Consider the following 125079-nt stretch of genomic DNA (forward strand, 5'->3'; position numbering starts at 1 on the left):
AAAAAAAAGCTTTACTCCTGGATAGTTCCGTTCTGCCCTGGCTGGGCTCTTTCCCCAGACAGCGTTCTGACTCAGCAGCACAACTGCTTCATTCACAGTTCAGCTTTACTGTTTTCCCAGAAAGGTCCTTACTCTGTTAGGAAAGCTTTTCTCAGATTTCTTTTTGCAGCTGTGGACCTATCAAACCAGGAAAGCGGACAACTGTGCTGTTCCCACTGGCTTTAGCTTTGTTTGTTCATTAGCAATCTTCCCCTGGGTCCTGCACCTTCCTGCCTCAGCTCTGTACTCCAGGAACTTTGCAACTGCAGGAACCCTAGTATCCCCAAAATGCGCTCCAACTCAGAGACGTTGGCCAGTCGCCTCTGGGTTTTTGGTCTGAAGCAAGGATACAATGCTAACAGAGTTTGCATTGCTTCAGGGGATCTTTGTGTAGGAAGATTAGGAGCACCTTTTCATTCTGAAACGCTCACGCTCACTCAGAAACAAAACCCTTGATGCCTCAGCTCGGCTGTAACTGTAAAGCTTGACTTTTTTGCTTTTCTCAGGTAAAGTTTCCTGCCCTTTTTGGCTCTCTATAGCTCTTTACCCATACTCTCCCAAGCATTTTCCTCAGAAGCCTTTGACCATTTGCCTTTAACTAGATTGAAGAGACAGAGCATAGAAGAGGTTTTTTTGGAACTTGTCCCTGCCTCCTGCATTGCAGGAAGGATTTTTAAAGCTTGAAAGAGAACTTAGGTTTTGCTGTCTTAAGAGGTTTGTTGTTTTCCCTTAGAACTAATCTCTGGTGATTCCCATACTAATATCTTCAGGTGATTCTAATTTTTGTCCTTCTGAGAGAGAAAGTTAAAGGCTTTAATTTTTAAGTTTTTTGAGAGAGCTTTTGAGAAAGATTAAGGCTTTTTAGAGAGTTTCCCCCAAATTTCCCAAGAAAAGCTTTTAGTTTAAGAGAAAGATTTTTTCCCAAGAGAGAAAGACCAACTTTTCCTAAATCTTCTGAACTTTAAGCTTTTTGACTTTTTACACCTGCATTTTTGCCTCAGGGAGAAATCACTTTCTCCTGCTGCTTGGACTTAGCATTTCAGCTGTCCCCAGGTCAAAAGCTTCCATAGAAAACTTTTTCTTCCCCATAAGCTCAAAGAAGAGCTTTTTTACTACCTGTAAAGCCCAAAGAAAGATTTTTTTCCCAGTTTGCGTTCATAGCCCCCAAAGTTAGAAAATTGAAGAGTTTTTCTGTCTAGTTGCCTTACTTATTTTTTTCTACATGATCTTACACTTCCAAGTTTTTCCTACACTATATTACTACACTATACCTTATACTTAATTTTCACAGATAGAAATTGAGAAAGGGATAGAAAATAGAAAATTTTGACAGAAGAGAATTTTGCACCACAGCATTGGACATCCTTCCAGTCTGCTTTCCTTTTCTTTTGAGGATAAAACCCCTGCCCCTCAATATATATAATATATATTTTCCATAACACTGGCATGCCACTTCCCACTGGCAGGGCTGACTCACACTTTCATCAAAAACTCTGTAATAAAAATATTATTTTTCTTTTTCTTTAGTCCCTACTACTTTGTCTTTAGTCCCTGTTCATTTGTCTTTAGTCCCCCTTTTTTCTTTTGTCCCTTTCTTTTTTCTCTTTTCTTTAGTCTCTGTTCATGGCACCATTCTGTGGGACTTTTACCCACCAAACCCACAGTTCCCCAGAGTTTTCTTGAGTGTGAGCAGCAGGAAATATTAGATAGAAGGATTTAGATTGTGGATATAAATAGATAGAAAATAAAGGATAGCCTTGAGAGGGCCTGGAACCTTTTCCAACGGCCCCAACTGTTTCTGCCCCAAGGTATTTATAGAGATGCCAAGGGGTGGAGCAAAAGACCTCCTCCCCCAGCACAGCCAAGTGCAGACCATTTTAGACACCTGCACTCAGGCCTGTGGCCCTAATCATCCTCTATGCAGACCTGCTGGGTAAAGCCATGAGGAACCTGAAAACAGGCTCCCACACCTCAGTATTTTTAACTTTTTCATTCCTCTTCCCTGGTCTAGTAACTGATGCCACCTGTCTATCTTATCTGATTGAAAGATGAAGCCAAATAAAAATGAACAATGGATAATGTCCAAGTTTGTAGCCACTGAACTAAAGGAGGTGGAAGTGGTGGCTGTATAGAGGGACATAGAATTCACCTAACCAGAAAAGAGGAGTTAGGTGACTCCATTGTACTCCTCTAATAAGTACTATACATAGACCATCTGCCAACACCAGGGACACATGGCTAAGAATGCAAGGTCTTGGGCATTAAGAAATTCATAAAACAGGCTACTATATGTGTAAATTATTGGCCTCCTAACTCAACTGCATCTGTAATAAAAATATTATTTTTACATGAGTAGCATGACATGGATTGGACAGGTTATTTATAGGAATATACACGTATATCCACAAAGGTGTATGCGAGCACCTAAATGACACTTAAATAACAATTGGTGAAAAAAAAGGCCATGCACTTGAAGAAGTGTGGGGAGGGATCTATAGGAGAATTCGGAGGAAAGAAAATGAATGAAGAAATGTTATTCCAAATAATAATCTCAAAACTTAAAAAATGAGATGAAATATGATCCTGTATTTTTATTAGTGGGGCAACAATGGCAATCTAGCAATTATTTCCATGTTGCATACAAATCCCGTAGTCTGCTTATTTCCTTCCAGTTATAGAGTACCCTGATTCAGATTCAAAAAGGATGAAAGTATCAACTTTCTGATCAGGAGATGCCTTAACTTTGGAGGAGTCACCCACAGGATGAGTATGAGGGAGTTTCCTTCACAAAACAGACAGAAACAAGACTAAGAGGACTTGTATTAGCATTCATCCTAAGTAGCACAGCTTGACCCATCATAGAGGAGGTTTTCTGTACATCTACCTGCACCACTGTCTAGTACAATGGATTCCTATATTTGGGAAATGACTCCTATATTTGAGGATGTGTCCAGAGATTTCTTGTGACAATATGGACAGCATAAAAGAAATAGAAACCTAAGAACTTAAGTAAGATAAATGATTTTCTAATCATGATAATGGTACTTGCTCTCTTTGGCACAGACTTTACACACACACACACACACACACACACACACACACACACACACACACACAAACATGTGTCATAAAATAGCATTATGGATTACAGAAAGTAATCAGCAATTATAAAAATAGGAGAAAACTGATGTTTCTCTAATTTCTAAATACTTACATATACTTTGAAATGTGTCCATGATGTCATAATATTAATGGAATTTTTATTAATGTTCTGTGGTAGTTTGAATAAAAATAGCCCCATAGACTCATAGGGACTGACACTATAGGGAGGTGCGGCCTTTTGTGGTAAGTTGTCACTGGTGGTGGGATTTGAGGTCTCAGGATCTCAAGCTGAGCCTAGTGTCTCAATATTCTCTCCCTGCTGCCTGCTGATCTGGAGGTAGAACTCTCAGCTACTTCTTCAGCCACATGTCTGTCTGCATGCTGCCATGCTTCCCTCCGTGATGATAATGGACTAAACCTCTGAACTGTAAGCCATCCTAAAGAAATGTTTTCCTTCATAAGAGTTGCTGTGGTAAAAGTATCTCTTCACAACAATAAAAACCCTGATTAAGACAGGTCTAAGACTCTAAAACAAAATTACAAAATATAGAACTGTCATTTTTTGGTCAATTAAAATGTCTGTAGTTTTCACAATAATTATCAAATTGTACTACATATATTCTAAAATCTACATCTCAATAGTGTTAATGAAAATTTATTGACATTGAAACAGAGACAAGAGAAATACATGTCTGCAAGCTGACTTAAAATGTCATTGAAGATAACAGAAGGCCCAGAATGGTAATGAAGTGCTAAGAAGAGGTAAAGCAGCTGGACTTTTTGTCACAGGTCAGCTGTAATCCCAGCATGTGGGAAACAAGACCCACAGTCTTCATTAAATTAAAGCTACTAGTAAAAGTGAAGCAAATTTTAATAGGCTTTTTGGAGAAAGGGATACCAGCATAAAGAAAAAGCAAAAATTGCTGCCATCACAAAGTGGCACAAGACAGTGGATTTATTTATTTAAATATTTACTTATTTGGGGGGGGTATTTTATTTTGTTTTGTTTTGGTTTGGTTTTGAGACAGAGCTTCTCCATGTAATAGCTCCAGCTGTCCTGAAACTTGCTTTGTAGACCTGGCCTTGAACTCACAGAGATCTGCCTGCCTCTGGTTCCCATGTGTTGGGATTAAAGGCATGGGCCACCATCACCTGGCAAGTTAATGGATTTTAAAGTCCCTAATCATGAGAAGTTCCTGTCCTCTTTTTCCCATGGGCTGACTCTTGACAGAGTCACAATGTTTGTGTTTTTCTTGCATAATCCCATTACAAATTCCCTATCTTATTGCTTCAGGATACCAATTTTATTTGATATATATTTGGGTACTTGAGAATGCCTCATTTTTGCTCCTGGGTCCAGTCATATAGCAGACTGCCTGGACCTTTTCAATGCTCAGAATTCTGAAACCAGCATGTGTTAAACTCCCAGCTATGAAAGAAAGAGACCAACTCCAACTTTGATCTGTGAATCTTTGCATTAAATGCATCTCACACTGAAAACTCACCGTAATGGTTTATTTCTCTGTTGATCAAGACATAACTAATAATCTGATGTGCAGGATGTTTGATATGTGACCCCTGTAGGCTAAGACACACAGGTTAAGAGCTGCTGGTTTAGATGAACACATCAAAAATACCCTTAGGTTTGTGTTTATCAGTTCAGTCCAAATCACCAAAAAAGATGACAAAATATTTAGTTTTCTCTGCAGAAGCTCATTGACTGACTCATTTAGTTACAGTCAGATAGAGCATTTAGTAATAGCCTAAGAAAGGATAGAAAGATAATAATTTCCATTGAGACTAAACTAGAGAAGTTTCTTGTTTGAAGGACTTCAACTGAGAATCTAAATCGTGTATATTTAAGACCTGGATTAAAAAGCATCAAACAAACAAACAAACAGGAAGAAGGCTGATGCGATGGTTCAGCAGATGAAGGCACTTGCTGCCAAGTCTGACAACCTGAGTTTGATCTTGGGATTCACATGGTGGTGGTATTCCCAGAGTCTGGACCCCCAAAGACCACCAAGAGAAGAGATCCAATGCAAAAGCAAAGAGTCTTTTATTGAGAGTTAACTTGGGCCTCTCAATCTGTCTGCTATAGCATTGGAACAAGAGAGAACCCGAGTAGCAATGCAGCAGGTTATTTATAGGGAGTAAAGAAAGGGGGGGTTTTGGGTCTATGGGCTGCATAGGAACAAACTCAGGATTGGTGTACCTCCCAGCCAGACTTGCTCTCATTGGCTTAATTGGTCAGTTGCAGCTACGAGAAATTTATTATCTCTTACAGTGGTTGCTGTAGTTAAGACACACTGTTGTTGTATCTTTATCATGAGCCTGCTAGTTGTAACTTTCAATTGATTTCTTTTACCATGTTGGGATTTCTGGTGGGGTTTTCCTAGTAACTAGAGCTAGGTCCAAGGTCAGTGACTCAAGGGCACTTCTTGCTGAACCAGGGGCCTACAAATTGTTGGGACTTTTCCACAATCTGTCATGACTGCAGAATGGCCAAAGCAGGGTCTGGGCAAAGGTCTGGGTTCCTCATTTCCCCCTCTAGATGTTACTTAAGAGGACTCAATCATGGGTTCTCTCTGAGGGCCCCTCAGGGATGGTACTGAGACCTCAGCACCATCACCTGTACTGCATTTATCCATTCCTTTACAAAGGAAACTAATTTGTTCATGATACAGGGACCAAAGGTGAGTAAGAGTAACTAAATCAGTATGGGACCCAGCAAGTGGAAATCAGAGTAGTCAATCATAGGGATGAGTTGAACAGTGCCTCAAACCAGCTCTGTGTTCTTGTTCATTTTGCATTTTGCCAACCCCTCTCTGACCTTTGCCAGTGATTCTTTTATCATCCCTGAATAGTCAACATAGAAACAACGTTCTTCTCCAAGAGTTGCACATAGCCCCTCTTGCTGTAAGAAGGTTCAATCCACATTTGTTTTGTAACACCACTTCAGCAATGGAAGACAGCAAGGCTTGTAGGTGGGCAATAAAGTTTTCAAGCATTCCTATGTCTATATTGATGGCAGCTCACAGGTCAGTGTAATATTTGCCTTGTACCATTAAAGATGATATCCCAGACCCTGCAGCTGCCAGTCCAAGACTTAGGAGAACACCTAACATGAAGGCTATCACAGGCTGTCTTTTTAGTCAAGCTTGGTTCCCCTCTAGCTTTTGCGATATGTCTTTTTCTTGATGATAGATTGTTTTGGAACCAAACATACCAATATGCAAAAGTCTTTGGTCTGACTCGATAACTGCCCATGAACACAGAGAGCAATCCCGGTGGAGCATGCCCACCAGCAGGTCCGTTGGGAGAAGGAGATATCTGTGGGAAGCATCTCAATTTTCTAATAATACAGTGGCTAGTCATAGGCAGGGACAGTTCCTAGGCAGAGTCCAATTTCTGCAAGAGACAGTAGAGTGAGCCTGCCCTCTCCTTTCTGCTGTCAACAGCACTGAGAAGGTTGGACAGATTCAGCATAAGTTCTCATAGTAGGGGGTCTTAGTGTCAAAGATAACCAACAGGAATGGGTGATGTTTTGTTTAGAAGCATTTAGGACTTGGTAGGGGCCTCTAGCAGTTTTAAGAGAGGGTCTGGCTCTGGTATGGTCTGAGCAGACAGCATAGTGGGAGGGGAGGTGCACTGAGGGGTGTAACAATCTGATAGGGGAGCTGGGATGGAATGGGACTAGTCAGTGTGTTCTCTCTGGAACAGGGGCCAGTTCAGGTGGGGCCAGCACTCAGTTGGGTCCTATCTTTTGGGGATCCAGCCCTCCTGGGGTGAGGTAGGGATTACAGCTGTCAACCAAAGAGTGACTAGAGCCCCTGCATCATATCCAGACTCACATAATCTAATGCCCCATATTTTACAGATATCCTAATCTTTTGCTTTTTCCTTGTATTCTGAAGGTTTTTTTTACATTTGTCTCCCTACATAATCCTCCTATTCTAATCTACCCTCTGTCTCCCTATAACAATGTTATATTTCCCCTTCCTGGGAAGATCCTTTTTTTTCCATACTGCATAGTAGGTACCTAACCTCTGAGGCTATTCAGATTATAGCACTCATTTCCAAGACTTAAGAGCTGACGTTCCAAAAAAAAAAAAAAAAACAACAAAAAAAATCAAAAATAATTGTCTATTGCGGTCCGTGTTTCTTCACTCAGGGTAATTTTTTTTTGTTTCATCTTTTCATTTTTCTTAACTGTTGTATGATATTTCACTGTGTAAAAATACCATATTTTTCTTATCCACTCATCATTTGATGAACATCTAGGGTATTTCCAATTTCTGATATTTTGAATAGGTTTGTAATGCACATACATGAGCAAGTATCTCTGTAGTATGATGTAGAGTCCTTTTGGAATAAGCTCACTGGTGGTATAGCTGGATCTTAGAATATATAAATTGGCAGCTTCCTCAGAGACCACCACAGTGATTTCCATAGTCACAAAAATTAGCACTCCCATTAGCAGTGAATAAATGTTCCTCTTTCCTCACATCCTCACCAGCATGTGCTGCTATTTGGTTTATTGATATTTGTCATTGTGAATGGTGTAACATGAAATCTCAAAATTGTTGAATTTGCATTTCCCTGGTGTTGAAAGATGTCATATATTTCATCAGATGTTTCTTAGCTATTTGTGTTTTATCTTTTGAGAACTTTCTGGTAACTTCTATACCAAACGTTAAAATTGGGTTGTTCGCTTTTTTAATTTTCATTTTTAAAGTTCTACATATATCCTAAATACTAACCTACTATCAGATATGTATTTGATAAAGGTCTTATCTGAATATGTAGAGTGCCTCTTTATATGGGTACTGGTGTGCTTTGCGAATGAGGTCCCATTTTTCAATCATTGGTCTGAGTTCTTGTGCTATTAAATTACTGATTAGAAAATATTTTCAGTGCTAATGAGTTCAAATCAATTCCCCATTTTCTATTTTATCAGATTCACTGTGTCTGGTCTTATGTTGGGGTCTTTGGTTCACTTTCAGTAGAGTTTTTGCAGGGTCTTAAACACAGATCTGCTTGCATTCTTCTAATGCAATCAAGCAGTTTGATGAGCACCACTGATGAAAATGCTCTCTACTCCAGTGTGAATTCTTTCCTTTTGTTTAGAAATGAGATGTTCATAGAAGTGTGGACTTAATTCTAAGTCTTTAGTTCAATCCCATTGGTCAATGTGTCTGTTTTTATGACAATCATGGTGTTTTTATTACTATAGATCTTTGTACAACTTAAATACTAGGATAGTGATGGATACCGCTAATACTTTTTTATTATTCACAATGTTTTAGTTGTGTGTATGTGTGTTCGTTTGGATGTAATTGGCTCCAAAAGCTCACCAGGAGTGGCATTATTAGGAGGTGTGGTTTTGTTGAAGGCAGTGTGTCACTGTCTCCTATGCCAAAGCTATGCCCAGTGTCTCAGACCACTTCCTGTTGCCTGTAGAACAAGATGTAGGATTCTCAGCTCTCTCCAGCCTGCATGCCACCCACGATAATGATAATGTTCTAAACCTCTAAACCTGTAAACCATTCCAATTAAATGTTTTCCTGAATAATTTTGCCATAGTCATGGTGTCTTTTTAACAAACCCTAAGACACTCTCTGTATATGTGACTATGTCTCCATATGAAGTTGAACATTATTTTTTTGTTGTTTCATTTTTGCTAAGACTCATGTTGAACATGTTTTAGTTGGTATTACACTGAGTCCGTAGGTGGCTTTAGGTAGCAGGAAAGTTTTCACAATAATAATCCTTCTGATCAGATAGCATTCCATCTTCTCGTTTAATTGTCAATGTCTTTCTTCAATGTTTTAAAGTTGTTTTGGTTTTCAAAATACAAATTATTCACTTATCTGGATAGAATTATCTAAAGATACTGATTAACAAAGAAAAAGTTATCTTTGCAGTCATTATCTTGAAGTCATTTCAGAAGGAGTACTTAGAAAAATGTATTCAAATCCAATTTACAATGCAAAGGAATATGAAAGCCTTAAGAAGGACATTTCTTGAATCAGACAAGACTTTGAAAATATAAAAACAATTCTTGGTAAACCTAAAGCCTTATCCTAATGCATTATTTTAGTGTTTTAATATCTGTGCACTTCATCTTTCCAGAAGTAACTCATTTTTAAAAAGGAAAATTCCATCAGGTCTCTTATTTGGACTCTTATAAATGAAACTTTTCTTAATTATTTTACTCAGAAGTAAAGCTATAGAACTGCAAAGATATTTCATTGGGTTAAAAAACCTGACACCCAGGCTGACAAGCTGAACTGACCTGTGCAGCCAATGTAGAGACAAGAATGAAATGACTCATGAAAGTTGTCCTCTTACCTCCAACTCCATGCAGTGACACGAGATGGAGACCACAGGGGCACACAGATAAAATTTCCAAATATAATAAAGTTTTATAAAGAAAGAGATGAATTGTATATACCATAACAAACAAGAAAACAACTTAAGAATCACTGGAAGTAATAAAATATTTTTCAAGTTCATGCAGATTTATGAACTCAGTCAACATCAAGGAGCAGAGAAAAAAGAAGACACTAGCTCCAGTCTCATAAATCTCCTCAGTTCCCAAGATGTTATCTTTAGCTATCACCAAATTAAGGTCTTCTTTGATGAGTGTATGGAAATAGTGAATTCACTACAATACAATAAAAGAATATACATAATTATTCAGGCATTGGTAATGGCTTTCTGTGGAGACATGTCATTGTGGTACCACGAACCCCAAGGATTTTCCTTGAGTTCTTAATAACTCAGTTTACACGATTTCTTATTTCAAAAACACAACACTCTATTTTGATCAATCACAAGGCATATTCCTGGGCGGCAGGAGCTAGTGCAGCTGTCTGAATTAGGATTTCACTGTGCTATGTACTATGATTCATTGAGAGGGACAGAACTGTAGGGCAAGTGTGTACAACACTATTCTAAAGGAAACCAGACTAGGCACCCAAAGAGGTATTTTGATGTAAACTGTCTGTAGAGGCAGCACAAACTCAATGAAGGCAGATCTATGGAGTTCTAGAGTTCCATCTATTAATCATTTGAATGAAAATTGTTCCCATGGGCACAAATGTTCGAATATTTGTTCTCCATTTGGTTGAACTCTTTAAGAAGGGTTATGAGGTGTAAGCCAGTTGAATGAGTTGTGTTACTGGGAGTAGGCTTTGAGGTTTCAAAAGGTTTAGTCATTTTCAGTGTCCTCTCAGTCTCCTGCTTCTGGATCCAGATATGAGCTCTCAGCTGTCCTGTCTGCATGCCTTTGTTTCACAACAACAAACTTTAATACTCTGAAACTATAATCCCAATTAAATGCTTTCTTTGAGATATTGTCTTGGTCATGGTGTTTTGACTCAGAAATAAAAAAATAACAAGAAGGACTGTGTTACCAGAGAGTGGGCTATTGTTGTAACAGGCCTACCCATGTTGTTTTCAGAGGAATGTGAATGACATTGGGGTTTTAAACTAGAAAATAGGTTTCAATGCTATAGACAGAATTTAATGGCCTGTCCTTGTAGCAGCTAGGAAGACATTTCAGAGAACCATATGGAGGCTGGAGGCCCAAACAATGATATTGATCTACCATTATGGCACCAGCTCTCTGAAATCATAAATCCAGTTAAACACATCTTTTATAAATTCTCTTGAGCATTGTGTTTTGTGACAGCAGTAGGAAAGTAACTAATACACATGGACTGGGTGCACCATTCTTGTATTACCATGGAAGAAAAAGTATTTCTACAAAAGTAGGTAAATGGAAAATTATGGCTGTGAAAGTTGCACCACTTAGAGCTCATTGCTCTTTTTTTATGTTTTATGTTGATATAGTATACCTGAGATAGGATCACTCCTAAAAATTAAATTGTCTTTTTCTACTTCTTCCTTCCTTCTTCCCTCCTCATTTCCTTTCTTTCTTCTTTCCTTTCTTTCTAATCTCCCTCTTCCTTCTTTACCAGGGTGCTGTTCAACTCAAATGCAAACAAAGTATACTATGAGCACCAACTAGATGATGCCCCAGCTGCTGTCCCCATCCTATATATTCTCCGCACTCTCTGGAATGAAATTGAGCACACTTAGAGGTTCTTTCCATCATACTGTAGTCATTCAAGCCCTGCTCAGTGATTCTACTTTCTTTGTCTCTGTAGCATGGTGGCCAATGGGCTATGAGAAAAAAGGAACCCCTACAATGGGCACTCACTGAACAGGAAATTCTGCAATGCATAGAGTTTGTGAGTATCTCCCTGACCCCTTTGCAGAAGGTAGTGACATGTTTTACCTGACTAACCTAGTTCAAGGATCAGTCATCTCTCTCTCTCTCTCTCTTGTTTTACTTTTGGTTTGTACCGTTGTGAGGACTGGATAGAGTTTGTGGGCAATTGAAACAAACCAGGATGGAAAGCTACATTTTGATCATCTTTACATGTACGTATGAAAACATGCTCTACATTAAGGATTATTGTCCTTTGAGAAGCCAAAGGTGTCTATTAAATAGCCCATTACCCGATGTAGAATATCTACACTTAGATTGTTCACCAGAGTTGTCGTGAAGAACACCTAAAATTACAGGAGACTGTGTAGCTGGAGTTTTCTCCAGTTCCGCCTGGGCCCACAGCCACTCAGACCCAAATAAACACACAGAGGCTTATATTAATTAAAACTTTTTGGCCTAATGACTCAGGTTTCTTGCTAGCTAGATCTTACATCTTAAATTAACCCATTTCTATAAATCTATGACTTGTCACGTGGCTTACTGGTATCTTTACATCTTACTTATGGTGGTGGTGGCTGGCAGTCTCCTGAGTCAGGCTTCCACTTCCCAGCATTCTCTCTACTTATCCCGTCTATACTATACTTCCTGCCCGGCCACTAGCCAATAAGTGTTTTATTTATCAATCAATCAGAGCAACATATTCACAGCATACAAAATGACATCCCCAGAAAGACTGCCATTGCTCTTGTTTACAAAGCAGAACACCAGGGAAACATCCTATTACAGAAGACAGTAAATACATAGGTTATTGGACATGTCAACATTGCACTGACCAGGAAACTTTCTCTTTGATGACAATTTTTTATATTACTCTAAGGTTCTTGCAAGGATTCTTTAGGGGAAAAGAAATCAACAGTTTTTCTTACTTAGCAGTAAATCTCATGAACTCCTATAATGACCATCATGGCAAGATAGGGGTGTATATATTGGATAATGGCACTAATATAATAGGGGTAGCCAACCACTTTCTCTTTGGATTTAACTCCGTTCCATAAGAGGAAACACATGCTTAGTTCTCTAGCCAAAGACCCATGGAGAGGAGCTCACAGACACAAGAATGGATCTATTATTCTGATAAATGGTCTTAATATCCAACTGCCTTCTAAATTTGCATTGTTTACCAATATTAATGTAGCCCTCAGACATAATCAAAGAAACTGCTTTTGAAGTGGATAGTGGTTAACAAAGAAACTGACAATCCATCAAAGTGCAAAGAATAATTGTCAGTGGAATGCTCACCCATAAATGAGAAATTAAAGATTCTATAATGGAAACAGTATTGACAATATTAATGAGAAATCATTTTTCAGCATTGCAATGAATCATATTGGTCTATCTTTGGGAAACTGGGCAAATTTTGACATGATAGAACATAAAGATTTCTAAATAATCATTTTCCTTCCATACACAAAGTCGAGACAATGAAAAATAATTGAAGACTGTGTCATGACATCTGGTAGATAATATTCATATTCATGTAGGTTTCCTTCAGGATTGAATTAAAATCCAGGTATTTAGAATGAACACTTTGAAGAACATATCAGAACTTGAGATAAAATCAACCTTCATTTACGGCTCCATTTCTTGATATAATCCTCAGGACAATTGGCTTTTCTGGAGCATGAGTGATTTTCTTACCTAATATCAAGGGAATCTGAAATAGTTGAAAAAATACATTGATGAGTTAAATAAATCATCAATTACACAGAAGGCTGACAGATCCAATATATTAAGAACAATAGTGGTTTCTTCCTCTGTTTTCTCATGGCTGTGACCCATAACATTCAGAAGTAAGAGGGAGGAGAAATACAAGGTTAAGACTTGCTTGGTTACATAGCATGTTCTGTACCATCTTGAACAATATGGATTGCTTTCTAGAAATAAATAAATCTATCTTTATATGTGAATAAAAGACTTTTAACACTATGGTGTTTTGAAAGACAATGACCCCCAGTGGGAGTGGCACTATTAGGATGTATGTTCCTGTTGGAGTAGATGTGGATTTATAGGAAGTATGTCACTGTGGAGGTAAGCCTTGAGTTCTCATATACTCAACCCGTGCCCATGTCTCAGGCCACTTCCTGTTGCCTTTGTATTCAGATAAAGAATTCCCCAGCACCATGTCTGCCTCCAGGCCATTGTGTTCTCTGTCATGAGGATAATGGACTAATCCTCTGAAACTGTAAGGTGTCACCTCAATAAAAATGTTTTCCTTTGTAGGAGTTGCCATAGTCATGGTGTCTCTTCATTACAATAGAAACCCCAACTAAGACAAACAGCAAACCTCTAGAATTTCTTATACAGAATAAAAAAAACATACTTCAATCTATTCATACTTCAACATACATATGGAACACCTAATCTGTAAAAGGTCTGAGACAAAATTGTGATAGCTGTCTTCTTTATTGTTCTAAATTTTAACTGAAAATTAGAAGTTTGAAATTTGTAAAGCACATTTCTGAACATATAGCAAGCACATTTTAAAAGGTTATATAAAGTTAATTTTCATTTTGTAAAACTGGAAAGAAAACCGTGAGTAGGTTTGGTACATGGTAATACTACCATGATGCATTTACTTTCCAATCTGATACATGAAGGTTCATGAATGTGTGTGGGGGACTTTGGGTACCTCTATGGCATTAATCTTATCTCTTCTAAAATTCTAAGATGGTACTAAAAGGGGAATTTGCACTCACTTTTACTAATTTTTTAGATGACATTCTTGTCAGTTTGTGAAAGAGAAGGCCCTCTTACAGAGTAATAATCCAGTGTCAGCAGAAGAATGTGCAATTGTTGTCTCATAGTTTGAGAAAGGCCATCTTGTAGGTAGTTAGAGTTTGTTAAAGATTGTCAGATGCCTACAGATTGCCTATCATCAAAACAAAGTCACTCAACTGTATTAAAGTACAGAGCAGGAGGACAGTTGACCTAAAGTCACCAAAGAATAATGACCACATAATATTCTTCTTCCATGAGGAAGATTTACTGAGTAATATTTATTACAAAGGTCATGAAATTAAACTTGTTGAGTATTGCTTCATTTAAGGTAATGACAACATATTCTTAAGTTCTTCAGAAGAGATCTTTTCAAACATGTTTCTCAATGTGACACCTTAGATTAACAGTGTACACAAAAGGGGGCTGAGGATTTGTAAGACTAGATGTGGACACGGACTTCAAGGAAACAGTATTTTCTAGAGAGAACAAGGCAGATGTGTAGCAGGAATCTTAAAGTGTCTTATTAATAAAACAAACTCAGGGCCTGGTATTAGGGTGAATGCTGGAAGATCAGAGAAGCAGAACAAGCCGCAGCTACCCCACCTCACCTGTTCCTCAGCTGATCCTGTTTCCTCAGACTTGAAGCCTCTGAGTCTTATCCAAATGAATCTCAGCTGAACTGCTGCTCTAAAGCCTAAAAGCTTAACCTGCCAAATGCTTAACCAGCCAAATGCTTAACCAGCCAAATGCTTCTAGTTTCTGGTTCTCAGTCCTTATATACCTTTCTGCTTTCTACCATCACTCCCTGGGATTAAAGGCTCGCTTTCTGGGATTAAAGGCGTGAGTCACCATGCTTGGCTGTATCCTTGAACAGATGGATTTCTGCCTCTGGAATGCTAGGATTAAAGGCATGTGCTACCACTGCCTAACCTCTATGTTTAATATTGTGACTGTTCTGTCTCTGACCCCAGATAAGTTTATTAGTGTGCACAATATTTCAGGGAACACAATACCACCACATTTCCCCTTTTATTGTCTAAAATTTAAAAAATCTTATAACTAATACAAGAAAAACTATCCAATAAGTATATATAATATATACAGTCAAGAATTACATTTATGATGTCTAGTCCATTAACATTTGACAGATTCAGATGAAAAACTCCAGTATATATATTAACAATGTCCATTCCAGTAACATTTGATAAACTCAGACAAAAAAAATTTCATTACTTGTCCTATTTAAAACAGGTAATTCCTTTTTTAAAGTTTTTTTCTTTTCATAATAGATTCAGTAATCTAACTTTTGTCGTTTTTATATCTTCCCCTTTTTCTTTTTAGAATAGATTCAGTGATCTACGCATTCATCCTATTATTTCTTTTTCTCAGAGTAGATTCAGTGATCTACCTCACAGATGCACATATAAACTTACAATGGTGTGACAGCATGCACAAGACATGTGACATGTGCAAACTCAAGCTGAAATGGTGTGTGTGTGTGTGTGTGTGTGTGTGTGTGTGTGTGTGTGTGTGTGTGTATAGAATCATAGAATATAAACCCATGGCTGAGGAGCTTTGATGTTTGATATTTACTGTGAAAGGTAGTTTTTATTATTAATGCTGTGAACTCTCTTAAATAAACAAGATTTGAGACAAGACCACACACATAAGAGCAGTCATGCCACAGAAAATGGACTTGATTGACTTAAAAATTAGAGAGAAAAATGGGAAAAGAACACATTGAGTGTGAGTTGAGGTTGGGATGGAACTGGGATAAACTGTGGTAAGGGGGTGAATGTGATCAAAATGCATTGTATGAATTCTCCAAGAATTAATAACAATGTTTAAAAGCATACATACAGAAATGCATCTATAAAAATAATTTTGTCAGTTTTTAGTATTTAGAATAGTTTAAAATGTTTAATGTATTTATTGAAGGATTTTAATATGCAAATGTCCTCCAAAGCATCATTTTAATTTTTGGAGAGAATAAAGTTAGGTAATTTAGAAAGTAGGGGATGAACAAAGATTAAAATAACAGTGGGAAGTGCATGGGGTAGTTCATAGGTTTGGGTTTTGGGGAACAGTGGCAGCCTGAAGACACCATATCTAGAAGACAGAAGTAAATTACACCAAGAAAATCTAGTGAAAGTTCTTGGCTGGGAAGGGACTTCATTGATATGAACTTGTAGAATAAGAAATAATTATGAATAAAAAGGGAAGAAACAGATGTATTTATAAGAATGTAAGAGGATGCCTGCTAGTCTAGACCTGAGTTCCTAAAATGTGAGGCCAAGTGTATAAAATGAACAAAAAAAGGAGTCCTTCATATCCCTGAAAAATGATTTAATGCAGTGATTTTTGTCTCTGGCTATAAATGGGTACCTCTGTCGAATGAGTAAAGCCACTTTGGTGGGTGAAACATTTTGGACATTCTGAGATCACACAGGGATCATAAAGTGATCATTACACTTCTAAGAGACAAAACATGTACATATACATAGGTAAACTGAAACAAAATTTAAAAATATATTCCATAATTGTAAGAGTCATAGAGTTTCAGGATACCAGGAGAACATGGCCCACAGAATCAACTAAGCAGGGCTCATAGGGACTCAGAGACTGAAGCAGCAATCATGGAACCTTCATGGGTCTATGCAAGGCCTGCTGCATACATGCTGTGGTTGTTTAGCTTGGGGTTTTTGTAGAAATCCTAACACTGGGAGTGTTTGTGTCTCTGACTTTTTTGCCTGCTCATGGGACCCTTTTCCTCCTACTGGGTTGTTTAACCCAGCCTTGATATGAGCATATGCCCAGTCTCATTGCATATTTTTATACCGTGTTTGGTTGATATCCCTGGGTGGCCTGATCTTTTCTCATGAGAAATGGAAGAGCAGTGGATCAGAGAGATAGAAGATGTTGAGGGGGCACTGGGATGAGGGGAGGAAGGAGAGAGGAGGCTGGGGTCAGGATGTATTTAATGAGAGCAGAATAAATAAAAAAATATAATCTATTCCATGTGTGGCATATACAAGTATGAAAATGCTATAAAAGTCTGTTATTTTAAAAAGGCATGTATACTTCTAACAAGAAAAAATACTCAAATTCAATGATACTATATGTAAACATAAAAAGAATATCTTCAATGACTCTGCGTGATCTTAACATTTACACTTAGACATAGACTAACTATTTCAGAATTCAAGGGCCCTAGAGCTCACTCATGGCTTTATACAGATCTCATGACAGAGAAAATATCAATTAAAGATAAAACTGTATATTCTCTATATACATTTCATACATAAGTTAATATATATATCCACCAGTTTATGAAAATGCCTATGAATAAAAAACAAAAACATGCCAAAAAGAATATGTTCTGTCTCACCTCTGTTTCTTCACAAGGATGTAGGGAAAAGTTCTGCAGGATTTTGACAATAGCAAGCTTCATGTTAATGAGAGCAAACCTCATACCAATGCAGTTTCTAGGACCATATCCAAAAGGCAGATATGTATAAGGATTGATTCTGTCTTTATTCTCCTTGCTGAACCTGGTGTCACAATTGAACAAGAACACAAAAAATGAAACATGAAATGCGCAAGAGCCAAATGTTTACAGTTTTCACCTACAGTCCTCAGCCAGAATCATACAGGTCACTCCAGTATGTTCATTATTCCAATCAGCATGAGTTAATTCATTTTGAGATTTAAAAGTTAAAGTTCTTTTTACAACTTTACAGTAAAAGAGCTCCTGAAGTTAATAAGATGATAAATAGTGAATGATCATTGATGGCAAACGTTTCTTTAAAGTTTAAAATACTAAGGATATCTTGTGTTCCCAGAGTGTGAACATTAGAAAGTAAAACTGATGAAGGAAGGAATTGCCCTGACCATAACACTTGAGTTGGGGATTTGTTCATTGGAGAATGAGGAGATGTATGTTATAAATGAACTGTTAATATTCCGTTCTCTCTTCAACATCCTCTCATTCCTTCATGTCTTTGTTTTATTGTACTCATGCAAATCATTTTCCTCATCTTCCTCCTCTTCCTCATTAAGTCCCTGTCACGTGGTCTTGGACTGCCTCTCCATCTTCCAAGAGTTATTAAGTGAAGTACTTTTCAAGGGACATGCTGCTTCTGTTATCACTGAATTTTTTCTCCATCTCCTCCATTAGGGGAAAAACAACTAAAAGTACAGACCTATGTCCAATGAAAATTTGATTTCTCACATGATTATTTAAATAAAAATGCTGATTCTAGAAATGTGCTAGAGGACTAATAACCATCTATTCTCTGAGCGTTATAAAGAATCAGGGAAGATGAAGAAATACTTTCTAAGCTATTCTATAGAATTGCAATGGAGTCTAATGAAAGTTGTACTGGTATGTGTGTGCAATGTGAACTAGGTGGAATCCTGTTGGGAAGATTTTACACACACACACACACACACACACACACACACACACACACACACACACTCAAACAGACGGGAAACATTGGCATTCTTCTGTAGACATCTTATGTACTACATTTGATTAAAACATCAGAATTCTTTAACTTTTGCATTCCTCTTCCCTGGTCTAGTCACTGATGACACTGTGTCACATATTATATGATGGAGATCAGAAACAACAATAGAGACACAAAATGAATAATGTCCAAGTTTGTAGACACTGAACTAAAGGAGGTTGAAGTGGTGGCTGCATAGAGGGACATAGAATTCACCTAATCAGAAAACAGGAGTTAGGTGACTCCATTGTACTCCTCTAATAAGCACTATACATAGACCATCTGCCAACACCAGGGACACATGGCTAAAACTACAAGGTTTTAGGCATCAAGAACTTCATAAAAGATACTACTATTTGTCTAAATTCTTGGCTTTCTGATTCAGCTGCATCTATTTTAAAAATATCATTTTTATATAAGTAGCATGATGTGGATTGGACAGGTTATTTATAGGAATATATATGTATATCCACACACCTGCATGTGAGCACCTAAATAACATTTTGTGAAAAAAGAGGCCATATACATGAAGAAATGTGGGGATGGATCTATAGGAGAATTTGGAGTGAGGAGATGAATGAAGAAATGATATTCTAACTTACAATCTCAAAACTTAAAAAAAGATAAAATATGATCCTGTACTTATATTAGTGGGGCAACAATGGCAACCTAGCAACTGTTTCCATGTTGCAAACAATTCCCACAGACTGGGCATTATTTTCCACTAACAGAATACCCTGATTCTGATTCAAGAAGGATGAAAGTAACAACTTTCTAATGAGTAGATTACTTGACTTTGGAGGACTCACCCACTGGATAAGTGTGAGGGAATTTCCTTCACAAAACAGACAGGAATAAGACTAAGGGGACTTATATTAACATTCATCCTCAGCGATGCACCTTAGACCATCTGAGAGGAGGCTTTCTGCACCTCTACCTGCACCAATGGCTAATACAATGGATTCCTATATTTGGGAAATTATTCCTATATTTTGGGATGGGTCCAGAGTAAAGAAATATAAACTTCACAATTTAAATAAGATAATTAATTTCCTAATCATGGTACTTTTACTTGCCCTCTTTGAAACACACACACACACACACACACACACACACACACACACACACACACACACAAACACACACACACATGCACACACACACTGAAGCACCTGTCTTAAAATAGCAATTATAGATTATAGAAAGTAATCAGCAATTATAAATACAGTTAAAAACTGATATTTTTTTCTAATATCTAAAGATCTACACACATTTCCAAATATGTCCAATGATGTCATTATATTAATGGAATTTATATTAAGATTTTGTGGTAGTTTGAATGAAAATAGCCCCATAGGCTCATAGCAACTGGCACTATTGGAAGGTATGGCCCTTTGTGGTAAAGTGTCACTGGTGGTAGGCTTTGAGGTCTCAGAAGCTCAAGCCAAGACTATTGTCTTTCTTCTCTCCCTGCTGCCTGCTGATCTGGATGTAGAACTCTCACCTGCTTCCCCAGCTCAATGTCTGTCTGCATGCTGCCATGTTTTCTGCCATGATGATAATGGACTAAATAAACCTCTGAAACCATAAGGCAGCCCCAAAGAAATATTTTCCTTTATAAGAGTTACAATGGTCATAGTATCTCTTCACAATTTTAAAAACCCTAACTAAGACAGGTTTAAGCCTCTATAACAAAATTACAAAATATAGAAATGTCACTTTTTGGTCCATTAAAATGTCTGTAGTTTTTACAATAATTATCATTATGTACTAATGGCATTCTAAAATCAAACTTAAATGCAGCAAGGTAATACAAATTTATATTTAAGTGATTAAAGTAAGAGATGTCTTAACATACTGAGAGAAGTTTGGTTATGTGTGTGTTCCCATTCTCAGGGACCTCATACCTTTCAGGATGGAATTTCTCAGGCTCTGGCCAGTATCTTGGGTCTTGGTGAAGAACATAGATAGGTATGACCACCTGTGTCCCTTTGGGAATGAACACACCATTGATTTCAGCATCTTTCTTACTGAGCCTGTTAACCCTGTTAGCAACTGGGTATAATCTCAGAGTTTCATTCACCACCATGTCCAGATATTCCATCTCTACCAGGGCTTCATAAGTGGCAGGTGCCTGGGAAAATAAAAAAAAAGATTTTGCTGGTTTGAGATTTGAAACTAACTTTCATGTCAATCTTCACAGTACTATTAAGTTTTTAGGAACTCCACATTCAACCCAGATTAATGCTTGGATTTACCATTGATAAGCCCTAATCACCACAGTCATGTGTTGACATACTAAAGGTCCACTGAAATGCATGGTGAAGTGAATATGAAAGACCATTCACAAAAGCTTACACTTAGGTCCCAAGTCTTCAGTTTTCTCATTTGTACTGTTTTCCTTTCATTAATAATGAGTGGCATATTTTGTCAATCTCACTCAACATAAATCAGCTGTTAAGGGTGTCAAAATTTAATATAGGGAATCCACAAGTCCAGACTGAGGAAATATAATGTGGGGAACATTAAATTCCTTTTTAAAATTCTATATCAATCCTTTCAGAGTACAATTCACACTTTTTAAGTTCTATGACTGAATTTATCTTATTACTATAGATGTCCAAGTTGAATATCAATGCCATATTAAATAGGAATAGTATATGAAATTACAGTGACTAACTTCATTTGAATCTTTTCTCTTTGAAACTCTTCATGGTAAAACAGCCTAAAAATGGAGATCAATTGAGCAAAAAGTTTCTATTCTGTGAGAGAACCATTCAGCTCCATGCTCAGTTTCTGAAAGGAACTTTTCCTTGTTACTTCATATGTTGTTCTATTAAATCTCTAACTTTCAACATACCACAAGCTAAAGTCATCTGAAAAGGAGGTCTATATTAATCAATTAGGGATTGCTAGTTTAGATTGGATTGTGCATGTATGTGGGAGAGTTGATGCCCTAAAGGTCCATTGATGTAGGAGGGTCTAGCAATTTGCATGTAGTACTATTTTCGGATTTGATGACCCTGGGCTGCATGAAAACAACTAGATAATGATATATCATTGAGTTGGCCAGAGGGCAGTCAGCAACCTTCATAGGTCCTGCTGTGCTTCTTTGGCTGTGTATGAGTACCTTGGTCAGAAGCAGTGCTGTGTAGAGTGGCAGGCAGTCCTGACTAAAAGTCTGTATCTTGAGTTCCTGCAATGACTGTCCTCAGTGTTAGCCTGTCATGTGAAAATGTAGGCTAAGGTAAATATTTTCCTCCCCATAGTTGTTTTGGATCATGGCATTTGTCACAGTGACAGAATGAAACAAGAAGAGGGGGTGAGCATGAGGTCTGAAGATGATTTGAATACATGTCATTGACAATCCAGCCAGTCACAGAGTTCAGGTACCACACAACCCATTGCATCCAGTTTGGGGCATAGATGAGAAGACAGCTCATATGATGTGTGGTTTTCACATTGTGGGACTCTGAAGCTACCATAATGTAGAGGTGAACAGTTTAAGCTGAAAGCTGCCATGATGCCATTTGTTTTATTCTAATTATGTGGTTAGAGAGAGGAATAATGAAGAGTATAGCTAAATCAGCCTGCCCAGAAAGGACCACACAAGACACCAATCATATGAGTCATGCCAAAGAATTTCCAGTAAAAATAATACAGCTATCAGGTCATTTGTTTAAGTTCTAGGGGTATGGTTAAGAGCACTGTTTACTCTTACAGAGGACCCAGGTTCAGTTCCCAGTACATATAGGGTAAGCACATTTCCTAGAAATCTAATTACAGGAAATCTGAGGCAATTTTCTGGCTTCCTCATATTTTAGATATGCATATGTTACAGATATATACATGCCGGCAAAACACCCATTTGAGTTTAAAGAAGAAACTTAACTGACACTTGCTTATCCCTAAAAATCTAAAGAGATTTTATGCAAGTTTTTGATTTGTTTCATTGTAGTTAGAGATAGTAGATATTACAGGATTACAGAGATTAGTTTTTCTCTACACATAATTTTTCTTTGTTTTAGATTTTCACAGGTTATGGCTGAAAGAATCAATTCTTTCTGTATTTACTGTAATTCTAAATTCAAGTACAGAAGTGTGTTTCACATTGAGGTTTGACATTGTCCCTGTAGCTTTCAGCACCATCCACTCACCTTATTGGGCAGGACTGTATCAATCTCATTCTGAAGTTTCTTCTGAACATTGGGGTGAATCGCCAGTAAATACGTAATAAAGGAAAGAGCAGTGCTTGTTGTCTCATAGCCAGCAAAAAAAAATGTGATTGATTGGGCCAGGATCTCCAGATCAGAAAGAGCTAAAATGAGGTAAGACATTTTATGTCAATGATTAAAGCTGGTGCCTACACAGAGTCTTCACTTGCTTTGTTCTACCATCTTTGACACAGGAATGTACACTGCACTTTATCTACAATGGTGTACTGCCTGCGAGATATGCAAGGGCAATGGTGGCACAATACATGTGGGAGTAACCAACAAATAACTGATTTGACTTATGACATACTCCATTAGATGGAACTAAGATTGGCACTGCTTAGATGACCAAGAACCTACAAATAGATATATCAGTGACTGAGAGCAAATAATACTGTAGTAAAAAAAAAACCAAAGAAATGAATGGATAAAATGACTCCTAATGATATTCTGTTTTACTTGTAGATAAGAGCCTTGCTCAGTCATCATGAGAGAAGACTCCTCCTGCAGCTGATGGGAACAAATGTAGAGAACGACAACCAGACAATAGGCAGATAGTGAGAGCATTTGGAACACTCAGTCTTAAGTGGGATATCTCCACCAAATCCCTCTCCTCAGAGCCCAGGAAATCCACAGAAAAGGAGTCTGGAAGACTCTATGAGGCAATGGGGATGAGAATACCAAGAAAAACAAGAATACAACACTCCAATTCAACATGATGAAATGTCATATGAACACCAAGAGACTGAAGAAGCATGAATAGGGCCTTTGCAGGTATCTACCGGGTCCTCTGTGTATATATTTTGGCTCCCAGTGTATTTATGGTATTCTTGAGTATGCAAATGACTGTGTATCTGATTCTTGCATCTTCCCTTAGACTCTTTTCTTTTGTTAGCTTTTCTTCCCCAGCTTTGATATTAGTTTTTGTCTTTCTATATTTTATTTTGTTACATTAGAGAATGAATGCATAAATGAAAACCTAGTCACTGGAGAAAAGGGAAACAACTGAGCTGTCTTTTATATGTGTTGAGAGAGAAAAAAACCAGGTTTCTTTCCAAATGGAGTGACACTGGGAATATCAACCACTCCAGGACAGGCTTCATTCTCAGCAGTAGTTGCCCAATATATTATGGACTCTACAGTGTGTGTGTGTGTGTGTGTGTGTGTGTGTGTGTGTGTGTGTGTGTGTGTGCGTGTGTGTGCAGTGGGATGTTCTGTGTGGCAAATGTGTTGCTCTGATTGGTTGGTAAATAAAACACTGATTGGCCAGTAGTCAGGCAGGAGGAAGTATAGGCGGGACAAGGAGGAGAACAAAGCTGGGAAGTGGAAGGCTGAGTCAGAGAGACACTGTCAGCCGCCACGATGACAAACAGCATGTGAAGATGCTGGTAAGTCATGAGCCACGTGGCAAGGTATAGATTTATAAAGATGGATTAATTTGAACTGTAGGAACAGTTAGCAAGAAGCCTGCCACGGCCATACAGTTTGTAAGCAATATAAGTCTCTGTGTTTACTTGGTTGGGTCTGAGCAGCTGTGGGACTGGTGGGTGAGAGAGATTTGTCTTGACTGTGGGCAAGGCAGGAAAACTCTAGCTACATGTGTATACTTTGATTTAGTTACATTTTAGTGTTTGTTTTTGGTACTGTTTTGTGTTTTCTCCTTTGTTTTGGGTAATTTTCTGTTGTATTGGGCTTTTGTTTGCTTTTGAAAAAAAACTTAAACTTTGCTGGGTGGAGGGATCCTTAAGGCCTTTGGAGAGGGGAAGAATATGGTCAAAACATATTTAAATTAAAAAATTGTTTAATAATAGAAAATAACAAAAAATGGGCATTGGCTTCAAATGTGGGATTAACTATGGAATTAATTAATTAAAATTTCCAAAACACACATTGTAGTACCAATGTATGGAAAGAAACATCACTCTGAAATACTAAACTCAGTCAAAGTGAATAAAAGAATGAAGAGGAAATATATTATAGACTCTGTGATTTTTCTTCTTTAAAGTGCTATGTTATTGTAAAAGGAAAAATAAATTTCCACAGTCCCTTAAGCTAGTGAACACACTTCCAATGCATGAACCACAGTGAAAGTTGCTATTTGGATACTGGGCTTCCTGATTGGGTGCTCCAGAAGCAGATTTGCAAGTAGAGGTTCTGCTTCAGTAGCCCAGCCTGAGGCTGAGAATCAGCATTTGACTGATGTAGTGACCCACACATCAATGAAGACTCTTGGAGTGTAAAAAGCAATGCTCATAACAGACCTTCAGATCTTTAAAAGTTTCATTAAAATAGAATTATTTCATTACCCTCTTTGTGTCCTTCCTCCTAACGCTCCCATGCCAAACCTCCACTCACTCTCAAATTTAGGGGCTCTTCTTTAAATATTTGTATTACATACACAAATAAATAGTCATAAATATAACCTGCTGAATCTACTCAGTTTTGCCTACTTGTACCTGTTTCTGTGTTGGTAACTTAGTATTGGATAAACAATCAGGGGCTCATCATTTGGAAAGACTAATTATCTCTCTCTCTCTCAGATGACCTGAACTACCTGCATCTCTTCATCTATGGATTAGTTTTCATAAAATTTTCCCCATCTAAGTTGAAATGTCAACTGTTCAGGTCTAGGTTAGGTAGCCATGTTGATGAGATTTCATGGTTTTAGCTTCTCAGTCACAGAGGGAAGGTACAATATACATAATGTATTCTGTATGCATATACACCATGATTTTAGAAAGTGCCTCAGTCTGCTGCCTATAACAGCATGTCTTTGTCTTTCTGTGAATTAGTAGGAAGCTTTTTCTGCTTGAATGACCCCTTTACATTTCAAGAATCAGCCCCTCCCTCTGTGCATTCCCTTTAGACCCTAAATTATCTGTAGTTACGTTTATGGGACTCCATGTCCTTGGAATTCTGGGAGTCCATCATCAGCTGAAGAAAATCCACTCGGTGCTGAAAGGAGACAGAAATTTTAAAAGCAGAAAGTGGGTTGGCAGGCCAAAAATAAGGATGAAATGTAGAAGTTTAACTCTCATGAGAGGAAATAGATCATTTAAGAGTTCAGCTAATGTTGTCTCAATTACTAGTAACACAAAACACTGACCCATACGTTTCCAGGAACAAAAAGTTCATCATAAGGCCAGTTGTGATGGCACACACTTTCACACCAGCACTTTAGGAGGCAGGTTAATCTTTGAGTTTGAGTCCAGCCTGGTCTATAAAATGTGTTCGAGATAGCCAGGGCTACTCAGAGACCTTGTCATGAAAAAATATTTTTTAAAATAAGTCTACCAGGGTAGTGTATCATGCTGCCATGTCCAACACCATTTCTCATTGCTTTCCCTCATTCTAAGCACCTGTAGCTGTTGATGACAGACTCCTGGCTGCATAGTTGTAGTTTCTTCTCCTTGACATTTTGTTAACCAATATCTCATACTCATCAACTGGTGTTTCTTCAACTGACTGCTATGTTTTATGTGATTGCTAACTCTCTTAGTTAGGGTCACTATTGATGTGAAGAGATGCCATCACTTTGGCAACTCTTGTAAATGAAAACCTTTAAATCTGGTGGCTTACTCACAGTTCTGAGATTTAGTCCATTTGCATGATGGCAGAAAACAAGGCAGTGTACAGGCAGACATGGTGCTAGAGAGGTAGCCGAGAGTTCTTACACCTTGACAGGCAACTGCAGGTGGTCTGAGACACTGGGCGTGTCTTGAGAATATATGAGATCAAAGCCCACCTACACAGTGACACACTTCCTCCAATAAGGCCACTCCTACTCCAAAAAATCACACCTCCTAATGGTGCCACTCCCTTTGGGAGCCGCTTTCTTTCAAACAACCACACCTACAAATGTTCCAAACCCCAGAATACTAGCAAATAAGCAGTGGCACCTCCTCACACATGATGCTGAATCCCTGACAGCCTTCTATCAGCATTTTTTCTCCCAACGTCCTTATCCTTAATCCAGCATGTGCACTGTATTAAGCAAAACTGGGTTATACAAGTGGCAATCTCAATGCTCAAAGATATTGGCAGAATTCAAGGCATGTTAGAAATTTAACAGACCAAATACATCAAATATCTGAAAAGGGCTTTCTATAAGGAATGTGTGTCTTTTGACATCATTACCATAGGAATAAAATAAACTTTTTTAGTTTACCTCTTGGGTATTTTCAAGTCGATCTTTTTTGGTCTTTTCTATAAATTTCTTAAAAAATGATGTAGCATCACTTGGAAATATGCAGACATTTAATTTGTTATATATTCTGGAAAGGAATGGAAAGAGTGCTGCATAGAAAAGAAAAATGAATAAAGAAAATTTTAAGCTTTTGACAGTTATTTTATTCACCAATTGTAAAATTTCAATAATTTAAGTGAAATATCAAAACAACAGGAATAATTGTGGTAGAAATGAGTTTAACTGTTGAGACCAAGCTTGGAAAAAGCACAGAGACAAATAGCCAAACTATTGGAAACACATGAACTATGAACCAATAGCTGAGGAGCTCCCAACTGGATCAGGCCCTCTGGATAAGTGAGACAGTTGATTAGCTTGATCTGTTTGGGAGGCCCCCAGGCAGTGGAACCAGGACCTGTCCTTAGTGCATGAGCTGGCTGTTTGGAACCTAGGGCTTATGCAGGGATACTTTGCTCAGCCTGGGAGGAGGGGACTGGACCTGCCTAGACTGAATCTACCAGGTTGAGCTGAATCCCCAGGGGAGTCTTTGCCCTGGAGGAGTTGGAAATGGGAGGTGGGCTGGGGGAAAAGCAGGGGAGAGAGCGGAAGGGGGAGGACAGGGGAATCTGTGGCTGATATGTAAAATTAAATTAAATTATAAAATTAAAAAATATTTAAAAAAACACAGCGTTAATGCTAAGGTCATATGTTTTGTTATATATCAAGAAAATGTACTGAAATCCAAGTACTTACTTTCTTCCCATCTAAAGAAATATCTATGTATTATAATTCTGTATTTAAAACAAAACTTAATAAATGAGTTTCAAGTGCATGCAATTGCACATAAAAAATCCATAAAAAGTATATCAGTCCTAAAAGTAATTGAATTTCAAATAAAAACACAAAAAGAAGAGTTCAGCTCCAGGAAGATTCAGTGTGCAATTCTATGAAATATTTATCAGACAATTCTTTCCAGTCCTTCACAGGCATTTCTAAAACTTACAAAACTAGGGGAAAGTGAAGAATTGAATCTGGTTGCTTCGATTGCCCTGTTACTAAAATCAGAATATATTTTGTGGTGGAAACCTGTGTAGAAATATGACTTAAATATACCAAAGACATATTATCAGTAAAACATTTACCAATGGAATGCAGAAACATGAAAAGAATTCTGTTGTATGCTACTCAATGAGGCACAACACAGAATAAATCCAACTCACACAAGCAAGCAGAGATGGAGTATTTTGAAAATTTTCAAATAAAACCTACCATTCTTTCCTAAGAAATGTTCTCAGAAATTTGAGATCAGCAGGAGTTTCCCTTAACTTTATGAGAATTGTTAATGGAAACTAAGAGCCAACATAGAAATTGAAGGAGTAAGTCTTTACTTAGACAATGAAAGTTTTCTCACTCTATCATTACTTCTACTCCGTAATTAGAACCAAAAAGCAGGTGCATGTATATATCTTTTATGCTACAGCATTAATACACAAAACATACATGAAAATAAATTGCAATTGTCTTCTCTGGAGGCTGAGTCAAAGAAGCACAAATTTGAAAGCAGACTTGATTACTAAATAGAATCTGCTTAAATATTAAGAAAAATTGCAGTGTTGGTGATGAAAGGCATAGCCTTTTGCATACTAGCCTAGCACCATGTCATAGAGCTCCAACTCTAGCATCTGAGTTTGAGGAAGAATCTTGATTTAATGTAGGATAGGGCAAGAACTCAATTCTTCCCCCCTCTATTGCTCTACTGCAGGGATTAAAAATATTCCCCAACACTGTTGACACAGTCCTGTTCCTCTACTTTAGTGTTTTCATATCTAATGTAACAAATAAGACCAATGATTATAAAGAAAACATCATTTACAAAATGATCAAACTAAATAATCATGGTCCAACCACTGCACACTGGTCCATCATCACCTATCACAGTCATGGAGGATGGTCCAGGAAGAACTTGATGCTGAAAGTCAACATAAATAATATTATGGAGCAGAACTTTTGGGGAGAACAGTGCAGAGGGTCTCGCAGTGATGAGATAACCCAATATTCTGGACATTTACTTTTATGATCCAATAGGTCCACTAAATTGCATTTCCTCCTACAGCTATACCTTTTTTATACCACACCCAAGGTCAATGTAGGAAGGTAGGCCCAGTTTCTCAATATTCACATCTTATGTAATTTTTTGCTTTTGGAAATGTTTTCATTCATCCTTTCTTCCATCTTAGTAACACAGAATGTCCTGGTTACAGGGCTTCTGTGGCTCAGTTTCCTGAGAGATAGGACTATTCTACATGATATAACTGTACAGTCTTACCTCTCTTTTTCCAATTTACCTTTAACCCAAACTGTGAAATCTTTCTGTACCCCCAGATTTTACTCTATCTATCATGATGTTTTTGCTGCTCTTCTATGTCCCACTTAGTAACACGCTATTAATCACTAATCTCACCGTGACTTATTTCCTATATTCTCCCTTTATTTCTACTTATACCCACAACATGTAACATGTTAGTATAGAGAGAATGGAGTCTTCCTTTTCTCCATATACAGTTGGCCCTTAAAAAATGTCTAATGACTGTTTTGAAGTCAACTGCTATACTAATTTCATAGAGGTTTTGATGATTGATGATAACTGTCATTGCAAACACAAATCACCTATCAGAGGACCGCTGGGAGAAAAGATTGGAGCCCTGAACACAAGCCTAAGAGAAGAAAACATCATTTCAACCCTGCTACAGCCAAGTCTTTCCTGAACACTGAAAAAACTCCAAATGAAGGGAGAAAGATGAACACATGACTATCTCCTGAATTAATCCCAAGGAAACACCAAAAGATGAAAGAAATAAGGAAATTGAATCTACATATTAAGATGTAATTTGATAAAGAGATAGATATACATAAAAAAACAAAATAAAATGACATAAATTACAGTTTCACGAAGTCAAATACAAATTTCCGTGGAAAGGATCAGATAGAGTGGATCACAGAGAAGACAGAAGGTGAGGGAATGAAGGCAAGGCAGAATAATAAGATCATTCAGTCATGAACAGTGATCACTTTGTTAAACATTTCTAAGTTTTGAGTATATAAGAAAAAAGTCTATGACTTCCAGCATAGAGCAATGACAAGAATTCCATGTCAAAGGCATAGAAAATATTATCAATGAAATCATAGAACCGGAGTTCCATGCTGAAAGAATGTCCATCAAGATCCAAAATAGATAAAGAGTATAACACAGATAAAATGACCAGAAAAGAAATGTTCCATTTTACTTTAAAAATGAATGTGAATACACAGAATAAAGAAAGTATACTGGAAGCTTTGAGAAGAACAAAGTCACATATAAAGACACATCCATGAGCGTAACTCCTGAACATCAAAATGGAAAAACAAATGCCAGGATAGCATAGAAATTTGTATTTCATGTTTGGAAAATAAGAGCTACTAAACAACATATGTACAATACATGTATACATATTAAATTCCTATTTATTATAATCACAGGAGAAAAAGACCTATCCATGATATGTCATGCTATAGAATTTTTCACAATGAATTCTGCTTGCATTACATAATGTAAAGGTTGGATTGGACAGAAGAAAAAAGTAAATACAGACAAGGGGCTAGAGGAAAAATAATGATACTAAGACACCTGTTAAGAAAAGAGGGCCAAGACAATACCAGACAGGAGAAAAACAATAAAATGTCAGGAATCTTTGCAATTCTTTCAATAAGAAGTCTGAATATTAAAAGTCTATATTCCTTTATCAAAGGAAACAGACTAAGGCTAAATATAGTGATATATGCTTTAATCTCAACACTCAAGAGCCAGAGGCAGGCAGATCACTATGGAATTCAAAAAAATCTTGTCTCCATAGCCAGTCCTAGACCAGTTAGGAATACATGGAACCTGTCTTTAAATTAAAAGATAAGTAAATATTACACAGACTAGCAGATTGGATTAGCAAGCATAATGCTTTTTCCTTACACTAAGAAATGTACCCAAATACCAAATACCAATGTAGGAAATAAGCATGCATCACTATTCCAATATCAATAAAGCTAGCCACATGGATGTAGAAAATTACTTTATACACTTTAAGAAAACCATTTACCCACACAAAATTGCTACTCGAAATATATATGCATCAATATGTGCACTCCATTTCATAAAACAAATGTTATCAGATATAATGTCACAGAATAAATTCTGCAATATAATTTTGAGTGACTTCTACATCCATTTTTAAAATAAATATACTATCCATAACAAATAACCAGAGAAACATTCGAAATAGATGACATTAATTTAACTTTGATTCAAGTTTCCTTCAAGAGTTGGATGAATGATTCAATATATATAAATGTATAAATCTAAATCATGACATTAATGGCTCAAAGACAGAAATCACATGATTATCTCATAGCTATCAAAAAATACCAAGAATCTGGCAATGATAGATAAACACATGTGATATTAAAATTAAAAGGGTGATAAAAGAACCAGATTGTACAAGAGTGAAGGTAAGATTAGGGAGATATTTGTCTGTTAAGAATGGATAAATAAAATGTGGTACATATACACAATGGAGTACTACTCAGCAGATAAAAACAATGACATCATGAGGGTTTGCAGGCAAATGGATGGATCTAGAAAAAATCATCCTGAGTGAGGTAACCCCGACTCAGAAAGACAAACATGGTATGTACTCACTCATAAGTGGATACTAGATGTAAACCAAAATAACCAGACTGCAACTCACAACTCCCGGGAGGTTACTAGTAAAGAGGACCCTAAGAAAGACACAGGGATTGCACAATGACAGAGAAATGGATGAGATCAACATGAGCAAACTGGATGTAGGGGGGTAATTGAGGGCAAGTATCGGGGGAAAGAGAGCTTAGGTGAGTGGGAGGTCCCACCTGGATCAGGAACATGGTGGGATAACAAGGAAAGAGATACCATGATAAATGAAGACCCCATGGGAATAGGAAGAAGCAAAGTGCTAGAGAGGTCCCCATAAATCCACAAAGATACCTCCACAATAGACTACTGGCAATGGGCAAGAGAAAGCCTGAGCTGACCTACTCTGGTGATCACATGGCTGAACAGCCTAACTGACACGATAGAACTCTCATCTGGTGACTGATGTAAGCAGATGCAGAGATCCATGGCCAAGCCCCAAATGGAGCTCCAGGAGTCCAATAGGCAAGAGAGAGGGGGAATTATATGATTAAGAAATATTGAGACCATGATTGGAAAAGCACAGGGACAAATAGCCAAGCTAGTGGAAATACATGAACTATGAACCAGTAGCTGAGGAGCCCCCATGGAATTGGATCAGGCCCTCTGGATAAGTGAGACAGTTGATTAGCTTGAACTATTCAGGAATCTACCAGGCAGTGGGACCAGGACCTGTCCTTAGTGCATGAGATGGCTTTTTGGAACCTAGGGCCTATGCTGAGACACTTTGCTCAGCCTTAGTGTAGGGAGGAGGAGACTGGACCTGCCTCAACTGAATCTACCAGGCTGTGATGAATCCCCAAGGAGACCTTGCCTTGGAGGAGGTGGGAATGAGGGGTATATTGGGGGGAAGGTTGGGGGGAGGGTGGAAGGAAAGAGGACAGGGGAATCCATGGGTGATATGTAAAATTAAAAAATTATAAAATAAAATAATAATTAAAAAAGAAAGAAGTTCAGTAAAATAAAATAGCAGCACTTAACAAAAAAAGATGAGGGAGATAATAATTGTGTATGGATATGCTATGAGGAACCTCTTTACGTTGTATGCTAATTAAAAGAAATCTAAGATCTTAATATAGTTGAAAATAGACTGCATACCTTGAGAGAAAGCCAATGGATTGAAAAAATCAATTACAAAAAGCTTTCTGGTGTTTCTCACAAAGGGATCCTGGGGATTGTTGAGGGAATCCACCTTCACTCCAAATAAGGTACCAGTGATCACATCCATGCTGTAGGCCCCAAAGATGCTGAGTAGAGAAATATGGGAGTTAATGTGTTACTCTCACAACCTCTGAGGTATGTGACAATTTGTCTGCAGTAATATCAGCACAGCCTGAGTTTACAACCATGGTGTTTTCAGCATGATTTTACTACCCACACCATTTCCAGAAACTTCTCCCTTTTTAGTTAGATAAAAGAGAGGCAAAAGAAATTTATTTCTTGCTGATATTTTTCTAAGACACTCAGCAAAACCTCATGATTTACATTGTTGAAATTTACATCTATAATATTCTTGCCAAACCAATGACCTCTGATGTAGCACATAAATCCTCCTCCCACGTTTCTTAATCCCCACATCTGCAGCTTTCCTAAATTTTACTCTTTCGTTCTAAACTACATAACTGTCTTCTAAAACATACAAGATGACAACAGGTAACCTAATTTTGTATCACGTACACAAGGGAGAGAATCTCAAATGTTATTGTGGGAAATTTTACTTAATGTGTGGTTCACAGCAGGGTAACATCATGCCTCTCCCTTACTCTTGATCTGCAATAATTTTAGCTACCTGTCAGACAGAGGGAGGTCTCCAGATGGGATACAGAGTCCCCAGGGAATGCATGCATCACTACTCACTCTTTCATGGTAACACTCTTGCCCTTCTCTACTTCCCGACTCATGTTTTTCACCAGCACATCTCCATACTCTTGGATGATGTGGAACATCTAAGCACAAAACACAACATAGTCTCCTGGTAAATGGCAACATCTGAGTCCCCAAATAACAAGTCTTTTGAAATTATAAAAAGATCATCATTTTTAAAAGTACTATATAAGACAAAATAACAACAACAAAACAAAAAAGGACCACCACTAGCAGTGTAATGAACAAAGCAACAGCTCTTTAAGTAGTGTGATATTATTTCTACCAGTCCTCTGATAGATTCTGTTACATTTACAATAAAATGTTCTTCATTAACTTACATCCTTCAGTTTTCCACTGCTAAAGGTTGGTGTCAGCAATGATCGAATTCTTTTCCATTCTTCATTCTCAGATCTTACTATACCTTTTTTCATAAATCCAGGTGGACCAATAGACTAAAATATCAAGAAAAATAGATTTTGTTCTCCATTAGATTTTTTATCTTAACAGTTATAAAACCTGTATGAAATAGACAATATTTCTTAACAGCTACTAACCCTCTTCTAGGTGGCAGATTTCATGCTATTTCCTCAAACAGGAGCTGGAACAATGGCTCAGTGGTTAACACCACTTGCTCCTCTTGTAGAGGACTCTGGTTCAATTCCCAGCAACCACATTAGGTGGTTCACAACTGCCAGTAACTGCAATTCGGAGTATCTGATGCCCTCTTCTGTTCTCTGTGAGTACTTGCACACATGCAGTACACATACATACACAGGCACACATATGTGATAAATAAAATATGTAAAATGCCTCCAAATTAAAGATACATACAGCCATCTGTGTGGGATAAAGCTATTGTATTACAATCTTCATTTCAATATGATTTCCTCTGTAGAAAAAAAATATGTCTTTCTATGTGAAAAGACAGGTAGGAAACTGCTGTGGGATGGTCTGTATGTCAAGTGTGTTGCTGATTGGTCAATAAATAAATCACTGATTGGCCATTGGCAGGAAGTATAGGCAGGACAAGGAGGAGAATAAAGCTGGGAAGTAGAAGGCTGAGTCAGAGAGACACTGCCAGCTGCCATGATGAGAAACAGCATATGAAGATGCCAGTAAGCCACGAGCCACATGGCAAGGTATAGATTAATAGAAATGGATTAATTTAAGCTGTAAGAACAGTTAGCAAGAAGCTTGCCATGGCCATACAGTTTATAAGCAATTTAAGTCTCTGTGTTTACTTGGTTGGGTCTGAGTGACTGTGGGCCAGGCAGGAAAACTCTAGCTACAGGAAACCAAAAGTATTCTCCAAGTCAGTACAGAAAAAGTAGGTTTCTTAGGTTTATATTGTTGTGATAAAGACAATGAACAAAAGCAACTTGTGATGTAGAAGGTTTATTAATCTTCCAACTCTCAGGCCACAGTCTGTCACTGAGAGAAGTTAAGGCAGGAAACAAGGCAGGAACCTGAAGGCAGGAACTGAAGCCAAACCTATGGAGGAATGCCACTTACTGGCTTGCTCACCATGGTTGCTCAGCCTAGTTTCAAATACAACCCAGGACTGACTGCCCAGGTTTGGCACCAACCACAGTGAGTTGAGCTCAGTAACTAATGAAGAAAGTGCCCCACAGCCTTTCTACATGTAAGCTGATAGATGTCTTTCTCAACTGAGGTTTTTCTTGCTCACTATGTCTACCTATGTTTCATGTTGCCAAAATGCAACCAGAACAATAGAGTACATATAGGAGGGCTGATGGGTGATATTGTTCTGCATGCTGTAAATGTGTTGCTCTGACTGGTTGATAAATAAAATTCTGATTGGCCAGTAGTCAGACAGGAAGTATAGGCAGGATAAGCAGACAAGGAGAATGCTGGGATGAGGAAGGCTGAGTCAGGGGACACCACTTGAAACACGTGACAACACATAGATTAACAGAAATGGGCTGAGTTTAAGTGTAAGAGACAGTCAGTGGTAGGCCTGAGATAATTACTGAGCAGTTTTAATTAAATTAAGCCTCTGTGTGTTTACTTGGGTCTGAGCAGTCACATACTAGGAGGGACACAAGAAAATTTTCAGCAGCAGAGGGCTATATTGGTTAACTTTTCCTTAGACCAGCTTTGCACTTACAAGTACCTTCAGCCCAAGCTATTTTGAAAAGAAGTGACATGAAATAATAATCATTAAATTATCACAAATACTGAAGGACTAGGTATTATTAGTCTGAGCATTAATTGAATATCATGGAAATATCTCTCCTTGATTGTGTATTCTGAAATATAAGCAAAAGACCACTGTAATTCTCTTTTCCCAATGGAAAGTTCCTTCCACCATATGCCCCTATATTTGGTTCTAACTTGAACATTTCAATAGCATTTTTCCATGTATATCTGTAACACATCTGTACTAAAGATGTGCAGTGCCTGAAGTGCCCAGAAGAGGACATCAGGTCCAATGAGATTTGATTTAGAGATGAGTTTCAGTACCACTTGGATACTAGGAATTGAACCCTGGTCTTCCCTGATAGAAGTTAGTTTTCTTAATGCCTGAGCCATCTCTCCATATTCAGTATTTTAAAACTGATAAAAGCATGTCATAAGCACTAGTGTACAAAACTACTGTTTATAGCAGGAATCTCTAAAGGTCTTATTAATAAAATACTCAGGATCCAGGTATTGGGGTAAATGCTGAAAGATCAGAGAAATAGAACAAGCCACAGATAATCTCACCTCACCAACTTCTCAGCTGATCTTGTTTCCTCAGACTGAAAGCCTCTGAGTCCTCATCCAAATGGATTTCAGCTAAATTGCTTCTAAATGCTAAAAGCTTAAAAAGGCTCTAGTTCCTGGTCCTCACAGCTTATATACCATTCTGCCTCTTGGCACCACTTTCTGGGATTAAAGGCATGTGTCACCATGCCTGACTTTTTCCAGTGTAGCTTTGAACTCACAAAGATCTAGGTGGATCTCTGCCTCCAGAATGCTAGGATTAAAGGTGTGTGTACCACTATTTTCTGGCCTCTGTCTATCTCATGACTGTTCTGTTGTCTGAGTCAAGATAAGTTTATTAGTGTGCACAATATATTGGGGAAGACAATATCACCACAACTGCTGTTGCTACAAAATGGAATATGATGGCAATCTAATTGCCTTCTAGATTCTTATGTTTATACCCTCAGATCACTGTTGTCAGTTTTTGTCTTAGAAGTTTCATTTATCGCCTCTGTGACACCAGTGAAAACTGGAGACATAAGCACACACTGCACAGATTGGGAATAGGTAAAGCCCTGTCTTCAGACTGGGCAGACCCCAGGAGCACACCCCGTGCCCATCCCCCAAGCCATTGGAGCCCCAGGGACCAGCTAGCTGCCTCTTCACCTGCCCCCTGGCCAAAAAAAAAAAAAAAAAACCCAGCTCCCAATGACACCAGTGAAAACCGGAGACATAAGGGAATAGCTGCTTCCAGAGACAGAGCTTACTGGGGCCCATTGGATTAAGATCTGTGCCTTTAGACACAGAACCCATCAGCACCAATTGCACCAGGAGCCCAGATTAGACCAAGAGCTCTCATTAAACCAAAAGTGTCAATGGGGCAAAAAGAGGCTCCCTCAGACATAGACAGCACTTGGATGGAGTGTTGGAAGAGATGGGTAGATACCAGTGCAAAAATCCAGTCAACAACATAAAGAGCAATATGGTACCATCAGAGCCTAGTGGTGCCAAACCAGCAAGACCTGAACATCTCAAAGCAGAAGAAGCAGAAGACATAGACCTTAAAAATGACTTGAGGAAGATGATAGAAGCCTTTAAAGATGAAATGAAAACTATCCTTGAAGAATTCGAAGAAAAGACAAACAAAATAATTGGAAAAAATCAATAAATCTCTTAAAGAAAGCCAAGAAAAAGCATTTAAACTGGTGAATGAAAAAGTCCAAGATTTGAAAACTGAAATAGAGGCAATTAAGAAGACACAAACTGAGGGAAGGCTGGAAATGGAAAATCTGAATAAATGAACAGGAACTACAGATGCAAGCATAACCAACAGAATGCAAGAGATGGAAGAGAGAATCTCTGGTGCTGAATATACGATAGAGAAAAGAGATTCATCAGTCAAAGAAAACAATGAAGCCAAAAAAGTCATAACACAAAACGTTCAGGAAATTTGGGACACCATGAGAAGACCAAACATAAAAATAATAGGGATAGAAGAAGGAGAAGAATACCAACTCAAAGGCACAGAAAATATACTTAAGAAAATCATAGAAGAAAACTTTCCTAACATAAAGAAGGAAATGCCTATGAAGAGACAAGAAGCTTACAGAACACATAATAGATTGGATCCAAAAGGAAAGACCCCTTGCCTCCTAATAATCAAACCACTAAACATACAGAATAAAGAAAAAAGTATTAAGAGCTGCAAAGGAAAAAGACCAAGTAACATGTAAAAGCAGACCCATCAGAATAACACTTGAACTCTCAATGGAAACTCTGAAAGCCAGAAGGTCCTGGCCAGACTTTATGCAGACACTAAGAGACCATGGATGTCAACCCAGACTATTATATACAGCAAGACTCTCAATCACGATAGATGGAGTAAACAAAATATTCCATCATAAAACCAGATTTAAACAATACCTATCCACAAATGCAGCCCTACAGAAAGCACTAGAAGGAAAATTCCAACCTAAGGAAGTTAGATACACCCATTTATACACAGGCAATAGATAATCCCACACCAACAAATACCAAAGAAGAGAAACACACAACACTACTAACAAAACATAACAGGAATAAACAATCACTGGTCATTAATATCCATTAATATCAATGTCTTATTTCACCAATAAAAAGACATAAGCTGACAGAATGGATAAGAAAAGAGGATCCATCCTTCTGCTGCATACAAAAACCACACCTCAACTTTAAAGACAGATACTACCTCAGAGTGAAAGGCTTGGAAAAGACTTTCTAATCAAATGGACTTAAAAAGGAAGCTGGTGTAGCTATCCTACTATCTAATAAAATAGACTTCAACGTAAAATCAATCAAAAGAAATTGGGAAGGACTTTACATACTTATTACAGACAAAATCCACCAAGATGAAGTCTCAATCCTGAACATTTATGCCACAAATACAAAAGAACCCACATTTGTAAAAGAAATATTACTAAAGCTTAAATCACACATCAAACCCCACACACTAGTAGTAGATTTCAACACCCCACTCTCACCACTGGTTAGATCTGCAAGTCTCAAACAACAGACAAATAAGGACCTAACAGAATTTATGATTCATTGGACTTAAAAGATATCTACAGAACATTTCACCCCAACACAAAAGAATATACCTTCTTCTCAGCACCCCATGGAACCTTCTCTAAAATTGACCACATGCTCGGTCACAAAGCAAATCTGAACAGATACAAAAAAATTGGAACAACCTCATGTATTTTATCGGACCACCATGGCTTAAAGTTAGATTTCAACAACAACAAAATTTACAGAAATCTTACAATCTCATGTAAACTGAACAATGACCAAATGAATCTCCAATGAGTTGAGGAAGAAATAAAGAAAGAACTGAAAGATTTCCTAGAATTCAATGAAAATGAAAGTACAACATGCCCAAACTAATGGGACACTGTGAAAGCAGGGCTAAGAGGAAAAATCATAGCACTAAATGCCCACATAGAGACGTTGGAGAAATCTCACACTAGTGACTTAACAGCACACCTGAAAACTCTAGAACAAGAAGAAGCAAAGTCAGGAATCGACGTCAACAAATAATCAAATTGAGGGATGAAATCAATGAAATAGAATCAAAGAGAACAATACAAAGAATCAATAAAACAAAGAGCCGGTTCTTTGAAAACATCAACAAGATAGACAAGCTCTTATCCAAATTAATCAAAAGGCATAGAGAGAGCATCCAAATTAAAAAAATCAGAAATGAAAAGGGAGACTTAACAACAGACAATGAGGAAATCCAGAGAATCAGATTATACTTCAAAAATCTGTATTCCACAAAATTGGAAAATCTGAAAGAAATGGACATTTTTCTGAATAGGTACCACATACCAAATTAAATATAGACCAGATAAACTATTTAGATAGGCCAATAAGCATTTAGGAAAAGAAACAGTCATTAAAGTCTCTCAAGCAAAAAAACAATTTCAGGACCAGATGGTTTCAGTGCAGAATTCTACCAGAATTTCAAAGAAGAACTAACTCCAATACTCTTCAAATTGTTCCACACAATAGAAACAGAAGGAACATTACCAAACTTCTTTTATGAGGCTAAAGTTACCCTGATACCCAAACCACACAAAGATGAAACAAAGAAAGAGAATTACAGACCAATCTCTCTCATGAACATTGATACAAAAATATTCAGTAAAATACTGGCTAACCGAATCCAAGAACACATCAAAAAAAATTCACCATGACCAAGTAGGCTTCATCCCAGGGATGCAAGGATGGTTCAACATATGAAAATCTGTTAATGTAATACACCATATAAACAAACTGAAAGAAAGAAAACCACATGATCATCTCATTAGATGCTGAAAAAGCCTTTGACAAAATCTAACACCCCTTCATGTTAAAGTTCCAAGAGAGATCAGGAATAGAAGGAACATATCTAATCACAATAAAGGCAATTTATAGCAAGCCAACAGCCAACATCAAATTAAATGGAGAGAAACTCAAAGTGATTCCACTAAAATCAGGAACCTAACAAGGCTGTCCACTCTCCCCATATTTATTCAGTATAGTACTTGAAGTTCTATCTAGAACAATAAGACAAAAAAAGGAGATCAAAGTGATAGAAATTGGAAAGGAAGAAGTCAAACTTTATTTGCAGATGATATGATAGTGTACATAAGTGACCCCATAAATTCTACCAGGGAACTCCTACAGCTGATAAAATCCTTCAGTAATGTGGCAGGATATAAGATTAACTAAAAAAAAATCAGTAGCCATCCTCTATACAATGATAAAAGGGCTGAGAAAGAAATCAGAGAAACATCACCTTTTACAATAGCCACAAATGATATAAAATGCCTTAGGGTAACTCTCACTAAGCAAGCAAAGGACCTGTATGATAAGAACTTTAAGTCTCTGAAGAAAGAATTTGAAGAAGATAACAGAAAATTGAAAGATCTCCCCTGCTCATGGATATGTAGGATTCACATAGTAAAAATGGCAATCTTACCAAAAGCAATCTACAGATTCAATGCAATCCCCATCAAAATACCAACACATCTTTACAGACCTGGAAAGAACAATACTGAACTTCATATGGAAAAACAAAAAACCCAGGATAGCTGAAAGAGTCCTGTACAATAAAGCAACCTCTGGAGGCATCACAATCCCTGACTTTAAGCTCTAATATAGAGCTACAGTAATAAAAAAAAAACAGCTTGGTACTGGCATAAAAACTGACATGTGGACCAATGGAAGCAAATTGAAGACACTGACATTAATACACACATGTATGAACACCTAATTTTTGACAAAGCAGCCAAAACTGTACAATGGAAAAAAGAAAGCATCTTCAACAAATGGTGCTGGCATAACTGGGTGTCAACATGCAGAAGATTTCAAATAGATCCATATCTGTCACCATGCACAAAACTTAAGTCCAACTGGATCAAAGACCTCAACATAAATCCAGTTACTCTGAACCTGATAGAAGAGAAAGTAGGAAGCAGTCTTGAACGCATTGGCACTGGATATCACTTCCTAAATACAACTGCAGTAGCACAAACACTGAGAGCAACAATTAATAAATGGGAACTCATGAAACTGAGAAGCTTTTGTAGGGCAAAGACCCAGTCGATAAGACAAAACGACAGCCTACAGAATGGGAAAAGATCTCCCCCAACCCCACATCTGACAGAGGGATGATCTCCAAAATATATAAAGAACTCAAGAAACTAGACATAAAATTACCTAAAGGTCCAATTAAAAAATGGGCTATAGAGATAAACAGAGAATTCTCAACAGAAGAATCTCAAAAGGTCAAAAGACATTTAAGGAATTGTTCAACATCCTTAGTTATGAGGGAAATGCAAATCAAAAGGACTCTGAGATACCATCTTACACCTGTCAGAATGGCTAAGATCAAAAACACTGAAGACAACTTATGTTGGAGTGGATGTGGAGCAAGAGGAATTCTCTTACACTGTTGGTGGGAACGCAAACTGGTACAGCCACTTTGGAAGTCAGTATGGTGCTTTCTCAGAAAACTGGGGATCAATCTTCCTCAAGATCCAGCTATACCACTCTTGGGCATATACCCAAGGAATGCTCAATCATACCACAAGAACACATGCTCAACTATGTTCATAGCAGCATTATTTATAATAGCTAGAACCTGGAAACCTAGATGCCTCTCAACTGAAAGAACGGATAAAGAAAATGTGGTACATATACACTCAGCAGAGAAAATCAATGACATCATGAGGTTTGCAGTCAAATGGATGGAACTAGAAAATATCATACTGAGTGAGGTAACCCAGGCTCAGAAGGACAAATATAGTATGTAGTCACTCATAAGTGGATACTAGATATAAAGCAAAGGATAACCAGACTGCAACCCATAGCTCCAGAGAGGCTAGCTAGTAAGGAGGACCCTAGGAAGGACGCATGGATTGCCCAGTGATGGGTAAATGAATGAGATCTACATGAGCAAACTGGATGTGAGGTGGGTAATGGAGGGCAAGGGATGGGGGATGAGAGCTTAGAGGAGGGGTAGTTTCAAACTGGAGTGGGAACAGAGTGGGCGATCAAGGAAAGAGATATTATCATAAATGAAGACACAATGGGAATAGGGAGAAACAAGTGCTGAGGAGGGGGCAGTTCTCAGGAATCCACATGGATAACTCCACCATAGACTGCTGGCAGTCGTCGAATGGGTGCCTGAGCTGGCATACTCTGGTATTTGGATGGCTTAATACCCTGACTGTCATCATGTAGCCCTCATCCAGTGACTGATGTAACAGATACAGAGATCAATGGCCAGGTCCCAGGTGGAGCTCCAGGAGTCCAGTTGATGGGGGAGAGGAGGGATGCTGTGGGCAAGGGATAACGAGACCATGATTGGAAAGAGTGCAGAGACAACTAGCCAACCTAGTGGAAACACATGAACTGTGGACCAATAGCTGAGGAGCCCCTATGGTACTGACTGGGCCCTCTGGATAGGTGAGACAGTGGTTTGGCTTGAACTGTGTAGGGGGCCCCCAGGCAGTGGGATTAGGACCTGTCCCTAGTGAATGAACTAGCTTTTTGGAACCTAGTCCCTATGGTGGGACACTGTGCAGCCTTGGTGCAGGAAGGAGGGGCTTGGGCCTGCCTCATATGAGTGTACCAGGCTCTGCTGACTCCCCATAGGAGATCTTGCCTTGGAGGAGGTAGGAATGCAGGGTGGATTGGGGGAAGAAGCCTGGGGGGCAGAGGAGGGAAGACAGGGGTATCTATGGTTGGTATGTAAAATGAAAAAAAAATCTCTTAATAAAAATATTTTTAAAAATGAAATTTCATTTATCATGAGTAAAGATTAATATAGAATTTTATAACTAGACTATGTAAAAAAAAGTGGCTTCGAAATGCTCACTCCTAAATATGACATTTAAATCACTCTCTCAAAGGCTCAGGAGAGATTAAAAAAGGGAGAGCAGCAGAAGAAATATAAGGACTAAACTGGAGAAGTGGCTCACTAGTTAAGAACATATACTGCTTTTGACAAGGACCTGAGTTCAGTTTCCAGAACCCCTGTCAGGTGGGGAAATTGCCTGTGATTCCAGAACCAGGGGATCCAGCACTCCCTTCCAGTCTTCATGGACACTTTAACTCATATACACACACACATACACATATTTAAATAAATATAAATTATGTTTCTTAAACAATGTAGGACATACAGGGAAGGTAGAGACTTATAAAAAGTTCACATCTGGGCATGTACAGGCCTATCCACTCTTAAAATTCCAGAAATTGTGATTAATGGCCCAAGACCATTCAAAGGAAAAGATCCATCAGCATTCCACCATGGAGAATGGAAGGGTTCATGTGGTTCCATCTCTCCCTTACTTCAGCAGTGTAGAGAGTGACAGGTCCTCTATGTTCCTGCAAATAACTTTCCAATGTATGTTCTCTTGTAATCAGCACTTACTAAATTCCCTGAATCACCAAATATTTGAAAGACATTAGAGTAGAAGGAAAAAGAATTTAAGAGAGGGAGAGGAACAGTAAGAGTGTGAGACAAGACTAGGTAATAGGATGTGAATAGAAGCAAAATACATATATATGTATATATATACACATAGATATGTATGTATTATATACCCATGTTAGCATGTATTCTATTGATTGCAATAATGTCATAATAACACTTGTAATACACACATATATGAAATAACAAAGACATAAAGATAAAAATTACTATCATTACTGATGTGCACCTACCCACATACTGATGCACACACACACACACACACACACACACATAATTTTAAAATTAAAACTTAATCTTCTAAAAATAAATAAATGATAGAAGATTCAACACAGTGTTGCTGTGTACTTTAAGCTCAGCACATAGGATAAAGAGGCAGGTAGATATCTATGAGGTGAACATCAGCCTGGACTAAATATTGAGTTCCACGACCGGCAGAGATACTTTTGAGGCAATGTTTGAGAACAAATCAGTAAGCCTTCATTATAAAAGTTCTAGAGAGAATAGGAATGAAAAAAAACATACATCAAATAAAATAAAAAATAAACATCAAAATCATTAATGCTCTATATTATAAACCCACAGCCAACATTATCCTCAATGGACTAAAACTCAAGTAATACCAATAAATTAAATTAAAATCAAGAATGAGACAGGGCTTTCTATTCTCCCTGATCTTTTTCAATAAAATCCTCAAAGTGCTAGCTAGAGCAGAACAGCAAGAAGAGAAAATTATAGAAAGAGAAAAAATCAAACAATCCTTATGCAGACTATATATATATATATATATATATATATATATATATATATATATATATATAATTCCACCAGAAAAAAAGTGTTGAAATGACGAACAATTTCAATAAAGATGCAGGAAAAAGTAAAGTCAGCTTACAAAAATCAGTAGCCTTTATGTACACCAGCAGGTTGAGAAGTATATTATGGACACATTGCCACTTACAATACCTTCATAGTATGTAATAGACCTTGAAATAAACCTAATAAAACAGGGGAAAGAGCCCTACAGTGAAAGCTTTAAATCTCAGAAGAAAGAGATTGAGACACTATAAGATGGAAATACATCCTTTGATTCTGGACTGGTAGAACTGGCATTGTGAAAATGATGATTCTACTGAAAGCAATTTACAAATTCAAGGCAACTCCAAGAAAATCACCACAACAAAAAATCCTAAAATCAATATGGAATCAGACAAGATTCTGGATAGCCACATAAATCCTTAATAATAAGAACAATGCAGGAATAATTATCACTCCAGATTTCAAAATATGTTCTACAGCAGTATTAATAAACATAGTATCTTGCTGGTGCAAAAACAAATATAAATATCAATGGAAGAAAACAAAAGACTCAAACATGAGTACACATGATTACAGCCACCTGATATCTGACAAAGATTCAAAAATACACACTGGAGAAAAGACAGAATCTTAAAAAATATGCTACGAAACAAAGAGATCCCCACATACAACAATGAACTAGACCCATATCTATCACTTTACAAAAACTAACTACAAATGGATCAAAGACCTCAGTGTAAAATCTGAAATGCTAGATATTCAAGAAAAATACTGAAGCAGCATCCTAAAAAATACAGGTGTAATAAAGGACTTCAAATATTGGACTCCATTTGTCTGGAAATTAGGGTAAAAATTGGCAAATATTGCCTCATAAAATTAAAAGTTTGTACAGAGAAGGAAGTTGTCAATTGAGTGAAGGTGAACACTACAAAATGAGAATCTCTACCAGCTATACATCTGATAAAGGCTTAATGTCTAAATCTATAAGGTACCCAAAAAAAAGACTCATAAAACAAGCAACTCATTTTAAAAAATGAGATATGAATGAAGGGCATAGTGTCTCACACATTTAATAGCAGCACTCCAGCAGCAGAGGAAGATGGATCTCTCTGATTTTAAGAACAGTCTGGTCTACATAGTGAGTTCTAGGACAATCAGGGCTATGTAGAGAGATTCTGTCTCAAAGGGGGGACCGGGTAATGGAGTTGAACAAAATCCTCACAAGAAGAAATAAAAATGTCTAAGAAATATAAACTGATTGTTCATTACCCATAGAAATTAGATAAATAAAAATTAGAACAACATTGATATTTCATCCTACTCATCTGAGAATGGCGAAAATCAAGAAAACCAACAACAACAAAATGCTGGTGAGGACATAGGAAAATGGAATCATAATTCACTGGTAGTGTGATTGCAAACTAGTGCAATCTGAAAATCATAGACAATTCGTCAAAAAACTAGAAATAAATTTACCACATAATGCAGCTATACCACTTCTTGTCACTTCTTCAAACAGACAACATCCTATTCCACAGATGTTTTGCAGACATGCTCATTGATGGTCTGTTCAAAATTATTAGGTAATGGAAACAACCTAAATATCCTTCAACTAATAGATAGTGAATAGTTAATGAAAAGGCAATATATATATATATATATACATATATATATATATATATATATATATACATACACAATAGAATATTATTTAGCTGTAAAGAAAATTGAAACCATGCAGTAAATGAGTGGAACCAGAAAATATTATATTGAGTGAGATAACCTACACCCACAAAAGAAAACACCCCATGTTATTTGATACATTTGGATCCTAGCCCTCAATTTCCAGATGTGTGTAAAAACCAGAGTGTTCACAGAAAGGAGGAAACTAAAATGGGAATATGGCAAGGGGGACCCAGAGAGAGAAATAGCAGGACACAGGTAATATGAAGGAGAAATGGGATTAATGGGAGGGACTTTTAACTAAAGAAGGAAGAAGGAAAATATAGAAGGAGGGGAAGAGGGAATGATGAATAACACTATGTATGGTTGAATGACACAGGGATTCAATATTTTATATTATCTAAATAGAATTGAGTTGGGAACAGGGAGAGATGAGCGGGAATAAACAAATAATATATTTGTATTTTAATGAAAAAATTATAAAAGTACCATTCTAAGCTGTTTATAAAAGGAGGTATATAAATGTGGATAAATTTTCTTAGCTCTGTCATCAGACCAAACTGAGTTTCAATGCAACCACTGACACTTACTAATAAAGCTTAAACACACTGCCTAATAAAATAAAAAATAAACTGCCTAGGAAAAACTGAAGGAGAAAGGAAAACACCAACTCTAACCTTATTATGATTACCAAGCTTCCTTAGGGACTATGGGGTGACAAGAGTATAAGGAGACAGAAACAGCCAGTCTTTGCCCTGAGACAGCAGAACTGCTAAAATGAACTACTGACTTCTGCTCTGTGACCCTGCTTGTCCATTACCTGTGACCAGGGTCACATCTGCTCTTCCCCCTTGAGAAGTGGCCATCATGAGTACTCACTTAGACAGCAAGTTTCGGTCTCTTAAACAATGGTTGTGAACCAATGAAAGAAGTATTTTGTTTATCTCTGAGTGCTAAGAATTTCTCCTTGGGAAAGGTTGAAGCCCCCACCTGAACAAAACAGCGTGAGGACTCATAGCATGCCTTGTATATTGTTGGCAAATTATGGTGAATCCATAAGAATTTCATAATAAAATGTTTGTTCATTTTGTGGTACTAGATACTGAACTCTGGTCCAGGATAATCTACCACTGGGCAATATCTCTAACCTCTCATAATACTTTTTTTGTTTGTTTTTGCTTTTTAAGATGGAGTTCCTCTGTGTAGCTCTAGCTGTCTTGGAACTTGATTTGTAGAACAAGTTAGGCTCAAACTCACAGGGATCCACACGCCTCTGCCTCCTTAATGCTGTGAGTAAAAGTATGCAGCAACACAGCCTGGCTAATTTTTTTTCTGAAAGATGCATGTGTTCATATACCTGGAGTACAACCTAGGCCCCCTGAGTGAAAACCAGGAATTCTAACTGCTAGACTATGTGGGAGAATAATAAAATTTTTAAATGAAGACTCACATTTTAATTTTTTTATTTTTGAGATTATAATGTAATTGCACGTTTCTCCCTTTCAAATACTTCCATATACACCTTTCTTCTCTTTTTCATATTCATACCTGGTTGTTGAAATAATTGTTATCAAATACATGTATGCAAATTTATGTACATACACATAACATATTCCTATATATAACATGTTTGATTTGTATAATCCTCACATATTTAAAAGAATACCTACCTGTCGATTTGTGAAGCTAGAATAAAATTCTTTCACTAGCACATTCTTGATCATATCTGGTTTTGTGATAATCAGCACAGGGACCAGCCCATTATATATCCTGTATTGGGAAAACAGAGATGATTACATTTTGATCCTGATATTACCTCTGGTTCTATAATATATGCTTCTGTGAACTGAACCTTGGTCTTCTGTAAGAACAGCAAGTGTTTATTCACTGCTACTCTACTGCCCCTAAGGACAAATTATTAACAACTGAAATCAATAATGTTTCAAGAAATTTTTCCTTGGGGCCATTAGAAATGCAGCACAGCATTCCCATGGCCTTGGGTCACAAGGCTACAGGAGCTCAACAGATCTTGTGATTATTACTGTGGTTTCTGGTGATGGATGAGAAGAGAGGAAGAGGCAGAACCTCTTTCCCATGGCTTGTGGCACATAGCATAGTGACGTCACTTCTTCTGAGACTCTAGACAAATTCCCAGTTAGCTCAACTATCACACAAAATAATTAATGAAACAAACTTAGAAGTCAACAGTATGGTATGACACAACCATCACCTTTTCTTCAAAGTGAGTAGTATGTGTTGAGAGGAAATAACCATATACAATTCTGCTAAAAAGTCAATGCCTTGTATAAAATGTAACAAGAATTGAAAAGTAAAAGGAAATTCAACAAAGTTTGGAATCACAGAACTCTAAGACCAGTAGTCAGGAGGCAGATATGGAAGACAGAGACTTCTAGGCCAATATGGACTCATAGCGACTTCCAGACCAACGTCAGATATATGGAAACCTGGACTCAAAAAAATAAACAACAGGGCAAGGCCCAGGATGACTCAAACCTATAGAAAGAAATACAGGTAGGTAAGGATTACTAAAAATGAGAGCAATGATCATCCCCAGGGAAGAGCACACAAACTGATTACCCAATTTCATATGATCAGCCCTGAAAGCATACATACAAAAAACACTATGCAGAATGAATAGGTCATACATACGAATATAAATGCACTTATGTATACATATAGTCATGTGTAGCATGAATCTTAAAAGTTCTTATTAATAAAATCAAACCTGAGGCCAGTTATTGGGGTGAATGCTGGAAGATCATAGAGACAGAACAGGCCACAGCTACTTCACCTCGCCAATTCCTCAGCTGATCCTGTTTCCTCAGACTGGAAGCTTCTGAGTCCTCATTCAAATGGATCTCAGCTGAACTGTGCTGCTCCAAAGCCTAAAAGCTTAACCAGCCAAATGCTTCTAGTTTCTGGTCCTCATGCCTTATATACCTTTCTGCTTTCTGCCATCACTCCCTGGGATTAAAGGCTCGCTTTCTAGGATTAAAGGCATGAGTCACCATGCTTGGCTTGAATACCTGGATTTCTGCCTCTGGAATGCTAGGATTAAAGGTGTCAGTGCCACCATTTTCTAGTCTTTATATCTCATGGCTGTTCTGTCTCTGACTCCAGATAAGTTTATTAGGGTGCACAATATTTTGGGGAACACAATACCACCACATTTAAACAATTAGTGAAATCCAGAGGATGTATTTGAAGGAGGAAGGGAAAGGAGAAAAGATGCAATTATATTATAACCTCAATCAAAAAATGAAGTAATAAAAATAAAAAACATACTTTATACACACATTAAATTAAACAAAAATAATAACTACAAATATGCTTATTTTCCCCTTAGCCTATATTTGAAAAGTTCACATTTACTGGAAATATCTTTTTTATAAAATTACTTTTGCTTTTATCTAAATGTAAATCAATATGGACTGGGTCATTCTTCTGAATTTATGAGCACATATTACATATATCTGAATTAATGCATATTTCACAATTTTTAAAAATCTCAAGGAAGAATAAATAGAGGCAGGAATCCTTATAAGACACTGGATTTAAGTAAGGCTAGGTGTATCTGTAACATCAAAGGATGGAGACAAATCATTACCTGCAATGTCCTCATCTTAATTCAGACTGTGGGCAACAACTTTTATATGGAACCCTAGGCAGGACAGGCTTTCAGATACTTTAAAACAGGCAACTGTGACCCAATTAACTATGGACTAAAAAGGTTCTCCAATTCAGTTTGGTGTCACATCATAACAAATGTATATATTGGACAATTGCAGAATACTCACCCCCATATATCTCCATACTTTTTATGGCATTCTATATCGTATTGTGATATGCCCTGGGAAAAGAAAAGAAAATGAAAAGTCATTATTTTTCTACCTGTATTGGCCACTAAATGGGAAACAAATGACTAAAACCCCAGGACATCAGGCTCATTATTTAATTTTCCTACCAAGCAATTAGAAGAAATCCTTCCACATTCTCTAAGAGAAAAAAGAAAATAAAGGAGACACTTGACACAGGGAATTTAGTTATTCATGATTTCATTTCTGTATATTGTACATTCCAAAATTGTACTTCTTTATTAAAAGTAGCAACTGTCTTTTTCTTTGGTAGCTCTTTGCTTTTGTTTTGACTCTGAAATCCTGAAACACTCTTGTCTTTTCCCATTCCTTGGGTGCCTGAGGGCACCAAGAGTCAGAGAGATTGCCATGACTGTGCAAAATCTATTTGCTTCTCACTGCTCACTGCCCCTTTCACTCACTTGATGACTTTTCCAGGATTCAGTATAGTCAGTAAGTTGAAGACAACATTGATATATATATATATATATATATATATATATATATATATATATATATATATATAGCATATTAGATTTATATAATTGTCTTTCATAATATTAAATGAAAAGGAACAAGGAAGTAGAGGCAAATGATTTTGCTTCTAGTGTCCCTGTTCATTATGGAAAGATGAGGATATGCTGCCTCACATAAAGAAAACATATGAGTTAATGTTTGGTTTGAACTTTCACTTTGGAACCTTAGGGAAAAAATCCATGTAATCAATAAGTGGCAATTGTATTTTTGGTGGATAGAATCCTAAAAACTCATCTTGGACCCAAAATCTCTTTGTATCTAAACTGACCTTGAAATGCTGATCCTTCTGAGTGTAGTAATTACAAGTGTGTGCCCCCATGTCCAGTTTTTATGATGCTGGGTTCAAGCCCAGGGATTTGTCCATTCTAGGCAAGCATTCTACAGAAGGGAATTCCATATTCAGCGACTATGAATGTCAACTATGCAAAACTATGTCTCCAGGCAGGAGCCTAGTGTGTAGAGCCTAGTATTTAGAGCCAGACTGATCCAAGGTATTCTCTGAGATCCTAATGAAATTACAAAGGGAACATTACTTCTGGGTCCCTGTCCATGAAATGAGTTGGCAAGAACCAATCTAGGGCTAGAGTCAGCTCCTCAAAAGAGTGAAGGTTGTAGTTTCTTAGAGATTTGAATTTCTCCTGGTCTGTGCTTCAGTCCTAAGCATCTGTGACTGAGGTATGGATACCTGTGTTCTTTTTGCCAGCCTTTTATGATTTAAGTGTGTGCTAGACTTGGCCATTTCCCTTTTACATATACCATGTAGGAAGCTTTCTGCTTAATACTCTTCTGATATAACTCATTATTTTAGGCAAGACCTCCTGGTGATAGCTACATGTCTTCTTTATTTGTCATACGTGGTCTCATCACCTTGACCACTGGGATCATTCCTTCCGGTTCATGTAATGTGGTGCTCTATGCAGGTACTGAGATTACTAGAAATCATCAAGAATGAGTACAAAAGAGTCAGACGTGGGGCCTGTAAGAAAGAAAGGGTGGAGGAATAGCTGAGAGTAACATAGGAGGAAAAGATTCTAAAGAACAATCTCTTTTTATTCATATGCTTCTAATTTGTCATGTATCACTATGGTACTTTGATAAATTCTTTACTTTCATTTAAAAATATACCCTTGGTTTACTGTATAAGGTTCTGTAAATTTAAAGACATGGGAACATGTAGGTGGAAGTTTAAAGACAGAATATCACATATGAGCCCCACATGCATTTCCTGTTTTGGGTTTGCACTGTCAAATTTTATACATGATTTGTTATATCTACAGCTTGAATATGATTCATTTGTAATTCAACACCCTTGTAGATGTAGCCAAAATATGCCAAAAGAAACTGGGTGACACAAGATAAAAATAACATGCCCAAAATAGAGATATAAGGCCCTGAGGACCAGGAGGTAGCTTAATTTCTTGAATTACTTTTACTTCATGATACCTCAGAGGATGAGAAGAAACTTCCTTTTTGCTGGTGAAGTTATAAAATTGCCTGAATGGGCTCCTACTTGTTTAACTGAGTCAAACCCCATCCTCCTCAGGACTCTCCTCATTTTCCTTTTAGACTTCCTTCCTCTAGTTTTCAGATACTTACAATGAAAGATAAATGAAGATGCTACTTCATAGTATGGCCAAGAGCCCCAACTTGTGTCAACAATTTATTGCTCAAATCTTACTCCCAGTTAGAAAAAAGTACCCTTCTCTCATGATTATTTATTACTTAGGGGATTTCAGTACCTCTTGAAAATCTAATTATTCAATTATTTCTCACCATCCACCATCACTTTGAACAGACTCAGCTGGAAATTTCCTTGGAGAAATCACAGATTATACCTCCCTTTTCTTATTTAGATCATATTACAGAGGACAGTATCATTTGCCCTCAAAGATTGGCAGGTAACTACTAACATTTATTGGTTTTCAAAAGATCTTAGGAAATATGAATTGGCTTAGACCTTCCCTGAAACATACTACAAAAGATTTGACTCTCTATTTTTTCATATTAAGAGGAGATAATGACCCCTCTTCTAGAAAGCTTATTCCTGAGGGTCAAACACATTATAATTGTTACACTGAATCATCACTCATGCAACAGTTGACAAGTATTGGCACAAAGCTTGTTCTATCTTCTATATTATTAGCTACTCCAGCATATCCTTCTGGCCAACTCTTGCAACCTAGGCTACCTATAGAATGGATTTTTCTGCATATTGCTGCTGGCTGTTCCTTGACTTCTTATTTTAAAATCCTTGCTTAGCTTATTTAGAAAACAGGTGTCCTCAAGCCCATCAATGTATTGCATGATAAATTGATTTGATAGTTCACCCCTTCACCTCTTCACAACTTGATTCACTTTGGGCCTTCACTGACTCTTGACAGGTAGCTCTCTTTGAACTTATTTGCCAGCTTGGTACTTTGTATCCTGCCGATCCTTTAATTCAAATTTTCCAATACTACTTTATAGGAGGTACACAATCCCAGAAACAGATAATGTGTTCCTAGATGAGAGACTTCTGCGGTGCCTAATGTTATACTTCAAGAAGTAACTCCTTATATATTGAATGTTTCAGCTAAGTCTTCTCAGAATATAGATTATTTTTGCATTCCCTCAACCTCTAAACACTTACTTTGACAGTTTATATTTCATGTAAGTTGTTTAAATACTTCCTGGTGCTCTTATTAAACAGACTGAGGATGAAGAAATGTTTCACTTGTTTCAGCATGCCCAAAAAGAGTTATAACCAGTAGGCTCCTTAATTTCTCCAATACTTTCCAGCTGTAGATCTAGCTTCCCATTATTCTATTCAGATGGTTGTTAAATCTGCTTTGTTTAAGCAAGTTATTGTCTCATGTAAATCACCATCATTACTGTGCTATGCCTAGTCCCAATTACAGTTATCTAGAAATCGAGTATGACAAATTGTCTCAGATTGTCCTGCTTATCTGCCTTCTCCTTGTAATGGTGTAAATCTCAAAGGCTTACTACCTTATGGCAGATGGATGTTGCTGGCATTTCAATTTTTGTCAGCCTAAAATATATTCATGTTAGTATGACATTTATTCTGGGGTCGTCCTCATGACTATCCTATTAACTGGAAAAGCTGGTAAGCACTGGATTACTCATTGCCAGTGAACATTTTCTATAGCTATGTGGTGATATTGTGTTCCCCCAAATATTGTGCATCCTAATAAACTTATCTGGGGTCAGAGAACAGAACAGCCACTAGATACAGAGGCCAGAAAATGGTGGCACTCACACCTTTAATCCCAGCATTCTGAAGGCAGAGATCCATCTGGATCTCTGTGAGTTTAAAGTCACACTGGAAACAGCCAGGCATGGTGACTCACACCTTTAATCCCAGGAAGTGAGCCTTTAATCCCAGGAAGTGATGGCAGAAAGCAGAAAGGTATATAAGGCATGAGGACCAAAAACTAGAGCTGGTTAAGCTTTTAGGCTTTGAGCAGCACAGTTCAGCTAAGATCCATTTGATTGAGGACTCAGAAGCTTCCAGTAAGGAAACAGGATCAGCTGAGGAATTGGCAAGTGGAGGTGGCTGTGGTTTTTTCTGCTTCTCTGATCTTCCAGCATTCACCCCAATACCGGGCTTCAAGTTTGATTTTATTAATAAGACCTGTTAAGATTCCTGCTACATAGCTGAACCTCCAAAAGTGCTTTAAAATAACAGTTGATGCTCCAGCACAGAATTCTGATGCCTTTAATAAATTTTGTGCTACATTATGTATTATACATAAAACCGGCCTCTCTTATATTCATTCACACATGGGTCTCCTATAGTTTTGCTTGAAAAAATTAAAATTGGGAGTATATATACCTTTTTACTTCTAAAAATCTTCTTAATAGTACTTTAATTTAATATGTTTTGAGAACATATTAAAGAGAGCAACAAGGATTAATTGGAGCCAGACGTTTTTGATTCGACATGCTCCAGAAGGAGAGATTTTGTGAAAAGTTCCTGCTATAGGGAAATGGTGTGATCCTGACCTTGTGCTCATGTAGAGGAGAGGATGTGTGTATTTTCCTACAGGAAACTGATGGATCACACTGGCTCCCAAAACACCTTGTCCCACATTCCCAGGCTATGAAGGCATCTGCTGTGTTACAGGTGACAGAAGCTAAGGATGCAGATGATGATGAGTTTGAAGGCAGCATGCAGTTCGGTACACCACTTGCAATCCACTTGGCAGGGTCCACTCCCAACTTGGGACAGATTAAATGTCTCACAGCAGAAGGAATTTCAGTGGTCAAGGAGACATGGAAGCCTGTGATTCACACTCTATTTATTTTAGCAATTCTGGCATTACTCTCTGCCACATGTGGAAAGTATAGAAGTCTACCTGGCCTGCATAGCTTACACTCCCTTTGGCTTGTCCAATCTGCCTACTAGAATATTTACTAATGATATGCTTGTTTATTTTACAATGCTGATGTTTCACATGTGGTGCCTAGTAGTACTCACTTTAACTATATTGGTATATCATAAATTATTCCTATTAGTTTGTCATTGATGGGACAGTATAACTATGTTCTTCTCATGTGAGTGACTGCTCAAGGGTCCACATGGAATGAAAGATCTGCATCAAAAAATCATTCATCCTTCTGATCTCCCATCAGTTACCCCATTGGATGGGCATATCCCAGAATTCAGTGATTTTCCTGTGCCCTGTTGCAGAATTAAATTCTCCTTGAGTGGCTTGCTCCATGATTCTAAAGTACTTCTTGCCTCTGAATAGATGATCTGAGGTGCTGGTTGTCTTGTCTTAGTGGTGCCCACCTGGTCTGGATGAGTATAAATCCTAAAATCCACTCATTGGCAACTTCCTGTTTATACTATCTTTAGAGGAAAAGGACATTAGGTTTTGAGCCACCATCCCGGATAATGGGGTGACATGTGATTTTTTGAGAAGATGACCAACCATGGCATATCATTTCATATTTGACCACACTTATTGTGTTAAAACTTCATATATGTAACTGACTCAGAGTCCCTCTATTAAATAAAGGGGAGGACACTTCTAAATTGCATGTGTTACTTGTATCCTCACTAGTTGTACAGATGCCTTTCTTCATGGAGCCTTCTTTTATTTTAACTGTCTTGCTTTGCTATGGTTCCTGTGCAACCTAATGATACTTAAATACAGTGACTTTGGACAACACATTCTCTTTGAACTATATCAGGATTTTACTAAAAATATATTTCTGGATTTTATTTTAACTATAATTTTTGCGGGACTTACAGCTCTCCAGTCAGAGGCTGCTTCCACAGTGGTCCTGGCCCAACAAGCGCAAACTGCGCATTTTGTTAAACAGATTACTTACAATACTTCTGTAGCTTAGATAAACATAGATAACAACTAGAAGCTAAGTTAAATGCTCTGAAAGTTTGTGTATTGAGCCTGGGAGATACAGTTAAAGCAATACAATTTTAATTATCTTTACAGTATCCTGCTGGATTTAGATACATTTGTTTTGCTCCTTTAAATTATGATAAATGTGAATGGAAATGGGAGAAAATTAAAAATCATTTTCATGTAATATGACAACATCAGAATGTTATTTTAGATTTTGTAACCCTCAAGCAAATAGTTACTGGCATGTGCCATGCTCATTACACATTCAATTCCCCTTTGGAGCCAGCCAAAGATTTATTACACAAATTGCCAGATGTAATCTCCTTAACACTGTTAAACATTTGTTCACTATTATCCTCAGATTACTTATGTTGATAATTCATCTTATAATATTAGGAGTCATTTTCTGGTTTAAAGCATATTTTAGGCTCTTAAATATTTAGACACAAATGACTCATCTGGCCCTAAAAAGAAAAAAGGCAGGGGGTTCCTTTTGAAACAGACTAACTCAAAGTTTTCTCCCACACCATTGTTAAAGAACAAAAGGCTTTACAGTTCTGTGACGTTCCAGAAACAGATTTGACAAGTTCCTCTCTGGGTCTGGGGTCAGGGCCTCTAAGAAGTGTTGGTTGTAGGCTATGTGGATCCTAATCATTTCCCTGGGTTGTGGTTATCAGTCATAAGGCAACTGTGTCTGAGGTATCCTAGGTTCTCTTTGCCAACATTGTCTGACTTAGCTCTCAGCTGACCTTGGCCATTTCCTCATGCAAATAGTAAGTAGGTAAGGATCTATGCTGATTAATAAACTTACTTGGTGTAAGTCATCAGGTATCTGTCTTTTTTATTTTTTTTCCCTTGGTCCTCCATCACAAAACCTCACCTTTTGTAACTCTTATTCTTGCAGCTTTGGGTCATCATAGTATAATCACACCCCTATTGGTACCTGGTCACCTATAAATAAGATATCATGGTATACCCAAGCACTGAGTAAGATTAATCTGTGGTCAAAATTCTGAACAGCAAATTTGAGACTAATTTTTTCTACAGGAGACACTATTTGAAAGAAACTAACAAACTAAAACCCAAGAAGTGTATTTCAAAGACTACATAAAAAGAGGTCATCCAAAAATGATAAGGAAGTTATTGCTTTTTCAACTGGGAGCAAAGCATGGTATTCTTAGGAACTTATGCAACAGAATCCTTGGTTTTGAAGAATTATGATCTAATAATTAAACCTTGAGAATTCAGAGAAGCAAATCTTGCAAGAGTGCAGTCTTCATGTAGGTACTGATTCTGGTCATGAACTCAGGAAGGATAGGCCAAGAGTCCAACCTTTAGAAAGCATTCAGAAGCCGGGCGGTGGTGGCGCACGCCTTTAGTCCCAGCACTCGGGAGGCAGAGGCAGGCGGATCTTTGTGAGTTCGAGGCCAGCCTGGTCTACAGAGTGAGATCCAGGAAAGGCACAAAGCTACACAGAGAAACCCTGTCTCGAAAAAAAAAAAAGCATTCAGAAAGGCCCTGTGTAAATTCACTGTCCCTATTATATAGGTACATGTATATGTATATTATGAAATTATAAATATATATACATATATGTATATATATTATATTCACACACTACATGTATATTTTTTACAGTTTTGTCAACTCAAGCTTTTATCAGTGATTTTGTATAAATAATTCTGCTTCTGTTTCAAGAAACAAAACTCACAGTCTGGTTAAATATCCAGGTTTATAGGCAACATCACCTAGTCTCCCATATTCCTGCTCTTCAGTCTCATGCATAGGGTTGTACCTTGAAGTGAAAAGGAGTAAAGGCAAATCTTCTTGTAAGTGGCAAAAGCTTGGCTAGAGCCTTGGAAGTAATAATGGAATTAAACAGTTCAATTGAGGATTCAAGTATGTGCATATTCCCCAAAAGTAACTATCTGCTTCCTGGTAGGCATGTTCCAGAGATACACAGCAAGGAGTGTAAATATTATTACTGAACTTGGATTTGAATAAATCACTCGGGTTGATGAGGTGCTACTCAGTGGCCTTACATGTATTTCTTTAAATACTAATTAAGAATAACTGTACTTTTCTGGAATCTGTACTAAAAAGGAAACGAAATCTTTGATGCTCTCAAAGTCTACACATCAGCATTTAACTTCAGGTCCTAGTGTGCTAACAGCCAGGGTCCTCACCTGCCCTGACACAAACCTGAAGTCATACCTCACCTGCCGCAAACCTGAGGTCACAAACACATGTTAGTCAAACCCAAGGGTAACCTGGCAATGATGTGGGTGTGACAAAAACAATTCTGCCAGCTGAAAGTCTTACAATTGATCCCAATGTCCGTTAGAATGGATCAAATGACATGGGGTTTAATATTTGTGTAAGTGACACTGTCACAGAAGCAAAGTAGGGAACCCAACAGCACTCACCATCTTATAGTTAAGCATCGTCCCAACAAAAGGCAGAGGTTTGGGGCCAGGAATCCCCAGCTTCTTAAAAAGTCCATGAGAAGAGGTTCCATACCTAAAACATGGAGGAGAAAGTCAGTCGGATCATGGGCTTGTTAACCATACATGTAAATATTCATAATCATACACACACATAAGTAAACACATTCCCACAATCTATATAAAATATACATATTTATACACTATATAAAAATATACACATATATACACTAACTCATGTATATTATTGACTCAATTTGTATTATATGAGTAGATATGCATGTATATGTGAGTATATATATGATATATGTAAGTGATATATATATATATACTTTTTCTTGGAGGCAAATATTGAGAATTACCAGAATTTATTCAGTGATGTAACAAGCGGGCAGAATATAACATAAAAATTCAGAGAACTAAACCCCTTCATATAGCATCTTACTACAAACTTTTAGGTTAACACTTGATGGTCCCAGTCTTAGAGCTAATATGTAATAAAACATTATAAACTTGAGTTTGAATGTTGCTGAAGGACTCACTAGACTTAGGAAGTCATCACACATTATCAGTGTGAGTAACCTGCAATGCAAGATCCACATGATCCATTCTCAACATTATGTAAGCAGTGGAGAGAGGTTACTCAGAGCGGGAGGACAGCCCACCAGCAGAGCCCCATGACAAGACAATCTACCTTTCCTGTCCCTCAGACTGAAAAGTGTGCAGAGCTTCCCAGGTGCAGTTTTTGGGCTGGGAAGATCACTCATCAGGTAAGAGCATTTTCTGCTCTTTCAGACTACCCAGGTTGGTTTCCTAGCCCCCACATGACAGCTAACAACAGCTTATAATTCCAGTCCCTGAGAATCCAATGACTTGTTTTAATTTACATGGACATCATGCATAAATGTGATACATATGTTCATGCAAAACATTCATAGGGGCAATATAAAAATCTATTTTTAAGCCGGGTGGTGGTGGCGCACGACTTTAGTCCCAGCACTCGGGAGGCAGAGGCAGGTGGATCTCTGTGAGTTCGAGGCCAGCCTGGTCTACAAAGTGAGTTCCAGGAAAGGTGCAAAACTACACAGAGAAACCCTGTCTCGAAAAATCAAAAAAAAAAAATCTATTTTTAAGATACCAATTTTGGGAGTCCTCAGTTCAGGTGTGGAGTTTTGATGCTGCATTTGCCTTTGAACCATTCATGCTCCTGTAAGTAACTTTTCAAACACATTGCTGTATTAACCTTATAAACTCATGTCTCTCCAGGGTAGACTTTGGAGGAATGGCTACATTCGTTTGACAGTTGTGCCCTACTGAGGTCAAAGGATATTTGCTCCCATCTTTCCCAGAAAATGCAAAGTACTCAATGAGTTATCCAAATGAACTCATGAGGCCATGAACTACAGAAAGCATAATCTCTCCATTCTGTTTCTTCCTAGACCCTAGATGGCACAAAGGCAGTTTTCTGTACTTAGATGATCAGCCACAGGCACTTAGTTTACTGTCAGTAATATAATAATTTCTCGACAATACTCTCTGGACAGACAGACCTGAATCTAAGTAACATCTCAGGTGTCATTTCCCTCATTGTGGGTTCAATATTCTACACACATTCCTATCCCAATGTGACAAACTAATGACAGAAAACAAACAAGAGAAACAGCAGACTGTAATCATTTTAAGCCCACTCCAGATTGTCTCTCAATGTTGGATTTTTTTTTTTTTTTTTTTGGTTTTTTCGAGACAGGGTTTCTCTGTGTAGCTTTGCGCCTTTCCTGGATCTCGCGCTGTAGACCAGGCTGGCCTCGAACTCACAGAGATCCACCTGCCTCTGCCTCCCGAGTGCTGGGATTAAAGGCGTGCGCCACCACCGCCCGGCTTCTCAATGTTGGATTTTTAACGTTACTTGAAGACACTTGGCTGAAAAGCACAGTGAATTAAATTATTTAGGTTACAGGAGAAATGTGTTCAGCTGTGGGAGTATGAATTTCCATTGGATTATACCTTTTGATTTTCTGACAGGGAAAAGGGGCCTGAGAATTATTCACCTCTGAGCCCACAAAAGAGAGATATCTAATCAATTACTCACAGGTAGAGGAGCACCAGGATGGTAGCCAGCAGTGCCCATGTTTCTGTGGAAAAGTTTGGAATCAGGTCCATTGCTCTTTTCCTTCAAGAAATCTCTCTTTTCCTGGTAGGTGAGGACCTGAATTCTCCTTCTGAGTTCAGGTGTGAATCTATGAAGACACTGTGCAGTATTTATGTGCTAGGAAAGGGGGTGGAGTAGTCACTAGTGCCAATAGAAAGATCAACATTGTATCTTCCATGGGTATGGAGAACATGAGTGACATCTTCAGTTGACAGTTCATAATAGTTCATGTTAACCCACATTTTGACTTCTTTTTAGTTCTTTTCCCTAGGAAATTAATAAATAACTAAACCAATGTTCTTGGTAAGACCAGAGGTCATAGATTTTTGTCAGAAATGCAACAGAGTGATCAACATTAAATGTCCTTTGATGTTTATGGGGCTGTCTATATTGCAAAACACATTGAATATTTGCACACCAGCTCCTTTTATAAATATTTACACATGCATATTTCTCTCTGTGGATCCCTGTTTTTACCCTAGAAGATGAATGATCACATTTAATAAAAAAATTGACAAAAAATAAATAAATCACATCATCCCAAGACAGACTAAATTTTCCCTTATATTTTCTTTATTGTCACTTTTTCAGTACTCATGGTTTCTGTATATACTTCCCTCATACTTTGTTATTTATTATTAATGAGCATTGCTCACTATTATTTTCCTACTCCCCATGTCAGTTAAATGTGTTAATAAACACCCATAGACGCCAAGACGTGTTAGTGTTACAAATCCAAGCTTTAATTCTTCACTTCTTGCTCTGGGCCTTCCCTCTCTCTGTAGCATGTGATGGTTTATTGGTCATCTGTACCTGTGAATCTGTGTATACCTACTGCTTCTTTTTGTGTCCCTAACAAAGGACATAGCTCTGTATTTATTGGACAGTACAGAAAGAATGGCATAGACAATGGATGAGGTATTTTTTACAGAAATCTTCAACAGAGTTTTATTGAGGGAGGAAATAATTTACTGACCCCAACAAACACTGAAACACTCAGAATACCAAAAAAGTATGGTAAGCATATACTACCATGCTGTATCTGTATGTTATTTGCAAAATTAATGGTGGGTATATATTTATAGAGTTGCTTCCAACCTATGGACTGCTTTCAGCAAATGATTACCACAACATACCCATGCATTACTCTGAGTCAGGGGCATGGAAGGATATATAATTTAAGATTAAAATTGGGCATTAGCTTAGGTTGTAAAAGCTCATTACATGGTCAATCAAAGATAGTGAAGTTGTTTGTGACATTGTTGTCTTAAAGGCAGATAAAACACAACAGAATATATAGTAGGGTATCAGCATACATCTTAAGTGATGTCAAGGTACATTATTAAATTAACTATCATGTCAAGAAAAAGTTCAATCTCTATGAAGGTAAGAGACCATACGACTGTAAAGTATCTAATATTGTCTCAATACATAGACCATATCAGAATGGACATCCAAATTGTTTGGTTGAGTTGAAGAGGCTGAGTAGTTCACAAATGTCTTCCTTATGGTTTACTAGAGGTTATGCTCTATGTGGATGACCTAATGGAGGGGCTCATGGACACTGCATGCACGCTTAGCCAATACCTGCTATATAAATATGTTTGACATCTATCACTCTATAGAGGTTGACACTGTCTCTTGTGACCTGAATAACAATCTTGATAAGAGAGTTCCCACAAGTGAATTTTTAAGAAACACAAAGGAGAGGTTGGAGAGATGACTCCATGGTTAAGAAGTCTCGGTGCTCTTGCAGAGGAGGCAGTTAGGTTCCCAGCACCTGGTGGCTATGTAGGTTTGAGTAGGAATGGTCCCCAAAAGCATCATATATTTGGATGTTTGGTCATTAGGAAGTGTGACTACTTGAGAGGGACTAGGAGGTGTGACCTTATTGGACATATTTGTCACAGAGTGTAGGCTTTGGTGTTCCAGAAGGTCAAGCCAGGGCCTGTGAATCTCTCTTCTTGATGTCTATAAATTAGGATGTAGAGCTTTCAGCTACCATGTCTGCTTGCATGCCTCCATGCTTCCCAGCATGATGATAATGAACTAAACCTCTGAAACTGTAAACAGTTACTGATGAAATGCTTTCCTTTGTAAGTATTGCCGTGGTTGTGGTGTCTCTTCACTGCACTAGTACATTGACTATGACACTGACTCACAACCATCTCTAACACCAGGTGCAGTAGGATCTGACCTCAACATGCACCAAGCAAAAAAGTGGTGCACACATATACACGTAGGCAAAATGAAATAAAAATAAATCTTGTTTAGAAAATAAAAAATAAGGTTATGCTTGTGAATACATTTCCTTTTTAACCTTTTGAACCGTCTTTTTTCCTTTTCACAGTTATCCACACACTACGTATTTTCTGTACCTGAACGAGTGAGGCATCTTCTAGTTTGGACTGTTGGAAAATAAGTGTGTACACACTCCTAATTTACCTCCAGTGAAACCATAATCTGTGGGATATAGAGCAACACAATCAGGGTTTTCATTAAGCCCAGAGATTACCATAAACCATTTACCAAATCGTCCCATTTTTTACCTACACACCTCTGATTATTGCAAGACACTGGTTATAGTAGAAGGATGTCTTCATGGTACAACATAGTCACTTCTTCATCTGCTTGTTTGCTTTCATCTTTCAATTCTTTTGTTGTTGTTATGTTGGTGGTGGTGATGGTGGTTTTGTTTTGTTTTTTGTTATTAACAGGTGATGAAAAATATCTAGATTCGTATTTTGTACATTAAAGTTTTTCCTCCAAGATTCATTAGATAAAATTCAAAGTATTCCCTAAAAAGTGCCATTAACCATGCATCTATGCATAGATTCAATACAAATGAAGTAATGTCATCTGGAGTCTCCTGTGTAGTGTGTAGATTGTCTTGCAGAGGTTCCTTGTTCAGGTTTTCCCTCACATGGGGTGAGAAACATGCAGACATGTTCATGCAGTCTTGTTCTGAGAACATACCTAATGCACTTGAGAAATAATCAGAAATATGAGAGAAAACTGGTGGCAGTGCACTTGTCTGCCACCAAAAAACAAATGAAAATCTTAGAAACAGTCTGTAAGAAGAGTAGGATTGGTAGCTCATGAAATCTTAATGCATGGCTGTGTTGTTTTATTGACTTTAACTTCTTAATCTGGTTATATGACTGTCTCTAGCATATAGGCAGAGAAACCGAAGCTCAGTGATTAAAATCTGCTCCCCAATGGCTATAGATCATAGGAGAACAAAACAGACTCTCACATATAAAGGTACCACAAAACAGGATGAAATATTTTATTACCCAAGTACATCAATATTCAACAGTTGACATTCTAAAGAGAGGATCATAATAAGAAATATGCAGATACAAGACTACATTTATCTCTTGAATTCTTCTATCTCCCATAGCTTCATCCTCAACAATTTCCTATAGATTATCTAGAATGTAGGACCTGCTGTGTGATACTAGTCTTGGGATGATGTGAACAAACATCTACTCACCCCAGACAGTGAAGCAATGACAGACCAAAGTAAGAATACCACAGACGTTCTACTTGATGAACCAATGAGATTCACTGGGGAAGAAAAGACTCAAAGATAGATACATTCTCAAAGCAAACCTCAACATTTGTGGTGGCTCACAAAAACTGGAAACCTGGAGTACAGAGCACAGATACCAGGCAGCTTGACAGGTTGGAATATCTATTCTAGGCAGCTCTTCTGGTCTGTGAGTCTCTCTCTGAAGTTCTTACTGCTTATATATGCTTGGGGAAGGAGGGGATCATTAAATTTTTCTGTTTCAGGGACTTCTTGAAGATTTTGAGTTGTTTGCTTCCTGAAATTAGCAGCTTCCTTGCAGAATGGAATGCTTTTACCTCCTCTTATAGTATTGGTTTTCAACCTTTCTAATGAGGTGACTATTACAGTTCTTCATGTTATGGTGAACCACAACCATACAATTATTTTTGTTGATACTTTATAACTGCAATTTTGGTATTCTTGTCAATCATAATGTAAATATATGATAAGCAAGATATCTGATGTGTGGCGCCCATGTAAAGGTTGTTAAACCATCAAAGAAGTTGTGACTCACACGTTAAGAACCATTGTCTTAGACCATCCTATGTCATAAAGCATTTAGTTACCTCATAACTATCATACCATTATTGTACCAGTAGGCACTCTTTGTCTGACAGGTTGGAATTGCAGCATGCAGACTCCAACACTGCATAACATCACTGATGTTTTTCTCCTGCAACAACCTACAGCACCTTCGGGCAGTATGAAAGCTATGTGAGAAATAGAAAGTTTTCTGACTTCTCTATGGAAATGGACTCATTTTTTTTTATTTGCAGAGGAAATTTCAATAGAGTATAGCAGTCAGGATTCAGTGTGGTTCATTCTAATTTCTCTTATCCAGGTCTACAGTGAAAGGGAAATAAATGAAGCAGTGATGAGGTGAGAATTTGTGTACACTAATAAAATTTGCCTGAAAATCAGAGAACAACAACAAACAAGAATTCATGAAAAAGCCACTTGCCTGTGGCCTTGCAGTCCCCTGCACAGGTCCCAGCTGCACACAGCCGGAGGCTCCAGCCCACCTGGGCTAGATTCCCTACTCTGCTGGCTAAGTTTCATTTGCAGGGTCTCTGCAGCAAACTCCGCAGGCCCAGGCTCCAAACATGCCAGAATTAGGTGCTTTCACACATTCCCCTCTACAAACAGCTGGCTCTCCTGTTTCTTCCCGTGGGCTTTCTCTGGCCCCCTCCTTCGGCTGCTGCCATACCATCATTTGAAACATCATTGTCAGCAGATTTGGTGTGTCAATTAAGATTTCTTAAAGTGAGGAATTAGTTAAAGGAAAGTTTTTCCCACATCAAAATTTGGCAACATTTTTACAATGGAGGAAGTTTTTTTTTCTCTGATTGATAATATATTTGACATTCTGAAAATAGAACAATTAAATGAGAGAATAATTAATGTTGATGAGATTTATGTAATGTCAATTATAAATATTATTTTTTGGTCGTTAAAATTATTTTGGTTAATATTAGTGCCAAGATAAAAGTTTTAGAAAAACCTGTTAAAATATATCATAGAAATATTCAGAGCCAGACAGAGGAATTTAAAGGAGAACCAATCTCAGCATTGCCTTGTAAGGTTACAGAACAACAGCCTAAGTCTTTCAAATAGCTAAATTTAATGTATCCACTAATCTTACAGGAACTACCCAGTGACAGATATCCTCAAGGCTATGTGGAGCTGACTGGACTCCTGTGCCAATGCTAAATTTGAGGAGATTCAAAGAAGCGATAGTCTTCCACTCATCTTTCCTGAAGCAGATATTAAACTTAAATAAATAGAAAAAAAGACAAACAAAAAATGAAAGAAATCATAGATGGAATAAACAAAATATCCCAAGATAAAATCAGATTTAAACATTATCTATCTACAAATCCAGCCCTTTAATATCAATGGGTTCAATTTGCCTATAAAAGATCCAAGCTAACAGAATGGATACAAAACCAGAATCCATTCTTCTGCTGCATACCCATGGGCACATAGTCAGGTCTGTATGGAATCAGTGGATATTAAACAACAACGACAAAAGTTGTTGGAGGGAAAAGTTATGGAGGGTATAATATAAGAACTGGAGGTGAGGGAATGGGGTGGGGATTTGTTAAAAAACTTTATATAGTTTTTGTTGAAAGGTGTATAACTCTTTTTTTGGGTTTTATTTGGTGTTTTCCTACTCCTCTCTTGCTTAACTTTCATTCATGTGTAGTTTATTCTTGCCTGTGACCTAATGGATGTGTTTACATTTCTCTTCAATGTGAAGGGTACATTCTAGAATCTTATATAATTATAGCTTGGTCAGTATGAATTGGTTTTTATGGAATGTTCTCTTTTTGTTCTCTATTATGACAGAAGAATCTTAAATTACCAAAGACATTTAAGGAATTGCTCAACATCCTGAGTGGTCAATGAAATGCAAATAAAAACAACACTGAGATACCATCTTATGTCTGTCAGAATGGCTACCACCAAAAACACTGATAACAGCTTTTGTTAGAGAGGATGTGCAGCAAGGAGAACACTCCTCCACTGTTGGTGGGAGTGGAAATTATACAGCCACTTTGGAAATCAGTATGGTGGTTTCTCAGAAAATTGGGTGTCAATATACCTCAGCACCCAGCAATACTACTCTTGGGCATAAACCCTAGGAACAATCAATCATATCACAAGGACACATGCTCAACTATGCTCATAGCAGCATTGATCATAATAGTCAGAGCCTGGAAACCACCAAGATGCCCCTCAACCAAAGAATGGATAAAGAAAATATGGCCCATATACGCAATGGAATAATACTCAGCACAAAAAAAAATGGCATCATGAGATTTGCAGGCAATTGGATGGAACTAGAAAATATCTTCCTGAGTGAGGTAACCCAGACTCAGAATGGCAAACATGGTATGTACTCAATCCTAAGCAGATAATAAATGAATGGCAAAAGATAACCAGACTATAACCCAAAGCTCCAGAGAGGCTGACTAACAAGGGGAACCCCAAGAGTGACACATGGAACTCACTCAGGAGAGAAAATGGATGAGATCTCCATGAGTAGACTGGAAGTTGGAGGGCAATTGAGAGTAGGGGATGGAGGATGAGAACATAAGGGAATGGGATGGTAAAGCTGAAATAGAGATGGAGTGGAAGAGTAATGAAAAAGATACCATGATAGAGGGAGATATCATTGGGATAGGAAGAAACAAGGTGCTAGGCAAGTTCCCTGGAATCCACAAGAATGATTCCACCTTATACTACTAGCAGTAATGGAGAGGGTGTCTGAACTAACCTACTCTGGTAATCAGATTAGTGAGTATCCTAACTGTCATCATAGAGCCTTCAACCAGTAAATGACGGAAGAAAATCTAGAGATCCACAGCCAAACACCAAGCTGAGCTCCAAGAGTCCAGTAGAAGAGAGAGAAGAAGGATTCTATGAACAAGGGACATCAAGATCATGATGAGGAAAGCTACATAGACGACCAAATCAAACTAGTGGGAACTCATGAACTGTGGACCAATAGCTGTAGAGCCTCCATGGGACTGGACTAGGCCATCTGCATAGGCGAGATAGTTATGTAGCTTGATCTGCATAAAGAGCCCCGTGGCAGTGGATTCAGGATCTGTCCTTAGGGCATGAGCAGGCTTCTTAGAGTCCACTGCCTATGGTAGGACACCTTACACAACCTTGGAACAGTAACTCAGGCTTAGACCTGCCTCAACTGAGTGTATCAGTCTCTGCTGACTGCCCATGAGAGACTTTGCCATGGAGGAGTTGGGAATGAAGGGTGAGATGGAGAGAAGGCTAGGGGTGGAAGTAGTGAGGGGCAGGGATCTGCAGTTGGTATGTAAAATGAATAGAAAATTTCTTAATAATAAAAAAATGGGACTGCATGAGTGCTTTTCTCATCCACATTGTGATGTTGGCATGCTTCATCTTTTTTTTTTTTTTTTTTTTTTTTTTTTGGTTTTTCGAGACAGGGTTTCTCTGTGTATCTTTGTGCCTTTCCTGGAACTCACTTGGTAGTCCAGGCTGGCCTCGAACTCACAGAGATCCTCCTGGCTCTGCCTCCCGAGTGCTGGGATTAAAGGCGTGCGCCACCACCGCCCGGCGGCATGCTTCATCTTATGCCACAGTCCCCAAGAGCTCATGTGTGCAACTGCACTAGCATGTCTGTTTCTCTGCAGGTGACTGCTCTCTCTCTGGCTCTACAGTCCTTCTATGTCCTCTTTCTTGATGATCTTTGAGCTTTAGGAGTTTGTGGTAATATAAAAATGTAGAGTCCTAAATTACTACCTATGGTCCAATACATGGTCTCATACCCATGGGCACACAGTCAGGTCTATATGGAATAAGAGTATATTAAACAACAACAACAAAACACATGAAATGATGAGGGAAGAGTTATGGAGGGTATAGTAGAAGAACTGGAGGTGAGGGAATGTGGTGGAGTTTTGATCAAAAACACTTTATATAGTTTGAATGAACTTTAAACAAAAAAGAAGAAAGTGCAGGGGTTACACAGATAGTCATTGCTTAAGAGACTGTTCTGCTCTTGTAAATGGCATGGCGTTTGGTTCCTAATATACACATTAGGTGGCTTAGGACTACCTGTAACTCTAGTTTAAGGGAGATTCATCACCTCTGGTTTCCATGGACACCTGCATACATGTGCATGCACATACATATGAACACATAAGAACAATTTTTAAAATAATAAAAAAATTTAAAATTGAAAAGTTAAATAAAAAAGTTCCATACTTAACTCTGTGGGATAAATAGTGCTTTTATTATTTTTCATTCTTACTTTAAAGATATGAAAACAGACACATTGGAAGAAGCTTTTGCAAATGAAGAAGCCATAAAGCCAAGAAATGGGGAGAGTGCTTATAAATCTGAATTCTACTAGTGGAAAACATGCTTAATATCAGGAGTCAGAAGAGTAACTCTCTGAGGCATCAGAGTTTTCCAGGATATGTTTACTTGCACTCTGAAAAGTACTCACAAGGTCATTAAAAGTTCTTACAAACAGAATGTGTTCACAGGTCCAACAATTTCACCACGTAGCCTTTACAAGTTAACTGAGTTCATGAACTCATGTAGGGAAGGTATTACAAATAACTCTGATGTGTTACAACAGAGTCATTTCATCACCAGAAAATCAGATAAAAAAGATAACAGGAGAAAAAAATATTACAAAAAATTCCTGCCAAAATTATTCATTCCCCAAAATAACCTCCGATCAGAATGGATTAGATGAAATACAATAGTCCTCAAATGAATGATTATATGTATTGCCAACAAAATTAAAGAAGAAATTTAACTCCCCAATGAATCACATGATGACATAAAGAAACAGTTAAGTGAAAAAGAGAAAGTGAATTAAAAAAATTGAAAGAGGAATTCAGTGAAGAGCATACTGAAATGCTTGAAGGGAACACATTCAGTATAATAAAGGGCTTTGTGGAAAGCCCGCCAATAAAATGTATCAGGACAGACTTTTTGCTTGAACACAAGATGGCAAAATTAGAACATTCCAATGAGTAGAGAGATGGACTGGGATTTTACCCCTGTGGGTGCTGGGAAGCAAACCAGGGTCCTCTGAAAAAGCAGCAAATGCTCTTAACTTCTGAGCCATCCTTCCAGTGCCCCTCCCTTTCTCCCTTTATTTTGAGACAGAGTGGCATTATGGACCCCTCACTTGCCTGGAACTCACTATGTGGGCCCATCTAGCCTTAAACTTACAGAGTTTGCTTCTGCCTTCCAAGTTCTGGGATTAAAGGTATGCACTAACACTCCGGAGAAGAGCAAAATTCTCAAGGGAAAATTTTAATCCAAAAAAGTTTGGGATTGTGTATTATACCAAACAATGATTTTCTGTCATAATAGAGAAAGAAAGGAGATCATTCCATAAAAATGAATTCATACCCGCTAAGCTACAATTACAAAAGATTCTGGAAGTTACCTTCCAAATTGAAGAGAAATGTATTCACATCCATTAGGTCACAGGCGAGAATAAACTACACATGAATGAAATTACACAAGAGAGGAGTAGGAAAACACCAATCAAAGTACACAAAAGAATTATACACCTTTCAACAACATCTATTATTATTATTATTATTTATTATAAATTGCCCAATCTAGGACAGACCAGGTGCTACAAAGTTGGCTCAGTGGTTAAGAGCATTGGCTCATTGTCCACCAAACCCAGGTTCTATTTTCAGGATGCACATGGTAGCTCATAACAATCTATAACTCCATTTCCAGGGGTTCCAACACTCTTCCTGAACTCCATGAATATCAGAAGTGCAAGTGGTATACAGATGTATATGTAGGCATAACACCCATTCACATAAAATGAGAGCAAATAAAATTAAAAATTAAGCACACATACTTGTAAAATGGATGAAAAGGCAGGAACAAGGCTAAGGAGATGGATCCATAAAGGACTTTCTAGGTGTTCAGATGTTGACAGCCCATTAAAAATTCAACCACTTAAAAAGTGGAGACTGGACATCTTCAGAGCAAATTATCTAGTTAGATTTCACTGTAAAAGCAAGCTCTCAGTTCAAGTGATAGACTCTACTTCAATGGATAAAGTTAAGAATGATGCAAGGAAATTCCTGATGCCAAACTTGGGCATCCGAATGCATGCCAACATATATGTACATGCACCTCTCCCCAAACACATGTGAACAACACACACCCACCCACACCCCCCCACACACACCTTGCAAATAATGGGTACAGGAACAATCTTGCATCAGAGAAAAGTGTGTTGTCGTAAAAGATAGGCACTCCCTTGGAATGAAAGGACTGAAAAACATTTTTTCCTGAGAAAATGGAGCTAAAAAGAAGCAGGCATCACTGTTTTAATTCATGATAGTTTTGGACCCTGACCCAGATAAGGAATGGAGACATGGCTTAGGGATTAAGGGCAAGCACTTGCTGTTTGCTTACAGGGGACCTGTATTGAGTTTTTAGAACATTAGTGCTGATAAGTATTTTTTAAAAAACACATATACGCAGGGGTCAAGAGTACTAGCTGCTCTTGCAGAGAACCTGGGTTCAATTACCAGCACACAAATGGAGGCTCACACTCATCTGTAACTCCAAGTTCTGTGGCCAATGCATACATATGGTACACAGACATAAATGCAGATAAAACATCCATATACATGAAATAAAAATCAAGAAATAAATGAGAAAACTGGGAAAACTTGTGGTATGCTGTGAAATCAGTCTAAGAAGGATGTTTATACATCTAAGTTCCTACATTTAGAAGTTGCAGAGACCTCAAATAAATAGCTTAATGATATAATCTAGGGCACTGGAAAAAACATACAAAAAAACAAAATCACTAGGAAAAAAAAGACAGAGAATTGAGAGGAAGGCAAAAATTAAGGAAATATAATTGGGGAAAAAACAATGCAAAGAATCAATGAAGCAGTAAGTTATTTGAGTGGATAAACATCATCAATAAACCCTTAGACAAAGCCACCAAAGGAAAGTGAAAATGCCCAAATTGATAAACTAGAGATGCCAATGGCATCATGAAGATCCAGAAACATAAAGTCCAGAGAATTATAAAGAAAAATATGGAAACTATTATTTCACTAAATTCAAAATTTGAGAAAAGAAGTATGAATTTCTAGACACAGTTATATGCCATAATGAAAGCAGTAATTAGAGAGGATCTGAAACAAGAAGATGTAAGAGTAAAAGAGTTAATTTAAAAATCTCCTTATTTTAAAAATGAGGGTATAAATGAACTGGTGAATTTTACAAGATCCTCAAAAAAATAGACCATCTTGCATATTTACACTGATTCACTACAGTAGCAAAATTACAGTTATGAAGTTGCAAGGAAAATAATTTTATGGTTGGTGGCCCTCACCACAACATGAGGAACTGTATTGAAGGATGGGAGTGTTAGGAAGGTTGAGAACCTCTGTCTTGGAGACAATGTTTCAAATAGTACTTTTTTCAAGACAGAGTTTCCTCTGTGTAATATTGGTGCCTGTCCTGGAACTCACTCTGTAGACCAAGCTGGCCTTGAACTCACAGAGATCCACCTGGCTCTGCCTCCTGAGTGCTGGGATTAAAGGCGTGCGCCACCACCGCCTGGCTCAAGTAGTACTTCTTATGTCTTCCTCCAGAAACTGATATATCAACTCATAGGAAATTGTTATACAGCACACCTGTAGTTGCAGAGGTTAACCAAAGAGTCTGAGGCTCTGTGTTTCTTGAAATCAGGAGGACATAGTGAGGCTGGTGATTAGCTCTTTCTCCCTGGAACAAGGATTATCCCAGGAGTGGAGAGGCAGCTAGAAGAGGATCCTGTAGTGTATTTATGATGAAGTAGGAACTCAATGAACAGTAAGGCAACTCTTGCACATTTTTGAGAATTGAGACCAAAAACCTATGTTCTTACAATCACTGAAATGCTAGCACATCAGGGAGACTCTAGATATGCACTGCAAGAGAGCATAGTTTAAAGCAGAAGATGAAAATAGAGTTCTCCAAATGTCATAAACTTGACCTTGCACAACATATGGACACACTACATCTGGTTGTTCTCCGGGTAATGGACATTCTGTGGTCCCTTCTCTTCCTTTGTTGGTGACAGCATATGAGGTAGGATACAGAATCAGGGAAAATATGGGACACGGGAAGAGACCAGAGCCCTTCATCCAGGAGTCTGCTAGAATTCTCTCTCTATTTGAGACTCAATAATTCCAGTACAATTAACATTTGCTTAAGGCCTTTCTCCTTTCCCAGTTATAAATTACAGTTTTCTAAGAATATCACTAGAAACCGCACTTACAATAAAAGACATGTTTTAAATGCCTTTTTGCTCATCCTTCTACTTGTCAATCCATCCTTAAAATCTCATCCAAGGCACTTCCAGAGCCATACTACAGTCAAACTTACAGGCAAGAGAAAGGAGGCTGAGGAGATTGCTCAGGGGTAAGGCACTTGAATGCTTAAAGCACGAAGGTGGAGATAGACACAAAACCTGGGGGCTTGTTGGTCATCTAGTCCTGCTGAAATGATGAACTCCAGGTTCACTAAGAGACCCTGTTTTAAAAAACATAAGAGAAATAGTGGGAGATACTGGACACTAACAGTCTACTTTTCTACGAATGCATGCACAAGTATATATACCAAAATATGTACCTGTACCCACATCCCCAAGACTCCATGTAAGGTGGGGAGAATACCTACATCTCAATGGTGTTAATGAAAATTCAGTGTCATGGAAACCAAGACAAGAGAAATACATGTCTGCAAGCTGACTTAAAATGTCATTGAAGATAACAGAAGGCCAGGAATGTTATTGAAGTGATAAGAAGAGGCAAAGCAGCTGGGCATTTTGTCACAGATCAGCTGTAATCCCAGCATGTGGGAAACAAGACCCACAGTCTTCATTAAATTAAAGATACTAGTAAAAGTGAAGCAAATTTTAATAGGCTTTTGGAGAAAGGGACACCAGCATAAAGAAAAAGCAAAAATGGCTGCCATAATGATGTGGCACAAGACAGTGGATTTATTTATTTAAATATTTACTTATTTGGGTTTTTTGTATTTTTTTTGAGACAGAACTTCTCCCTGTAACAGCTTTAGCTATCCTGAAACTTGCTTTGTAGACCTGGCCTTGAACTCACAGAGATCTGCCTGCCTCTGGTTGCCATGTGCTGGGATTAATGGCATGGGCCCCCATCACCTGGCAAGTAAATGGATTTTAAAGTCCCTAGTCATGAGAAATTCTTGTCCTTTTACCCATGGGCTGACTCTTGACAGAGTCACAATGTTTGTGTTTTTCTTGCATAATCCCATTACAAATTCCCTATCTTATTGCTTCAGGATACCAATTTTATTTGATATACATTTGGGGACTTGAGAATGCTTCATTTTTGCTCCTGGGTCCAGTCATATAGCAGACTGCCTGGACCTTTTCAATGCTCAGAATTCTGAAACCAGCATGTGTTAAACTCCCAGCTATGAAAGAAAGAGACCAACTCCTCCTTGGATCTATGAATCTTTGCATTAAGTGCACCTCATACTGAAAACTCACCATAATGGTTTATTTCTCTGTTGATCAAGACATAACTAATAACTGTTGTGCAGGATATCTGATATGTGATCCCTGTAGGCTAAGACACACAGGTTAAGAGCTGCTGGTTTAGATGAACAGATCATAAATACCCTTAGATTTGTGTTTATCAGTTCAGTCCAAATCATCAAAGCAGATGACAAAATATTTAATTTTCTCTGCAGAAACTCATTGATTTCACACTTAGTTAAACTCAGATAGAGCATTTAGTAATAGTTTAAGTAAAGATATAAAGATAATAATTTCCATTGAGACTAAACTAGAGAAGTTTCTTGTTTGAAGGACTTCAATTGAGAATCTAAATCATATATATTTAAGACCTGAATTAAAAAGCAACAAACAAACAAACAGGAAAGAGGCTGATGGGACGGCTCAGCAGATGAAGGCACTTGCTGCCAAGTCTGACAACCTGAGTTAAATCTTGGGATTCACATGGTGGTGGTATTCCCAGAGTCTGGACCCCCAAAGACTACCAAGAGAAGAGATCCAATGCAAAAGCAAAGAGTCTTTTATTGAGAATTAACTTGGGCCTCTCAATCTGTCTGCTATAGCAGTGGAGCAAGAGAGAACCCAAGTAGCAATGGGGTAGGGTTTTTATAGGGAGTAAAGCAAGGGGGTTTAGGGGTCTGTGGACTGCATAGGAACAAACTCAGGATTGGTGTACCTCCCAGCCAGACTTGCTGTCATTGGCTTAATTGGTCAGTTGCAGTGGCAGGAAAGTTATTATCTCTTACAGTGGTTGCTGTGGTTACTACATTTTATCTTTATTATGAGCCTGCTAGTTGTAACTTTCAATTGGTTTCTTTTACCATGTGGGGATTTCTGGTGAGGTTTTCTCATTAACTAGAGCTAGGCCCAAGGTCAGTGGCTCAAGGGCACATCTTGCTGAACCAGGGGCCTACATCTTGCTGGGTCTTTTTTGCAATCTGTCATGACTGCAGAATGGCCAAAGCAGGGTTTGGGCAAGGGCCTGGGTTCCTCATTTCCACCTCTAGATGTTACTTAAGAGGACTCAATCATGGGTTCTCTCTGAGGGTCCCTAAGGGATGGTACTGAGACCTCAGCACCATCACCTGTACTATATTTATCTGCTCCTTAATAAAGGAAACTAATTTGTTCAAAACACAGGGACCAAAGGTGAGTAAGAGTAGCTAGATCAGTATGGGACCCAGCAAGGTGGAAATCAGAGCAGTCAACCATGGGGATGAGTTGAACAGTGCCTGAAATCAGCTGTTTTTGTTCTTGTTCATTTTTGCATTTTGCCGACCCCTCTCTGACCTTTGCCAGTGATTCTTTTATCATCCCTGAATAGTCAACATAGAAACAATATTCTTCTCCAAGAGCTTCATATAATCCATCTTGCTGTAAGAAGGTCCAACCACATTTGTTTTGTAAGACCACTTCAGCAACGGAACACAGCAAGGCTTGTAGGTGGGCAATAAAGTTTTCAAGCATTCCTATGTCTATATTGATGGCAGCTCACAGGTCAGTGTAATATTTGCATAGTACCATTAAAGATGATATCTCAGACCCTGCAGCTGCCAGTCCAAGACTTAGGAGAACACCTAACATGAAGGCTGCCACGGGCTGTCTTTTTAGTCAAGCCTGGTTCCCCTCTAGCTTTTGGGATACGTCTTTTTCTTGATGATAGGTTGTTTTGGAACCAAACATACCAATATGCAAAGTCTTTGTTCTGACTCACTAACTGCCCATGGACACAGAGAGCAATCCCAGAGAAGCGAGCCCACCAGCATGTCCTGTAGGAAATGGAAATATCTGTGGGAAGCATCTGAATTTTCTAATAATATAGTGGCTAGTTAGAGGCAGGGACAGTTCCTAGCCAGAGTTCCATTTCTGCAAGAGACAGTAGAGTGAGCCTGCCCTCTCCTTTCTGCTGTCAACAGCACTGAGAAGGTTGGACAGATTCAGCGTAAGTTCTCATAGTAGGGGGTCTTAGTGTCAAAGCATAACCAACAGGAATGGGTGATGTTTTGATTAGAAGCATTTAGGACTTGGTAGGGGCCTCTAGCAGTTTTAAGAGAGGGTCTGGCTCTGGTATGGTCTGAGCAGACAGCATAGTGGGGAGGTGAGGTGCCCGAGGGGTGTCACAATCTGATAGGGGAGCTGGGATGGCATGGGACTAGTCAGTGTGTTCTCTCTGGAACAGGGGCCAGTTCAGGTGGGGCCAGCACTCAGTTGGGTCCTATCTTTTGGGGATCCAGCCCTCCTGGGGTGGGGTAGGGATTACAGCTGTCAACCAAAGAGTGACTAGAGCCCCTGCATCATATACAAACTCACATAATCTAATGCCCCATATTTTACAGATATCCTAATCTTTTGCTTTTTCCTTGTATTCTGAAGGTTATTTTTACATTTGTCTCCCTACATAATCCTCCTATTCTAATCTACCCTCTGTCTCCCTATAACAATGTTATATTTCCCCTTCCTGGGGGGATCCTTTCTCCCATACTGCATAGTAGGTACATAACCTCTGAGGCTATTAAGATTTTAGCACTCATTTCAAGGACTTAAGAGCTGACATTCTAAAAAAAAAAACCAAAATATTTGTCTTTTGTGGTCTGTGTTTCTTCACTCAGGGTGATTTTTTTGTTTCATCTATTTACCTGTAAATTTCATTTTTCTTAACTGTTGTATGATATTTCACTGTGTGAAAATACCATATTTTTCTTATCCACTCATCATTTGATGAACATCTAGGGTATTTCCAATTTCTGATATTTTGAATAGGTTAGCGAAGTATATAGATGAGCAAGTATCTCTGTAGTATAATGTAGAGTCCTTTTGGTATAAGCTCACTGGTGGTATAACTGGATCTTAGAATATATAAATTGGCAGCTTCCTCCGGGACCACCACAGTGATTTTCATAGTCACACAAATTATCACTCCCATTAGCAGTAAATAAATGTTCCTCTTTTCTCATATCCTCACCAGCATGTGCTGCTATTTGGTTTATTGATATTTGTCATTGTGAATGGTGTAACATGAAATCTCAAAATTGTTGAATTTGCTTTTCCCTGGTGTTGAAAGATGTCATATATTTCATCAGATGTTTCTTAGCTATTTGTGTTTCATCTTTTGAGAACTTTGTGGTTACTTCTATACCAAATTTTAAAATTGGGTTGTTTGTTTTCTTAATTTTCATTTTTTTAAGTTTTACATATATCCTAAATACTAACCTACTATCAGATATGTATTTGATAAAGATCTTATCTGAATATGTAGAGTGCCTCTTTATATGGGTACTGATGTGCTTTGCCACACAGTATTTTGAGCTCCATGAGGTCCCATTTTTCAATCATTGGTCTGAGTTCTTGTGCTATTAAATTACTGATTAGAAAATATTTTCAATGCTAATGAGTTCAAATCAATTCCCCATTTTCTATTTTATCAGATTCACTGTGTCTGGCCTTATGTTGGGGTCTTTGGTTCACTTTCAGTGGAGTTTTTGCAGGGTCTTAAACACAGATCTGCTTGCATTCTTCTAATGCAATCAAGCAGTTTGATGAGCACCACTGATGAAAACGCTCTCTACTCCAGTGTGAATTCTTTGCTTTTTTTTTTTTGTTAGAAATGAGATGTTCATAGAAGTGTGGACTTAATTCTAAGTCTTCAGTTCAATCCCATTGGTCAATGTGTCTGTTTTTATGACAATCATGGTGTTTTTATTACTATAGATCTTTGTACAACTTAAATACTAGGATGGTGATAGATACCTCTAGTACTTCTTTTATTATTCACAATGTTTTAGTTGTTGTGTGTATGTGTGTTAGTTTGGATGTAATTGGCCTCCATAAGCTCACCAGGAGTGGCATTATTAGGAGGTGTGGTTTTGTTGAAGGCAGTGTGTCACTGTCTCCTATGCCAAAGCTATGCCCAGGTCTCAGACAACTTCCTATTGCCTGTAGAACAAGATGTAGTATTCTCAGCTCTTTTCCAGCACATGTCTGCATTCATGCCACCCACCATGATGATAATGGTCTGAACCTCTGAACCTAGAAAGCATTCCAATTAAATGTTTTCCTAAATAAGATTTGCCATAGTCATGCCGTCTTTTCAATAAACCCCAAGACACTATGTATCTGTGTATGTGTCTGTGTCTCCATAAGATGTTGAAAGTTGTTTTTTGTTGTTTAATTTTTGTGCAGACATGTGTTGGACATTTTTTTTTTTTTTGGTTTTTCGAGACAGGGTTTCTCTGTGTAGCTTTGTGCCTTTCCTGGGACTCACGTGGTAGCCCAGGCTGGCCTCGAACTCACAGAGATCCGCCTGGCTCTGCCTCCCGAGTGCTGGGATTAAAGGCATGCGCCATCACCGCCCGGCGTGTTGGACATTTTTTAATGGGTATTGCCCTGAATCTGTAGCTTTAGTGGCAGGGAAGTTTTCACAATAATAATCCTTCTAATCATAGAGCATCCCATCTCTGGTATAGTTCTCAATGCCTTTCTTCAATGTCATAAAGTTGTTTTAGTTTTCAAAATACAAATTATTTACTTGTCTGGTTAGAATTATCACAAGATTAAAAATTTATCTTTGCAGTCATTGTCTAGCAGTCATTTCAGAAGGAGTACTTAGAAAAATGTATTTAAATCCAATTTACAATGCAAAGGAATATGAAAGCATTAAGAAGGACATTTCTTGTATCAGTTAAGACTTTGAAAATATAAAACAATTCTTGGTAAACCCAAAGCCTTGTCCTAATGCATCATTTTAGTGTTTTAATATCTGTGCACTTCACCTTTCTAGAAGTAATTCATTTTTAATAAGGAAAATCCCATCTGGTCTCTTAGTTTGACAATTATGAAGAGACTTTTCTTAATTATTTTACTCAGAAATAAAGCTATAGAGCTGCAAAGATATTTTAGTGGGTAAAGGGACCCGAGGTCCAGCCTAAGCAGCTGAACTGACCTGTGTAGCCAATGTAGAGACAAGAATGAAATGACTCATGAAAGTTGTCCTCTTACCTCCATCTCCATGTAGTGACACGAGATGGAGACCACAGGGGCACATAAATAAAATTTCCAAATATAATAAAATTTTAAAAAGAAAGAGATGAATTGTGTATACCATAACAAGCAAGAAAACAACCTAAGAATCACTAGAAATAATAAAATATTTCTTCAAGTTCATGCAGATTTGTGAACTCCATGAACCTCACAGAGCAGAGAAAAAGAGGACCACTAGCTCCAGTCTCATAAATCTCCTCAGTTCCCAAGATGTTATCTCTAACTATCCCCTAAATTAAAATATTCCTTGACGAGTGCATGGAAATAATGAATTCACTACCCATACAATAAAAGAATATACATAATTATTCAGGCATTGGTAACGGCTTTCTGTGGAGACGTGTCATTGTGGTACCACCAACCCCAAGGATTTTCCTTGAGTTCTTACCAACTCAATTTACACAATTTCTTGTTTCAAGAACACAACACTCTATTTTGATCAATCACAAGACATATTCCTGGGGGGCAGGACCTAGTGCAGCTTTCTGAATTAGGATTTCACTGTGCTATGTACTATGATGCATTGAGAGGGACAGAATAGTAGGGCAAGTGGGTACAACACTATTCTAAAGGAAACCAGACCAGGCACTCCAAGAGGTATTTTGATGCAAACTGTCTGTAGAGGTAGCACAAACTCAATGATGGCAGATCTATGGAGTTCTAGAGTTGCATCTATTAATCATTTGAATGAAAATGGTTCCCATGGGCACAAATGTTTGAATATTTGTTCTCCATTTGGTTGAACTCTTTAAGAAGGGTTATGAGATGCAGCCCTGTTGAAGGAGTTGTGTTACTGGCAGTAGGCTCTGAGGTTTCAAAAGGTTTAGTCATTTTCAGTGTCCTCTCAGTCTCCTGCTTCAGATATGAGCTCTCAGCTGTCCTGTCTGCATGCCTTTGTTTCACAACAACAAACTTTAATACTCTGTAACTCTAAGCCCAGTTAAATGCTTTCTTTGAGATATTGTCTTGGTCATGGTATTTTGACTCAGCAAAAAAAATAAATAACTAAGAAGGAAGGTGCTACCAAGGAGTGGGCTATTGCTATGACAGGCTTGCCTATGTTGTTTTTAGAGAAATGTGAATGACATTGGGGTTTTAAATGAGAAGATAGGATGAATGCTATAACTAGGATTTAATGGCCTATCCTCATAGCAGCTAGGAAGACATTGCAGAGAGTCATATGTAGGTTGGAGGCCCAAACAAAGATATTGATCTACCATTATGAAAACAGCTCTCTGAAATCATAATTCCAATTAATCACATCTTTTAAAAAAATTGTCTTGAGCATCATGTCTTGTGACAGCAATAGGAAAGTAACTGATACACATGGGCTGGGTGCAACATTCTTGTACTACGATACAAACAAAGTACTTCTACAAAAGTAGGTAAATGGAAAATTATGGCTGTGAAAATTGTTCCACTTAGATGTCATTATTGCTTTTTTTTGTTTTGTGTTGCTATAGAATACCTGAGACAGGATCACTCCTAAAAACTAAATTATTTGTTTTTTCTACTTCTTCCTTTCTTCTTCCCTCCTGATTTCCTTTCTTCTTTCTTTCTTCTTCCCTTCCTTTCTCCTCCTCCTCTTCCTTCTTTGCCAGGGTGTTGTCCCAGTATAATACAAACAAAGCATACTATGAGCATGTGATGCCCCAGTTGGTGTCCCCGTCCTATATATTCCCCCACATGCTCTGGGATGAAATTGAGCTGACCCTCAGAGGTTCTTTCCTAATACTCTAGCCATTCAAACCCTACTCAGTGATTCTGGTCCATTTCTCCCTGTATCCTGTTGGCCAATGGGCTATGAGAAAAAAGGAGACCCCATAGCTGGCATCCACTGAACAGGAACTTCTAGAATGCATAGTTTGTTAGTACCCTCCTGACACCTGGCAGAAGGTAGTGATGTATTTTGCCTGACTGTGGGAGCCCGTTCTCGGGTTCCTCGTGGGTTTACCCAGCAGGTCCGCATAGAGGATGATTAGACCACGGGCCTGAGTGCAGGTGTCTGGGATGGTCTGCACTTGGCTGTGCTGGGGGAGGAGGTCTTTTGCTCCACCCCTTGGCGTCTCTATAAAAACCCTGGGGCAGAGACCGTCGGGGCCCGTTGGAATAGGTTCCAGGCCCTCTCAAGGCTAGCCTTTATTTTCTATCTGTTTATCTCCCAGATATTCTCTGCAATAAATCCTTCTATCTAATATTTCCTGCTGCTCGCATTCAAGAAAACTCTGGGGAACTGTGGGGGTGGTGGGTAAATGCCCCACAGAATGGCGCCTGAACAGGGACTAAAGAATAAAGAAAAGGGAACTAAAGAAAAAAAGGGGGACTAAAAAAGGGGGGGACTAAAGACAAATGAACAGGGACTAAAGACAAAGTGATAGGGACTAAAGATAAAGGAAAATAATAGTTTTATTACAGAGTTTTTGGTGAAAGTGCTGAGTTCAGCCCTGCCAGTGGATAAGGCATGCCGGTGTTATGGAAATATATATATATATTTTTTATATATATTGAGAGGCAGGGGTTTTATCCTCGAGAGAAAAGAAAAGCGGACTGGAAGGATGTCCGATGCTGCAGCGAAATTCTCTTCTGTCAAAATTTTCTATCTTCTATCCCTTTCTCAATTTCTATCTGAAAAATAAGGCATAGGGTAGTGAAATAGTGTAGGAAAAACTTAGAAGTGTAAGATTGTGTAGGAAAAAATAAGTAAGGCAACTAGACAGAAAAACTCTACAATTTTCTAACTTTGGGGGCTCTGAATGCAAACTGGGGAAAAATCTTTCTTTGGGCTTTTCGGGTAGTAAAAAAAGCTCTTCTTTGAGCTTATGGGGAAGAAAAAGTTTCCTATGGAAGCTTTTGTCCTGGGGACAGCTGAAATGCTAAGTCCAAGCGGCAGGAGAAAGTGATTTCTCCCTGAGGCAAAAATGGGGGTGTAAAAAGCCAAAAAGTTTAAAGTTGGGAAGTTTTGGGAAAAGTTGGTCTTTCTCTCTTGGGGAAAAAAAATCTTTCTCTTAAACTATAAAGCTTTTCTTGGAAAATTTGGGGGAAAAAATCTCTCTAAAAAGCGTTAATCTTTCTCAAAAGCTCTCTTAAAAAACTTAAAAACTAAAGCCTTTAACTTTCTCAGAAGGACAAAAATTAGAATCACCTGAAGATATTAGTATGGGGACCACCTGTGATTAGTTCTAAGGGAAAACAACAAACCTCTTAAGACAGCAAAACCTAAGTTCTGACTTTCAAGCCTTAAAAATCCTCCCTGCAATGCAGGAGGCAGGGACAAGTTCCTAAAAACCTCTTCTAAGCTGTGTCTCTTCAAGCTAGTAAAAGACAGTGGGTCAGAGTACCCTGAGGGAAACGCTTGGAAGAGTATGGATGAAGAGCTACAGAGAGCCCTAAAGGGCAGGAAACTTTACCTGAGAAAAGCAAAAAAGCCAAGCTTTTCAGTTACAGCCGAGCTGAGGCATCAAAGGTTTTGTTTGAGCGTTTCAGAATGAAAAAAGGTGCTCCGAATTGTCCTAATGCAAAGATCCCCTGAAGCATGCAAACTGTTAGCATTGTATCGCTTCTGAGCAAAAACCCAGAGGTGACTGGCTAGCGCCTCTGAGCTGAAATGCATTTCGGGGATACTAGGGTTCCTGCAGTTGCAAACTTCCTGGAGCACAGAGCTGAGGCAGGAAGGCGCAGGACCCAGGGGAAGATTGCTAATGAACAAACAAAACTAAAGCCAGTGGGAACGGCACAGTTGTCCACTTTCCTACAAGTCCAGGGTTGATAGGTCCACAGCTGGAAAAAAAAAAAAAAGCTTTCCTATCAGAGTAAGGACCTTTCTGGGAAAACAGTAAAGCTGAACTGTGTCTGAAGCAGTTGTGCTGCTGAGTCAGAACGCTGTCGGGGAAAGAGCCCAGCCAGGGCAGAACAGAATTATCCAGGAGTAAAACTTTCTTTTCTGTCGGAGAAAGCATCTCTTTGAGAAAAGCTTTGTTTCAACTGACTCCCTGAAATGAGGGAGTGTAGCTCTAAGGGGTGATTGCCTCTGGCATAAACTCTGTCCTTGAGCACCCGGACAAGCAAATGCAACCCACTGGGGGACTGGGCCAGGTGAAGGCCTGATAAGGCAAACACCTGTCCTAATGGGAGTTTAGAAACGGCAAAAACCTCCCTTGTTAGATTTTCAGTCTGTACGCAAACCACACAGACCCTGAAAACAGAAACGGACAAAAAGCCCCTACCTTCAGTAGCAGGGAAAGCTGCCACTGTAGTGTCGGAAACTGTTTCTGGGGTAGAGGGGATAAACTGAGACCAAACTGGGAACTGTCTGGGAAAGACTCCGAAGAAACAGAAGGGACGTATTCCTCCCCAGAAAATACATGACCTGTGAAAAGCTGCTAGAATTTGAGGCAGATTCGGGGGAAGAAAAAAGGCCCTACTTCCAAAGGCAGCTAGCAGAGGTACAGATCCGCAGACAGATACCTGAAGCTCTGCATCTGGGGGGGAAGGAACAAGCAAAATGAGAATAAAATCAGTGGGAGAAAATCTCTCTGAAGGAGCTATGAAAAAGCTCTGTTGTAAATGCTTGTTTTTTCACTGACTGGCTAAGACAAACACGAGCCCCGAGGAAAGTTGCTATCAGAAATGCCAGCCTCAATGCGCGCTAATGAGGCAGGTGCGGTTCTGATTTGGGGCCAGTGTCAAATGAAGGAGAGACACCTGTTGAAGCCAGCTGAGGAGAGAATAGAAATCTCCCAAGGTGCCATAGTTGAAAATGTAAAATGCTTGTTCAAATCTCCCGTTGCAAAAGCAAAAAACTTTGTTCAAACCTCCCGGGCAAGAATTTGTAAGCAAGTCTAGTAAAAGAACCATTTGACTCTCAGACCCAAAAAGAACTATGGGAAATGACTGATATAAGGGAAATGATATAAGGGACTGATACTATTATGGACTGATATAAGGGAAATGCATTCTGGGAAAGGTAGTTTTTCTGCTAAAGATGGCGACATTGCCTTGAAACACTTTTGTCAGCTTGAAAATACGTTCATGGTAAACTTAAAATACAGCTTTAAAAGAATAAGGAGGAAAATCGTCTAAGAGTTTAAGTGTCAGTTCCAATGAAAAATTGAAAGGATACGGAACTAGGTGCTTCGCGGTTTGGGACTCCGTTGGTAAAATGCCTTATTTACCCAATAGTTGTGCAAAGTCTTTAATGATAGTTGGATGACAAAAAGCAAACAAGCCACTTTAAAATCCTTGAGAAAGCAGTTTATACACTGAATGTTGTCTTAGATATGAAGAAACTTATGTGAAAATGAAAATTATTTACCTCTTGAACAAACAGCCTGCAATGAGTGATTCCTTTGCAAATCTAATTAAGGGGATAAGAAACAGGCATTCAAAAAGAAATGACTGCTTTATAAATGGGAAACAAACTTCAGAAAATCTAGCTGTCTTGCAAAAGAGTTGCTTCACCTGAAAGTTCCTTATAAGAAATCATTGCTAAATATTACAGCTGCTAATAACATCAGGAGTTAAAGCTAATGAAGTGAAAATACTAAATACAGTTCGGAGCTGTGCCACTTGTGGCTTTACTAACTCCTTTAGAAAAATACTTTATATCACCTAATAGCTGTGCAGTATTTGGCGAGGAGCTTTACAGCAGCTAAATATGGTAATTTCACCCTCAGTGTGAAGTGAAGTTTTTTCGGTAGAACAAACCAAAAGTACTGCTGTAATAGAAACGTTTGTCTAAATTGAAGCATTTGTCTGAATTGAAGCACTTAGGGGAACTATTATGAATTTGGGTGAAGGGACAGCCTCTAGTTAAAAACCATCTACCGCTGACAGTGCATCTCTGCCGGTCCGGAACGGCTGAGAGAACTGGCAACTTTGGAGTGTGGCATCATCCTGGGAAGGTTGTCCCCTAGCAACAACTATCACAATTCTATAACAACAACACTCACTAAATCCCAGTGCTTTACAACAAAGCTGACTATAAACTCTAAACTTTAGAAATGATGTACGTACTTCCTGTCTAGTTAAGAAAATCTTTCTAATAGAGATAGTAATAATAATTAAGAATAAGAAATAGAAAAAGATGAAAATAAGATATGTGAGTTTGTAAAAATTCTGTCTTGTTAGATCTGTGTTAAGAAATCTTTAGGTGTTTGCTAAATTAGATATATGCTAATGGTAGCCCTATATAAGTTTGTAAAATAGATCTATAGAGTTCCTTTAAGAATATAAGCTTGCAAGAAATATCTAAGGTAGTCTTAAGACATGTAGTAATAAGCTTGTAAGGAGTAAAGATGCTAGTTGTAAATGTAAGTTTAAATAAGAATAAGATGGAATGAATAAGTAATAAGAAATATATTTGCTAAAGTAGTTCTATAGTTTCCTTAAGGAGTATAAATAAGTAGATGTTAATACGTTATATGTGAGTTTGTAAAATGTTGAATGTGAGTCTAAATGCTTTGCAAGGCAAATGTTATATGTGAGTTCAAAAAGTGTAAATGTTAAGTGTGAATCTATGCTTAATGTATATGGTGAAAAAACCTGAGATACAGAAGTTAGTGTCCTAGGAGACTGCAAAGCAGGCAGTCTGAGCGGTTTTCAAAAGCTCCAGAAGCCGCTAAGAAGCTAAGAATGGCGGACTCGAGAACCAGCACAAGGCATCCGCAGCTGAGATCCATGGAAAATAGACACAACACAGAAAAACCTGAGCTAACAGCAAAAATGGTGCGGTTTAGAATACTACTGTACCTAAAAAGGTCTCTGGCTTAAGAATAAGTTCAGAGACGCTTGTTTGAACAAAAATTGTTAACTGCAAAAAGTTTTGGTTGTAAAACATCTCTTCACATTTTGAAGTGAAAGCCTAATACCAGAATTTATCTTTTGTTTGAACTTTTTGAACTTAAAATGAGATAAAATTACAAAAAGAATTTGGTTATGGATTTCTTCATATTTGGAAGGCTTGTACCAGAATTTATCATTTGAATTTTGGGACTTAAGAAATGAAATGAACAGTAGAGATTTCATTGCAATGGGACAATTTTGAGTTTACTTATAGTAATGACCTAGGAACTGTTTTCTGGAATTGGGTTAAAAATGGAACTGTTTAAATGAAGAAATTTATTTCTACCTAGAATCAAGATGCAGTTTTGTGTATGCATATATGCTTTATTAATTGGTGATTCATGAATTGTTTTGTGGAACTGTTTACAGAACTGGTATTGTGTTATAAATGGAACTGTTTAAATGGAAAAGTTTGGGTTTTCTAACAAGGTTTGAGATTTTGCTTAAAAAATTATAAAGGAAAGGGGGAGAGTTAATATTCCTTAGTCTAATTTCAAAAGTTTGAGTGGATTAATGTCATGTTTTTGTTAGTAAGAAATGCAAATGGGGTATATTAAGAGACTGCTTTTAAAGTGTAAAGAGTTTTATTAAGAAACTGCTTTTGGATGTTTTGCTAAGTTTTCAAAGTGTTAATGGTTAGATTGAGAAGATTGCTTTTCAATATGGGTTTGTAGGAATTGTATGAGTTAGGGTTCCTCTAACTAAGTTTGGGATTTTGTTTAAAAAATTATAAAGAAGCCGGGCGGTGGTGGCGCACGCCTTTAATCCCAGCACTCGGGAGGCAGAGACAGGCGGATCTCTGTGAGTTCGAGGCCAGCCTGAACTACCAAGTGAGTTCCAGGAAAGGCGCAAAGCTACACAGAGAAACCCTGTCTCGAAAAACCAAAAAAAAAAAAAAATTATAAAGAAAAGGAGGAGTTATGAGATTGAATTATGTTTGCAGAAATTATATTTACCCTATTGATATTAATGCACCCTGATTTTGTGGAGTTAAGGAATATTTAAGTTTGATGTGAATACATTGAAGTTTTCCCTATGTTCTGTTAGCAAGAAAATTCAAATGATTGAGTTAAAGTTGTAAGACGGAGAAAATTGTTAACTATATTTAGCACCATATATGCTAATTCAAATGGTTCTGTTAAGAGTTTGCTTTGAGTTGTAAGATTGAGAGAATTGTGACTATGTATAGCAATATTTGTTAACCTGTTAATGGTAATGATGAAGCTAAGGGATTCTTTAAGTTTGTAGTCACCTTGGACCTAATTCAAAAGAGAAATGCCATCCTTATCATCCTCTACTCCCATACTGGGAGGTGTAACAGCTATGGAGATTGCTGTAAGCCATTAATAGTTATTTTTTTTATATATTAAGAAAGGGGGACCTGTGGGAGCCCGTTCTCAGGTTCCTCGTGGCTTTACCCAGCAGGTCCGCATAGAGGATGATTAGACCACAGACCTGAGTGCAGGTGTCTGAGATGGTCTGCACTTGACTGTGCTGGGGGAGGAGGTCTTTTGCTCCACCCCTTGGCGTCTCTATAAAAACCCTGGGGCAGAGACCGTCGGGGCCCGTTGGAATAGGTTCCAGGCCCTCTCGAGGCTATCCTTTATTTTCTGTTTATCTCCGCGATATTCTCCGCAATAAATCCTTCTATCTAATATTTCCTGCTGCTCGCACTCAAGAAAACTCTGGGGAACTGTGGGGGTGGTTGGGTAAACGCCCCACACCTGACCATTCAAGTTCAAGCACAGTCATCTCTCTTCCTCTCTTGTTTTACTTTCAGTTTGTACCATTGTGAGGACTGGATACAGTTTGTGGGCAATTGAAACAAACCAGGATGGAAAGCTACATTTTTATCATCTTTACATGTACATATGAAAACATGCCCTAAATTGAGGATTATGGTCCTTTCAGAAGCCAAAGGTTTCTAATAAATAGCCCATTACCAGATGTAGGATATCTACACTCAGATTGTTCACCAGAGTTGTCCTGAAGAACACCTAAAACTACAGGAGTCTACCATTGCTCTAGGTTACTAAGCAGAACCTGAGGGTAAGATCCTATAGCAGAAGAAACTAAACACATTGGTTATAGGCTGTGTCAACATTGTACTGACCAGGAAACTTTCTTCTTGATGACAATCTTTTATAGTACTGGAAGGTGGTTGGGCGGATGCTTTAGGGGGAAAGAAATCAACAGTCTTTCTTACACAGCAGTGAATCCCATAAACTCCCATAATAACCATCATGGCAAGATTAGGGTGTATATATGAGATAATGGCATGAATATTATGAGGGTAGACAGCCACTTTCTATTTGGATTTAACTCCATTCCATGGGAGGAAACACATGCTTATTCTCTAGCCAAGGAGCCATGGATGAGGAGCTCACAGACACAAGAATGGACCTATTGTTCTGATAAATGGTCTTAATATCCAACTGCCTTCTAAATTAGCATGTTTTACCAATATGTTAATATAGCCCTCAGATATAATCAAAGAAATTTCTTTTTGAAGTGGATAGTGGTTAACAAAGAAGCTGACAATCCATCCAAGTGCAAAGAATAATTGTTAGTGGAATGCTCACCCATAAATGGGAAATTAAAGATTCTATAATGGAAACAATATTGACAAAATTAAGGAGAAATCTTTTATCAGCATTGCAATGAAAGATATTGTTCTATCTTTGGGAAAATGGGCAAATTTTGACATGAGATAACATAAAGATTGCTAAATAATTATTTTCTGTCCATACACAAAATCAAGACAATAAAAATAATTGAAGATTGTGTCATGAAGTGTGGTAGATTAAAGTCATATTCATGTAGGTTTCCAGATTAAATTAAAATCCAGGTATTTAGAATGAACTCTTTGAAGAACATATCAGAACTTGAGATTAAAATCAACCTTCATTTATGGCCCCATTTCTTGATATAATCTTCAGGACAATAGGCTTTTCTGGAGCATGAGTCATTTTCTTACCTAATTTCAAGGGAACCTGAAATAGTTGAATAAATACATTGATGAGTTAAATAAATCATCAATTACACAGAAGGCTGGTAGAACCAATATATTAAGAACAATAGCTGTTTCTTCTTCTGTTGTCACATGGCTGTGACCATAGCATTCAGAAGTAAGAGGGCAGACAAATACAAGACTAAGACTTGCTTGGTTACATAGCATGTTCTGTACCATCTTGAATAATATGGATTGCTTTCTAGAAATAAATAAATTCATCTTTATAAGTGAATAAAAGACTTTTTAACATTGTGATGTTTTCAAAGACAATGGCTCCCAAAGACAGTGGCACTATTAGGATATATGGTCCTGTTGGAGTAGATGTGGTCTTATAGGAAGTGTGTCACTATGGAGGTAGACCTTAAGTTCTCATATGATAAACCCATGTCCAGTGTCTCAGGCCACTTCCTGTTGCTTTTGTTTACAGATAAAGAATTCCCCAGTACCATGTCTGCCTCCAGGCCACTGTGCTCTCTGTCATGATGATAATGGACTAAACCTCTGAAACTGTAAGGTGTCACTTCAATAAAAATGTTTTCCTTTGTAGGAGTTGCTATTGTCATGGTGTCTCTTCATTACAATAGAAACCCCAACTAAGACAAACACCAAAAGCCATGAATTGCTTACATAGAATATGAAAACATGCTTCAATCTATTCATACTTCAACATACTTATGGAGCAACTAATCTGTAAAAGGTCTGAGACAAAATTGAGATGGTTGTCTTCTTTATTCTAAATTTTAACTGAAAATTAGAAGTTTGAAATTTGTAAAGAACACTTGTGAACACATAGCAAACAGATTTTAAAGGGTGACATAAAGTTAATTTTCATTTTGTAAAGCTGGAAAGAAAACCACGAGTAGGTTTGGTACATGGTAATACTATCACAATGCATTTACTTTCCAATCTGATACATGAGGGTTCATGAATGGGGAGGGGGACTTTGGGTACCACCATGGCATTAATCCTCTCTATCTCTTCTAAAATTCTAAGATGGTGCTAAAAGAGGAATTTGCACTCATTTTCACTAATTTTTTAAATGACATTCTTGTCAGTTTGTGAAAGTAATAATCATGTATCAGCAGAAGAATGTGAAATTGTTGTCTCATAGTTTGAGAGAGGCCATCTTGTAGGTAGTTTGAGTTTGTTAAAGATTGTCAGATACCTACAGATTGACTATCATCAAAACAAAGTTACTCAACTGTATTGAAGTACAGAGCAGGAGGACAGTTGACCTAAAGTCACCAAAGAATTATGACCACATAATATTCTTCTTCCATGAGGAAGACTTACTGAGTCATATTTAATACAAAGGTCACGAAATTAAACTTGTTGGGTATTGCTTCATTTAAGGTAATGACAACATATTCTTAAGTTCTTCAGAGGAGATCTTTCCAAACATGTTTCTAAATGTGACACGTTATATTAACAGTGTACACAGAGGGGGCTGAGGATTTGTAAGGCTAGACATGGTCACAGACTTCAAGGAAACAGTATTTTCTAGATAGACAAGGGCAGATGCACATATAAACTTACAATGCTGTGGCAGCATGCACAAGACATGTAATATGTGCAAACTCAATCTGAAATTGTGTGTGTGTGTGTGTGTGTGTGTGTGTGTAGAAACATAGTCCCACCTGTGGCTGAGGAGCTTTAATGTTTGATAGTTGCTGTGAAATGTAGTTTTTTTTAATTAATGCTGTGAACTCTCTTAAATAAACCAGATTCCAGACCAGGCAAAACACATAAGAGCAGTCATGCCACAGAAACTGGACTTGATTGACTTAAAAATTAGAGAGAAAAAAGGAAAAAGAATACATTGAGTGTGAGGGGAGGTGGGGATGGATCTGAGATAAACTGTGATGAACAGGTGAATGTGATCAAAATGCATTATATGAATTCTCAAAGGATTAATAACAATGTTTAAAAGTATACATAAAGAAATGCATGTATAAAAATAATTTTGTCAGTTTTTAGTAATTAAAATGGTTCAAAATGTTTAATGTATTTATTGCAGGATTTTAATATAAAAATGTTGTCCAAGACACAAGTTTAATTTCTGGAGAGAATAAAATTAGGTAATTTAGAAATTAGGGGATGAACAAAGATAAAATAACAGCGGGAATTACATGGGGTAGTTCATAGGTTTGGGGGTTGGTGAACAGTGGCAGAAAGAAGGAGTAGAAAACAGGAGTAAATTGCACCAAGAAAATCTAGTGAAGGTTCTTGGCTTGGAGGGGACTTGATTGATATGAACTTGTAGGATAAGAAATAAAAATGAATAAAGAAGGGAAGAAACAGATGGATTCATAAGAATGTATGTATATGCCTGCTAGTCTAGACCTAAGTTCCTAAAATGTGAGGACAAGTGCATAAAATGGCCAAAAAAAAGGAGTCCTTCATATCCATGAAAAAGGATTTAATGCAGTGATTTCTGTCTGTGTCTATAAATTGGAACCACTGTAGAATGTTTAAAGCCACTTTGGTGGGTGAAACATTTGGGACATTTTGAGATCACACAGGGATCATAAAGTGATCATTACACCTCCAAGAGACAAAACATGTACATGTAAGTAGGTAAATTGAAATACAATTTAAAAATCAGTTTCATGATTTTAAGAGCCAGGAAGGTTCAGGATACAAGGAGAACATGGCCCACAGAATCAACTAAGCAGAGCTCATAGGGACTCAGAGAATTAAGCAGCAATAATGGAGCCTACATGGGTCTATGCAAGGCCTGCTGCATACATGCTGTGGTTGTTTAGCTTGGGGTTTTTGTAGGAATCCTAACAGTGGGAGTAGGGGTATCTCTGACTCCTTTGCCTGCTCATGGGAACCTTTCCTTCTAATAGGTTTGCTGTGGGATGCTCTGTATGTCAAATGTGTTGCTGATTAGTCAATAATTAAAACACTGATTGGCCATTGGCTAGGCAGGAAGTGTAGGCGGGACAAGGAGGAGAATAAAGCTGGGAAGTGGAAGGCTGAGTCAGAGAGACACTGCCAGCCGCCACGATGAGAAACAGCATGTGAAGATGCTGGTAAGCCACGAGCCATGTGGCAAGGTATAGATTTATAAAAATGGATTAATTTAAGCTGAAAGAACAGTTAGCAAGAAGCCTGCCATGGCCATACAGTTTGAAACCAATACAAGTCTCTGTGTTTACTTGGTCGGGTCTGACGGCTGTGGGACTGGCAGGTGAGAGAGATTTGCCCTGACTGTGGGCCAGGCAGGAAAACTTAAGCTACAAATGGCGTTCAACGTGGGGCAAGAGTTTCCACCTAAAAACCTGAGAAAAGATTCTAAAACGGAGCTAAAACCAGCTTCCTAATTGTCTCTCTCAAATGAGCGGCAGCTGCTGGTTTGAGCTACTGGTGGGTTCCTTGCATGCGAGCTCAACCTGCCATATGGCGGGAGTGGGGCCTTTGCAAGTGGCACTTTGAGCTGCGTGGTGGATTTAGCCTTTGCTGGTGCAGAGCAAAAGGGGAGGTTTCTGGGCTACACGCTGCTTGGCTAAAAGCATAGACCCCCGATAGCTCCCAGAGCTGGCGGTAAACCATGGCCATGTTGGGAAGCTGAGGTGGGTGGATCCAGCAGCCACAGCTGCTGCAGTTTAAGGCAATAGATTCACAATAAGACAGATTCAGATGTAATAGTTTACAATGTGTGTAAAAAGATACGTAGGCTTGAAAGAGACAAAAAAGATGATATATAGAGTTATAGAAATAAATACATAGTTTTAAAAAATAAAGTCTTTAAAGAGACAGTAAAGGTAGTATAAAAAATAAGCCACGTAAAAATGGATATTATGCAGAGAATCTGCATTGTGTTGTCTTTGGGACTTTTAACTGCAGAAAAATATTTGATTGTAAAAGCTGTTGAGTTATGCCAAAATGTATATTTTAAAGGTACCTTGACTTCAAAATTTGGATATAAGGATATGTTACTTTGGAAAGGAGACTCTGCTTTTGTTTCCACAGAAAGCCAGAGGCTATGGATTTGTTCCAGATTAAGACACATCAGTTTTGATCAGCCAAGACCCCCTGAAAGGTCTCCGATGACACCATGGCCCAGATGATCCAACATCCAGAATGGTTTGAAGGCAACTGGCTCAGACGATACACCCTCATGGACTATTCCATAATCCTAAAATTTTCTTTGTTTCCCCATAAGATACAGCGCCCCCCTCCAGCAGGAAGTAGTAAGAGAAGCTACGCCCAAATTCCCAAATTGTATGTAATTTTACTTTGTTAAGGTTAAAACCTTCCTTTTTTTTTTTTTTAAAAAAAAGGGGGGAAGTGCTGTGGGATGCTCTGTATGTCAAATGTGTTGCTGATTAGTCAATAATTAAAACACTGATTGGCCATTGGCTAGGCAGGAAGTGTAGGCGGGACAAGGAGGAGAATAAAGCTGGGAAGTGGAAGGCTGAGTCAGAGAGACACTGCCAGCCGCCACGATGAGAAACAGCATGTGAAGATGCTGGTAAGCCACGAGCCATGTGGCAAGGTATAGATTTATAAAAATGGATTAATTTAAGCTGAAAGAACAGTTAGCAAGAAGCCTGCCATGGCCATACAGTTTGAAACCAATACAAGTCTCTGTGTTTACTTGGTCGGGTCTGACGGCTGTGGGACTGGCAGGTGAGAGAGATTTGCCCTGACTGTGGGCCAGGCAGGAAAACTTAAGCTACATAGGTTGTCTAATCCAGCCTTGATATGAGCATTTATGCCCAGTTTTATTGCATATTTTATGCCACGTTTGTTTGATATCCCTGGGAGGCCTGGTATTTCCACATGGGAATTGGAAGAGCAGTGAATCTGGGAGATAGAGGAGTTTGAGGGGGCACTGGGATGAGGGGAGGAAGGAGAGAGGAGGTTGTGGTCAGGATGCATTTTATGAGAGAAGAATAAATAAAAAGAAAATAATCTTTTCCAGGTATGGTATATACAAGTATGAAAATGCTATAAAAAGTCTGTTATTTTAAAAAGGCATATATACTTGTAACAAGAAAAAATATTCAAATTCCATGATATTATATGTAAACATTAAAAGAATATCTTCAATGACTCTACATGATCTTAATATTTATACTTAGACACAGACTGTTTCAGAATTCAAGGACCCTAGAGCTCACTCATAGCTTTATATAGATATTTTGACAGAGAAAATATCAATTAGATATTAGATAAAACAGGATATTATATATACATATATACTTCATACATGTTAACCTATATATCCACAACTTTATGAAAATGCCTATGAATATATAACAAAAACATGTCAAAAAACACATGTTCTGCCTCACCTCTGTTTCTTCACAAGGATGTAGGGAAAAGTTCTGCAGGATTTTGACAATAGCAAGCTTCATATTAATGAGAGAAAACCTCATGCCAATGCAGTTTCTAGGACCATATCCAAAAGGCAGGTATGTATAAGGATTGATTCTATCTTTATTTTCCTTGCTGAACCTGATATTACAATTGAACGATTAATGAAACATGAATTGCACAAGAGCCACATGTTTACAGTTTTCAGAATCATACAGGTAACTCCAGTATGTTCATTAGTCCAATCGGCATGAGTTAATTCATTTTGAGATTTGCCCCGCCTGCAGGGCTTCAACGGGTTCGATCACCCTAAGGACGGAATGATAGAGACAGGAGATACAAGGAAACACACCAAGTCTAGATTCTGATCAAGGTGCAACTTTATTTTTCTCCAAGAGGGTTTATATAGTTTCTGCAGGGTGGGGGGAGCAAGAAGCTGTCATCTGCATAAGGTGGGGCAAGCTATCAGGATGTTTGTATAGGATGTTTACAGGGTGAAAGGGTCAAGGGCTCTGCCTCAATGTCCTGTTGCTAGGCAACCTGACTGTAAGATGATCTAGTTCCCTGTCTTATGGGGGTCTGTACTTTTCCACTAACTAGAGATTCTATCCTTGTCCCTGACAGAGATTTAAAAGTTAAAGTTCTTTTTACAAATTTACAGCAAAGGAGCTACTGTAGTTAATAGGATGATTGTGGCCAATGCTCATTGAAATCAAACATGTCTTTACAGCTGAAAATATTAAGGATGCCTTGTGTTCCCAGTGTGTGAACATCAGAAAGTAAAATTGAAGAAGGAAGGAATTGCCCTGACCATGACACTTGAGTTGGGGATTTGTTCATTGGAGAATGAGGACATGTATGTTATAAATGAACCCTTAATATTCCTGAAAGGACCAAGCAGATGCCATAACAGGCTGCTCAGTCTTCTCTCAGAGATCAGGCCTCAATTTCAGTTTCCTGAGACTTGAGCAAGCAGTTTCTGGGAGGGCCATGAACAAAAGACTGCTTAAAGTTTAGCCAGATGTTTACTTTCTGGGGCCCCTCACCAACTTAGAGTTATGTGCAGTACGTGCTTGACCAGCCAGCCCCCATGGTGGCTCAAGGACAAAGCCTGGGACTTGTGCTGGACTGCCCCCAAAGTAATAAATTGTAACCACCAACCAGTAAATTCAAAGGTTACATACCCTCACCCAATTAAAAGAGAACAGAGATAAAGATAAACCAATCCGAGTTGCACCCGTGCAAAACTCCCCCAACCCCCCTGAAGGGCTTGTGGATTTTGCCTTTAAAAAGCCAGCCACACAAAGAAAAAGCAAGTTCCTCCTGGCCTCACGACTACGAGTGAGTGCTTTGGATCGAGCTTCCCTGTCCGTGGCTTGTAAACAGAAATAAACCATGCTAATTGCATTCTGAACCTAAGGTCTGTGGTGGTTTGTCTTTGGGGTCCCAATCTGGGCATAACATTCCATTCTCTCTTCACCATCATCTCCTTCCTTCCTGTCCTTGTTTTATTCTGTTCATCCCAATCATTTTCCTCTTCTTCCTCCTCTTCCTCATTAAGTCCCTGTATCTCTCTCCTACAAGAATTATTAAGTGAAATGGTTTTCAAGGACACATGCTGCTTCTCTACTCTGTTATCACTGAATTTTTTTCTCCATCTCCTCCATTAGTGGAAAAACTATTAAAAGTACAGACCTATGTCCAATTAAAATTTGATTTCTCACACAATTATTTATATAAAAATGCTGATTCTGGAAATGTTGTAGAGGGCTAATAACCATCTATTCTCTAAGAGTTATTAAGTATCAAGGAAGATGAAGAAATAATTTCTAAGCTATTTTACAGAACTGCATTGGAGTCTAGTGAAAGTTGTACTGGTATGTGTGTGCAAGGTGAACTTGGTGGAATCCTGTTTGGGAAGATTTTACATACACACACATGGGAAACACTGGCATTCTTCTGTAGACATCTTATGTACTGCATTTGATTAAAACATCAGTATATTCTAACTTTTACATTACTCTTCCATGGTCTAGTCACTGATAACATTGAGTCTATATTATATGATTGAAAGCAGAAGTAACAATAGAGATGCAAAACAAATAAAGTCCAAGTTTGGAGCCACTGAACTAAAGGGGGTGGAAATGATGTCTATATAGAGGGACATAAAATTCACCTAACCAGAAAACAGGAGTTAGGTGACTCCATTCTACTTGTCTAATAAGCACTATACATAGACCATCTGTATGTGACCAGAGACACATGGCTTAGGTTTGTATTCTTATACAAGGCCTTGGGCATCAAGAATTTCATAAAAGATGCTACTACATGTCTAAATTCTTGGCCTCCTGATTCAGCTGCATTTATCTTAAAAATATCATTTTTACATATGTAGCATGATATGGATTGGACAGGTTATTTATAGGAATATGTATGTATATCCACACACCTGTATATGAGCACCTAAGTAACATTTTGTGAAAAAAAGAGGCCATGTACTTGAAGAAATGTGGGGAGGGAGCTATAGGAGAATATGAAGGGAGGAAATGAATGAAAAAATGTTATTCCAAATTATATTCTCAAAACTTAAAAAAATAAGATAAAATAAGATCCTATATTTTTATTAGTGAGGCAACAATGGTAACCTAGCAACAATTCCCACAGACTGCTTATTACATTCCAATAACAGAATACCCTGATTCAGATTCCAGAAGGATTAAAATAACAACTTTCTAATGAGTAGATTACTTGACTTTGGAGGACTCACCCACTGGATAAGTGTGAGGGAATTTCCTTCACAAAACAGACAGGAATAAGACTAAGGGGAATTATATTAACATTCATCCTCAGTGATGTACCTTAGACCATCTGAGAGGAGGCTTTCTGCCCCTCTACCTGCACCAATGTCTAATACAATGGATTCCTATATTTGGGAAATTATTCCTATATTTTGGGATGAGTCCAGAGTAAAGAAATATAAACTTCACAACTTAAATAAGATAATTGAGTTCCTAATCATGGTAATTGTACTTGCTCTCTTTGAAACACACACACACACATACACACACACACACACACACACTCAAGCACCTGTCATAAAATAGCAAATAGAGGTTATAGAAAGTAACCAGCAATTGTAAAAACATGTGAAAACTGATGATTTTTCTAATATCTAAATATTTACACACACTTCAAAATATTTCCAATAATATCATTATATTAATGGAATTTATATTAAGGTTTTGTAGTAGTTTGAATGAAATTGGCCCCATAGGCTCATAGCGACTGACACTATTGGGAGGTCTGGCCTTTTGTGCTAAATTGTCACTGCTGGTGGGCTTGGAGGTCTCAGAAGATAAGGCCAAGACTATTGTCTTTTTTCTCTCCCTGCTGCCTGCTGATCTGGTTATAGAACTCTCAGTTACTTCCCCAACCCCATGTCTGTCTGCATGCTGCCATGTTTCCTGTCATGATGATAATGGACTAAATAAACCTCTGAAACCATAAGGCAGCCCCAAAGAAATATTTTCCTTTATAAGAGTTACCATGGTCATAGTATCTCTGTACAACATTAAAAACCTTAACTAAGACAGGTTTAAGACTCTAAAACAAATTACAAAATATAGAAATGTCATTTTTGGTCCATTAAAATGTCTGTAGTTTTTACAATAATTATCATTTTGTACTACTGGCATTCTAAAATCAAACTTACATACAGCAAGGTAATGCACATTTATATTTAAGTGATTAAAGTAAGAGACATCTTAACATACTGAAAGAAGTCTGGTTATGTGTGTGTTCCCTTTCTCAGGGTTCTTGTACCTTTCAGGACAGAATTCCTCAGGCTCTGGCCAGTATTTTGGATCTTGGTGAAGAACAAAGATAGGTATGACCACCTCTGTCCCTTTGGGAATGAACACACCATTGATTTCAGCATCTTTCTTACTGAGCCTGTTAACCCTGGTAGCAATTGTATATATTCTCATACTTTCATTCACCACCATGTCCAGATATTCCATCTCTACCAGTGCTTCATAAGTGGCAGGTGCCTGGGAAAATTAAAAAAAAAGACTTTGCTGGTTTGAGATTTAAAACTAACTTTTATGTCAATCTACACAGTACTATTAAGTTTTTTGGAACTCCACATTCAACCCAGATTAATGATTGTATTTATCATTGATAAGTCTTATTCACCGCACTCATGTATGTTGACATACTAAAGGTCCACTGAAATATATGGTGAAGTAAATATGGAAGAATATTCACATAAGCTTAGACTTTGGTTCCAAATCATCAGTTTTCCTTTGTACTGTTTTCCTTTCAGTAATAATGAAAAGCATATTATGTCAATCTTACTCAACATAAATCAGCTGTTAAGGGTGTCAAAATTAAATATAGGGAATCCACAAGTCCAGACTGAGGAAATATAATGTGTGAAACATTAAATTCCTGTTTAAAATTCTATATCAATCCTTTCAGAGTACAACTCACACTTTTTAAATCCTATGATTAAATTTAATTTATTACTATAGATGTTCAATTTAAAGATCAATGCCATATTAAACAGGAATAGTATATGAACTTAGAGTGATTAACTTCAGTAGAATATTTTCCCTTTGAAACTCTTCATGGTAAAACAGCCTAGAAATGGAGACGAATTGAGCAAAAAAATTCCTATTCTAGTGAGAGACCCTTTCAGCTCCATGCTAAGTTCCTGAAAGAAACTTTTTCTTGTTACTTCATATGTTGCTCTACTAAATCTTTAACTTTCAAATTCCCACAGGCTAAAGTCACCTGAAAAGGAGGTCTAAAATGAAAGATTAGGGATTGCTAGAATAGATTGGATCATGCATATATCTGGGGGAGTTGTTGCCCTAACTGTTCATTGATGTAGGAGAGTCCAGCAATTTGCAGGTAGTACTGCTTCCTGAGTGGATGACCCTGGGTTGCATGAGAACAACTAGATAATGTTATGTCATTGAGTTGGCCAGATGGCAGTCAGCAACCTTCATAGTTCCTGATGTGCTTCTTTGGCTGTATGTGAATACCTTGGTCAGAAGCAGTGCTGTGTAGAATGGCAGGCATTCCTGCCTACTAGTTCCTGTCTTGAGTTCCTGCATTGACTGTCCTCAGTGATAGCCTGTCATGTGAAAATGTAGGACGAAGTATATGTTTTCCTCCCCATAGTTGTTTTGAGTCATGGCATTTGTCACAGTGACAGAATGAAACAAGAACAGGGGGTGAGCATGAGGTCTGAAGACATTTTGTGTGCATGTCATTGACAATCCAACCATTCCCAGAGTTCAGGTACCTCATACCCCATTGCACTCAGTTTTGGGCATAGATGAGAAGACAGCTTATGTGATGTGTGGCTCTCACATTGTGGGACTCCGACGTTACCATAATGTAGAGGTGAACATTTTAAGTTGAAAGCTGCCATGATGTGCTTTGTTTGAGTCTAATCATGTGACTAGAGAGAGGAGTAATGCAGAGCATAGCTGAATCAGCCTGCCCAGAAAGGACCACACAAAACACTATTGATATCAGCCATGCCAAAGTATTTCCAGTAATAATAACATAGCTATCAGGTCAATTGTTTAAGTTCTAGGGGTATTCCTCAGTGGTTAAGAACACTGTTTGTTCTTGCAGAGGACCCAGGTTCAGTTCCCGGTACCCATATGTTGAGCACATATGCTAGAAGTCTAGTTACAGGGAATCTGAGGAAATCTTCTGTCTTCCTTGTGTTTCAGATATGCACATGTTACAGAGATATACATGCAGACAAAACACCCATTTAAAGACACTTGACTGACACTTGATTATCTTTAAAATATCAGAAGAGATTTTATGCATGTTTTTGAACTGTTTCATTGCATATTATAGGATTAATACAGAATTAGAGAGATTAGTTTTTCTCTACACATAATTTTTTCCTTTTTTTAGATTTCCACAGGTTATTGATGAAAGAATCAATTATTACTGTATTTACTGTAATTCTAAATGCAAGTGCAGAAGTAGTGTTTCAGGTTGACATTTTCCCTGAGGCTCCCAGCACCATCCACTCACCTTATTGGGCAGGACTGTATCAATCTCATTCTGAAGTTTCTTCTGAACATTGGGGTAAATCGCCAGTAAGTATGTAGTAAAGGAAAGAGCAGTGCTTGTTGTCTCATAGCCAGCAAAAAAAATGTGATTGATTGGGCCAGGATCTCCAGATCAGAAAGAGCTGAATTGAAATTAGACATTTTTTGTCAATGATCAAAGCTGGTGCCTACACAGAGTCTTCACCTGCTTTGTTCTATCATCTTTGGTGCAGGAGGATACACTGCACTTTATGTACAATGGTGTACTGCCTGCAAGATATGCAAGGACTATGGTGGCACAATACATGTGGGAGTAACCAACCAATAACTGATTTGACTTATGACATACTCCATGAGATGGAACTAAAATTGGCACTGATTCGATGACCAAGAATGTGCAACTACATATCCCAGGGACCAAGGACAAAACCAAATAATACTGTTGTAAAAAGAAAAAAAAGAAATGAATGGATAAAATGACTCCTAATGATATTCTGTTTTACTTGTAGATAAGAGCCTTGCTCAGTCATCATGAGAGAAGACTCCTCCTGCAGAAGATGGGAACAAATGTAGAGAACGACAACCAGACAATAGGCAGATAGTGAGAGCATTTGGAACACTCAGTCCTAAGTGGGATATCTCCACCAAATCCCTCTCCTCAGAGCCCAGGGAATACCACAGAAAAGGAGTCAGGAAGACTTATGAGGCAGTGGGGATGAGAATACCAAGAACACCAAGAATACAACACACCAAATCATCATGATGAAATGTCATATGAACACCCAGGGACTGAAGAAGCATGAATAGGGCCTTTGCAGGTATCTACCGGGTCCTCTGTGTATGTATTATGGCTCCCAGTGTTTTTATGGTACTCTTGCATGTGCAAATGAGTGGGTCTCTGATTCTTGTATCTTCCCTTTAGACTCTTTTCTTCTGTTAGCTTTTCTTCCTCAGCTTTGATATATTAGTTTTTATCTTTTTATATTTTATTTTGTTACATTAGAAAATGAAAGAATAAATGAAAACCTAGTCACTGGAGAAAAGGGTAAAAACTGTCTTTTATATGTTTTGGGAGAGAGAAAATCAGGTTTCTTTCCAAATGGAGTGACACTGGGAATATCAACCACTCCAGGACAGGCCTCATTTTATTTCCCCAATATATTATATTGTGGGCTCCACAGTTGTGTGTGTGTGTGTGTGTGTGTGTGTGTGTGTGTGTGTGTGTGTGTGTGTTTATTTAGTTACATTTCAGTGTTTGTTTTGGGTACTGTTTTATATTTTTCCTTGGTTTTGGGTAATTTTCTGTTGTGTTGGGCTTTTGTTTGCTTTTGAAAAAGAACTTAATGTTCACTGGGTGGAGGGATCCTGAAGGACTTTGGGGAGGGGAAGAATATGATCAAAATATATTTAAATTAAAAAAAACTGTATAATAATAGAAAATAACAAAAAATTGGGCATTGACTTCAAATGTGGGGATAATTATGGAATTAATTAATTGTAATTTCCAAAACACACATTGTAGTACCAATGTATGGCAAGAAGCATTACTCTGCAATAAACAATGAGTAAAAGAATGAATAGGAAATATAAACACTGTGATTTTTCTCCTTTAATGTGCTATGTTATTGTGAAAGTAAAAATAATTTTCCACAGTCCCATAAGCTGGTGAACACACTTCCAATGAATAACCATAGTGAATTTTGCTATTTGGACACTGTGCTTCCTGATTGGGTCCTCTGGATGCAGATTTGTAAGTAGAGGTTCTGATTCATTGGCCCTGCCTGAGACTGTGAATCAGCATTTGACTGGTACAGCTGATCCACACATCAATGAAGACTCTTAGAGTGTAAAAGCAATGCTCATAACAGACCTTCAGATTTTGAAAAGTTTAATTAAAATATAATTATTTCACTACTGTCTTTCTCTCCTTCCTCCTAGCCTCCCATGTCACACCTCCACTCACTCTCAAATTTACGGCCTTATCTATAAGTATTTTTATTACATATAAAAATAAATACTCACAAATATAACATACTGAATCTACTCAGTTTTGCCTACTTGTACCTGTTTCTGGGTTGGCAACTTAGTATTGGATAAACAATCAGGGACTCATCCCTTGGGAAGACTAATTATCTCTCTCTCAGATGACCTGAACTATCTGCAACTCTTCATCTAAGGTTGGGTTCTTATGAAATTTTCCCCATCTATGTTGAAATGTCAACTCCTATTGGGTTAATTTAGGTTAGGTAGCCATGTTGGTGAGATTTCATGGTTGTAGCTTCCCAGTCACAGAGGGAAGGTACAATAAACATAATGTATTCTGTATGCATATACACCATGATTTTAGAAAGTGCCTCAGTCTGCTGCCTATAACAGCATGTCTGTGTCTTTTTGTGAATTAGCAGGAAGCTTTTTCTGCTTGAATGACCCCTTTACATTTCAAGAATCAGCCCCTCCCTCTGTGCATTCCCTTTAGACCCTAAATTATCTGTAGTTACATTTATGGGACTCCATGTCCTTGGAATTCTGGGAGTCTATCATCAGCTGAAGAAAATCCACTCGGTGCTGAAAGGAGACAGAAAATTTAAAAGCAGAAAGTGGGTTGGCAGGCCAAAAATAAGGATGAAATGTAGAAGTTTACCTCTCATGAGAGGAAATAGCTCATTTAAGAGTTCAGCTAATGTTGTCTGAATTACTAGTAACACAAACACTGATCCATAGATTTTGGGGAACAAAATGTTCATGAGTCCAGTAGTGATGGTACACACTTTCATACCAGCACTTTAGGAGGCAGGCTAATCTTTGAGTTTGAGTCCAGCCTGGTCTATAAAATGGGTTCCAGGATAGCCAGGGCTACTCTGACAGACCTTGTCGTGGATAAAATATTTGTTTTAAGTAAGTCTGTCAGGGTAGTGTATCATGCTGCCATGTCCAACACCATTTCTCATTGCTTTCCCTCATTCTAAGCACCTGTAGCTATTGAGGACAGACGCCTGGCTGGATGGTTGTAGTTTTTCTCCTTGACATATTGCTAACCAATATCTCATACTCATCAACTGGTGTTTCTGGAACTGATTGCTAGGTTTTATGTGATTGCCTACTCTCTTAGTTAGGGTTGCTATTGCTGTGAAGAGACACCATCAATTTTTTTGGCAACTCTTATAAATGAAAACATTTAACTCCAGTGGCTCACTTACAGTTCAGATATTTAGTCCATTAGCGTCATGGTAGAAAGCAGGTTGGTATACAGGCAGGCATGGTGCTAGAGAGGTAGCTGAGAGTTCTTACACCTTGACAGGCAACTGCAGGTGGTCTGAGACACTGGGCGTGCCTTGAGCATATATGAGATCAAAGCCCACCTACATAGTAACACACTTCCTCCAATAAGGCCACTCCTACTCCAAAAAAACCACGCCTCCTAATAGTGCCACTCCCTTTGGCAACCATGTTCTAAACCCCAGAATACTAGCAAATCAGCAGTGGCACCTCCTCACACATGATGCTGACTCCCTGACAGTCTTTTGTCATCATTTTTTCTGCCAACATCCTTACTCTTAGTCCAGCATGTAAGCTGTATTAAGCAAAACTGGATTATACAAGTGGTAATCTCAATGCTCGAAGATATTGCTGAAGTTCTAGGCACACTACAACCAAAACTGAACAGACCAAATACATTAAATATCTGAGGAGGTCTTTTTGTGAGGAATGTGTATCTTTTGACATCATTAATTTAGGATTAAAGTAAATTTTGTCATAGTTTACCTCTTTGGTATTTTCAAGTCGCTCTTTTTTGGTCTTTTCTATAAATTTCTTAAAAAATGATGTAGCATCATTTGGAAACATACTGATGTTTAGTTTGTTATATATTCTTGGAAGGAATGGAAAGAGTGCTATAGAGAAAAAGACAAAATAATTAAAATGCAAATTTAAGCATTTGACAGTTTTTTTTTCACCAACTGCAAAATTTTAATAATTTAAGTGAAATATCAAAACAACAGGAATAACTGTGGTAGAAAAGAGTTTAATTACAAAATATAGAAAGTATATCACTCCTAAAAGTAATTGAATTTTAAATAAAAGGACAAAGAGAAGAGTTCAGCTCCAGGAAGATTCAGGGTGCAATTCTATGAAATATTTATCAGATAATTCTTACCAGTTCCTCACAGGTATTTTTAAAACTTATAAAACTTGGGGAAAGAGGAAAGTTGAATCTGGTTGCTTCTATTGCCCTGTTACTAACATCAGAATATATTTTGGAGTGGAAAATTGTATAGAAATGTGACTTAAATATACCAAAGTGATTTTATCAGTAAAACACTTACCAACTGAATGCAGAAACATGAAAAGAATTCTTTTGTAGGCTACCCAATGAGGCACAACACAGAATAAATCCAAATCACACAAGCAAGCAGAGATGGAGTATTTTGAAAATTTTCAGATAAAACCTACCATTCCTTCCTAAGAAATGTTCTCAGAAAATTAGGTTCAGCAGGGATTTCCCTTAACTTTATGAGAAGTCTTAATGGAAATTAAGAGCTAACAGAGAAATTGAAGGAGTACATCCTTACTTAGACAATGAGAGTTTTCTCACTCTATCATTACTTCTACTCTGACTAGAACCAAAAAGAAGGTGCATATATATCTTTTATGCTACAGCATGATACACACAACATACATGAAAATAAATTGCAATTGTCTTCTCTGGAGGCTGAGTCAAAGAAACACAAGTTTGAAAGCAGACTTGATTACTAAATAGAATCTGTCTAAATATTAAGAAAAATTGCAGTGTTGGTGATGAAAGGCATAGCCTTTTGCATACTAGCCTAGCACCATGTCATAGAACTCCAACTCTAGCATCTGGGTTTGAGGAAGAATCTTGATTCAATGTAGGATAGGGCAAGAACTCAATTCTTCCCACCTCTATGGCCCTACTGCAGGGATTAAAAATATTCCTCAATACTGTTGACACAGTCTTGTTCCTCTACTTTAGTGTTTTCATATCTAATGTAACAAATAAAACCAATGATTATAAAGAAAACATCATTTGCAAAATAATCAAACTAAATAATCATGGTCCAACCACTGCACACTGGTCCAACTGCTCATATAACACTCATGGGGGATGGTCAAGGAAGAACTTGATGCTGAAACTCAATATAAGGAATATTATGGAGCAGGACTTTTGGGGAGAACAATGCAGAGGGTCTCCCAGTGATGAGATAACCCAATATTCTGGACATTTACTTTTATGATCCAATAGATCCACTAAATTGCATTTCTTCCTACAATTATTTCATTTTTATATCACACCTAAGGTCAATGTAGGAAGGTAGGCCCAGTTTCTCTATTTTCACATCTTATGTAATTTGTTGCTTTTGGAAATGTTTTCATACAGCCTTTCTTCCATCATAGTAACACAGACTGTCCTGGTTACAGGACTTCTGTGGCTCAGTTTCCTGAGAATTGGGACTGTTCTACATGATATGACTGCACTCTCTTTTTCCAGTTTACTTTTAACCCAAACTGTGAAATCTTTCCATACCCCCATTTTACTCTATCATGATGTTTTTGCTGCTCCTCTATATCCCACTTAGTAACACTCTATTAATGACTAGTCCCACCATGACTTATTTCTTACTTTTCCCCTTTATTTCTACTTATACCCACAACATATAACATGTCAGTATAGAAAGAATGGAGTCTTCCTTTTCTCCATAATACAGTTGGCCCTTAAAGAATGACTAATGACTGTTTTGAAGTCAACTGCTACACTAATTTGATAGAGGGTTTGATGATTGATGATAACTATTGTTGAAATTACTGACCACCTACCAGAGGATCACTAGGAGAAGAGATTGGAGTCCAGAACACAAGCCTAACAGGAGAAAACATCACTTCAACCCTACTATAGCCAAGGCTTTCCTGAACACTGAAAAATCTCCACCTGAAGGGAGAAAGATGAACACATGACTATCTCCTGAATTAATCCAAAGGAAGCACCAAATGATGAAAGACATAAGTGCTGTAGGATGTTCTGTATGGCAATGTGTTGCTAATTAGTCAATAAATAAAACACTGATTGGCCATTGGCTAGGCAGGAAGTGTAGGTGGAACAAGGAGGAGAATAAAGCTGGGAAGTGGAAGGCTGAGTCAGAGAGACACTGCCAGCCGCCATGATGAGAAACAGCATGTGAAGATGTTGGTAAGCCACGAGCCATGTGGCAAGGTATAGATTTATAGAAATGGATTAATTTAAGCTGTAAGAACAGTTAGCAAGAAGCCTGCCATGGCCATACAGTTTGTAACCAATATAAGTCTCTGTGTTTACTTGGTCGGGTCTGAGCGTCTGTGGGACTAGCAGGTGAGGGACTGGCAGGTGAGAGAGATTTGTCCTGACTGTGGGCCAGGCAGGAAAACTCTAGCTACATATAAGGAAATTGAATCTACATATTAAGATGTAATTTGATAAAGAGATAGATATACATAAAAAAACAAAATGAGGCCGGGCGGTGGTGGCGCATGCCTTTAATCCCAGCACTCGGGAGGCAGAGCCAGGCGGATCTCTGTGAGTTCGAGGCCAGTCTGGGCTACCAAGTGAGTTCCAGGAGAGGCGCAAAGCTACACAGAGAAACCATGTCTCGAAAAACCAAAAAAAAAAAATGAAATGATGATAGAAATTAATGTTTCATTAAGCCAAATACAAAATTCAGTGCAAAAGATCAGAAATAGAGTCAATGACATAGAAGACAGAAGGTGAAGTCATGAAGACAAGGCAGAATAATAAGATTATTCAGTCATGAACAGTGACCACCTTGTTAAACAGTTGTAAGTTTTGAGTATATAAGAAAAAGTCTATGACTTTCAACATAGAGCAATTCCATGTCAAAGGCATAGAAAATATTATCAATAAAATCATAGAAATGAAGTTCCCAGAATGAAAGAAAAAATGGCCATCAAGATCCAAAATAGATAAAGAGTATTACACAGATAAAAAGACCAGAGAAGAAACTTTCCGTTTTACATTAAAAATAAATGGGAATACACAGAATAAAGAAAGTATACTAGAAGCTTTGAGAAGAAGGACAAAATCACATACAAAGACAGGTCCATGAGCATAACTCCTGAACATCAAAATGGAAAACAAATTGCCAGGAAGGCATAGAAAGTTGTATTTCATGTTTGGAAAATAAGAACTACTGAACAATATATGAATAATATATATACAAACATATAAATATACATGTATATATATATATATATATATATATATATATTAAATCCTTACTTATAATCAAAGGAGAAAAAGACTTATCTATGCTATGTTATGATATAGAATTTTTCACAATGAATGCTGCTTGCATTATATAATATAAAGGTCGGTTTGGACTGAAGAAAATACAGTAAATACAGAAGTAAATACAGACAAGGGGCTAGAGGAAAAATGATGATACTAAGACACCTGTTAAGAAAAGAGGGCCAAGACAATGCCAGACAGGAGAAAAACAATAAAATGTCAGGAATCAGTGCATGTCTTTCAATAAGAAGTCTAAATATTAAAAGTCTATATTTCTTTATCAAAGGACACAGACTAATGCTGAAGATAGTGATACATGCTTTAATCTCAACACTCAAGAGTCAGAGGAAGGCAGATCACTATGGGATTCAGAAAAATCTTGTCTACATAGGCAGTTCTAGACCAGCTAGGAATACATGGAGCCTGTCTTTAAATAAAAAGATAAGTAAATAATACACAGACAAGCAGATGGGATTAGCAAGCATAATGCTTTTTCCTGACTCTAAGAAATATACCCAACCACCAAACACCAATGTAGGAAACAAATGTGCATCAATATTCCAATATCAATTTAAAGCTAGTCACAAGGATGTAGAAAATCACTTTATACACTTTAAGAAAACCATCCACCCACACAAAATTGCTACTGTAAATATATATGCATCAATATGTGCAGTCCATTTAATAAAACAAATGTTATCAGATACAATGTCACAGAATAAATCCTGCAATATAATTGTGAGTGACTTCTACATTCATTTTAAAATAAATACACTATCCATAACAAATTAACCAGAAAAATATTGGAAGTAGATCATATTAATTTAACTTTGATTCAAGTTTCATTCAAGAGATGGAGGAATGATTCAATATATGTCAATGGAAAAAATATAAATCATGACATTAATGGCTCAAAGACAGAAATCACCTGATTATCTCATATTTACCAAAAAAGTACAAAGTATGTGGCAATGATGGATAAACACATGTGATATTAAAATTCAAAGGGCAATAAAAGAACCAGATTATACAAGAGTGAAGGTAAGATGAGGGAGATAATAATTGTGTATGGATATGCTATGAAGAACCCCTTTACTTTGTATGCTAATTAAAAGAAATCTAAAGTCTTAATATAGTTGAAAATAGACTATATAGCTTCAGAGAAAACCAATGGATTCAAAAAGTCAAATATAAAAAGCTTTCTGGTGTTTTTTACAAAGGGATCCTGGGGATTGTTGAGGGAATTCACCTTCACTCCAAATAAGGTACCAGTGATCACATCCATGCTGTAGGCCCCAAAGATGCTGAGCAGAGAAGCAGGTGAGTTAATGTATTACTCATACAACCTCTGAAGTATGTGACCATTTGTCTGCAGTATCACCAACACAGCCTGATTATACTACTGTGGTATTTTCAGAACTCAACATAATTTTTACTACCCACACCATTTCCAGAAACTTCTCCCTCTTCAGTTGGATGAAAGAGAGGCAGAAGAAATTTGTTCCTTGCTGATATTTTTCTAAGACACTCAGCAAATCCTGATGATTTAGATTGTTGAAACTTACAGCTATAATATTCATTGGCCAAACCAATGACCTCTGATGTAGCACATAAATCCTCCTCCCACATTTCTTAATCCCCACATCTGCAGCTTTCCTAAATTTGCTTCTTTCATTCTAAACTATATAACTGTCTTCTAAAACATACAAGATGGCAACAGATAACCTAATTTTGTCTCATGTACACAAGGGAGAGAGTTTCAAATGGTATTTTGGGAAGTTTTATTTAATGTGTGGGTTCACAGCCGGGTAACATCATGCCTCTCCCTTACTCTTGATCTAGAAAAATTTTAGCTACCTGTCAGGAAGAGGGAGGTCTCCAGATGGGGCATAGAGTCCCCAGAGAATGCATGCATCACTACTCACTCTTTCATGGTGATATTCTTGCCCTTCTCTACTTCCCGACTCATGTTTTTCACCAGTGCGTCTCCATATTCTTGGATGATGGGGAACATCTAAGCACAAAACACAACATAGTCTCCTGGTAAATGGCAACATCTGAGTCCCCAAATAACAAGTCTTTTGAAATTATAAAAAGATCATCATATTTTTAAAAGTACTCTATAAGAAAAAATAACAGCAACAAAACAAAACAAAAAAACCAACACAATGAAACAAAAAACAGAGACCATTCTTAGCAATGTAATGATCAAAGCAACATCTCTTTAAATAGTATGATATTATTTCTACCAGCCTCCAATAGATTCTATTACATTTACAATAAAATGTTCTTCATTAACTTACATCCTTCAGTTTTCCACTGCTGAAGGTTGGTGCCAGCAATGATTGAATTCTTTTCCATTCTTCATTCTTAGATCTTATTATACCCTTTTTCATAAATCCAGGTGGACCAAGAGACTACAATACCAAGAAAAATAGATTTTGTCCTCCATTAGGACAAAATCTTGTTATCTTAACAGTTATAAAGCCTATATGAAATAGACAACATTTCTTAACAGCTACTTATCCTCTTATAGGTGGCAGATTTCATGCTAGTCTCTCAATAACAGTTCCTCAAACTGGGGCTGGAACAATGGCTCAGTGGTTAGCACCACTTGCTCCTCTTGTAGAGGACTCTGGTTCAATTCCCTGCAACCACTTTACGTGGTTCACAACTGCCAGTAACTAATGAGTATCTAATGCCCTCTTCTGTTTTCTTTGAGTACTGCACACATGCAGTACCCATACATACACTCAGGCACACATCTGTGATAAATAAAATATGTAAAATGCCTCAAAATTAAAGATACATATAGCCATCTCTATAGGATAAAGCTATTATGTTATAATCTTCATTTCAATATGATTCCTTCTGTACAAAAAAAGTCTTTCTATGTGAAAAGACAGGTAGGAAACCAAAAGTATTCTACAAGTCAGTACAGAAAACGTAGGTTTCTTAGTTAGGTTTCTATTGCTGTGATAAAGACAATGTACAAAAGCAACTTGTGATGTAGAGGGTTTATTAATCTTCCAACTCTCAGGCCACAGTCTGTCACTGAGAGAAGTCAAGGCTGGAAACAAGGCAGGACCCTGAAGGAAGGACCTGAAGCCAAAGCTTTTGAGGAATGCCACTTACTGGCTTGCTCACCATGATTTGCTCAACCTGGTTTCAAATACAACCCAGGACTAATTGCCCAGGTTTGGCACCAACTACAGTGAGTTGAGCTCAGTCCCTAATAAAGAAAGTGCTCCACAGCCTTTCTACGTGTAAGCTGATGGATGCATTTCTCTACTGAGGTTTCTCTTGCTAACTATGTCTAGGTTTGTTTCATGTTGCCAAAAAGCAACCAGCACAACAGGGTACATATAGGAGGGCTTAGGGGTCATATCACTTTGCATGCTGTGAATGTGTTGCTCTGATTAGTTGATAAATAAAATGCTGATTGGCCAGTAGCCAGACAGGAAGTATAGGCAGGATAAGCAGACAAGGAGAATGCTGGGAAGAGGAAGGCTGAGTTGGGAGACACCACTCAGAACACGTAACAACATATAGATTAACAGAAATGGGCTGAGTTTAAGTGTAAGAGCTAGTCAGTGGTAGGCCTGAGATAATGGCTGAGCAGTTTTAATAAATATAAGCCTGCATGTGTTTACTTGGGTCTGAGCAGCTGAGGACAAGGAGGGACACAAGAAAACTTTCAGCAACAGAGGGCAATATTGGTTAACTTTTCCTTAAACCAGTTTGGCACTAACAAGTATCTTCAGCTTGAGATATTTTGAAAAGAAGTGACATGACATAGTAATCATTAAATTATTACAAATACTGAATGACTAGGTATCATTAGCCTGAGCATTAATTGAATATCATAGAAATATCTCTCCTTGATTGTGTATACTGAAAAATAAGCAAAAGACCACTGTAATTCTCTTTTCCCAATGGAAAGTTCCTTCCACCATATGCCCCTGTATTTGATTCTAACTTGGAACAGTTCAATAGTTCTTAAATACATGTTAATAGAGAGACAGAACTTTCATACATAACTTAAAAACTACATCACACAAAATCTTCATCCAACACCTTGCTTTGAAAGAAACCCTGGTTTTAACATTAAGAAACCATTTTAAAATATCTGTTCTCACCTTTTACTACATCTCAACCTTGTGACTAGCTATTGCAATAAGGGAAAACGTAAACTAAAAGACATGTTGATTTCATTTCATTGGAAATAGAAATATTTCCATATTCACGTTATGTTATTAACTATGTGGAACAAATAAAGATTATATACAAAAAATTTAAGGAAACTGAAAGTGACAGAATGCCTACAACCACTCACACCCAAGGCTCAGGGAACATGGTGGACATGGTGAAAAAGCTGCTAGAACCAGAGGAGTGCCACAAAGGGCTGGACTCTGGGCGTGACATGGGTATGACTCACATGGACTCACAGTTGCTATGGTTATCCCCACTAGCACTCTAGAAGATCAATCTAATTTTAAAAATCCAGCACAGATGGGAAAGAGGCTCGGATTATTACCGTCCCTATCTGTGGAGCTGATAATAGTAGCAAGAATATTTTCCATGTATATCTGTAGAACATCTCTACTAAGCATGTGTAGTGCCTGAAGTGCCCAGAAGAGGGCATCAGATCCAATGAGATTGGATTTAGAGATGAGTTTCAGCACCATGTGGATACTGGAAATTGACCCCTGGTCTTCTGTGATAGCAGTTAGTTTTCTTAATGCCTGAGCGAGCCTTCTCTGCATAAGCAGCATTGTAAAACTGATAAAAGCATGTCATAAGCACTAGTGTAGAAACTAATGTTTGTAGCACAAATCTGTAAAGTTCTTATTAATAAAATACTCAGGAGCCAGATATTGGGGTGAATGCTGAAAGATCAGAGAAACAGAACAAGCCACAGATGACCTCATCTCACCAACTTCTCAGCTGATATTGTTTCCAAGATCAGACTGAAAGCCTCTGAGTCCTCATCCGAATGGATCTCAGTAGAACTGCTGCTAAAAGCTCAAAGCTTAAAAAGGGTCTAGTTCCTGGTCCTCATGCCTTATATACCTTTCTCCTTCCTGCCACAACTTCCTGTGTTTAAAGGCATGTGTCATCATGCCTGGCTGTTTCCAGTGTGGCTTTGATCTCACAAAGATCCCAATGGATCTCTGCCTCCTCTGGAAAGCTAGGATTAAAGGTGTGTGTGCCACCATTTTCTGGCCTCTATGTCTATCTAGTGGCTGTTCTGTTGTCTGTCCCCAGATAATTTTACTAGGGTGCACAATATATTGGGGAACATAATATCACCATGACTGTTGTTGCTATGAAATGGAATGTGATGATAATCTAATTGCCTTCTAGATTCTTATATTTATAACCTCAGATTACTGCTGTCAGATTTGTATTAGAAGTTTCATTTTACAATGGCCAAAGATTAATATAGAAATTTATAACTAGGCAATGTAAAAAAAAAAGTGTCTTTGAAATGCTCACTCCTAAATGTGACATATAGTTCACTCACTCAAAGGCTCAGGAGAGATTAAAAAAGAGAGAGGGCCGGGCGGTGGTGGCGCACGCCTTTAATCCCAGCACTCTGGAGGCAGAGCCAGGCGGATCTCTGTGAATTCGAGGCCAGCCTGGGCTACCAAGTGAGTTCCAGGAAAAGGCGCAAAGCTACACAGAGAAACCCTGTCTCGAAAAAACCAAAAAAAAAAAAAAAAAAAAGAAAGAAAAAAAGAGAGAGGAACAAACGAAATATAAGGACTGGACTGGAGAAGTGGCTCACTTATTAAGAACATATACTGCTTTTGACAAGGACCTGAGTTTAGTTTCTAGAACCCCAGTCAGGTGAAGAAATTGCCTGCAATTCTAGAACCAGGGGATCCAACACTCCTTTCTGGTCTTCATGGATACTTTACTCATATGCACAAACACATACACATATTTAAATAAATATAAATAATGTTTCTTACACAATTTAGGATATACAGGAAAGGTAGAGAGTTATAAAAAGTTCACTTCTGGGCATGAAAAGGTCTTTGCACTCTTAAAATCCCAGCAATTGTGATTAATGGCCCAAGACCATTCACAGGAAAAGATCCTTCAGCATTCTACCATGGAGAAGGGAAGGGTCCATTTTGTTCTGTCACTCCCTGAGGATTTATAAGTAGCTAGTGGGAATCAGAGAAGAAAGAACCATTTACTTCAGCAGTGTAGAGAGTGATAGGGTCTTATGTTCCTGCAAATAACTCTCTAATATATATTCTCTTGTAATCAGTACTTACTAAATTCCCTGAATCACCAAATATTTGAAAGACATTAGAGTAGAAGGAAAAATCAGACAGGAAGAGGAACAGTAAGAGTGTGAGAGAGACAAGACTAGGTAACAGGAAGTGAATATAAGCAAAATACACATATATATTCATGTATTTTATATCCATGTTAGCATGTATTCTATTTATTGCAATAATGTCATCATAAAATTTATAGTACACACATATATGAAACAACAAAGACATAAAAATAAGAATTAGTATCATTACTCATGTGCACATACCCACATAATTTTAAAATTAAAAATAAATCTTATAAAAATAAATAAACAAATAAGTTATAAAAAAATCAACACAGTGATGCTATGTGCTTTAATCTCAGCACACAGGATGGAGAGGCAGGTAGACATCTGTGAGGTCAACATCAGCCTGGACTACATATTGAGTTCCAAGACTGGTAGAGATACTTTTGAGACAGTGTTTGAGAACAAATCAGCACGGCTTCATTATAAAAGTCCTAGAGAGTGTAGGAATGACAGAAATAGACATTAAAAATATATATAGTTCACAGCAAAATCATAAATGCTTTATATTACAAACTCACAGCCAACTTTATCCTCAATGGAGAAAAACTCAAGCTATACCATTAAATTAAATTAAATTCAAGAGTGAGACAGGGCTTTCCACGCTCCCCACTCTTTTTCAATAAAATCCTCGAAGTGCTAACTAGAGCAAAATAGCAAGAGAAGAAAATTCCAGAAAAGAAAAAAATCAAATTATCCTTATGCAGAATATATATGTGTGTATATATATATATATGTATATGTATATATATATATATATATATATATATATATATATATATATATATATATATAAAATTCCACCAGAAAAAAGTGTTGAAATGATGAGCAATTTCAATAAAGAGGCAGGATACAAAGTTAGCTTACAAAAATCAGTAGCCTTTATGTACACCAGCACGTTGAGAAGAATATCATGAACACATTTCCACTCACAATACCTTCATAGTATGTAATAGACCTTGAAATGAACCTAATCAAATAGAGGAAAGAACTCTACAGTGAAAGCTTTAAATCTCAGAAAAAAGAGATTGAGACATTACAAGATGGAAAGACATCCTTTGATTCTGGAATGGTGGAACTGACCATGATAATGAATTATGATAATTCTACTGAAAGCAGTTTACACATTCAAGGCAACAGCAAGAAAATCACCACAACGTTCTTCATAGAACAAGAAAAAAAATTCTAAAATCAGTATGGAATCAGACAAGATTCTGGATAGCCACATAAATCCTTAATAATAAGAACAATGCAGGAATAATTATCACTCCAGATTTTAAAATATGTTCTACAGCAGTATTAATAAACAATGTATCTTACCGGTCCAAAAACATATATGTGTACACACACACACACACACACACACACACACACACACACACACACACACACACATATAATATATATATATAATATATATATATATATAATATATATATATTATATATATATATGGAAAAAAACAAAAGACTCAAACATGAGTACACATGATTATAGCCACCTAATATTTGACAAAGATTCCAAAAATACACACTGGAGAAAATACAGAATCTTCAAAAATATGCTATGAAACAAGGATATCCCCATGTACAACAATGAATTAGACCCATATCGATCACCTTACAAAAAAAAAACTAACTACAAATGGTTCAAAGACCTCAGTGTAAAATCTGAAATGCTAGATATTCAAGAAAAATACTGAAGCAGTACACTAAAAATACAGGTGTAGTAAAGGACTTCATAAACAGGACTCCATTTGTCTGGAAATTAAGGTAAAAAATTGACAAATATTGCCTCATACAATTAAATTTTCCCATTCCTTGGGTGCCTGAGGGCACCAAGAGTCAGAGAGATTGCCATGACTGTGAAAAATCTATTTGCATCTCACTGCTTGTTGCCCCTTTGACTCACTTGATGACTTCTCCGGGATTCAGTATAGTCAGTAAACTGAAGACAATACTGATGTATATAGCATATTAGATTTACATAATTGCCTTTTATGATATTAAATGAAAAGAAACAAGGAAGCAGAGGCAAATGAATTTGCCTTCTAGTGTCCCTGTTCAATATGGAAAGATGAGGATATGCTGCCTCACATAAAGAAAACATAAAAGTTAAGGCTTGGTTTGAACTTTCATCTCTGAATCTTGGGGAAAAGTCCATGTAAACATTAAGTACCAATTGTAATTTTAGTGGATAAAATCCTAAAAACTCAGCTTGGACTCAAACTCTCTTTGTATCTAAACTGACCTTGAAATTCTGATCATTCTGAATTTAGTGACTACAGGTGTGTGTTGCTATGTCCAGTTTTTATGATGCTGGGTTCAACCCAGGGCTTTGTCCATTCTAGGCAAGCATTCTACAGAAGGGAATTCCATATTCAGGTACTGTGAATGTCAACTATACAAAATTATGTCTCCAGGCAGGTGACAGAGCCCAGTGTGTAGAGCCTAGTATTTAGAGGCAGACTGAACTAAGGTATTCTCTGAGATCCTAATGAAATTACAAAGGGAACATTACTTCTGGGTCCTTGTCCGGGAACTGAATTGGCAAGAACCAGTCTAGGGCTAGAGTCAGTTTCTCAAAAGTGTGAAGGTTGTAGTTTCATGGAGATTTGACTTTTTCCTGGTCTGTGCTTCAGTCCTAATACATCTGTGACTGAGGTATGGATATATGTGTTCTTTTTGCCAGCCTTTTATGATTTAGTTGTGTGCTAGACTTGGCCATTTCCCTTTTACATATACCATGTAGGAAGCTTTCTGCTCAATACTCTTCTGATATAACTCATCATTTTATGCAAGACCTCTTAGGCATAGATACATGTCTTCTTTATTTGTCATACATGGTCCTCTCCTGAAACATCTCATCACCTTGACCATTGGGATCCTTATTCCTTCCAGTTCACATAATTTGGTACTCAATACAGGGCTCAAGATAACTAGAAATCACCAAGAATGAGTGTTAATGTGCTAAATGTTCAAAAAGAGTCAGACGTGGGGACCTGTAAGAAAGAAAGGATGAAGAATAGCTGAGAGTAAAACGTGGGAGGAAAAGATTCTAAAAAACAATTTCTTTTCTTTCACATATTTCATCAGCTTCTACTTTGACATGTATCACTATGGTACTTAAATAAATTCTTTACTTTCATTAAAAAATATACCCTTGCTTCCCTGAATAAGATTCTGTAAATTTAAAGACATGGGAACATATAGGTGGAAGTTTAAAGACAAAATATCACCTATGAGGGCCACATGAGTTTCCTATTTTGGGATTGTGCTATTGAATTTTATACATGATTAATTATATCCACAGCTTGAATATGATTCATTTGTAATTCAACAACCCTGTAGATATAGCCAAAATACTCCAATAGAAACTGGGGGATACAAGATAAAAATAAAATTTCACAAAATAGAGATATTTTAGTACCTGAGGAGCAGGAGGTACCTTAATTTCTTGAATTACTTTCACTTCATAGGATTAGGAGAAACTTCCTTTTTGCTGGGGAAGTAATAATATCGCCTGAACTGGCTCCTACTTGTTTAACTGAGCCAAACCCTGTCCTCTAAGGACTCTCCTCATTTTCCTTTTGGCCTTCCTTCCTCTAGTTTTCAAAAACTCATGAGGAAAGATCAATGGAAGATGCTACTACATGGTATGGCCAAGAGCCCCAACTTGTGCCAACAATTTATTGCTCAAATCTTACTCCCAGTTAGAAAAAGGTACCCTTCTTTCATGATTATTTACTACCTAGGGGATTTCTGTACCTATTGACAATCTAATCATTCAGTTATTTCTCACCATCCACCATCACTTAGAACAGACACAGCTGGAAATTTCCTTGGAGAAATCACATATTAAACCTCCCTTTTCTTATTTAGATCATATTATAAAGGACAGTACCATTTGCCCACAAAGATCCACATGTAACTACTAACATTTATTGATTTTCAAAAGATCTTAGAAAATATGAATTGGCTTATATCTTCCCTGAAACATACTACAAAAGATTTGACTCTCTATTTTTTCATAGTAAGAGGAGATAACGACCCCTCTTCTAGAAAGCTTATTCCTAAGAGTCAAACACATTACAATTGTTATATTGAATCATCACTCATGCACAGTTGACAAGTATTGACACAAAGCTTCTTCTATCTCCTATACTATTAGCTACTCCAACATATCCTTCTGGCTGACTTTTTTTTTTTTTACATTTCTTTTCATTTTTCTTTAATAAGAAATTTTGAGCTGTGTGGTGGTGGCGGCGGCGCACGCCTTTAATCTCAGCAATTGGGAGGTAGAGGCAGGTGGATCTTTGTGAGTTTGAGGCCAGTCTGGTCTACAGCGCAAGACCCAGGAAAGGTGAAAAGCTACACAGAGAAACCCTGTTCCGAAAAACAGAGAGAGAGAGAGAGAGAGAGAGAGAGAGAGAGAGAGAGAGAGAGAGAGAGAGAGAGAGAGAGAGAGAGAGAGAAATTTTGTACTTACTCCACATACCACCTACAGATCCCACTTCCTCCCTCCTTCCAACCCCAGCCCTCTCTCCCATGCCACTCCACATGCCCAAATCAAGGTCTCCCATGGGGAGTCAGCATAACCTGGCACACTGAGCCTAGGCAGGTACTAGCCCCTTCCCAATGCACCAAGGCTGCGCAAGCACATCACACCACAGGCACTGGGCTCCCAAAAGCCTGCCAGTGCAACAGGGATGGATCCCAATCCCCCGCCTGGGAGCCCCCCAAAGAGTTCGAGCCAAACAACCTTCTTCCATATCCAGAGGGCCTAGTCCAGTCCCATGGGGGCTCCTCAGGCACCAGTCCACGGTTCATAGGCTTCCACTAGTGTGACCGGTCATCTCTGCACGTACTTCCATCATGATCTCGATGTCCCCCAACTGTAGAATCCCTCCTCTCTCTCATCGATTGGTTTCCCGGAGCTCAGCCTGGCTGACTCTTGCAACCTAGGAGACCTATAGAATGGATTTCTCTGCCCACTGATGCTGGCTGTCCCTTGACTTCTTACTATGAAATCCTTGCTTAGCTTATCCAGAAAACAGGAATCCTCAAGCCCATCAATTTATTCCGTAATAAATTGACTTGATAGTTCACCCCTTAACATCTTCACTATTTGATTCACTTTGGGTCTTCACTGACTCTTGACAGGTAGCTCTCTTTGACCTTATGGGCCAGCTTTGTACTTCATATCCTGCTGATCTTTTGATTCTTTTTTTTTTTTTTGGTTTTTTGAGACAAGGTTTCTCTGTGTAGCTTTGAGCTTTCCTGGAACTTGCTTTGTAGACCAGGCTGGCCTCGAACTCACAGAGATCCACCTGCCTCTGCCTCCCGAGTGCTGGAATTAAAGGTGTATGCCACCACCGCCCAGCTAATTCAAAATTTTTAATACTACTTTATAGGAGGTACACAATCCCAGAAACAGATACTGTGTTCCTAGGTGAGAGCATTCTGGGGTGCCTAATGTTATACTTCAAGAAGTAACTCCTCATACGTTGAATGTTTCAGCTAAGTCTTCTCAGAATGTAGATTTCTTTTGCATTGCCTCAACCTCTAAACTTACTCTGGAAAGTATAGAAGTCTACTGGGCCTGCATAGCTTACATTCCCTTTGGCTTATCCAATCACAAGGGAAGATCTGTCTACTGGAGTATTTACTAATGATACATTTGTTTATTTTGCAATGCTGATGTTTCACATGTGTTGCCTGGTACTACTCACTTTAACTATATTGGTAGATCATAAATTATTCCTATTTGTTTGTCATTGATGGGACAGTATGACTATGTTCTTCTCTTGTGAGTGACTCAAGGGTCCACATGGGATCAAATTAAGCATCACCAACTCATTCACCATTCTGATCATCCACCAGTTACCCCATTGGATGGACATTTCCCAGAATTTAGTGACTTTCCTGTACCCTGCTTCAGAATGGAATTCACCTTGAGTGGCTTGCTCCATGATTCTAAAGTACTTCTTACCTCTGAATGGATGATCTGAGGTACTGGTGGAGTTGTCTTTGAGGTGCCCACCTGGTCTGAATGAATATAACATCCTAAAATCCTCTCATTGGCCATGTCCTGTTTATACTATCTTTAGAGGAAAACATTAGGTTTTGAGCCACTGTCCCTGATAATGGGGTGACATATGGGATTATTAGAGAAGATGACCAACCATGGCATATCATTTTATATTTGACCTCACTTATTCTGTTAAAACTCCATAAATCTAACTGACTCAGAATCCCTCTATTAAATAAAGGGGAGTACACTTCAAAATTACATGTATTACTTGTATCCTCACTAATTGTATAGACGCCTTTGCTCATGGGAGCCTTCCTTTACTTTAATAGTCTTGCTTTGCTATGGTTCCTATGTAACGTAATGATCCTTTAAGTATGGGGACTTTGGACAACACATTCTCTTTGAACTACATCAGGATTTTACTAAAAATATATTTCTGGATTTTATTTTAACTATAGTTTTTGCAGCACTTACAGCTTTCCAGTCAGAGGCCGCTTCCACAGTGTCCATTGCCCAACAAGCGCAAACTGCCCATTTTGTTAAACAGATTCCTTAAAATACTTCTGTAGCTTAGATAAACATAGCTAAAAATAAAAACCACAACTAGAAGCTAAGTTAAATGCTCTGAAAGTTTGTGTATTGAGCCTGGGAGATACAGTTAAAGCCATACAAAATTAATTATCTTTACAGTGTCTTGCTGGATTTAGATATATTTGTGTTGCTCCTTTAAATTATGGTGAATGTCAATGGAAATAGGAGATAATTAAAATCATTTTCAGGTAATATGACAACATCAGAATGTTATATTAGATTTTGTAACCCTTAAGCAAATAGTTACTGGCATGTGCCATACTCATTACACATTCAGTTCCCCTTTGGAGTCAGCCAAAGATTTATTACACAAACTGCTACATGCAATCTCCTTAACACTGTTAAACATTTGTTCACTATTATCCTCAGATTACTTGTGTTGATAATCCATCTGATAACATTAGGAGTAATTTGCTGGTTTAAAGCATTTTTTAGGCTCTTAAATATTTAGACACAAATGACTCATCTGGACGTAAAAAGCAAAAAGTCTGGGGGGGGGGACTCCTTTTTGAAACAGACTAATTCAAAGTTTTCTCAGACACCACTGTTAAAGAACAAAAGGCTTTACAATTCTGTGGCCTTTCAGACACAGATTTGACAAGTTTCTCTCTGGGTCTGGGGCCAGGGCCTCTAAGAAGTTTTGGGTGTATTCTATGGGGATCCTAATCTTTTCCCTGGGTTGTGGTTATCAGTCATAAGGCAGTTGTGTCTGAGGTATCCTGGGTTCTCTTTGCCAACATTGTCTGACTTAGCTCTCAGCTGACCTTGGCCATTTCCTCATGCAAATAGTAAGTATGTAAGGATCTATGCTGATTAATAAACTTCCTTGGTGTAAGTCATCAGCTTATGCAAGACTTCCAAGTCTCAGGTCCTGTCTTTTTTTATTTCTTTCCCTTGGTACTCCCTCACAAAGCCTCACCTTTTGTGACTCTTATTCTTGCAGCTTTGGGTCATCATAGTATAACCACATCCCTATTAATACCTAGTCACCTATAAATAGGATATCATGGTATATCCAAGTACTGAGTAAGATTAATCTGTGGTCAAATTCTGAACAGCAAGTTTGAGACTAATCTTGTCTACAGGAGACACTACTTGAAACAAACAAACAAAAACCCAAGAAGTATATTTCAAAAACTACATAAGGAAGAGTTCATCCAAAAATGACAAGGAAGTTATTGCGTTTTCAATTGGGAGCAAAGCATGGTATTCTTAGTAACTTATGCAATGGAATCCTTGGTTTTGAAGAATTATGATCTAATAAGTAAACTATCTGAATTCAGAAAAGTAAATCTTGCAAGAGTGCAGCCTGCATGTAGGCATTGCTCCTGCGCAGGAGCTCAGGAAGGACAGGCCAAGAGTCCAACCTTTAGAAAGCATCCAGAAATGCTCTGTGTAAATTCACAGTCCCTATTATATAGGTACATGTATATGTATATACATATACAATTATATATATACATACATATATATATTTCACATACTACATGTATATTTTTCACAGATTTGTCAACTTACGCTTTTATTAGCGATTTTGTATAAATGATTCTGCTTCTGTTTCAAGAAACAAAACTCACAGTCTGTTTTATAGGCAACATCATTTAGTCTCCCATATTCCTGCTCTTTAGACTCATGCATAGGGTTATACCTTGAAGTGAAAAGGAGTAAAGGCAAATCTTCTTGTAGGTGGCAAAAGCTTGGCTAGAGCCTTGGAAGTAATAATGGGATTAAACAGTTCAATTGAGGATTCAAGTATGTGCATAGTCCCCAGAAATAACTATGTGCTTCCTGATAGGTATGTTCTACAGATACCCAGCAAGGAGTATAAATATTATTACTTAACTTAGATTTGAATAAATCACTCAGTTTGATGAGGTGCTACTCAGTGGCCTTACATGTATTTCTTTAAATACTAATTAAGAATAACTGTACTTTTCTGGAATCTGTACTAAAAAGGAAACGAAATCTTTGATGCTCTCAAAGTCTACACATCAGCATTTAACTTCAGGTCCTAGTGTGCTAACAGCCAGGGTCCTCACCTGCCCTGACACAAACCTGAAGTCATACCTGACCTGCCGCAAACCTGAGGTCACAAACACATGTTAGTCAAACCCAAGGGTAACCTGGCAATGATGTGGGTGTGACAAAAACAATTCTGCCAGCCGAAAGCCTTACAATTGATCCCAATGTCCATTAGAATGGATGAACTGACATGGGGTTTAATATTTGTGTAAGTGACACTGTCACAGAAGAAAAGCAGGGAACCCAACAGCACTCACCCTCCTGTAGTTAAGCATCGTCCCAACAAAAGGCAGAGGTTTGGGGCCAGGAATCCCCAGCTTCTTAAAAAGTCCATGAGAAGAGGTTCCATACCTAAAACATGGAGGAAAAAGTCAGTCGGATCATGGGCTTGTTAACCATACATGTAAATATTCATAATCATTCACATACATAAATATGCATATTCCCACTTGCAATATAAAAATATACATAGTTATGTCTACATATATACACTAATTCATGTATATTATTGACTCAATATGTATTATATGAGTAGATATACATGTATATATGAGTATATATATGATATGTGTATATGATATATATATTCTTGGATGCAAATATTGAGAATTACCAGAATTTTTCAGTGAGGTAACAAGTGGGAAGAATACAACATAAAAATTCAGAGAACTAATCCCCTTCATACACCGTCTTACTATAAACTTTTAGGTCAACACTTGATGGTCCCAGTCTTAGAGTTAGCATTTAATAAAACTTTATAAACTTGAGTTTGGATGTTGCTAAAGGACTCACTAGACTTAGGAAGTAGTCACATATTATCAGTGTGAATAACCTGCAGTGCAAGATCCACATGATCCATCCTCAACATTAGTAAGCAGTAAATAGTGTGGTTGTTCAGAGGGGGAATATAGTCCACCAGCAGAGCCCTATGACAAGACTCTATCCTTTCCTTTTTCTCAGACTTAAATGTGTGCAGAACTTCCCAAGTGCAGTTTTTGGGCTGGGGAGATGGCTCAGCAGGTAAGAGCATTTTCTGCACTTGCTGATGGCCCATGTTTCGTTCTAGCCCCCAAATGAGAGCTAACAACAGTATATAATTAAAGTCCCTGAGAATCCAATGCTTTGTTTTAATTTACATCGGCATCAGGCATACATATGATACAGATACATACATTCATGCAAAACATTCATAGGGGCAATATAAAAATATATTTTTTAAGATACCAATTTTGGGAGTCCTCTGTTCAGGTGTGGGGTTTTGATGCTACAGTTGTCTTTGAACCATTCATGTTCCTCCAAGTAACCTTTCAAACACACTCCTGTAATAACTTCATAAACTCAGGTCTCTCCAGGGTGGACTTTGGAGGAATGGCTACATTGATCTGTCAGTTGTGCCCTACTGAGGTCAAAGGATAGTTGTTCCCATCTTTCCCAGAAAACTCAAATAGCTCAATGTGTTATCCATATAAACTCATGAGGCAATGAACTACAGAAAGCATAATCTCTCCATTCTGTTTCTTCCTAGACCCTAGAAAGCACAACGGCCGTTTTCTGTACTTAGATGATCAGCCACAGGCACTTAGTTTACTGTCAGTAATCCAACAATCTCTGTGACAATACTCTCTGGACAGACAGGCCTGAGTCTAAGTAACATCTCAGGTGTCGTTTCCCTCATTGTGGCTTCAATATTCTACACACATTCCTTTCCCCATGTGACAAACTAATGACAGAAAACAACAAGAGAAACAGGGACTGCAATCATTTTCAGCCTGCTCCAGATTGTCTCCCAATATTGGCCTTTTAACATTATTGAAAAAACACTTAGCTTAAAAGCACAGTGAATTAAATTATTTAGGTTACAGGGGAAATGTGTTCAGCTGTGGGAGTATGAATTTTCATTGGATTATACCTTTTGATTTTCTGACAGGGAAAGGGGGCCTGAGAATTATTCACCTCTGAGCCCACAAAAGGGAGACATTTAATCAATTACTCACAGGTAG

The 125079-nt window shown here is 37.9% G+C and overlaps 2 protein-coding genes across 2 annotated transcripts in view; both read right to left on the reverse strand.

The window, feature by feature from the left end:
* Positions 1–13001: 13001 nt before the first annotated feature.
* Positions 13002–60815, reverse strand: LOC128120814 (cytochrome P450 3A13-like). The gene is made up of 13 exons (XM_052755022.1): positions 60745–60815; positions 58638–58731; positions 50246–50298; positions 48098–48197; positions 34033–34146; positions 33686–33774; positions 32927–33075; positions 27055–27182; positions 25775–25841; positions 22830–22990; positions 20580–20806; positions 17550–17712; positions 13002–13097 (listed from the first exon to the last, which is right to left on the reverse strand). The coding sequence occupies exons 1-13, from the start codon at positions 60813–60815 to the stop codon at positions 13002–13004; spliced, it is 1512 nt and encodes a 503-aa protein (XP_052610982.1).
* Positions 60816–98096: 37281 nt separating this feature from the next.
* The window catches only part of LOC128120390 (cytochrome P450 3A21-like), a 27122-nt gene continuing 139 nt past the window's right edge, over positions 98097–125079 (reverse strand). The window contains 10 exon segments of the mRNA XM_052754317.1: positions 98097–98744; positions 100762–100880; positions 100883–100921; positions 103277–103343; positions 104541–104683; positions 109243–109376; positions 109998–110086; positions 110376–110489; positions 123337–123430; positions 125074–125079. The exon segment at positions 125074–125079 is cut by the window's right edge and continues 139 nt beyond it. Coding sequence (XP_052610277.1) covers positions 98460–98744; positions 100762–100880; positions 100883–100921; positions 103277–103343; positions 104541–104683; positions 109243–109376; positions 109998–110086; positions 110376–110489; positions 123337–123430; positions 125074–125079 — 1090 coding nt within the window. The 3' untranslated portion in view covers positions 98097–98459.

The sequence above is a fragment of the Peromyscus californicus genome, unplaced genomic scaffold, assembly GCF_007827085.1.
Source record: "Peromyscus californicus insignis strain IS unplaced genomic scaffold, ASM782708v3 Scaffold_2__1_contigs__length_46816999, whole genome shotgun sequence".
Lineage (NCBI taxonomy): Eukaryota > Metazoa > Chordata > Mammalia > Rodentia > Cricetidae > Peromyscus > Peromyscus californicus.

Bases quoted from the DNA above. Each gene is read 5' to 3' on its own strand.
- LOC128120814 (XM_052755022.1), bottom strand. From the start codon at position 60,815: ATGGACCTGATTCCAAACTTTTCCACAGAAACATGGGCACTGCTGGCT. The intron at 34,147-48,097 runs GTAGGTATTCTT...TTGATATTTTAG, and splicing joins CTAGCTTCACAAATCGACAG to TCTATTGGTCCACCTGGATT. The intron at 27,183-32,926 runs GTATGCAGTCTA...TTTTCTATGCAG, and splicing joins TCCATTGGCTTTCTCTCAAG to CACTCTTTCCATTCCTTTCC.